This window comes from Biomphalaria glabrata, chromosome 2, assembly GCF_947242115.1.
Source record: "Biomphalaria glabrata chromosome 2, xgBioGlab47.1, whole genome shotgun sequence".
NCBI lineage: Eukaryota > Metazoa > Mollusca > Gastropoda > Planorbidae > Biomphalaria > Biomphalaria glabrata.
In genome coordinates this window covers 50,747,818-50,889,837 of record NC_074712.1, presented here as the reverse complement: position 1 = coordinate 50,889,837, position 142,020 = coordinate 50,747,818, and the positions used below count along the sequence as shown (strand labels likewise).

The window sequence follows — 142,020 nt, the reverse complement described above, 5'->3', positions numbered from 1 at the left end:
AGGGGTAGGGATCCATTCTGTGTCTTTTACATTTGTGTTTCATTGAATTTTTTTCCTTTGTCTATTCTGGTTTTCAGCTTCTGTCATCCGCTCTATTAGCTTCGTGTCGTTGTTAGGGCCGGCCCTTGCGAACAGTGGGGGGAAGTAATTCAGATAAATATGCCACACACGTCCAATTCCCCAGGAAGACATGTCCATCAGGAACGAGAACTTGTAGTCGAATCGCTTATGCTTAAGGTTGTCTGCTCCTGCCGAAATTTGGCGGGGAAAGAGCAAGGCGTGTAAGCGGCCGCATGAGCAGTCGATTTCTGCTTCAAGGTTTCAAGTGCCTTTATGGGTGAGACTTTGTCGGGGGGAGAGTGTGTGAGTGCTTGGGTATGATTGTGTGTGGATTGAGAGGATTGTCGTCGTGTGAGTATGCAAACCACGTGATTGGTGATGCGGCCAAGACGGTGTTGAGCAAACTTCCCCAAATGAGCAGTTTGCATGTCTGGGTTTTTAGTTAAATAATCTCCCCTTTCCCTTCATGCTTCCCCTTCCTTTCCAATCAGTGTGACTGGAATAAAAATTGGGATAATTTTCAGCTCACCACAAGCACACATTCCTAAGAATGAAAAGTTGTTTTAGTGTGTGAATTTATTGAATAAATTTTGTTTTTGTTAAAAAAAAAACCACGCGCAGAGTGGATGAGACCAAAAGAAAATATTCACTGCGCTCTAAAAGAACTCTTTTGGCTAGCTATGGGGAAACCGTCCGTAGAGTCGCGAATCTAAAATGGCCAATCTATATTGGGATTAATGGCCCCCCCTCAGATAGGTAGCCAGGCTCCTACCACTCATCTACACTACTGCTATAATTAAACAAAAAGATTAAATTCTAAGTTTTTTTTTTTTTTTTTTTTATTAATCTACGTATTTGGTATTGTTACTTGTTACTTCATGTTAATACATTTTTTAGATGATATGGGGGGAGGAGGGTTGGTTAGTTGGGTGATAGGTATAATTAGTATAATAATGCAAAATGGCGCTGCACTGTGGCGACATGCAATTTGTGCTTTCATTATTCATTATTATTTCTTTGCTGGATGTATATTGAATGTTCTTTTGTAATCAGTTATGCAGATGAAGACTTCTGTTTTCAAGGTGGGCTCCACAATGAGTATTTACATTAAACGTTTTACTAGATCTAGACTTGTTCAACTTTGGTTATTTGGTTAGGAATAAAAGAAGAAAAATGGCGAGCCAAGATGGCGGCCGTTCTAGTACTAGATCTATTCATTATAGTAAAGATCAACTCCTCGGACTTCGTTCAAAGAGGAAGCCTCTTCCACCGTGTTATGCACATATAAATTGTTTCTACCCTTCCTCTATTAGTACAAGGAAAAGAGGGAAAAAAGGAGGACTACGGCAAAGGCTGAGAAGAAGAGGCTTTCGCCCACCACTTCCTACGATTATTCTAGCTAACGTCCGCTCAATTAGAAATAAAGTGGATGAGATATGTGCCCATGTACGCTACGACCACGTATTTAGGGAAAGTTGTCTATTGGCTTTTACTGAGACATGGTTAGAGGAGGATGACAACGACAGCCTGATTGCTATTGATGGTTTCTCTTGCGTGAGATCTGACAGAACGGGTGAGTCTAAGAAGAAGAAAGGTGGAGGGCTTTGTGTGTACATCAACCTCAAATACTGTACCAACTACACGGTTAAAAAGAGAATGTGCTGTCCGGATCTAGAACTACTGGCGCTTTCATTGAGACCTTTATATTTGCCACGAGACTTTGGTGTTATTTACATAGTCCTGGTTTATGTTCCGCCTACAGCCAAAACGGAAGTTGCAGCTGCAATAATCGCTGACGTAGTGCATGAGTTTCAGACAAGGTCACCGGACGCACCAGTAGTTATACTGGGTGATTTTAATAAATGCACCTTGAAGGTTGACCTACCCAACTTCTATCAACACATTTCATGTCCGACAAGAGAAAACAGAACTCTGGACTTATGTTATTGTAACATCAAAGGGGCATTCACATCTCGTGAAAAGCCACCACTAGGATCATCGGACCACAAAACACTACAACTGCTGCCTACTTACCGTACAAAACTTAAAGAAGGAAAAATCATTCAAAAAAACGTACAAGAATGGACACAAGACAATATTCTCAAACTAAAGGGATGTCTAGACTGCACTGACTGGAATTTGTTCAAAGAGACCACTTCAAATCTGGAAGAATGGGTCGAAGCAGTGACAAATTACATCAAATTCTGTGAAAACATGTGTGTCAGCACTAAGAGCATCAAGATATACCCCAACAATAAACCATGGGTCACTGCAAAAATAAAACGGGAAATAATAAAAAAGAAAAGAGCATTTATGAGTGGCGATGGACAGGCAAGGAAAATTGCTCAACGAAATCTCAACGTCGTTCTTGAGGAAGGGAGGAGAAACTACCGCACCAAGCTGGAAGACTCAATTAATACAAGTGACATGAGACAGGCGTGGGGCATCATGAACAAAATGGCAGGAGCACAAGTCAAATTTAAAAATAATCTTGCTACAAGAGACGAAAAAACATTGGCCAACGAGTTAAATGATTTCTATTGTCGCTTCGACACGAAAGATTTTAATTATCTAAGACTCAAAGCCCTTGAGGATGTCAATGTTAACAACTGCTTAGAATTAGCGATTACTAAAGAGCAAGTTTGTAACATTTTCAAAAACGTCAACCCAATGAAAGCTGGTGGGCCTGATGGAATAAAAGGGCGAATCTTAAAAGAATGTGCTGAACAACTAGCTGAACCTTTCCAAGATATTTTTTCTACTTCATTACTAAACCATGAGATACCACCTGTGTGGAAGTCATCTATAATTGTACCTGTGCCAAAGGTTTCCAAACCGAAGGAAATGAATGACTATAGACCTGTTTCACTTACTTCCATTGTGTCTAAATGTTTAGAAAAATTGGTTAAAATGTTTCTTCTGAATGATCTTTGTAATAAGTTAGACCCTTTACAATTTGCTTACCAAAAGGGTAAAGGTGTAGACGATGCCATCCTAAATATTTTAAACTGTGTCTACAAACATCTGGACTTACCGAACACTTATGTAGGATTGCTCTTTATGGATTTCTCATCAGCTTTTAACACTATACAACTTCATTTACTCATTGAAAAGATGAAAGCGTTGCAGATTAGTCCATACATAATACTATGGGCTAATGAATTTTTGACCCAGAGAGCTCAGAGGGTTAGGGTAAACAATGTTATATCTAATGAACGCATAGTTAACACAGGGGCGCCCCAGGGGGCTGTGACATCGCCATTGTGGTTCATTTTGTACACCAATGATTTTCAATCCGATAGTTCTTGTTGCTCCTTCACAAAATTCGCTGATGATGCGGCTCTTCTTGCCCTGCTCTCAGAGAGCTCAGACGTAAATGAGTATTTCAAAGAATTAGAACACATTGAGGAATACTGTAAAGATAATTTTTTATTATTAAATGTAAAAAAAACCAAAGAAATGATAATCGATTTTCGTAGGGACAAGAAGGAAAATGATATTGTTTCTGTAGCTGGAGAGACTATTGAAATTGTGCAAACCTTTAAATACCTTGGTACTATCCTAGACAATAAACTAAATTTTACTGCAAATACTGATTATATCAGCAAAAAAGGGCAGCAAAGATTACGACTACTAAGAAAACTGTCCTCGTTTAATGTTAGCGAAAAGGCCCTGGCTATGTTTTATCACGCTCACATCTGCAATATTTTAAGTTTCAATATCACTGCCTGGTATGGCAATCTGAGCATTAAAAATAAAAATAAACTTAACAGAATCCTAAATGCTGCTGGCAAAATCATTGGCAAAAAACAAACCCCATTTGGGCAGTTGTTTGAGACAAACATCTATAAAAAAGCTAACAAGATCCTCGAAATAAAGAATCACCCTTTGTGTCAGGATTTTTTGATTTTACCATCACAAAAGAGATACAAGACACCGATAGCAAAGACAAACAGACACAAACACTCTTTTGTTCCCCTGGCAATCAAATCATTAAATAAGAACAATCTGGTATAAACTTTGTCACATGTAAATTATGAGTGAGTCTGGTGTGAATGTACACTTTGGTTTCTTATAGTTATAATGTTTTTTGTTTGGTGTAATGCACAAATTGTAAGACAAATTTCCTTACGGATAATAAAGATTATTATTATTATTATTATTATTATTATTATATAATAGTGTATGACTATAGTCTTCGCTTTCTGCCTAGATCTATTTTGACAAAGTCGTTCTACCAGTGAAGGAGGCTAACGAACGATAACCTAGCTCAAGATTGATGTTTCCAAATAGAAGCAGGCCTACTGGCAACTATACCAGGATTTTTATTTTATAATCAAAGTGTGTTCAAGGCCTGTCTGGTTAAACGTTTGCGTAACACTTGGGTAATGCTGCTCAGCCTGCAACCCAGAGACATATTTGTAAAGTCTTACTTGGAGACCCAAGTATTTACGAGAATTGAGATGCTTAAAACAACAAATGTTTTTGTCTTTAGAGATTGATAATGCAAAAATGAAAGTGGAGCTTAGGGTCGCAACAAGTCCTTTTGACTTCCAGTGGAGCTAAGGGTCTCAACAGCACTTCGCCATCAGACTCTGTTCGGTGCAATGTCCCCTCAGCTGGGTCCATGTCCATCCTGCCTTCTTTGTCTCTTGCTCTACCGATCTTTTCCATGTTTGCTTTGGTCTTTTGCCATTTCTCTTCCCCTGTGGGTTCCAGTCTAAGGTCAGTCGATGTTTGCTAGGTTTGTTTCTCCCACAGATTATTTGGATTGAACCAAAATCTCGGCTTTTTTTTTTTTTCGATTATTATTATCTGCAGTATCGAAACATGTTTTTGGCATTTGTTTTACATGTTTTGGATGTTCCTTTAGGATGGAAGCGGGAGATGGCAGCAGATTGAGTTTGAGACAAAAGTCTATAGCGCAAACCACAGGACAGGGTATCCACATGACAAGGTATCCACAAGACTAGGTATCCACAGAACTAGGTATCCACAGGACTAGGTATCCACAGGACTAGGTATCCACAAGACTAGGTATCCACAGGTCTAGGTATCCACAAGACTAGGTATCCACAGGACTAGGTATCCACAGGACTAGGTATCCACAAGACTAGGTATCCACAGGACTAGGTATCCACAGGACTAGGTATCCACAGGACTAGGTATCCACAATACAAGGTATCCACAGGACTAGGTATCCACAGGACTAGGTATCCACAGGACTAGGTATCCAAATACGCACAGAAATGTCAAAATCATTCTTTAAAAAAAATACACCTCGTTTGTTTGAAATAAAAGTGATTGATATATTTGACTGTGAAAATGTAATTAGTTAATGAGCCATAAAGATTCACGCAAGAGGAAAACTGTCTTGTTTAATGAAGACATTTTTTGTTACTTCTTTGCTATTTGATGTTTCCTCCCGCTTTGCCCTTGTTATGACAGAAAAAGTCTGGCTAAACATAACATTTGATCCTGATTTAAAATTAACTTTATGAACCTGAGCATGATAAAATATGGACAGACAAAAAAAAAGATTGTCTTCATTAAGCGAGACATTTTTAGGTCTCAATTATTGCTTCGATTTTTAAAAGTCCCTGAAGCCACAGACTCAGGAAGTTCGGCCCTTCAATTATTTCCCATCAATTGAATTTTTCGCAGCTGATACAAATGAAAAGAGAGAAAAAAAGTTATTGTCAGGAAATTTAAGTTACGCCAAAATAGCTTTGCTTTTCTAAACATTGTGTTCAAATTATTTCTTTTAGCCCAACTTGATTTGAAATCTGGACAAAAATAAAACAAACACACACACACACACACACACACACACACACACACACATACATATGAAATTAATATAAACCTTACACACGAAATACTCAACTACAACTCAAGAACGCGATAGTCCTTTCTAAATCGATGTTGGCTCTAGATCTAAATCTAGAAGCCAAATTTTACATTTTCATTTATTTATTTTTACTTTGAAAAATTATAGCGGTCAAACTAGAGTTTTTTCCTATGTGGCCAACGAGCCGCAATTCTTTTCTCAACGATATACATTAACTATTAAATTTCTAGAAAAATCGTTAAAGCCCTTTTTAACATCCGCGGTACGCGTTCAGGTTCCTGAAGTTTCCGTGAAGTTCTGACTTGAGTAGAGGTGTGGTAAAAAAAGATATTTATAATTCTATAATTGCATGCCTTTTTGGTTTCGTAATGTTTCGCAAATTTGTCATTGCCGGAATGCCGGAAGTGGTAATGGATGAAAGCACTCCACTGCTTCCAATGTCATTCGTCTCTAATAGCCTCTGACAACCAGTCCAACTTCTGGCCTTCACGTGTGGCTCAGATAGCCTCTGACAACCAGTCCAACTTCTGGCCTTCACGTGTGGCTCAGATAGCCTCTGACAACCAGTCCAACTTCTGGCCTTCACGTGTGGCTCAGATAGCCTCTGACAACCAGTCCAACTTCTGGCCTTCCCGTGTGGCTCAGATAGCCTCTGACAACCAGTCCAACTTCTGGCCTTCACGTGTGGCTCAGATAGCCTCTGACAACCAGTCCAACTTTTGGCCTTCACGTGTGGCTCAGATAGCCTCTGACAACCAGTCCAACTTCTGGCCTTCACGTGTGGCTCAGATAGCCTCTGACAACCAGTCCAACTTCTGGCCTTCACGTGTGGCTCAGATAGCCTCTGACAACCAGTCCAACTTCTGGCCTTCCCGTGTGGCTCAGATAGCCTCTGACAACCAGTCCAACTTCTGGCCTTCACGTGTGGCTCAGATAGCCTCTGACAACCAGTCCAACTTCTGGCCTTCACGTGTGGCTCAGATAGCCTCTGACAACCAGTCCAACTTCTGGCCTTCACGTGTGGCTCAGATAGCCTCTGACAACCAGTCCAACTTCTGGCCTTCACGTGTGGCTCAGATAGCCTCTGACAACCAGTCCAACTTCTGGCCTTCACGTGTGGCTCAGATAGCCTCTGACAACCAGTCCAACTTCTGGCCTTCACGTGTGGCTCAGATAGCCTCTGACAACCAGTCCAACTTTTGGCCTTCACGTGTGGCTCAGATAGCCTCTGACAACCAGTCCAACTTCTGGCCTTCACATGTGGCTCAGATAGCCTCTGACAACCAGTCCAACTTCTGGCCTTCACGTGTGGCTCAAATAATAGGAATAAAATGACACGTTGACGCGGCAGCCTGTCTTAGAATAAAATGACACGTCAGCCTGTCTTAGAATAAAATGACACGACAGCCTGTCCTGAAATAAAATGAGACGACAGCCTGTCTAGGAATATAATGACACGACAGTCTGGTATATTTTGTAAGCCTATTATTTGGTAGTGGTTTTTGCTCACTCTGAACCACATTAACGCAATAGAATGTTGTAGTCACTGCTTCATTGTCTATCTCGACATTGACTTCCCTCTTTCCACCAGGCATCACACAGGATGAAAGGAAATAGACCAAAGAAAAAAATGAAGATCACATGACATCCAGCGTTACATTACAATATCTATTTCTGTACCACCGAAGGCAAAACTGTTGGAAATCTAACAAAGATGAAAAATAGATTAACCATTTTGTCTTTTGACTCTATCATGTTTTGTTTTTTAAATAATTTGAAATAATCGTCAATATATCTTGAAACTGCTGGTACATTCGTTTGTGTTTTGTTTGGAGCAAGTGAAATGAGATACATAATTGTTTACATGGTACATAGATAGTATATAGTACACTCTGGCTACGCCCGTTGATTTGTTCTCAGACTTATATTATTTATTATGACCATGGCAACTCTTTTTTATATTTTGAAGTATTATAAATGGGTCACATTTGAAAGATCAACCTAACCTACTCTTTTTTTAGCCCGTGATTCAGTGTATCTGCTACAATGAAAGTTCACGGCCCGCTTTCTCTTCCCTTCGCTCTATCTCTCTCTCTCATTTTGTTTTTTACCTGCGCGTCTTAATATTCCAACATAGACTTTTGACTTGTTTGGGAAGGACCCTTTCATAATGCGATCCCGACACATACACGCACACATATATTTTGGGCCCGTTAGTTCTAGTATTACTTTTACTTATGTGCTTCACCCCCCCCCCCCCTCCCAGCGCCAGAGTTCTCAATGGACCTCATTTACCAATCGTAAACAAACAACATTTAGCCACGTGATGATATTGATAAAACAACGGGGAAAAAAACTGTCACGTGATAGCCATTGTGTATTACGTAATTTGTATAGAAGAGATAGAGAACCACGTGGCTAAATGTTGGTTGTTTACGATTGGTGAATGAGGTCCATTCAAACTATATTATATTTCGACCGTGACCCCCCCCCCAACACACACACAGTGACACACACACACACACAACCGCTTTTGCATTTTTCGGGCCATTTTAATTACAATGCCAGCTTTAAACTTTTCAAGCTTTCCCTGATGGATCGAGTAGGCCCCAATGGAATGCTTCATATCCGTTTCCCACTTAACACATTTGTTTCGGTATTGTGCTGTGTACATAAAAACAGTTTCATTGTTTTATTTTTTTATACCTTTTAAATGTAGCGAAATAACAATACATCTAGATCTATTTTTTTGTATGCTAGTAGGATTAATTTGTTTATATATATATTTATTTAGTCATCGTCATAGACATAAATAAATATAGACTGGCCAAAGGAAGTAACTAGGCCTACATGTAACTTGAAAACATGTATATCTATTCAATTCTATTGTATTCGGATTTCCGAATTATGAAAAATCGCATGATCTTCATTCTTAGAGATTAAACAAAACTACACTGCCTCCTTATTTACAATATATATATAGGTGTGTGGCTGAAATAGATATGAATACTTCACTTTTATACTGCTCATAAATGCTGTATAATAAAGTACACAAAATTGCAAGTCACAAATGTTCATTTCATAAAACTCTTTAATCGGCCAGTCTATATTTATTGATGTCTATGGTCATCGTTTCAAAAGAAGAGGAAGTGACAAAAGGCGAGTTTTAAAAACTTTCACTTAGACTTAGAGGAAAGGAAAGAAAATACAGGAAGTCCTATTTTCGTGATATTTTAAAAATCCTTTATATATAGATTGGTGCCTTTGGGGAAATACCGACAATAAATTACAAAGGGTTGATCATTGACTTATATATACTACTCTAAACTGGACATGGAGACAGTTTTTAGAAAGTTGGAACAATGCGTTGTTTTGTAAAGTAGTTAAAAGAAGTAATGTTGTGATGTTTTTTTTCAACCCTAACCAATGTAACATATAATTTAATTTTTAGATCTAGATCTCGTAATTGAACATCAAAAATAAGAGTAGTTTCATCTCATAATTACTATTTTGCAATTTTTAGATACATAATCTAGAAAGATCTAGGTAATCAATCTATTTAAATGTACATAAGATGATTTAAATCAACATGAACTATTTCGATCTAGGATTTTTGAAAAATTATCTCAATGGAAACAAACAGGAAATGGCTTTGTTTCATATATTTGCGTGAATATCCGAAAAATGATTTTGCATTATTTCTAAACTTTGAAAACTGAAGATCATTACTTTTCTATGAAAAAAGAGTTTACGTACATAAAAATCTATATATAGATAGGTCTGTGAATCGATCAATCGCGGATAAGAATTTATTTCCGGTTTCCAGTCTAGTGTAATATATAAGTCTATGGGGATGATATAGCTTACGTTTTTTTTTTTTTTTGCGAATAGCGTAAAAATACTTTGGTTGTTTGTGAAAAACTCAAACAGACGAAAACTCCAAGGACATTTGCCTCCCTAAAACAAACCAGTCAAGAAACAAAGTTTCCAATCTCTAACTCAAGATCACAAGAGACTACCCCCGTTGGCTCGATACCAGACAAACCATGGACTATATCTGATCATGAAGCTGCCACCCCCGCCTCAACCTCGGTAGTTGTAAATGACTTCCCCCATCCATTCCCCCCCCCTCCCATCATGGAATCTCTTGTCGCTATGATTTGTTCACATCGAGACCACCAGTGGAAATGGAAAATGTCAAAAGTTCAGTTCGTTTTATTTTGGTACAAATTTGTCTAATAATACATTTTTCCTTTCTACCTAATTTTGCTTTATTTTTTTTTTTTTACTCATTAAAAAAAAAGTCTGCTACTTTCTGTGTTTCTGTCCAATGTTACATTTTCCATTCTTTATATTTTTCTTTTTTACTCACAGACATTGTTTGTATTTCTTGTTTGTTTATTGACAAAGTGTTTCGCATACACAATTATTTACGTGGTGTTGTTTGACCAAAACGTGCGTACAAATCTCTTGTTGGACAATCTATCATTACCATAGACTATATATTACATGGACTGCCAACTCTACGCACTAAGCCTATATTTTTCAATAAACAAGTCCCGTTCACGGAGGCGTCCTTGGTTGCGTGGTAAATTGACTTCCGGTAGATTTTTTTTTACGTATAAAGAAACCATTCCAGAAGATTTTTACCACCACTTTTACAGCAAATCATGAATGGAAACTGAATTGTTAAAGAAGATGTTACAGAGGTAAGTGTGCACAAATCAATTTCTGACTTAGATCTATAACTGTAAAGCTTTATAGCTGATTTTCTTAGCCAATATAGACTAATTAGCCAAGCCTGTATTTCGTGTATTTTCTTGTTTACGACATTGATTGAATTGAGGTTCTTGTGAGAGCATAGCCTCTCTCTCTCTCTCTATATATATATATATATATAAACCAAATAGTAAGACTTATTCAGAAGGATAACCCGGTAAATTTAGATCTATATGCTCTTACTATAACAGGCTAAAATGACCTTTCGTTTATAAGTTGTAAAAAAAGTCCTATATTATGTGTAGGCCTAAAGTAAAAGTAATAAGTCTAGATGTAAAGTTTTCTCCGAGTTGAAAAATGTAAGTATGTTTGGCATTTAGATGCTGTCGTTGATAAAATAGAAAAAGTACATTCTGTGATGTTTTATGGCAAGTTATTATAACACAGTGCAGGACAGGCCACTGTCCTGTTGCCTCATGTTTCTCACGGCTATGGCCAAATTTCGAATCCTGGTGCCCCCGTGCCGCATTTTCTGTTTGACTTCCCCAGACTTGCTAATCTACGTCTCAACAGGTCAGAACCAAAAATTCTCGATCTGTATGGTGACATGTATGCACTACGCAATACAGCAGGGTTTCTGTCCAGGGCTTTTGCAAGAGAAGATTTGAGCCTCTCAAGCCCTCACTCAAATGGAGTTTGATGATGTTGACTTTTTATGCCCTTTTTTCTGTCTTGGTGAGAGTTATTGTAAGACTGAACTATTGATCTGCAGCTGTCGAAGTATTGACTAGCCTTTGTAATAATTACTGCGAAAGGTAGTGAGAGCAGCATCGTCGTCAAACATCAGTTCCCTAATCAGGTTATGTAGTTTCCTCGTTTTGGTCAAGCCAGTTTAAGAAGCCTTCCATCCGATCTACTGTGGATATATAGGGCCTACTCCATCTTCCAAGGCGCTATGAGAGTACAGACGAAACAATTCCGAATAGTGTTGATGGCCAAAACCCATCCTTGTTTTACCCTGCTCTTGATAGATAATACCGGTACCTAAAAGTCTTAGAGGAAGAACTGTCAAACTTTACAGTTCATATCATGTGAAGCTAACAGTAGTTTCAATAGCTTATTTGGACAGACAATTTTCACTAGTAAAAACCACTTCTGCTTAGTGTGAGCATATTGCTAAATGAAGTTCATATTTCTATTACTTTCTACTCAAGTCACCCAAGAGAAATTTTATTTAAAGCGAAAACTTTTTATAATGCATTTTTCGTTGTTTTTGTTTTTTTTTACTTAAAGAGCATACTACTTCCACAAACCTGATTTGATTGTCACTAACTTTCAAATTGAAAGGGATCTACTACAAGTGAGATTTTTTTTTACTTTGTCCAATAACATTGTGTTATCAATACATGTATCACTTTAAATTACTTGTAATTGTGAAATAATAGGTAAAAAATCTCCTTAAGTACATGTTATATATTTAATCCTATGCATAAAATTTATTTACATAAAAAAAAATCATTAAAGCAGGCCTAATTGTAGAGAAAAAATTATTTCTTGTGATTGCATTGAAATCAACTTTAAAGATGCTGTCCATTGTTGTAACATAAAGTAGTCTTACATTTTTTAATTAGCAAATATATATATTTATAACATGTCTAAACTAGTTTGAATTTCTTTTCTTTTTTTCTCAGCTGCTCATGAATTTCGAGATTTTACAGCTAATAGAGGAACAAATTTTATCTGCTTCCACTTAGCCAAACAGCATGGAAATATGCTATTGTAATGAGTAGAAGATATTTGTCATTTAGAGTATCATGCAACAGCTAATTATCAGTCCACACATTTCAAGATGAGGAAAAGAACAGTATAAGCTACATTCATTGATGCATTATTTATAAAAAAATATATAGTCAACCCAGTCATCACTCCATTTTTTTATGAAGCCAGTTACAGTTACCATGAAGGGATGAAATTTCAGATAATATTCTGTTAATTTCATGAAATGAGAATAGGCCTACATCAGAAATTGAAATGGTCATCTTCAGTATTTAATGTTTCATCTAAAAATGATAATTATATTAAAACATATTTGATGTACAAACAAATGAAAACCATTCAAACACTTTTTTTTTGTGAAGTATAGATGATTAAACTTGTAAGTGTCTGAACAATACTACATCGACATTAACTTATTATTATAGACTTTTTACAGGAATGTATCTTAAGCTGGACTGAAAGAGAAAGTTGCTATAATTTAACTCTTTGACTGCTGTGTTTTGTTTTCAAAAAAATGCTACTTTTTTTAAAAAAATAAGAAAATGTTCCAAACATGGCTAAAACAAAAATTTATTGTTTAAGTACCAATGATGCTATAGTAACAAATTTGGTATCAAAGTAAAGGTAAATGAATGGAGAATGTGAAAATGTAAACATCTTTCTATTTAAATATAAGATACAAATTATAATCTAAATAATATGACACTCAGAAAAAAAAATGGATGCCAACTTTAGAACTTTTGAGACCTAAATTTAGATTTTGTTCTTTGTATTACTGTTGAAACAGCATATTTAGACTATTTACAGCATTTTCAAAAAGAAATGTGATAAAACAGTCAATAAAAGATGATGAATCATTGATTATATTATTATTTTTACCTTGTTTTTTAGTCAGAAAAAAAGTGAAAATTATTGCGCTTTTCATTACTACCAATAACAATAGATACCAGTACTAAATCTATCAACCAAATGCACTCAAATATTATGTACATTTGAATCAATGGGATATAGATCTAGATTTGTCTTCTTTTTATTTGCATAGAACATCTTTCATTCTAATACTAGACCAGTGCAAGACATAGGCTAGCGAGAGATCAAAGCCTAAATCTCTAACTAGATGAAGGACAATAAAAATCCTAATTCATTTTACCTAAGATTTAGACATCAAATAGATCATTATTACTGTTCCTTTGTGATATTTTCAAAAAGAAATGTGATAAAATAGTCAATAAAAGATGATGAATCATTGATTATATTATTATTTTTACCTGGTTTTTTAGTCAGAAAAAAAAGTGAAAATTATTGCGCTTTTCATTACTACCAATAACAATAGATACCAGCACTAAATCTATCAACCAAATGCACTCAAATATTATGTACATTTGAATCAATGGGATATAGATCTAGATTTGTCTTCTTTTTATTTGCATAGAACATCTTTCATTCTAATACTAGACCAGTGCAAGACATAGGCTAGCGAGAGATCAAAGCCTAAATCTCTAACTAGATGAAGGACAATAAAAATCCTAATTCATTTTACCTAAGATTTAGACATCGAATAGATCATTATTACTGTTCCTTTGTGATAAATTATGGATTTAGAATAGTTTTATATTTTACTTTTATTTAGTAGTAAACCTTTTGGAGCGCAACTTGAACCAGTATAGTGATGGTGATGATTTTTACCAAAAAAAATTGCTAGAAAATATACCAAGAAAAGGCCCAGCATGGTGGATGAATATTGGATTTAGATCTGCCATTTCTGTTGTTTTCATTTATCTAAGGGTTAGATCTATAGGAATCTACAAAGGTGTAAAGATAAAAGCATAGATCTAGTCAACCTTGATCTACATTCAAGACCTAGCCCTAGTCTAAGGCTAAGGCCTAAGCCTAAGCATATAAGGCAATACTAGATCTAGATCTAAATCTAAATGCTAATAATGTCCAAGTCTGCTTCATCCTATGCTAAATCTTGATCAAGATCTTCATTATTACAATTCAAAGAAGTATAAATAAAACAATAATAAAGCTTCTTCAGTAGTAAACATTGTGGGTGTGTCTTGGACAAGCATAGCCATGATGTTGTAGATTTTTACAGATAAACAATACTAAAAAAAAAAAAAGAAAATGGGGAAAAAATGCCCACCCCACAGTACAGTGGATGATTATTTGATGTAGATCTACCATTTCCTTTCTTTTTATTTACCAGAAGCTTAGATCTAAAGATATATCTAGATCTAGAGTCCAAGTCTAGAGATAAAAGCTTAGATCTAGTCAATCTCGATCTACAGACTACACCTAGCCTACTGACAATAATAGATTTAGATCTAAATACTAATAATATAGATATAATCATATAAATACGCTAAATTTAGACCTACCTGAATCTAATCTAGATCAAATTCTTCATTATTACTATTTATTTGTGATAATTTTTAGAATAATTATAAAGTTTCTTCAGTAGTCAACATTGTGGGTGTGTCTTGAACTAGCGTAGTCATGGCGACGTTTTTTTACATTGTAAAAAAAGTAATAAATAAATGTCTAAATAAAGCCAAAAGCTTCTAATTTCTATGTAAACAAAGGATGAAGAACTTTTTTATAAATTAAAAATAGTTCCACTGTTGTTAGTTAAAATTTTTAATTTAAAAATGCAACGAAACAAAGGTAGGGTAAGAACGTCTATGGGATAGACGTTCCGTGCGTTTAGGGCAGACAGACCGTCTATGGGATAGACGCTCCGCACTCATTGAGTTAAATAATAAAATTTATTAGTTTGAACATGTAACTAAAAATTGAATAATGCTAACATTTACTGACAAGTGAATATTGGTAATGATGTGCTTTCTATTTTAATAAGTCAATAATATTAGTAAGAACAATATTATCTTCACTTTCTTAATATTATAAACACAATATTTCTTGAAAAGATTTTTTTAAATTATAGAAATAATGCTCAAGTCTTCAGAAATGGTAGTTTTCAGAATCATCAAATCAAGGACAACATAGTATTCATGAACTTCCAGCTATCAGCAAGCTCCTAGTAGGTATTATGGAGCACATTCTCCTTCAACTCAGAAGATCACAGGCACTGGACAAATTCTAGTACTGTTGATGGAATAGAAACAACATACATTAAATTCATAACAAGTCACCAATTCAATCTTAGTTTCATATAGTACCAAACTTCCATATGTTCAAGTCCTTTACGGATAAAATCAATTCTGAAAACATCTAACAAAACAGTTCCTTAAAAAGTATATTAGGAGTATAGTAAAGTATATTAGAGGTTTTACACAAAAAATGCTATGGGAACATATTATGAAACTAAAATATTACAAAAAAAAGGAATAGTATAATAATAACAATATTTAATCTTTGACATTATATTCAGTAATATTATGAAAATTTAATGAATGATTAAATGCACTTGAAAGTGAAGGGAACAGACTTTGTAAAAAATTCAGGAAATTTTCTGCACAAGCATGCTGAGGTAACCCAAATAAAGAGAGTCATTGAATATTGTACTGAGTGTTTGAAACATAATTTTTTACTGCATACATTAAATTATAAACATATCTTTGCAAATTTAAAGGGAGAATTTGAAGACAGCTTTTATTCTTTTTGCACTAAGATAAAAGTATTAAATTTTAAGCTGCCCTACTTACTGGAAGGAGGCCTGGTGGCTTAGCGGTAAAGCGCTTGGCTTCCGAACCGGGGACCGAAGTTCAAATCCTGGTGTAGACTGGAATTTTTAATTTGAGTCTGAGTCCACTCAGCTCTAATGGGTACCTGACATTAGTTGGGGAAAGTTAAAGTTGGTCACTGTGCTGTCCACATGACACCCTCGTTAACCGTAGGCAACAGAATGGTCAGAAACAGATGATCTTTACATCATCTGCCCTATCGATCACAAGGTCTGAAAGGGAAACTTTACTTTTTTTTTTACTTACTGGAAGTTTCGTAGGAAGAGTTTCTGGCATAACAAGTGAGTTTTGTGGCATTCATCCTATTGATAAACTCTTAGAAATAAGAAAGCATCATTTCTTCTTGAAATATACATCTGCGGAAAAGAAAAGAACAATTGCTTTTAATGTGAGCAATAATAAAATTCTAATTAAATTTTTAAAATCTCCAAAATATTTATAGTGACTTAGTTCAAAGAATTATGTAAAGACTTTCTTTAAGCATTTTCTCAACTCATCTGACATCCTTTTCCACCAAGATAACTGGTTAATCTGTACTTCTAATTGAGAATTGTTGCATAATATATTTAATTCTTATGCAAGAAAGTATAATTTGAAGGAAAACACCTTAGATAACAAAAGAGTGGTATTGGCCTGCATGAGAAAATTATCACTTTAGAAATACCCTGCACAGGCTGGAGGGAATATAATATGTTTTATTTACAACATAACAACAATATTGTGTAAATATTCAACTATAAGTTAGCTTTAAATAAAATAGCACATGGATTCGTACAATTAAAATAGACTTACATAACGTTTAAAAATAAATGATTAATTACTTAAAAACTTACTGTTAAATGTATTTATACAGCTTCTGGCACTGTTTGAAAACTCCTTTGAAAACAATAAGAGCATATTGTGGCAGTATCTGGGTAAATACTTGAATCCACACATTGAATGGTAGCAATTAGAGCCCTTTGGGTACCTTTCAACATCCTTTGTGTACTTCTTTGGTAGTTAAGAGAAAAGTTAAGATCTAGATCTACAGTGAATAAATAGCACAATTTGGTACCTATTGCCTACTAGAATATGTGAGAATAATGAAAAACGAAAATAGAACCGATTAGAATGTCTAGTCCAATCTAGTACAGTTGTTTATATCTAGGCAAGATATGAGTTGTGATCAAAAGAGCTAGATCTAGTACATGAGTAGGGCCTATGTTAATGGGCATGGCTGTAGATAGTAGTATTGCTCATCAGAAACATTAAATCTGTAGTGTATAAATCACAAATGGGAATAGATCTAGATACAGATTCTAGATCTTATAACTTTGTCTTTATTATAAGTATAAGAGTCTAGGTCTATTATTATCATATAAAATATAGATATAAACTAGAGTCTAGATATAGAGTCGTTAGTAAAGATAAAGTAGATCTTCAAATAGTTTAAAGAACGATCTGTGACACTGTGAGCCAAGCACTTCCATTCATGATTCACATATGAAGAAGCTAAGGCTAAGGCGCCTAAAAGGGCTAAGTAGTAAGTAAGACGAAGTTTAAGTTAACAAGTCAGGAAGTCAGATTAAAATTAATCATCATGATCAAGGTAAGATGAAGCTGAACATCTAGACTTGAAATTATCCTAGATCTAGTCTAGAGTCAACTAGAGCTAGATTCTATATAATAGGGGACCTATATAGATTCTATATCTTCATTCTCTGGGTTTATCAGACACACAAAGATGATGAATCTAGAGATTCGACGTTCATAATATTTTTAGTCATAATTTTGTTAAGAGTACTATAGGCATAGCCAGATTTTTTATAAAAACAAATTATTATTTTACAAACTTAAAAATGGGCATTTACATAAATAGTGTTTAGTGTTCTATTATATATATATATATATATATATATATATATATATATATTTATATATAGTAGTGTAGTAGTGTGTTGTGTGTAAGTTCGTATTTGTAGATAAAGTTTATAGCTATAGGTCACTAAATCTGGGTGAAAGTCTACATGTTTATGTGTACAATCACTTTCTAGTGAAGTAGAGCCTAATGATTCTAAAATTTTATTGGGCGAATATATTCGAAACAATATCAGATCTTTTTATAGCTTTTAGAAGAATTGGATGTTATTTGGGATTCTAGTTAGTTAAAAAAAAAACACTAAAAACTTGAAGGCCGAAATTTTTATGCAGATTTTTCAGTTAGTCATACATACATCGTTGATTTTTTTTTATGGTTGATTTTCCATTACTATAGATAAAAATGCACATTATCTTGAAATTAAAATCAAATTGAATAAAAAAAAATATTTGTAGATCTGAACAAAAGTTGGTAAAGATGTAAGATTGTAGGCTTATTGACTCACTATATTGTTATTTTATTTAGACTGACTCATTCACAGACTTAACTTAGGCCTATATCACCCATTATATACACAATTAATAAATGACACTCTCAGAAATGTATTGACTCTTTCAGTAAATCGCTTATCACATTTAAAATATACATTGTAAAAATAATGATAATAATTATCAAATGTGATGAAAAAAAAAAGAAAAACAAATAATCCAAACTGGCAGCACCAATTAGCAGACAATTAATGTCGTAAACAAGAATACACGAAATACAGGCTTGGCTAATTATCTATATTGGCTAAGAAAATCAGTTACAAAGCTTTATAGTCATAGATCTAAGTCACAAATTGATTTGTGCACACTTACCTCTGTAACATCGTATATGACAATTAAGTTTCCATTTATGATTTGCTGTAAAATTGATGGTAAAAATCTTCGGGAATAGTTTCTTTATATAGTAACAAATTCTACCGGAAGTCAATTTACCACGCAACCAAGGACGCCTCGGTGAATGGAACTTATGCTTAGTTTCCTTAGTGTTGGCAGTCCATGTAATATATAGTCTATGATCATTACAGAAGTCACTTCGAATAATTTGTTTAAATATTCTAAATAGTTGTCTCCCTTACTAAATTGTCTCCAGTGTTTTTTTACTATGAATAGTGTATAGTTGTAAAAATGGTGTATTTTTATGAAAAAAACTGCTTGCGTAGTTAATGTAAAAATTTAATTTTTACGCGTTCAGAAAAGAAAAAAAAAAGTAACCGTTGCATCAGAACTTTGAAAGATTGAAAGATCTAAAATATCATTATGTCGGATTTTCATTATCTTTTCTAGTTTACGAGATCTAAACGGGACGGACAGACCACACACAACTAATAGCGGCTATTCTCCTTTCTGAAACTTCCAAAAAGAAGACACAAAGGTGACAGAGGCGACACACAGACGTGACAGAGGCGACACACAGACGTGACAGAGGCGATACACAGACGTGACAGAGGCGACACACAAAGGTGACAGAGGCGACACATAGACGTGACAGAGGCGACACACAGACGTGACAGAGGCGATACACAGACGTGACAGAGGCGATACACAGACGTGACAGAGGCGACACACAAAGGTGACAGAGGCGACACACAGAGGTGATAGAGGCGACACACAGACGTGACAGAGGCGATACACAGACGTGACAGAGGCGATTCACAGACGTGACAGAGGCGACACACAAAGGTAACAGAGGCAGGACATTCTCTTTAAAAAAAAACTTAGACAAATGGAAAATTATCGTCACAGCAAAACCAACCGATGTTACAAAGTAATCTGCTGCACCGCTTACCGGACAGGAAATTGGGCAGGGATTACCCGGCACGTCGCGAAATAGCCGGCCAAAGTAGAATAAACACTGTTAATTTCAAGTACATCGGGTGATTGCCATTTCCCTAAATGGCCGGCCAGTTCACGATCTAGCTGCACTTCGGGCTTTGGTAGTAACATAGTTAAGATCACCCTCGTGTTCTTCAAGACGCCATGTAGCGGACCTGTCTGGTTTATGTTTAAGATGGCACCAGAACGATGATACTGGCTAAAGCGTATTTAAAAAGTCTTCTGAGGACAGGTTCAATTTAAACTTATACAGCTTCGGAGTTACACAGTTTGTGTAGGAATTTAATTGTTCCAATAGCTATTAGATGTGAAATGAAACTCAGTCACACTCTTTTAAAGGAACGTCTGTAGTTTAAAAGAAGAAATCACGTGATGCCTCAATCTTCCACGTCACAAGCGTGGCAGCCTTTCTGACAACAGGCACCCTTTCTTGAATCTCTTGAAAGCCCTTGAAACCCCAAGCGACTTTATACCGGGCTTTGAAAACTCGCTTGTTGGCCGTGTAGTTTATTCCTCTAGTGTGTCAGAGGTGGACACTGTTGGCCATATGGCCAGAGACTAATGACAGACTACTGTTTAGATAACTATTGACTAAAAGCTCTCTACAATGATTTGTAATTCTTAAGCTAGTTTGGGAGATGGGGTGGGGGGGGGCTATGGGGACTAAATGACTGAATAGAAGAATCCTATAAGTCCGCCCTAATCACGCAAGTGACGGCTGGGCCTAAGCCACGTCAGGCTCACTCATTGACGAAATCCTTAACCATTAATATGGGGGAGAGGTGTTCCCAGAGAGGGAGAAAGCATTCACAGCACACCAGCAGAAGCATTAGTTCGGCAATGAAAGTTATTTTTTTTTCCTTACCCGAGACAAAGCTATTAGAGAATAGATGTTATCTACAAGTATGGACCATCAGAGATTACAGCTTGTCATTGAATGCAGATATGGACCATCAGTTATTACAGCTTGACATTGAATGCAGATATGGACCATCAGTTTGTCATTGAATGCAGATATGGACCATCAGTTATTATAGCTTGTCATTGAATGCAGATATGGACCATCAGTTTGTCATTGAATGCAGATATGGACCATCAGTTATTATAGCTTGTCATTGAATGCAGATATGGACCATCAGTTATAGCTTGTCATTGAATGCAGATATGGACCATCAGTTTATTATAGCTTGTCATTGAATGCAGATATGGACCATCAGTTATTATAGCTTGTCATTGAATGCAGATATGGACCATCAGTTATTATAGCTTGTCATTGAATGCAGATATGGACCATCAGTTATTATAGCTTGTCATTGAATGCAGATATGGACCATCAGTTATTATAGCTTGTCATTGAATGCAGATATGGACCATCAGTTATTATAGCTTGTCATTGAATGCAGATATGGACCATCAGCTTGTCATTGAATGCAGATATGGACCATCAGCTTGTCATTGACTACAAATATTGGCTGTCATGTATTGTAGCAGGCTATTAACAACTAATATGGACCATTATATATTACAGTTTGCCATTGACTACAAATATGGACCATTAGGTATATTAAAATATACCTTCAGGTATATAAAAATACTTAGGCAACTTCAATACATCAAGACTGCAATACCCACGTAACTTCGATTCTTCACTGACTCCCATAGTCCCATACTTCCGCAACACCGATACTTCAGTGAATTCGATACTTCACTGATTTCGATACTTAACTCATTTCTATGAGTTGGGCGAAGGTTTTGGGCTTTGAATGAGAAATCTTACTATTAAAATAGCGAGAGAGGTGCTGGGTGGTAAGATTCTTTGTAAAGGTCATAGCAACATCAGCCACTTGTACTGGCATTGACCAATCTTTACTTGACCTCTACTATTTATTTGTTGTTGGGTTAGAGTCACGATCATCTGAGAGGTCTAGTTTTGTTGATGTCGGAGGTCTAGATTTCCTTCTCTTTGTTATGTAGTATTACTTCTCTGAGAGGTCTAGTTTTGTTGATGTCGGAGGTCTAGATTTCCTTCTCTTTGTTATGTAGTATTACTTCTCTGAGAGGTCTAGTTTTCTCCTATCTGTCACGTAGTATCACTTCTCTGAGAGGTCTAGTTATACGTATAATCTTTGTGAAGACGAGTTGGTTTACAGAACAAGCAAAATATTTAAAATTACTTTTTTTTTAAATCTTATATAAGGAAAGGAACTGCACATTTTATGCGATATCTCTTAATACTGTAAAAATTTATTTCCCTTTTCTACATTAAATCAAATTAATTACCATTAATTAATTCATTTCTTGTTTTTTAAATTGATTCATGTTTTGTTAGGGACATCGACTAATTGTGCAAGTCTACAACTTGATCCCAGAATAGGAAATGGGAGAACTAACGTGTACAAAATGTCTACCAGACGGACGGAAGGAGTCAGTGGATATAAGCTTTGTACAAATAAAAAAAAACTCCAGTGTCACATTTTTAAAAATAATGTAGGTCGTCTAGAACTAGGTATCAATGTCAATAGACAGCGGGGAAATGTTGAGTTTAGGTTTTACAAGAAGAAAATAAAATTGGTAAATGAGAGATCTTGTAATACTATCAGTCTGACTCTCTAGGGATTACTAGTTGTGAAAGTCATATCTAGGTAGAGAAACTAAATGTTTCTCTTTGTTGATAAGTTTATAGACTATGTGCTTGTATCATGTACACTATTCAAAATAACATACTAAAGCCTTGGCATTTAACAATACATAGACAGCAGTATATTCTTGTCACTTTTTAATGTCATGTCAGTTTTAGGGTAACGAATTTCAGACTCACTAAAATAATGACAATGTTGTAGATATTTTTTGTCAATGACTTGAGATACCAATTGAGAATACGTTTACCTATCATTGACTTATGATACTTTTACCTATCAATGACTTATGATACTTTGTGTATCAAGACTTATGATACCTTGTGTATCAAGACTTATGATACCTTGTGTATCAAGACTTATGATACTTTGTGTATCAATACTAATGATACTTTGTGTATCAAGACTTATGATACTTTGTGTATCAATACTAATGATGCTTTGTGTATCAAGACTTATGATACTTTGTGTATCAAGACTTATGATACTTTGTGTATCAATACTAATGATACCTTGTGTATCAAGACTTATGATACTTTGTGTATCAATACTGATGATACTTTGTGTATCAATACTAATGATACTTTGTGTATCAAGACTTATGATACTTTGTGTATCAAGACTTATGATACTTTGTGTATCAATACTAATGATACCTTGTGTATCAAGACTTATGATACTTTGTGTATCAATACTAATGATACCTTGTGTATCAAGACTTATGATACTTTGTGTATCAATACTAATGATACTTTGTGTATCAAGACTTATGATACTTTGTGTATCAATACTAATGATACCTTGTGTATCAAGACTTATGATACTTTGTGTATCAATACTAATGATACTTTGTGTATCAAGACTTATGATACTTTGTGTATCAAGACTTATGATACTTTGTGTATCAATACTAATGATACCTTGTGTATCAAGACTTATGATACTTTGTGTATCAATACTAATGATACTTTGTGTATCAATACTAATGATACTTTGTGTATCAAGACTTATGATACTTTGTGTATCAAGACTTATGATACTTTGTGTATCAATACTAATGATACTTTGTGTATCAAGACTTATAATACTTTGTGTATCAATACTAATGATACTTTGTGTATCAATACTAATGATACTTTGTGTATCAAGACTTATGATACTTTGTGTATCAATACTTATGATACTTTGTGTATCAAGACTTATGATACTTTGTGTATCAATACTAATGATACCTTGTGTATCAAGACTTATGATACTTTGTGTATCAATACTAATGATACTTTGTGTATCAATACTAATGATACTTTGTGTATCAAGACTTATGATACTTTGTGTATCAAGACTTATGATACTTTGTGTATCAAGACTTATGATACTTTGTGTATCAATACTAATGATACCTTGTGTATCAAGACTTATGATACTTTGTGTATCAATACTAATGATACTTTGTGTATCAAGACTTATGATACTTTGTGTATCAATACTAATGATACCTTGTGTATCAAGACTTATGATACTTTGTGTATCAAGACTAATGATACTTTGTGTATCAAGACTAATGATACTTTGTGTATCAAGACTAATGATACTTTGATTACCAATGACTTATAATACTTTTTCTGTCAATGCCTTGTGATACTTTCTCTATCATTGACTTGGACTACTTTCAATGGCTTAAGAAACTGTTTGTATCCTTAGCTTAAAGATACTTTCTCTGACAATAAAACGTCAGATGTTCTATTATATGACGAATGAATATCTGTGACTTGTTCTTTTTTTCCAAACCCGCATGGAGTGCCAGAGCGAATAAAATGGTCTGAACACAGAATGGAGTCTAATCTTCTTATAGTCCTTGTCCGTCGTGTAGGTCGGAGGGAGATTAGATTACTTGCGGCTTAGTCCACAGGCAAAACATTTTATTTCAAGTGACAGTCAGCCGACACTGTTCCATCAGTGCTGGAGACATTGGTGGGCTGTAGTAATGGTGGATACTCTCTAACCAAAAGAGATTCTAGGACATTTTTTGTTTGTTATTTTGTTGTGAATAGCTATGACTTGATTGACTTGAGTGTATTTTATTTTCTAATTTCTAGTTTTTCATTTCAAAAGTTGATCCATAACTTCTTTCATCCATACGTCAGTAGCGCGCCAAAATAATTTGGTAGCAGACATCGGCCTACTGAATTCGTTTTGACTTCTTTTCAACACTAGATCTAGATTCTTATTAAAAACTACATAACTGCATTCTATTAATGTTCAACCTGAAACAAAATGTCTCTGAATCATGTTATTTTGTTTTTGTTTCGTTGAATTAAAACTAGAATTTCTTTTTATTTCAAAGCTTACATTCATTCTGTCAGTCTTGTAAAAAGTTTGAACAAGTTATTTTTACCACTCCCATTTCAGGATCAAGTTGAAACTTTGCACAATTATTCATTGGTAAAGACAATACATGAATCAATAACAAACATTAACAAATTAGTCGATTAGTAACTGGGAATTAATTAATTAGCATGATACCAACAGGGTAAAGAAAACCTTCAGTATTTACAGACATGGCTAAATGTGTAGGGATTTGTTCCTTAGAGAAGTGTACAGGTTATTTCCCCCACAACCATTTTTGGATCAAGTTGAAACTTAAAATAATCATTTATTGTACCTAACAAAACATAAATGAATGAAAATATTAACCCATTAGTCAGTTATTTATTAGTGATTACTTATATTGTCTGATATAGAAAAAGGGAAATAACTTCAACATTATTGAGAGATGTAGTTGTAAGTGTTGAGTTCTTTCCCTTACATAAGTTATGTTTTTAAGGAGTATTTTCATATTTTGCTTGTTTTATTTATTTGGTGGGTTGAGTTGGGGGAGGGGGGATTAAATAAAACCCAGATAGAATTATGCATTTGTTTTGCTTCACTTCTTTCGGAAAAATTTCATTGATAAAAGACGTAACCCATAGTTCATTGCAAGATACGTATATCTCCAAAAATGTATAACGGTCGAACCAGAATTTTACATTGTGTGACCAAAAAGCTGGTGAATTTATTTCCAAAGATAAATACATAAACAGTGAACTTTTTAGAAAATTAATAGAGCTTTTTTGGAAATATACCTAAAATAATGTTTATCCTTTTAACTTTTCCTTTTGACCCACACATTCATGAAGAGACTGCAAACTAAGAATAGGAATTTTAGCTTTAAAAGATCATCAAAATTAACAAATAAATAAGTTGACAATAACACATGTTGACATGTTTGCTTTCTTCTGCGTTGTAAACCTTGACACTTTACCAATACTGGTTGCTGCAGATACTTGAAGGAAAATCTTCTTTCGGAGTACATCAACATTTAAGAGAAACAAGTTGATGTTGAAGTACAAACTTGGTTATACTTATCACTTCGTAGTATACTAATAGATTTATTCAGGGCCGGCTTGAGGTATTTGGAGGCCCTAGGCGAATTGAATTAAGTGCCCCCCCTCCTATTGAAATACAAAAATAGCTTAGCTAGGCTTGTAGGGGAGATTTAGGGTTCTATGTTTAAGATTCGATCCAAGTTTCGCAGTTTTTGTTCTCTAAAAAAGTATAAAAAATTTTGGTCCTGTGCGAGGCTCCAACCAATGGGAGGCGGCTTCCTTGTTCCTTATTTAGAGTGTTTGTTCTTGTTATATTAATTGGGCACCCAAAACTTAAGCAATTATATATATCTATATCCACTGGTCGTGCTCGCGTCTCACAGTCTGGCTACTCACCCAGGCGAAGCTTGATGGAGTTTGTCTTCCAGAAGTGGAAATGTTCTAGCCCCCTGTGGGAGAGATTTGACCTACTTCCTGCTAATCATCTCATCTCAGTCTAAACATATGACGTCTGCTAACAGACGACGCGGGGAGATTATAAGGGAGAGAATGGAGCTTTAGGGCTCTAAATAAAATGGACGTACTTAGATACGTTCAAACCAGGACTGTTGATATTCAACTTCTACACTTAATACTGTAATACTTTAAATAAACTTTTAAAAGTTAAAGTCATGCTTTAAGACGTATATATATTTTTATACAATGTCCGTGAGGTATCCTTAGGCCTCCAATGTACAATCTATATTTCAACTCTACATCCACACTAATGTGATGTTAAAATAAAATATATTCTGTGGATTCCACAAAAAACAAAAAAAAAAAGTGGTCATCATGTTCACGACTTATAGTTTCAAGTCATTTAGAATTAGCTCATTGGAAGATTAAAAATAAGAAACTGGGGCAAAGCTGGAAGGGATTTGGTTTAATAATAAATGTGCAGTTCTCTCTACAGATGAGAGACGTCAACATGATGTCATTCGTTCTAGGATAAAACATTAGAAAGAGAGAGAGAGAGAGAGAGAGGGGGGGGGGAAGGAGGGGGGGGGGGAAAGAGAGAGAGAGAGAGAGAGAGAGAGGGGGGGGGGGGGAAGGAGGGGGGAGGAAGAGAGAGAGAGAGAGAGAAGGTTATAAGATTGGGCGAGAAAATTATTAAGCATATAAAGCGATTCCTGGATGTGATTAACTATACATGGACATATACCTTGCACTAAGCAAGTAACCATCCGTATAGGTCCAGTACAGCTACTATACAGATGACGAGCGAATATTAAGTCTCTTCTTTATATACTCTGATTGTGTCATTTTCATAATACATTGTTTTTAACAATTCCGATGCATTATTGTTTTTATTTTCAAAAACTTCTCAAATATTTTTTCAAAACTTGAAATAAACATTTCTAAGGGACCAATAAGAAGGGAAGCTACCGCCTATATTGACATCAGAGTTGGAAAAATCACAATTCTGTCCCTTTGCTTTTCCTAAGAACACTTGGTTATAAGTTTGAAGGACACAACTCTGTATTAGCCTTGCAGTTATAAATCCATAGTTCAGTATAAATCAAGTTAAAACCACAATATTAACAATAATCTAAACATTAACGTTAATGACTTTAGGTTGTAGACGAGTCTTAGAGGAACAGTTTCTGTTCTAAACATTCTTTTTAACGAAGACATCACAGTAGGTCTGAACAAATGTGATTCTATAGTCTACCTGTGCAAACCTTCACATTTCTCCTGAGAGACCTACTACCAACGTTCTGTTGCCGTCTATGGCGTGAACCAAACATGCTCGCTACAAACTGTCTGGCTCAACACGAAAGATAAGTTATAGCGACCATTACAAAAGTTATAACGACCATTACAAACGTTATAACGACCATTACAAAAGTTATAACGACCATTACAAACGTTATAACGACCATTACAAAAGTTATAACGACCATTACAAAAGTTATAACGACCATTACAAAAGTTATAACGACCATTACAAAAGTTATAACGACCATTACAAAAGTTATAACGACCATTACAAAAGTTATAACGACCATTACAAAAGTTATAACGACCATTACAAAAGTTATAACAACCATTACAAAAGTTATAACGACCATTACAAAAGTTATAACGACCAAGTCCATTACAAGAGTACAAGCTCCACTGAATGTCTCTCACACTTCAGGATCGACACGTTCTACTCCTCTACCAGTTTGATTGAGCCCTCTCTCTTCTCACTAACTTCCTAATTGCGTTGTAGACGGTTGTAGAATAGATTTAGAATAGATTTCTAAACCTCTAAATGGAAGAAAACCCACACTTACAGCGATTCCCAAGAACCCCCAGGTGGTATATTAGGGAGTGAACATTTTTTTTGGCGGGGGGGGGGGGGAAGATGTGACCTCTATGGTAAACGTTTGAGAAACACTGGTGTACTGTTAGTCAAAGTTTAACTCTTCAGTCAGTGTCTAGTTGGGAAAGAGTAGTAGAGTTAGAGATTCATGTTGAGGTTGTAATCACAGTGTTTATTGGTACAACTCTAGCGTCTGGCTCATCTAGTCATTCAGACACTTTGAAAGTTTCCTTGTCAAATCGCGCTCAGTATATCTGGGCACAGTTCAATTTTTAAAAATCTGATCTAAAAAAAAAAAAATCTCTGGAGATCGAAATGTATGTTTAAAAAGTGTGTTTATTGAATAAGTGTTAAACTGAGAATTTGGCTAGAAAACTTTTTTTTTGGTTGGTTTTGAAAAAAATTAAGAATCTTGTGAGAATAGAAGTAATTACATAGTGGACAGTCTATTGTGATCCCAGTGGGAATTTATTTAAATCTAAAATATTTTTTTTCTTATCTTTTGAACAATGAGCTGTGGTACTACATGTTGCTACTTTGCAGTGTGAGTTGAAATCTATGTTACCAAGTGTAGATGTCATTATCAGTATAGTGTCAACTTTATTACATGATACCACTGAAAGGGTGGACATAATTTATGGAGCCATGTAGCTATTGAGAAACTGGTGGAAATAAAACGTTGGAGTGACGTCCCCTGCTTCCTAGCTCTCTACCCACTAAGCTGTAAGGCTTCTAGGACTTAAATTTACATGGCCATTTTTTACATGTATTTTTCAATTTAGCCCTCCACTTTGTGTGTGTGTGTATATATATATAAATAAATAAATATATATATATATATATATATTATTCAAAGAAAAAAGAAGCAACTTTCATCAATAAGTTACTTCTAGACTTAAATAAAAATGATGAGCCAAATGGTGATGAGAGAATTACGAAGAGAAATGGGACATACGTAAGTAAAAATGGAGGTCATGTGATATCATGGGCGTAGCCAGGGGGGTGGGGTTTGGGGTTCAAACACCCCCCCCCCCCCCACGAAATGAAATCCCTGGGGGGGGGGGGGGGATCGGAATTTAGTGAATGATTTTTTGCTTTGATTTTGTTTATTTTAGGTGAGATTTTAATACTAAACCATCACTTGCCCCAGCACAACCAATGGGGTTTTGAGTTTAAAACCCCCTGTTTAAAACCCCCTACCAGGGGTTTTGAGTTTTAAACCCCCTACTTGGGGTTTTTGCAGTTAACTCCCCCTCTTCTATAAAACAGAACAAAAAAAAAAGTGCAAACGAAAATCCCCTAATTCCAAGAGCACAGTTAAGGGAGATTTTGATTTTAAAACACCCTTCAAAATTTACGATAAACCCCCTCTTCAATATAAAAAAAAGCTAATTACGCACTCAAAATGTTAAGAGCGTAGCTAAATGGGTTTTGACTTAGTTTTGAGTTTGAACCCCACTTCAGCGGGGTTCGAAGGTAAAAAATACCTCTTTAATAATAAAAACAAAGCAAATTATACACTCAAAATGTTACGAATGTAGTCAAAGGGGTTTTGAGTTTAAACTCCCCTCCAGTGGAGTTTGAAGCTAAAAAGTACCTCTTCAATATAAATAAAAGCAAATTACTCACTCTAAAATCTATGAGCGTAGCCAAAGGGGTTTTGAGTTTAAACCCTACGCCAGGGGGGTTTGAGGCTAAAAAAAAATCTTCAGTGTAAGAAAAAAAGCAAATTACGCACTCAAAATGCTATTAGCGTAGCCAAAAGGGGTTTTGAGTTTAAACGCCCATTCAGAGGGGTTGATGCTAAAAAAGACCTCTTCAATATATAAAAAAAAGCAAATTACACACTAAAATTATTTGAGCGTAGCCAATTTAATCGAGGGTTTTGAGTTTAAACCCCTCTTCTACAGATGGCGTTTTTTTTAAAGTTTAAAACCCCTTTAGATGATTTTGACGATATAAAGTCTAAAGCAAACTACATTCACTTAATTCCAAGAGCGTATTCAAGAGAGGTTACACATTTTTACCAGTGGCATGGCTCCCTTAATAAACTACAGTGAATAGTCATCTGCCGAAATTGAAAAACACTAAATGTGGCTCAACAAAGATGGCTAAGACAGATTTTAGGAGTCAGTTATAGAGATCGGGTTTAAATCAAGGAAATCCTATGCCGAACTTGGAGTCGACCCCATAGTAAGATTGTAAGAGAGCGACGCATGAGGTTTGCGGGACATGTTCTCCGACAAAATGAATGACGCATAAGAAGAGTTGCAATGATATCCTATCCTAGTACATCTTGACGCCACTCATTCATTGAGGTCCTCATGCCAGGTGGGAAGAGGCTTCAGACATTACCAGTGACAGATTTTTATGGAAACAGCTTGACGGCAAATGCGCCAAACGGCGCGGGAGGGTCTAAGTCAGTAAGAATAGCACATTAGGTTTTTGAAATAAAACTTTTTAATAGCAGGAAAATGCAGTGTAGATACCTCAGAATATGCATTTTGTTGGCTTTCAATACCAGAAATAGTGCTTGGCGGCGGGGCTTCGCCCCGCGCTGGGGGAGCTCCTAGCGCTCCCCCAGACCCCCTTGCTAGTAATGGCGGGGAATCTACAATTTTCCCACTAATTCATGGAACAACCCATTCTAGGGCACATTCTTCCGAAAGAATGAAGGGTCAGAATGCAATAAAGAATATGTACACACACACACACACACACACACACACACATAAATATATATAAAAAAAAATTCCCGAAAAAAATCCTGGCTACGCCCATGTGTGATATTATACTCTATTGTTGTTGTTTTTTATAATTATGTAGAATTAGAAAATATAGTTTAACAGTTTATGCTAAGAATTTTTTATTATTATTTTTTTTTTAATTTAATTTATTTATTCTTAAAGTTTCTGTACTGCAAACGTCAAACGGATAAGAGTCATGTTTTGTTTCCTGTATGTAGTTCCCATTCAATATTATTTATTCTTAGTCTCTCGTTTCCCTTTTATCTTAACTAGACATTATATATATATATATATACACAAGGTTACAAAAGACAGTTTGTGTCGAAACACAAACTCAAAATCGGCCCCCGAAGTGATCCACCCAGGCAGGCTTCAATATTTTCAGAAAGAACATCCGAATGAAATAATATCAAAGACAAATGAGAGATAAGAATGGAGAAAGAAGGTTAACAGATCTTGTGTAGTGCCCCAACGGTCCACCACATCAAAGGATAGAGGAAAGTGAATGTAAAGTGAATGTGAACCTGGCCTAACTAGTTCCCCTTTCAGACCTTGTGGTCTATAGGGCAGATGATGTAAAGTTCATCTGTTTTTGTGGCCTACGGTTAACGAGGGTGTCATGTAGCCAGCACAACGACCAACCGCCTTTACTTTTCCCCAACTAATGTCTAGGTACCCATTAGAGCTGAGTGGACTCAGAGGCGCCCAAAGATTCCAAAAGTTAAAAATCCCAGTCTTCACCAGGATTCGAACCCGGGAGGGACCCCAGGTTGGGAAGCCAAGCGCTTTACCGCTCAGCCACTTGGCCTAACTGATGTCTTATAGTTTATCTAATTGTTTTGAAAAGGCTCTATCTCTTAATCAAATCCTAAAAAAAAAATTTAAAAAATTCCGCATTAAAATACAAAATTCCCGGAAAATAAAATTTATAAGATTACTATTCGTTTTAAATTAGGTCTAACTTATAATGCATACTAATTAGCTTTTTCTCTTTAAAAAAATACTTGCATAACTGATTTTAAAAATTAGATTTTTCGCTATCAGAAAAAAAAAAGTAGCCGTTGCATCAGAACTTTGAATGGTCTAAAATATTGTGATGTCCGATTTTCAATATCTATTTTAGTTTACGAGATCTAAACGGGACGGACGGACAGACGGTCAGACGGACAGACATTTCACACAAAACTAATAGCGTCTTTTCCCCTTTCAGGGGCCGCTAATAAATAATTTTTTTGAACCAAAAGTTCTTGTATCGTCCAATGAAAACAATTTCAGACAAAATGGAAATCCTGAAACAAATTCTATTTTGATGACATTGCTTATAGCGGTTCAAGGGAATTGGGAAATATTGAACGCCCACATGTGGACTTTAAGGGGGATGTTGCAATAATGAAGAAAAGAGGGGAAGACGAGAGAGAGAGAGAAAGAGAGAGATAGGAGAACATTAGGGAGAGAGAGAGATAGGAACATTAGGGAGAGAGAGATATAGGAACATTAGGGAGAGAGAGAGGAGAGCATTAGAGAGAGAGAGAGAGAGAGCAAGAAAATACAATAGAGACAGAAGATGATTAATGAACTCCAATAGGTAACTCAGACTGTATTTATTTAGGTTAATTAAGTTTAGTGAGAGGATATTCAACGAAAATTGATAAACAGAGAAAAACTACTAGTTTTAGAAAGAAAATGAGAAGATGACTGTTACACTCCTGTTCTCGGGTTTCGCTATCAAAAAAGTCCCTCCAAACTTTCGGTTTACAAATTTCTCTCTCTCTCTCTCTCTCTCTCTCTCGCTTTTGAAACATCGCTATAATTTTACACTGTATATGTCGGGAAAATTAGAGTGTATGAATTTTCTATTTCTACGGATCTGTGACGTCGCAACGAGCTAATGGTCTAAACTGCAGGTTGCGACGTCGCAGCAGTGGCGTAACTAAGGGGGTGGGGGGGATGGGGGGGGAGAATTTTAAAATCCCCCCGGGCCCCCACCTAGGGGGGGGCCCCAAATGGGTGTCCGAAATAAATTTGTAAATACATTAATTAATATATTTGATTGACAAATAGTGTCAACAGGTGTCTTTTTGTTTTCAACATTTATAGATGAAATGTATCACAAAGACTAAACCTAGATCTAGGTCTATCAGTACGTTGACTTTGTTGACATTTTAAAAATATTTTTTCCTACAGAGATCAAAGTTTTTTTTAAAAAATAATAAAACTGCATGATATACAGCGAATTCCAGTTATCTTGTTACCTTTACTAATAATAGATCTAAATGGCGAGTATTGTGTGGCTACACTACTTAACCTTGAACCAAAATTTACAGAAACGAGTATAACAGATCTAAAAGTTATTCTTAACAATGCTAAAATAGTCCATTATTCGGGTTTGGCGTCTATAATTTCAGAATTAAACTTCTCACTCGAGTTATTACCCCTCTATTTATCTTTCCTCCATTCAATGGAAACTCCCTTTTTTATTTCCATCTAATCCTTTTGCATTCGCACAAAACATAAACAAAAATAATGACGTAATATCATATAATATTAGCACATCCTTCCTTTTGAAGTTATTATCACACCCTTCCTTTTAAAGTTCTTAAGAGTGATATCTACTAGCAGGGCCGGCCCTAGCATTTGCGGGGCCCTATGCGAAACGGATCGCGCGGGGCCTAGTCTGGGTAGGGATAAGCATAATGTCAAAATTTTTTTTTTTTATTTTGAAAATAGGCCTACTTTCGTCCTTTACAATAAATTTTTATCAAATGAAAGCTCGCAATGCCACTTTTTATTTATAGGCACCCCAAAATGTCAATTTGGTCTATTCTTCAGGAGATCTGAATAAATTCAAAAAAAGTTCAGGACTATATCGCATATTTTACCTTTTCATTAGATTTCCTGGAGGTCCTGGAAAATCAGGAGATCGCGAAAACCATGTTAATTTATTTACGTTATAATGGTTTGATTTAATACTTAGAATTAGCGCGGGGCCTATGAAAGCGTGGGTCCCACTGCGACCGCATAGGCTGCAGAGGCCTAAGGCCGGCCCTGTCTACTAGGAACTTTAACAATTCGTCCACTTCTGGTTGTCTTGACTGGCACAATAAGTTCTCTAGACATTGGTCTATAACTGTCTGTTTCGTTTGTTCCAATAGTTTGCAGTTCATTGTCTTCATCGGTATCATAGTACCCAGAGATGTCTTCATCGAAACTCTTATTCAAAAAGCGTTGATTTCTTCTGTATGTTTTTCCATCGTCTGTCTTTATGATTTAAGATCTGGGTGCTGAATGTTTTTTTATGACAACTGCTTTCTGGCATGTTTGACCTAGACGAACTCTCCGACAGAATAATCTTTAGGTAGTCTAGCTTTTGCATCGTATTTCACTTTGCTTTTCATCTGTCGTTCGTTGAGTAATGTCTCTGCATTTTCAACTACCGATGGTTTCAATAGTTTGGGATCAGTTGGAATGATTCCCTGAGTCTTCTACTTGTCAGCAGTTGTGATGGTGAATACGGCAGTCTACTTATCGGAGTATTTCTATACTCGAGCATAACGAGATATGGATCTTTCCCACTTTTGTATGCTCTGAATGCTTTTGCTTTCGCACAAAACATAAACAACCAACAATGACTTAATACCATATAATATTAGCACAGAATCTTCTTCATGCAGTGGAAAATTAAGAATTTTTTTGCCTATCTTGAATTCTGGTCAAAGCTCCTGCGCCCAATTAATATAGTTCAAAAGAAACTACAAAAGTCTGGACTGCATATACGGGAAGCTGCTAAAGAAATTAGTACCCTTTCATGCTTTCTGCAAAATGATGAGAAACTGACAAAAACCCAATCCATCGAAAAAGCAAATGAAGATAGTGAATACTATGGATTACCTGTAATCAAAATAACCAGAAGAAAGAAAAGACTTGATGGGAAATTGAGTTCTAATGTAGGACTGTCAACAGAACTGCAATTCAAACGTGTTGCGACAGAAGTGCTGGACAGATTTTATATGGAGATGAAGGGCAGATTCCAAAGGCTGAAAAGAAAATGGATACCTTTGGGCTTCTTCTTGAACCAAGACACCTGTTAGATGAAGACACGCTTATGACAAACTGTGCTACTTTTCCTGTTTGTATGATGAAATAAATGGAAAATCGCTTTTTCAAGGATGTCATTGATGCACGAGCACTTTTCAACCAGTAATACAATCACCAATAGACATATTTAGGAAAAAGGCTTCATATGGTAATTACGTGTGCTCAAACTTTGCAACCTCCACCGAATACCGCTAACTCAGGCCACTTCCATTACGTCATGTGAGAGATCATTCTCAAAGCTCAAGTTCATCAAAAACTATCTCAGGAGCAAAATGACGCAAGAAAGGCTTATCATGGTTTTAATGTCAGTGAAGTCACAAATACTAGAAAGTATCGATGTAGTTGATGTTATAGATTTCTTTGCTGCAAATAATGAACGACGTGAAGCGATATCAATTTAGATTTGTCACTTGTGCATTATTTAACTAATAAACAACGGCATTATTCATTAAAAGAGTCTTCATGATTATTTTTTTGTTAAGTTTACTGATATACTGAACCAATTTGATTTTGGGCTTATATATATTTGCGTACATTATCTCATGTCATATGTCGAATGTCAAAATGCAAGGGGCCCCCAAAGAGGTCAATCCCCCCGGGCCCCCAAATCCCTAGTTACGCCCCTGCGTCGCAGGTTAGTGTTCCTGTCTTCTAAAACGATTGGTCTCAGTACGACTCGAGGACTTAATGCAGTGATGCAACCCGTGATTCGGAAATTTAAGTGACCCTAGGGCAAAAAATTTGGGAACCACATGTTGACACAATATCGAGATTGAGTATCTAGATCTTTAGTCTCTGCTGCCACGACTAAACAAACACATAACATAGTGCAACCTAAACAAACACATAACCTGGTGCAACCTAGACAAACACATAACCTGGTGCAACCTAGACAAACACATAACCTGGTGCAACCCAGACAAACACATAACCTGGTGCAACCCAGACAAACACATAACCTGGTGCAACCTAAACAAACACATAACCTGGTGCAACCTAAACAAACACATAACCTGGTGCAACCTAGACGAACACATAACCTGGTGCAACCTAAACAAACACATAACCTGGTGCAACCTAGACAAACACATAACCTGGTGCAACCTAAACAAACACATAACCTGGTGCAACCTAGACAAACACATAACCTGGTGCAACCTAGACGAACACATAACCTGGTGCAACCTAGACGAACACATAACCTGGTGCAACCTAGACGAACACATAACCTGGTGCAACCTAGACGAACACATAACCTGGTGCAACCTAGACAAACACATAACCTTTGTGCAACCTAGACGAACACATAACCTGGAGCAACCCAGACAAACACATAACCTGGTGCAACCTAGACAAACACATATCCTGGTGCAACCTAGACAAACACATAACCTGGTGCAACCCAGACAAACACATATCCTGGTGCAACCTAGACAAACACATAACCTGGTGCAACCCAGACAAACACATAACCTGGTGCAACCTAGACAAACACATAACCTGGTGCAACCCAGACAAACACATAACCTGGTGCAACCTAGACAAACACATAACCTGGTGCAACCTAGACAAACACATAACCTGGTGCAACCTAGACAAAGCCCAAACAACACTTACTTCATGTAACTGACAACCAGGAGTACAAGACAACGGGAAATCACGACTTAGTCTTAGACCATTGTTTCCCAAACTGTGCTCCACGGAACCCTAGTGTTCCACCAACTACTGGAATAATTAACTAGTAGGTCACCACGTGAATTAATCTATCTAAAAATTAAGCTTAATACTCTGAATGTGCGAAGTGTTCCGTTAAGGAAACAGCTTGAGAAACTCTCAACATTGCATGGCTGTTTAGTTGGAAATAAGGAGTATCACCAGAGAATGCCGACCACGTCCTCCAAAACTGCTCTCTTTACGAAGAGGCCCGTATAAGACACTGGCCCCAAAACACCCCAATAGAAAGGAAACTATATGGAGAGCTCCCTGATTTGGAAACCACTGGGCAGTTCATCTCATGTATTGGTTTAGTCATATGAACACTCCAACATAACAATGAGAACGTAGAAGAAGAAATTGGAATAGATTCTGATTTAACAATGCAAAGCATTGCAGTTGAGGTTATAAATACGTGTGAATGTTGAGATGAGAAAACAATCTGGAGATCAGTGACGGAAAGACTTGTACGTTTTTAGAGCGAGTTGCATCTTATTGAACTTGTTTAATTAAGATGGTGTTATTTCCCTTGATGTTTCTACATACAGCCACAGTGTAGTTGACTTTGTGTGTATTTTGGTCAATAAAAGTTTCGTTCATTTTTGTTGAAAAGAAATTCGCTCAAGTTTTATTCAAGTTCGGCGTTAGAAATGAATACGCGGTTTAGCTGAATTCGATGTTTGGAGCTACGACCCAATGACCCTAGCACGACGGGGAGAAATTCTGGAACGAAAATCCTTTAATTTTTCAACTCTAGATTTGCATATCTCGTTTTTGGCATACGTTTTTGTATGTGCCTACTAGATATTTAAAACCTGAACAATGATACTCTTGACAAAACAAAGAGATTTAGAAGTATTCTCTCTTTGTTTTTCTCCCTTACATCAAGGCACCAAACACACTGAGAAATTGTCTCATATAGTCAGTTCCAACATGCACCGCGTTCTATGTTTGCAATGTCTCAGATTTTCAAGAACAATCTTTGGAGAGATTGAATACAAAATTGTGATGGGCCTTGAAGGGTGGGGCGGTGGAATGCCGCTGGTAGTTGAGGGGTATAAACCAGAGTGCCCACCCCCCTCCCTCTCGCTCACTCTCTTTTAGTACTGACTCATAGGGGTTTCTTTCTTAGCGTCCATCGGCCCAAACGCTTGTTACTCATTATAATAACATTTCACTGGAGAGGATTATTCTCCCTGACACAAACCCCCTACCACACATATTCTCTCACATGCAAAAACATACACACGTGCGTACACACACACACACACACACGATGTTAATTAACGTTAAGGTCCATCGTTAACAAGTAAAAAGGAAAATCAATTTTCGTCAAGAAAAAAAAAGATGAGCACACACACACACAGACACACAAAGGGGGGAGGGAGAGTTATTAGCATTGCACTGTAAGTATGGTTCCAAGGAAGTTTCCTGGGCCACAGATGGTTGGGGTTCGAAACTTTTGCGTGTTGAGCTCTGTATCTCACTTGAGGCCTGCGTGTCGAGCTCTGTATCTCACTTGAGGCCTACGTGTTGAGCTCTATATCTCACTTGAGGCCTACGTGTTGAGCTCTGTATCTCACTTGAGGCCTGCGTGTCGAGCTCTGTATCTCACTTGAGGCCTGCGTGTTGAGCTCTATATCTCACTTGAGGCCTGCGTGTTGAGCTCTGTATCTGACTTGAGGCCTACGTGTTGAGCTCTATATCTCACTTGAGGCCTGCGTGTTGAGCTCTGTATCTGACTTGAGGCCTACGTGTTGAGCTCTGTATCTGACTTGAGGCCTGCGTGTCGAGCTCTGTATCTCACTTGAGGCCTACGTGTTGAGCTCTGTATCTAACTTGAGGCCTACGTGTTGAGCTCTGTATCTGACTTGAGGCCTGCGTGTTGAGCTCTGTATCTAACTTGAGGCCTGCGTGTCGAGCTCTGTATCTGACTTGAGGCCTACGTGTTGAGCTCTGTATCTGACTTGAGGCCTACGTGTTGAGCTCTGTATCTCACTTGAGGCCTACGTGTTGAGCTCTGTATCTCACTTGAGGCCTACGTGTTGAGCTCTGTATCTAACTTGAGGCCTACGTGTTTAGCGCTGTATCTGACTTGAGGCCTACGTGTTGAGCTCTGTATCTGACTTGAGGCCTACGTGTTGAGCTCTGTATCTCACTTGAGGCCTACGTGTTGAGCTCTGTATCTAACTTGAGGCCTACGTGTTTAGCTCTGTATCTGACTTGAGGCCTACGTGTCGAGCTCTGTATCTGACTTGAGGCCTACGTGTTGAGCTCTGTATCTCACTTGAGGCCTACGTGTTGAGCTCTGTATCTAACTTGAGGCCTACGTGTTTAGCTCTGTATCTGACTTGAGGCCTACGTGTTGAGCTCTGTATCTCACTTGAGGCCTGCGTGTCGAGCTCTGTATCTGACTTGAGGCCTACGTGTTGAGCTCTGTATCTCACTTGAGGCCTACGTGTTGAGCTCTGTATCTCACTTGAGGCCTACGTGTTGAGTTCTGTATCTGACTTGAGGCCTACGTGTTGAGCTCTGTATCTGACTTGAGGCCTACGTGTTGAGCTCTGTATCTCACTTGAGGCCTACGTGTTGAGCTCTGTATCTGACTTGAGGCATACGTGTTGAGCTCTGTATCTGACTTGAGGCCTACGTGTTGAGCTCTGTATCTGACTTGAGGCCTGCGTGTTGAGCTCTGTATCTCACTTGAGGCCTACGTGTTTAGCTCTGTATCTGACTTGAGGCCTACGTGTTGAGCTCTGTATCTCACTTGAGGCCTACGTGTTGAGCTCTGTATCTGACTTGAGGCCTACGTGTTGAGCTCTGTATCTCACTTGAGGCATACGTGTTTAGCTCTATATCTCACTTGAGGCCTGCGTGTTGAGCTCTGTATCTGACTTGAGGCCTACGTGTTGAGCTCTGTATCTGACTTGAGGCCTGTGTGTCGAGCTCTGTATCTGACTTGAGGCCTACGTGTTGAGCTCTGTATCTGACTTGAGGCCTACGTGTTGAGCTCTGTATCTGACTTGAGGCCTGCGTGTCGAGCTCTGTATCTCACTTGAGGCCTGCGTGTTGAGCTCTGTATCTGACTTGAGGCCTGCGTGTCGAGCTCTGTATCTGACTTGAGGCATACGTGTTGAGCTCTGTATCTCACTTGAGGCCTGCTTGTTGAGCTCTGTATCTGACTTGAGGCCTACGTGTTGAGCTCTGTATCTCACTTGAGGCCTGCGTGTTGAGCTCTGTATCTCACTTGAGGCCTGCGTGTTGAGCTCTGTATCTAACTTGAGGCCTACGTGTTAACTCTGTATCTAACTTGCGGCCTACGTGTTGAGCTCTGTATCTCACTTGAGGCCTACGTGTTGAGCTCTGTATCTCACTTGAGGCCTGCGTGTTGAGCTCTATATCTCACTTGAGGCCTGCGTGTTGAGCTCTGTATCTGACTTGAGGCCTACGTGTTGAGCTCTGTATCTGACTTGAGGCCTACGTGTTGAGCTCTGTATCTCACTTGAGGCCTACGTGTTTAGCTCTGTATCTGACTTGAGGCCTACGTGTTGAGCTCTGTATCTCACTTGAGGCCTACGTGTTGAGCTCTGTATCTGACTTGAGGCCTACGTGTTGAGCTCTGTATCTCACTTGAGGCATACGTGTTTAGCTCTATATCTCACTTGAGGCCTGCGTGTTGAGCTCTGTATCTGACTTGAGGCCTACGTGTTGAGCTCTGTATCTGACTTGAGGCCTGTGTGTCGAGCTCTGTATCTGACTTGAGGCCTACGTGTTGAGCTCTGTATCTGACTTGAGGCCTACGTGTTGAGCTCTGTATCTCACTTGAGGCCTGCGTGTCGAGCTCTGTATCTCACTTGAGGCCTGCGTGTTGAGCTCTGTATCTGACTTGAGGCCTACGTGTTGAGCTCTGTATCTCACTTGAGGCCTGCGTGTTGAGCTCTGTATCTCACTTGAGGCCTGCGTGTTGAGCTCTGTATCTAACTTGAGGCCTACGTGTTAGCTCTGTATCTAACTTGCGGCCTACGTGTTGAGCTCTGTATCTCACTTGAGGCCTACGTGTTGAGCTCTGTATCTCACTTGAGGCCTGCGTGTTGAGCTCTGTATCTAACTTGAGGCTGCGTGTTGACCTCTGTATCTGACTTGATTTTACAATTTTCCATAATACAGTATTGCTACTGATAGTCTCTATCTATCTATTTATCTATCATATCTATCTATCTATCTATCAATCTATCTATCTATCTATCTATCATATCTATCTACCTATCTATCTATCTATCATATCTATCTATCTATCTATCTATCTATCTATCTATCTATCTATTATCTCTCTCTCTCTCTCTCTTATCTATCTTATTTATCTATCTGTGTAAAGCATTTTGAAAATAAAATTGAAATCGATTCCTTCTTTATTACATTTAGATGTGATGTTAGTCTTTCATTTCTCCATGTCTTTATGTCTTGTTATGTTTCAATATTGCAACAAGTCTTTCCAGTGAGTTCTGCAGTATCAAGTCCTTCTATCAACAGTCCAGCTCATGGTTTCTACATAAGTCAGTGCACAATATGTTAATATGTTCCTGTACGTCTAGTTATATATTCCACTCTTTACTGAATACAAAGATACATTTGAGGTGAGTCCGGGAATTCCCGATGAAGCCGTGTGCAAAATAAAAAAAAACAACATAAGCCAAGTTTAATTTCAAGATGATTATATTTTTTTTTTAAATTTTAACGTTCGAGCCGGGGTTTTCAAAAGAGTGGCCAAATTATTATAAACTGTTAAATTACTAGTAAGTCGTTAGAGCCGTTTTCGAAATACACACCCACCCAATGTTTACCCAGTGTTTAAACTTCCATGAAGAGTTTGCAAGCTGATAGGAGGAATTGTAAGGAAGACATGTCGTTAAGTTGATATTTCATCTTATTGAAACTGTTTTTAAAAATTTCTTTTCCAACACCAAGTTTATGAGCTGTGTCTCCCTCCAGAACTTGTTACCTCAAACACGGCACACAGTCGCTAAGAAGCAAACGTCTGGGATGGCAAACTAAACGATGGAAGTCAATCAAGTCAGGTCCAGACGACACGACAAAATAAATGTCGCTAGTATTTTGTAAACACATGCCTAGACCTGGGCCACGCGATGCATTGAACACCCCCCCCCCCAACCACCACCCCCCACCCCGTCCCCAGTTTCTCTCATGCGTTTGTGGCGACCTCCGGGCCCTCCACATGGTGTCGGCTACATTTTTTTTTCTTTTAAACAAGTGTTTTGTGTGTAGAAAAGGGAAAACAGAGAAGGGAAGAGGGGGGCGGGAGAGACCGGAAGTCAGTTTGCGTGAGAAGGGTGTGTGCTTTCTAATCCGTGTGTGATAGAAGGGCCGTAAAGGGGGTCACCAACCGACGTCGCCGTACGCTTTGGCATTTGATGGTTAATTGATCTAGTGACAATAGGAGCTGTGGAGACTGTTACTTAACTTTAGGGTCCCGGTGACACGCCCGTCACTGGAGGAAAAGAAAACACACCCTCACAAGCAAGGAACGGTGCGGTACAGTTCTCTTAGGACTCAGAATTAAAAGCACTTCTCTTGGGGGTTTCTCTCTTCTCGCGTGTTAAGAAGTGTTGTGTTCTAGAGTGAGAGTGTGTGTTCAATTATTGACAACACACCTAACACGCCCATGACACGAAGTAGGAATGGCACGTGACTACATCCTTGCCTGGGTGCCAACGGAGCGTAGCCGCTACATTCTGCACGTGAGTAACACACATACAAGTCTCTTTCCAGATATCTTAGAGCTTAGACTCGGTCTAAGTCTAATGCAAGAAAAATGCTTGACTGAACTAAAGTGAAAAAAAGGTCGATAATGTTTAAGAAATGAATGACTACTTTATGTCCTAATAGTAGAGTATAATAAACGTTCATGCTTTAGTTGCAATTCAAAAAAATAGACCAGTGTGGGGTTGGAACCCACCACATTTAACGCACGATCAGTTTAGCTCTTCACCCTTACTACTATAGGTTGATATAAAGGATTCAAGTTTTGTACATCCAACATTTAACTTCATTCACGAATAAAGTAGAAACTAAAAGTAGCCATTGTATGGACCAGGTCCCTATCTAGATCAAGACGTTCTGTCTAAAAACTTGATTCACGTTACTATAAATCGTCACCTGGTTTAAGTTTCATTGAATGAGGTCAGGTGTAAGGAAAGATGTTAACTATGCAGATGAGGTCTGAGTAAACTTGTAGCCTTGAATTAGGGAGGAACATCCGTGAAATGTGTCTGGTCAGAGCCGGCCTTACAAATTGCGGGACCCCATTTAATGGATGTTGGCATAGTTATTTTTACAATAACTATTATTATTTATTAGATCATTAGGCCTATATCAACATTTTTTTACAACATAGTTAGGAAGCAAGCCAAACGCAATAGGTGTCAGTGGGTTAATTTATTAAATTACGCCTATCGTACGATACACTTAATGTGTTAACCCTTTAAGCCCCACATCTTTAAAAGCCTGTGACAAGAGCCATGCTTGATAGTGATATGGTAAATGTAAATTGCGGAGCAATCGGTCAAATAGGCCTAAGGCCGGCCCTGAGTCTGGCATTTGTTGAATGCTCGAATTATTTTTGCAGTGAATATGTATTCTTCCTCTGAGTTAAAGTTTCCATCTGAAAAAAAAAATTACTTCCGCCATGAAAACAATAAAAGTCCGTCTTATGATGTTTATTTGTGGTCCTTTTACATTTATTTATAGGATTTGTTACTATTCAATGCGTTGTTGTCATGGAGTGCTATGTGTGTGTTCCCAAGAAAACGACGAAGAAAGGTTTGCGGTTGCTGTTGGCTGAAGAGTTTCTGATGCAACCACAAAACGGTCTGTCATAATTCCTGGTAAAACGAGTCACGTGGTTGAAAGGAGCGGAAACAGAAAGAACGTGTATTTGCAGTGAGATCTTGTTTGGATACATCAGCTGCCTAGTTCACAGAGCAAAGGTGTTTCTTCTGTTTCTTGCAGTTCACAGAACAAAGGTGTTTCTTCTGTTTCTTGCAGTTCACAGAACAAAGGTGTTTCTTCTGTTTCTTGCAGTTCACAGAACAAAGGTGTTTCTTCTGTTTCTTGCAGTTCACAGAACAAAGGTGTTTCTTCTGTTTCTTGCAGTTCACAGAACAGAGGTTTTTCCTGTTTCTTGCAATTCACACAGCAGAGATGTTTCACCTGTTTCTTGGCCAAAAAATGAACGAAAGTTTGCCCAAAACGTTGTTCAACATCCTTGACATTCTTCCACTGAGTTTAGGTGCTCATCTAGAACTATGAGAGTTTAGGTGCTCATCTAGAACTATGAGAGTTTAGGTGCTCATCTAGAACTATGAGAGTTTAGGTGCTCATCTAGAACTATGAGAGTTTAGGCGCTCATCTAGAACTATGAGAGTTTAGGTGCTCATCTAGAACTATGAGAGTTTAGGCGCTCATCTAGAACTATGAGAGTTTAGGTGCTCATCTAGAACTATGAGAGTTTAGGTGCTCATCTAGAACTATGAGAGTTTAGGTGCTCATCTAGAACTATGTGAATTCAAATTCCTAAATTTTTCTGTCATGAAGGAAACAACACTATGCTAACTAAATTTTACATTGAAAGTTAAAGCGACATCATGCAGCATGTTCTTTGATTTTGTTATCCGACTGATTTAGTTTTCAAGCCCATTTGTTCATTTCCCCCTGACCTTTTGTCTACGGTGTGCCTTTCAATCATACACGAAATGCCCGTAGCCAAATATAGGTTAATTTCGAACAAGTGAATCAGAACATTTGTCTGTAAAGAAGTGAAGCTTTTTTGTTTGGGTTTGATGGGCGTAAGTTCGATTCCTTCGGGATGTAAATAGTTGGTTTTCAGAAAGGAAAACGTGGAACTACAGAGACAAAGCGCAGAGATGTTCGCGGTGCATCGGATCAGATCAAGTCCCGAAAGTATTGAAACATTTTCTCTATTGATGCACAATGGGAGACAATGAAGTGTATGTTAGAACCGCGATAGTTAAAAACTAGCAGAGTTATTCTGAATTAGCTGCTCCTGCGTGATAAGTGTTTAGAGTACTTCAGCCTGGACAGTATTCTGTAAAGACATAGCACATTTAATGATTTCATTGACATAGATCTAGTTTGAATTCAACCAAATGCATTTTCCGAAAATTTAGTTACAAATGTATAGCTTGCTGTGCACATTTGAACATCTGTATAAAATTGATGTCCATTCACTCTTGGTCATCCATTCAGTGGCGTAGCTAGGGTAGGGGAGGAGGGGGAGAATTGGAGAATCCCCCTGGCCCTCACTTGAGGGGGGCCCCCAAATGAGTGTTTTTTACATTAGAAATGAAATAGTACGCAAATGCAGGAGCCCCCAAAGAGGTCAAGCCTCCCCCCCCCACCCAGACCTCCAAACGATGGAAAACTCCTAGCTAAGCTCTGCATCCATTACTGGTAGCGTTAAATTACTGACTACTAGCATAGAGCTAACTTTCAGTCAGACCATTAAAGTCTGTACCTTTTTTTTTTCTTCATGTTTTGCCATCCTTGCCATGTATTGATTTAATGTTCGCAAATCAAAACGTGCTCGCATTTCACATTGACCTAGTCGTTAGATTGTTTCATTAGCATAATCACCACCTCAGTGTTGTTTACGTTCAAGGCGTGATGGACTGACAGACTAACAGACATAAAATTGAAACACAAGACTGTGTTAACTTGAAAACAAATAAATTCGGTAATAGCGACAGTAGATCTCGTCAATACCACCACATGCTATGCTCTCTGAAGGAACTAGAATGTACAACTCAAAGACAGTCTCTTATACATTTTGTCTTTCTATTGGAGGCAATAGGAGCTGAACAGTTATACGCTCTATGCACTGACATGTACAAATGAGATCATTACAAAATTGATATTTTTTATGTTGTTTCATGACGCATCTAAACTAGGTGTCAGACATTGTACATTGAAAGGTTGAAGTTCTCCTTACAATCAATAATTGTAAAAAAAAATAAATAATAATCTATATAAACAATTCCATTGTCTTAAAATACAATTTTTAATTGTACCACTTAATGTTTACTAGTTACTACTATTTGTTTATTGAATTGACCAGACAATCATGTGTACAAAGTGTTCTATGTACATCGATTGATGTTTTCTTTCTTCAGCAAATAGTTGTATAGTCTGTTGTTATGATTTGAATAATGCACATTCTACTTGTAGATCATTGGTTTGATCTGTCAAATTGGCCATTGAAACTCCAGTGCGGTGTGAAAGGATCAATGAGGAAGTGCCAGTGAATGGTCGGAGTTGAATCATTGATGGAAGTCCCATAGCAATCACACTGGATGCACAACACAGACACCATGAGAGGGTGGCTTGGAGGGGGGCAACTCTGAGGGTGGCTTGGAGGGGGTAACTCCGAGGGTGGCTTGGAGGGGTAACTCTGAAGGTGGCTATGAGAGAGCAAGTTCGGCACGGCCCCGCGGTCTGCTAATGTGCAATTGATCTGGAAGTGGGAGCTTTTTTTTTATTAGGTGGAGTTCTACGACAGTCGTTTGTGTGGAGTTATTTGGTCTTGGTGACCACGTGATCAGAGCATGGCGTGGGACCACGAGTTTGGTAGATGTGATAGTTTGTGTTTGCTCAGTTGATGAAGATATTTGTGCCTGACAAATTAGCTCGTTTATTTTATAACATGTGTCTGGTATAACAAGTCCTTTGCTAGGGAACGTGTTCCAATGGAATAGTGTGTCTCATAATAGGATTGTATACCCGTGTACATCGCATTCTAGTGTTTTCGTTTGGGACAGCATTGTGAAATATTTGTACAAATATTTTTTGGTGTAGCTTAAAAAAAGGTTACGTTGATTCGAACCCTACCAGATGCAACGCCGTTTCCTTTTCTAATGTTGTATTTTTATTTTGATTGCTTTTTATCATGTCATGTTGTTATTTATAATCGTGTTATGATGGATAGCATCGAATCGTCACACTTTTATGTTTTGTTTTAAACCAATGATTTTATTATCGATGCTTAAAACCTTACTAAATAATTAGTACAACACATGAAATCAATTTTTCTTTTTTTTTGGTAATAATATTCAGAAACATAAGGGCTCATGAAATTTGATACAAAGTCATTTCACTGAAGTTTATTTTAAAAGTTGGATCGGAACAGAGTTTATGAAATATTTCATACGTTTGATCATTTTTTTAAAGACTTGAACTGTGGTAATATATGAATGTACTAACATTTCCTTCTGGTCTTGCAAAGCCACATAAGGTTTGCATTTAGCGGTTGGAAGAAAGTTGCATTTTTAAGTTTGCAGTTTAAGTCACAGTTCAATCTTCTAGAAATACAAATAGCAATAATAATTAGAAAATAGTATTTGTCTGAAAATTTTGTAAGTATATAGTTACAGTGACGACAGGAGAGAGTTGAGAGAGAGAGATAGATAGAGAGAGAGAAAGAAAGAGAGAGAGAGAGAGAGAACGTAATTAAAAGACAAGGAGAGGAAACAGTTCTCTGTACTGACAAACTTAAAACCTGAGATCAAAATACATACGTTAAAAAATAGTTTAGGATAAGTCTCTTGTAGCTGATGCTATCGATGCTAAAACATCTTGCTTGCATTACACCATACAAAAGACAATATTCAGACTAGATACTAGAGCAAGGACTTTAGTAACCAGTGGCCTAAAAGTAACCAGTGGCCTAAAAGAAACCTGTGGCCTAATAGTAACTAGTATCTGTTCAATAAAGACTAAAGATTTATAGCTATCCTTTACTACCAGAGCTGCTGGACTGACCACTGACCAAGCTTTTACAGCCTAGTTGGACAAACAAAGGAGAAGTAGCAGGGTCCAAGATAACCCAATTACCACTAACAGCCTTAAATTTCTTTCCTTGTGTCCAGCCAGCTAGCCGCGGTCCACTAATTCACTTTTCTGGCCGAAGATTAGCCTTGGTGGTATGGCGCCTTTCAACAGGAGAGTTTTGTCCCTTGAAATATTTCAAAAATACTCCAAGAGATAAATGTTTTCTCTGCCGAGTGTGGAAAAAAAAATGAAAGCAACCAACAGATGACATTAAAGTCAACTTGACCATTCTAAAGGACTAGTTTTTGACCTGCATTAGACCTACAGTGTGCCAAAGTGTATTGAACACCACATTGGAAATGATCTTGCCAAGAGTGAAGCAATCGTTGAACGACATCAATGTGTGGGATGTTGTAATACTCTATGTTTGGATCATTTGGATGTCTGAATGTTTCCAAGTTTTGTGGAATGTTGTGATGTTTCCAAGTTTTGTGGAATGTTGTGATGTTTCCAAGTTTTGTGGAATGTTGTGATGTTTCCAAGTTTTGTGGAATGTTGTGATGTTTCGAGGTTTTGTGGAATATTGTGATGTTTCGAGATTTTGTGGAATGTTGTGATGTTTCCAAGTTTTGTGGAATGTTGTGATGTTTCGAGATTTTGTGGAATATTGTGATGTTTCGAGATTTTGTGGAATGTTGTGATGTTTCCAAGTTTTGTGGAATGTTGTGATGTTTCGAGGTTTTGTGGAATATTGTAATGTTTCGAGGTTTTGTGGAATGTTGTGATGTTTCGAGGTTTTGTGGAATATTGTGATGTTTCGATCTTTGACTACTAGAGTATTTGGATGTTTCGTGAACAGAAAGAAGATATGACTGAGTAATGACTTGTGTATTGAGCCCCATGGGCTGCTTATAGAATAGAAAAAGGAAGTACGCTCCACTATTACTTCATTAGATTTGTGTTTGTCTGGTCATGCCTCAATAATGTCAGGTCTTTGGTAAATAGTGACTTTCTTTTGGATTAATCTTGAATACTTTTGACTTTAAAACACAGCTGGATGGAGATAGTGAAAATATTTTATTCTAAGAACATATTGGATTTTATTTATTTCTTTTGTTGATAAAGGAAAAAGACAGGATTATCTCCCTCGCGGAGAAAATAAACCCCAACAGCTTCAGCATTATTCTATTCTGCTATGTTCTGTTCATTTGTTTGAAGCAGTAATTCAATTTAAGAAAAAAAAATGGCGGATCTTATACTCATAACAGAGATGGATCTTCACGCATCATTGATAGAGGTCAGTTCAAGTAGGAGAGGTCAGAGAGTAAAATAAGGTTAATTTGAGAAAAGTTAAAAGGATGAGTGCTGAATAGATGTCCTCGCAAGTCAATGTCCAGCTTTGTTTCTAGTGTACTGTGTAAAATTAACTTCCCGCAGTGTATCTGGGTTACATCTGTTTACAACAGTTTCTCCTTTTAAAGAAATAAACTTTTAACAACGGGCTATACTACTATTTGTTAAAGAAAGAAAACATCAATAGAAGTACATAGGACACAAGATTGTCTGGTCAATTAAATAAACAAATAGTAGGAAACACTAAGGGGCACAATTAAAAATGACTATTGTATTTTAAGACTGAAATTGTTTATAAAGTTGTGGGTTTTTAATTATTGTTAATAACAAGGGCTTTTACCTTTCAATGTACAATGTCCGACACAGAGTCTTGATGTGTCATGACACAACATACAATACATACATTTAGTAATGGTCTCATTTCTATGTGTTGGTACATAGAGCGTATTACTATTAAGCTCCAATAGAAGGACATAATTAATTTATAAGATACTGCCTTTGAGTGGTACATTTAAGCACATTAAGAGAGCCTATAGATACTGTCTTTGAGTGGTACATTGAAGTACATTAAGAGAGCATATAGATACTGTCTTTGAGTGGTACATTTAAGTACATTCAGAGAGCCTAGCATATGATGGTACCTCTTCCCTTAGCTAATACTGTCTCTAAATAAAACAACATTAATTACGACTAAGTGATAAAATAAATGGTCGTTTGTTTCGAGTGATTCGTGTGTTGTCATAGACAATGAATAAGTTTGGAAAGTTTCAACTTGATTCGATAATAGAAAGTGGTGAAAAAATACGTGTACAGGATTTGTACCAGAATGACTGAGTTGATTTAAGTTTAAGATTTGTACCAGACTGAGTTGATTTAAGTTTAAGATTTGTACCAGACTGAGTTGATTTAAGTTTAAGATTTGTACCAGACTGAGTTTTATTTTTGTAAAAAAAACTTCATCTACTACTTTCTATTAGTTCAAAAGTTTTTTGTTGTTGTTTGTGTGTGCGTGTGTGAGTGTGTGTGTGTGTGTATGTAATGTTTGTGTTGTTTTACAGCATATAGTTTGCGGGGATTTCTTTTATGTAAAGTAAAATATTTTTTGGTGTTATTTAACTTATTAGTTGTTTTTGTTTGTTTCAGAAGTGGAAACCATTCTTTGACCAGGTAAGGAAATCTTGTCATTCTCATATCTCTGACTGTTGATTAAACAAAAAAAAAACTGTCTGTTGAAAGTGTCCTCTGTATCGTGTTCAAGTTTTTGAAAAAAGTTTATTTACAAACAATACACAACAAGACTTTGTTCCTCAGAACTTTGTATTTCTTTGCTAATGTTGTCAATATGTTATTGTAACTGTATCACTGGACATCTTATCTACTAGATCTAGAAGACATGAAAGATAGCTAATCACCTCCAGGCTTGTCTGTCCGGAGATCTTAGAGAATTTTTAATTGACGCTCCTGGGTATGGAATATATTAACTGTATTGGATACTTTGCTTACATTGAATACATTACTTACATTGGATACGTGTATTGAATGAAGGATATAAAGAAAGGTTCTTTTGTGCTGCTTACATCCTACATGCAATCTAATTTCACTGCTTCACAGGTTTCTTTTATTAGGATCAAAATCATCAGGATCAATAACTCTTTTTTTTTCTTTGATAACATTAATACTTAGGATTGTTAAGTGATGTTATTTTTTTAGTTGTCTTTCTTAGTAACTCACACTAGAACTGTGACTAACATTTAAGATTTAAGTATCAGAATCATCTAAAATTTGATATGGTGTTATAATATTAAGTTTGAGAAGACTAGATTACTAGACAACATATACTGCTTCCCCCTCCCACTGCTATAAACTAGTGCAGAGGAAATAGGTTAAGCATACATAAATTATATCACCTACATTCCTCTATTCTGTTACCAATAGAGGTTCGTCTTCACACACACACCAGCGATGGGAAGGTTTTTTTCCTATTCATTTCAAGGTTGATTGATTTAGTTCAATAAGTGAGGTGATCGAGAGTGAGGGCTGATTTACTCAATAGATTGTAATCGATAAATAATTAAGTTGTGACATAGACTGATCACTATTGATAGAGAAGTCAAACAAGTTCCACAGTTCTTCAGTCAACTTATCTATGCGTTAATCTACGAAGTTTTTCTTTCGATAAATGTGTATAGTTTATTTCTGCATTGTTTGTTTTAGCCTGTTTGATAATATGAGTCTCTGTGTTGTTTATGAATTTCATTATTATCATTTCAAATGAACTTCTGTAAGTCTTAGCGATCTTCCTACTACTTCCTAGGTTACTTTAATTTCTTAGGACACGACAACAATTTTAAAAAAAAGCTTTGCAAATGACTTTATTAAAATAATTTTAATAAGCTATTGAGATTTTTTTGTGGCTAATAGTATAAAACCATGAAATAAAGTGTACAGCTCTTGGCTCTAATATTATCCAGCCAATGAGCACTAGATGAATAGTTTGTTTTTTAAAGAATTACCTTCTGGCAGTATAAATCTATAACACGAGATTGATAAAAATAATATTAAAATTCGTTAAAAAAGATTTCTCTTTCTTGAATGTCTGACTTTAAAACAAGCAAACACACACTTAAAAAGCAAGAGTCTATTTAAAAACACAAAAAAAAAAAGAGAACATTCATCTAATTCATTACGAATTTAATCTTATGAGGTAAAAATGCAACTACAGATCAGGCTTGACTCCAGCAGAGCCCCAAGCCTGCCTCCCTAAACAAAAAAAAATGCATTCCTTGTGACCGCCATTCACATGATTATGACAACGACTTAGAGCTACAAAATAACGAAGAAAGAATACCCCAACAAAGCCAATACTGGGGAACAAACAACAAACAGAGAGATCCAGCCAAATACCCTAACTTAGCCAGTACTGGGGAACAAACAACAAACAGAGAGATCCAGCCAAAGATCTGCTACCCAAGCAAAACAAAAACACGAAGCAATGACGCCAACATAGCGCGTCCTTAGAAACCGCGCACAAACTATTATGGTGCTAAGAAAATAAAAACACACCTAGCAAAGAAAAAGCTCCATATGCGCATGACAATAGTTGACTTGAGTATCTTATTTAGTTGAAGAGGTAGCCAATGATACCTTATCACTTCACTTAGTTCCACTACAATAGTATCTAAGGTTCATTGAGCTCTTCCATGAAAGGTGCCTTTCCTCCATGATGAGCATACGCTGGCAAGACAACCCTGACAACTAATCAGTCTGATGGAGGTCCAGTATAGAAGCATTACTTACCACTCGACAGTTTCGTTGGGTCGGGCACCTTTCCCGCAAGGGGGACAACCGCATGTCAAGGGCGATCTTTTTTGGCGAGCTTAATAGAAGACGGCGTAATAGAGATACCAGCCTCAAGCGCCAATTTGTCCTCACTGGCAGCAGATGGACTTTGAAAGAGACTGTTAGAGAGCTTTCACGAAGGTCACGGTGACGTACATTTGAGGCCCAAAGAAAATCAGAAGAAAAGAAACTTAAATAAACCTCCAGCGGACCACGTCTTTATCTGCAACAGTTCTGGCAAAATATGTTGGTCGCAACTGGGTTAGCATTGTCATGTGAAACACTGCCCTCATCCTTCATGCACAGAATGTAGAACATTTCCGTTTTGTTATAGCTCGATGTACTTTAATGAATCAACTTTTTATTTTAAAAATCAAACTTTATCTTATTCGTGAATTTAATTACTCCACCTTTAATTTTATGCGTCTGTATTTGACGGAAATAAAACGCCACATTCCAACTCAAACGAATATAAAATGAAATATTTTCTCTAAACTTTGTTTTTTTTGGCTTGACTGTCACGTGATGTACGCGTCACGTTTACCACAGAATTTTACACAGGAAGTCGTTTACATTCTAGGTCTAGTAGCTTCCAGTGTAAACTCACAAGAGTAAATCAATGAAAGGGAGATAACTAATTTCCGGTAGGAGAATAATTTTGAACTTTCAGTTTGAAAACCTAAACATACAGAAAACAGCTTCATGTTAAGTCTACTACTGTCAATTTATGATTGAATTTTAAAGTGTATTATTGCTTGATATGTTATGTGTTTCCAATCTTTTATGATTTCTACTTGAAGGATCAAACTGTTGTATTTCGTATAGAGGAATTCTGTTATCTGTGATAGGCTTTAATCTTGTAGGCTAGTTGTATGATGGCTGTCTGACTTCGACAGATAACTCAGAAGATGTTTGAGATTCTTGTACGGGTGTATTACTTATGAACAAGAACTACACATTAACAAGATGTAAGGACTAAGTCTAGACCGTTAGATACTTGAATAAAGCTAAATACATAAAGACCACAGTCGAGTCTCTGTCAGTAACAGGATGTTGTCACCTTGAAGTCCTAACACCAACTGACTAATAGTAACATAAATAAACTACAACCCATTAATCCGTGACGTCATTAAATGTCGCGTTCAAAGTCTGTCAACTATGGTGCGTCTTTATACTAACTAAGTGTCTAACAATTCCTTAAACTAAACAAGAAACTCCGGTAAACTAATAGATTAGGATCATCAGATTCAACGTCTGAAGATTCCAAGAAGTATTAATTATTAATTTCATTGTAAAATTGACTATACTGTTAATCTAAGGGCTTTGAAATACTTTGATGTCGACATGTCTACTTTCACTTGACCTATGACTAATTTGACGCATTGTCTTCCAGGTATTAGTTATGTGTTCCGGTTCTGCAATGCCCATTTTATGATTTCCCTATTTCAGTATGACCCGTACAGACGAGGCGAGATCGCCATCGAAGACTTCATGTTCTTACTCCGACATCCTCAGATCAGGGCCGAACTGGACCCTCACACCCTGACGGTGCTGGAAATTAAGGCCGCGGACCCTCAGAGAAGTTCTGTCAGCTACCAGGAATTTGTCAATATGGTGAGTTGTTTGTTCTGTGTTACAGCTGGCTGGATGTGATCAATAATCAATAACCTATCATCCAACACTCGTGCGTACACTATTGGTGGAAGTTTATTGCAAAATGTAAGGGGAGGCTATTTAAAAAGTTGTTTCGAGGGGAAAAAATGTATTCAAAATTCAAAACAAAAATAAAAATTATAACCTTAAAATAAAAAAGCCACTTAACATGGAGCTATGTATCGGAAATACAAGTAGAAATTAAAACGAAACGCAAAGGCACATTTAGGAATGCTTTCACCTTTTGCGGTTGTAGCCTTGATTACTCTTTCTCCTTCGTTTGTGACTATGTCTTTCAAATGTTGAAGAACATTTTACTATTTTAGGACATAGTATTCTTCGTTGTTATGCCTTAGCGATAAAGAATCATCCAGAAACTTAGTGTTATCAAATATAAACCCAGAAACTTAGTGTTATCAAATATGAACCCAGAAACTTAGTGTTATCAAATACAAACCCAGAAACTTAGTGTTATCAAATACAAACCTAGAAACTTAGTGTCATGAAATACAAACCCAAAAACTTAGTGTCATGAAATAAACGTTTTGCTCCGTTGTTATTATAATAACACACAAAGAAATGTTTTAATATAAATGTAAAATGGATACATTGATTATAGATACATGCACACGCACACACACACATACTTGAAGCCTCGCTACAAGCCTCACATTTGAAACCTCAAGGTGTAATAGAAGAGTAGAGTAATTATACCTCCTGACCTACAGTACAGAGGAACAAAAGTCTCCTGGATTAAAATGAGAAAGAGGGGGGGTGAGGAAGAGAGAAATGAGGGGGGAGAAAGAGAGAGAAGCAGGCAGGGAGGTAGTGAAATGGAAAGAGACCCTATATTACACTAAGATGTGTAGGCTACTATCGAATGTAATTTTTCACTCGCCACGCTATTTCACTTCTTTATAATGAATGTCTGACGAGTTTTAAATCCACTGCACTCTAACCGTTCAGTTAAAAAAATCATTGAAAGCCAGTAAAGTAAAAACTTTGGGATATCATCAAACTAAACACTTTGCCAGCTGCTACAAAATCCTTATTGATGTTGGACACATTAACTCATTTCTCAGAGAGAAAACTTGGAATAATATAAACCTGAGTAATCTCCCTTGACGGTTAATTGGCTACGTTACGATCAATACAGCGTACATATTTAATATGTGTACTCTTTTACTTAAGAAATACACTCACATCTATTTCAACAGATGAATGACTATATGAGAACGTAACTAGAACACTCGCAAACATATAGTCTACATACAAAAGGAGAAGAGCATATAACAACATAGAATGTCATTATAGACAGTGTTAAATAGAAAAGAGACCTAATGAAACCGGAATTACAGATATCTATACGGTGGGCCTATGTTTATTTTCAGCTCAGGGGAGAGAACTTGTATTGAGTAAAACACCTGGTGAAATTGATTACCCCTTTGTAATTACATCTGGGATCGAACTCTGTGTGGGAACGTATTGATGCAATAACCCCCCCCCCCCCCCCCAACAAAACTGAGTCCATCCGGTAGTGGCCAGGGGTGTCAGATTGGGCGCTGATACATTTGGAAAATAATCTAGTAACAAGATCATTACATTTTGTAAGCCAATTTACTTACAAACAAAAATATCTTATATTACGTTAGTTATCAATTTTGCACATTTTAAAATGCGGAAAGCTATACATGCATCAAACCGTAAAGTTACCTGTTTAGCGGATGTTCTAACAAAAAAAAAATAAACAAAAAACAACAGTTGACTGACATAGAGATCTATAGAGTGTTAAGTTTTATGAAGAACCCTTGAAACACATTGACTTAGACTCATTCATAGATCGTCTATTAGACAGTGAAAGTTTGGTGTGGCTAAGTCTACATTCCTTTCTCAAAACCCTTATATAAGAACTACTGTGTAAGGATACTTTTATTCATTAAGAGACTGTAATTCATTAATCTGAAGTGAATGTGTGATATTGGCTTGAATTTAAAGGCATAATTATATACCTGACACAGAAGTCCTCCAGGCCCGCAATGTACACAACTTAATGCAGTCCCTATTACGGTGGACACGCACGCGTCTGCTATTGGAAAGACTTCCGTATCTCTAAGTCGCCCCCCTTAGGCAGCCAACAAAAAACGATTGAAGGCTACCCTTAAGTTCTTTCAACATAGACTCTGCTTCATGGTACAGTAGGGGCGCGCTTTAAGACAACAAAATAGCCGAGTGTCATAGCAACAAGTTACGGCTTTTCAGAAACGCCTCAGCAACAATAGCACGCCCGGAATGCAGCCGAACATTTCGGACTCAGGTAGGCCAGATTCGGAGGTAGGTCAGAATCGGGGGCATAAAAATATAAAGCCAAGCTGTCAGCCTCCTGGATGAATTAAGCAGTCGTCATCGAATTCAGAACCGAACTATATATGTATAAAGAGAAAAAAAAAAAGGGGGGGGGGGGGTCTTTAGCCTAATTTAGACTGTTCATAATGTATTCTAGACAGACGCTAGAGTTACATCCCATAGAACAGTTCTTCCATAGAACCTTGCTTCGAAACGTTTTCTCGCCCGCATACATCATAAGTGAAAGTTATGGCTGACTGGATATTAAATATGTCTGTCGTTGATCCACTGGTGATTTTGTTTCTAGCAGTAACACAACAATCCCTCTAAAAAATATTAATAATGCTCTTATACAAGGTCCTGACATTTGGCATACCGTAAGGTTAGTGTTGCATCAATTCACGGGACTATGTCAATCAAGTTTTAAACTATGTGGCTTCTTCTGGTATTTTATGGAACACAGCAGGACATGCTTTGTAAGACCAATCTTTGTGTAACATTCACAGCAGAACATGCTTTGTAAGACCAATCTTTGTGTAACATTCACAGCAGCACATGCTTTGTAAGACCGATCTTTGTGTAACATTCACAGCAGCACATGCTTTGTAAGACCAATCTTTGTGTAACATTCACAGCAGCACATGCTTTGTAAGACCAATCTTTGTGTAACATTCACAGCAGCACATGCTTTGCAAGACCAATCTTTGTGTAACATTCACAGCAGCACATGCTTTGTAAGACCAATCTTTGTGTAACATTCACAGCAGCACATGCTTTGTAAGACCAATCTTTGTGTAACAATACTAACGTGAACTTTTTATCACGATATGATCAAGATTTCAAACCAGTATGTTACATTTCCATAACAAAATTCGTTTCTTCCAGGTTCAAACAGGTAGTTTTAGCATCATGGCATCAAGTTCTTGTTTATATTTATCTACTATCGGTGTAACCATTGATCACCTAACAGCGTCCGCAATTATATAGTATATTTCAGTTGTAGAACTGGTTTTCACTTTTATTAAAACGTTTCAGCAGTTTATTTCAATAGCCACATGTCTTCTTCTGAATAGTCTAGAAATATTTCATCTTGGCATGATCTTGGTCACATCATTCACTAACGTTGGTAGAAATTCTCTACATTTTAGCTTCTTTGGCTCCTATTGAAGATTTGTTCAGCTTTGTTCAACCAGATTTGAATGTCAGAACATCCTGACACGTACATGTAGGCCTACTCTGCATTATCTTATTCCATTTTTCATTCTGAGCTATATGGAACAACTTCTGTATCAATAATCTGTCCAAAACAATCAAGTTTTAGCGTAAAAAAAAAAGAACAACAACATTGTTCAGGTTACTGGCAACTCGAAAGAGTATTAAAAAAAACACAATCTATGTTATTAATAGGCTAATTTTAATCGACATTTTAAAAGTACGAATCCTTTCATATAATGCTAAGGCAAGCTAGGAAATCTTACAGTGAATACAATGTGTAGATAGATATGATTTAGTTATCTCAATATTTAGTGCAGTTTGGTGTATCCGGTGAACAAGTACTAGTATCGATAAAATAAACATTTTTAAAACAATATTGGTCTAATAATTTTCTGCAATTTTTTTTATAGTACTGGGGAATGACATTTTTTAAAATTAAAAATGTAAAAAACAATTTAAAAAATTCTGTGAATAAAAAAACAACTTTCGTGTGAAAATCTTTAAATATGCAGCTTCAATATCATACATTTGTCCAGATGACGTACAGAAGGAATGACAGTTTCCGACTTGCAGTAGAGAGCCGAGATACTGACCACTGGAAGCGACCACTTTACCTCAGTGACCCAACCTACGTCACCTGCTTTCAGAAAATGGTAAGTGTTCTGATTTGTGTCTTTCAAAAGTAAAAACTAATAAGATGCCCCCCCCCCTCCTTCCCTAGTAAACACGAAGCATCAAACCCTTACCAAAAGTTTGACAGTGGATCTTAAGTTCACTGGTTCATTGTGTGTCCTCTCAAGGACGCTTTCCGCTACGTCTGCTGCAAGCAATTTGTATGCACCTCATCGACCTATGCGGGGTCCAGATCAATGATTGTTTCTTCACCATTTCTATGAGGCCATTGCAAAACATTTCATAGACTGTCTGCTGGGATGGTGGAAACAAAAAGAAAAATAGGAAGTTGGAGTAACTCAAAAGAATTTTTTTTTCGAAAAAGTTTGAAAGAAATGCTGACCACTGAGAGGTTTAGATCTATGAAAAGAGATTCATTTCCTGGTCTTGATGAGGCAGCGTATTTTGCAGGGATTCAGTATTTAATTATACCAATGATTCCAATAAAAAAAATAAATCAATTTTTATTTTCAAAGTAAAACGTTTTCGACTAATAGAAGGTTAGATCCATTACAACACTACTTGAAGTGAATAGATAAGAAACTTAGGCCTACTAACACTTTAGTTGTGTGCATAGATGAGAAGTTAAGGCCTACTAAAACTTTAGTTGTGTGCATAGATTACAAGTTTAGGCCTACTAAAACACTGTTTGAATGGATCTAGAAGTTTTAATTTACTAAACCTCTAGTAAAGATTAGAAGCTTAGGTCTATTAAAACTCTAGTTGTGTGAATAGATTAGAAGTTTAGGTCTACAAAAAGTCAAATTGTGTAAAGAGATTAGAAGTTTAGTTCTACAATAACTATATTAGTGTAAATACAATTTTAATTGAATGAATATGTTAGTTTTAGTTATTTGTTTAAAGCTTAGGGTCTCTATATGAACTCCTTCTGTCTGTGTGGAGGACATCTCGTGCACGTTATTTCTACAACTTACTGTTCGCGTAACAAATTGAAACTTTGCATCAATGATTCATTGTCGCTGACAAGACACGTATAAAAAAAATTAACCAATTAAATAATCAATTAGTGGTAACTAATTAAATTTGTTTTATTTAGAAATGTACTTAGTTAAAGGAAGATAAGGTTTATGTCGAGAATGAAGTCATTTGATAAATATTTTTTTAACCATAGACCTTTTTAAAAATTTAAAACCTTTTTTTTATAAATACTTCCATTAAAAAGGATTAAGACCCTGAGTTTGAATTGAGACTCGAGAAACTTTTAAAAAATAGCTTCTGAAATAGCAGCACGGAAACCTTCTCACATATTAACCCTCCCTCCCCCAAACGATCCACAAAAGTGATTGGACCAGAGCGCACTGAACATTTTAGAAACATGAAAGTTGCCATAAACATGAACAATTAGGCCTAATAAATATTTCTTGAGTTGAACAAATGTTTTAGTGTTAGTCTAGATGTATTTGAAATTTAATACACTGATCGATTCAAATGAATTGATACGATGTCACTCTATATAAGCTTTGTTTTTAAAAAAGTAATTTTTACTCTATTCTACTTGTTTACTTACCAGGTTCGACGTATTGCTAGAGAATTTCTGACCGATGATATTGATCGACAGTTTTATGCTGACCGCTATACCTGCTGTCCACCACCTATGTTTATACCATTTATTACATTATTAGAGGTATGTTTTGATCCTTGCACATAGAAGGCAAACTATTGAACCACAATACTATAGATCTAGTAGGACATGTAAAATGTGAAGTTTAATCAACTGCCCTATGGGCCGCTATTATTTTGTATTGGAAATCTAAACATCTCGGAGACTTAGACCTTTAGTTCTAGGAGGAAAGCGTTGACTTTATACTTCTTCATAATACTATTGTTATATACTTTTAAAATGTCTTGGTCATTAATGTTCCATCTGCCATTGATTTTTTTTTTTTGCTTATCATGACTAGACCTATATCTGATTTAAATATGTAAGGTCTACACTCTAACATTTATGTCTTGTTTTATTAGAAGACTTTTTTATAAAATCACATAAAACTATATTCTTTAATTGATACATTCTATTATCACTGTATCCATCAGTACTTTCAAATATCACTGTATCCATCAGTACATTCTATCATCACTGTATCCATCAGTACATTATAATATCAATTTATCCATCAGTACATTATAATCTTACTGTATCCATCAGTACATTATAATATTACTGTATCCATCAGTACATTATAATATTACTATATCCATCAGTACATTATAATCTTACTGTATCCATCAGGTTGGTTGTTTTGTTTACTACTGTACAGAATCCAAAATGTTTACATTCAATGGACCAGTGCCCGCATCCAGCATCTTCATCTACAGACCAGACAAACGTCTAGAGTTGTGGAGATTTATATTATACATGTTTCTTCATGCAGGGTAAGACAATGAGAGAGACAGAGCATTAAAGTGTGAAAGAGACAGAGCATTAAAGTGTGAGAGAGACAGAGTGTTAGAGTGTGAGAGAGACAGAGTGTTAGAGTGTGAGAGAGACAGAGTGTTAAAGTGTGAGAGAGACAGAGTGTTAGAGTGTGAGAGAGACAGAGTGTTAGAGTGTGAGAGAGACAGAGTGTTAGAGTGTGAGAGAGACAGAAGGTTAAAGTGTGAGAGAGACAGAGTGTTAGAGTGTGAGAGAGACAGAGTGTTAGAGTGTGAGAGAGACAGTGTTTAAGTGTGAGAGAGACAGAGTGTTAGAGTGTGAGAGAGACAGAGTGTTAAAGTGTGAGAGAGTGTTAAAGTGTGAGAGAGACAGAGCATTAAAGTGTGAGAGAGACAGAGTGTTAGAGTGTGAGAGAGACAGTGTTTAAGTGTGAGAGAGACAGAGTGTGAGAGAGACAGAGTGTTAGAGTGTGAGAGAGACAGAGTGTTTAAGTGTGAGAGAGACAGAGTGTTAGAGTGTGAGAGAGACAGAGTGTTAAAGTGTGAGAGAGACAGAGTGTTAGAGTGTGAGAGAGACAGTGTTTAAGTGTGAGAGAGACAGAGTGTTAAAGTGTGAGAGAGACAATGTTTAAGTGTGAGGGAGACAGAGTGTTAGAGTGTGACAGAGACAGAGTGTTAGAGTGTGAGAGTCACAGAGTGTTAAAGTGTGAGAGAGACAGAGTGTTAGAGTGTGAGAGAGACAGAGTGTTAAAGTGTGAGAGAGACAGAGTGTTAGAGTGTGAGAGAGACAGAGTGTTAAAGTGTGAGAGAGACAGATTGTTAGAGTGTGAGAGAGACAGAGTGTTAGAGTGTGAGAGAGACAGAGTGTTAGAGTGTGAGAGAGACAGAGTGTTAGAGTGTGAGAGAGACAGTGTTTAAGTGTGAGAGAGACAGAGTGTTAGAGTGTGAGAGAGACAGAGTGTTAGAGTGTGAGAGAGACAGAGTGTTAGAGTGTGAGAGAGACAGAGTGTTAGAGTGTGAGAGAGACAGAGTGTTAAAGTGTGAGAGAGACAGTGTTTAAGTGTGAGAGAGACAGAGTGTTAGAGTGTGAGAGAGACAGAGTGTTAGAGTGTGAGAGAGACAGAGTGTTAGAGTGTGAGAGAGACAGAGTGTTAGAGTGTGAGAGAGACAGTGTTTAAGTGTGAGAGAGACAGAGTGTTTAAGTGTGAGAGAGACAGAGTGTTAGAGTGTGAGAGAGTGTTAAAGTTTGAGAGAGACAGAGCATTAAAGTGTGAGAGAGACAGAGTGTTAAAGTGTGAGAGAGACAGAGTGTTAGAGTGTGAGAGAGACAGAGTGTTAGAGTGTGAGAGAGACAGAGTGTTAGAGTGTGAGAGAGACAGTGTTTAAGTGTGAGAGAGACAGAGTGTTAGAGTGTGAGAGAGACAGAGTGTTAGAGTGTGAGAGAGACAGAATGTTAGAGTGTGAGAGAGACAGAGTGTTAGAGTGTTAGAGAGACAGTGTTAGAGTGTGAGAGAGACAGAGTGTTAAAGTGTGAGAGAGACAGAGTGTTTAAGTGTGAGAGAGACAGAGTGTTAAAGTGTGAGAGAGTGTTAAAGTGTGAGAGAGACAGAGCATTAAAGTGTGAGAGAGACAGAGTGTTAAAGTGTGAGAGAGTGTTAAAATGTGAGAGAGACAGAGCGTCAAAATGTAAGAGAGACAGAGCGTTAGAGTGTGAGAGAGACAGAGTGTTAGAGTGTGAGAGAGACAGAGTGTTAGAGTGTGAGAGAGACAGAGTGTTAGAGTGTGAGAGAGACAGTGTTTAAGTGTGAGAGAGACAGAGTGTTAGAGTGTGAGAGAGACAGAGTGTTAGAGTGTGAGAGAGACAGAGTGTTAGAGTGTGAGAGAGACAGTCTTTAAGTGTGAGAGAGACAGAGTGTTAGAGTGTGAGAGAGACAGAGCGTTAGAGTGTGCGACAGACCTTGTGCGAGTGTAAAAAATACACACATTGCGTGTTTTTTTTTTCAGTTGTTTTAGTATAGAGCATATGGAGGATATGCCAAACCAGACTTCCCATTTTACCTTAGCTTTGATATAGCGCTACTTTCAGGCTTATTGCATGCTCAGAGCGCTATGGTCCAATCTCAGTTGTGGGAACAGTGGGGGGTAGGGCGTATCTGGGAGAAGTTTTTCCGTGCTGCCTTTAGGCGCTCAGTTAACACAACCCTGCTCGAATCGGATGTCGAACCTCGAGCCCCCTTTATAGGTAGCCAAGCCGGCTAACTTCAAGCGTACTTGGCCTTGCAACCACACTTCCAATCTTTCTTTAGATGGAAATCTAACAGGTATTTATAAGATATACGTCGTCGGAACAGGAATTGTCAATAGTGTGGTCATAATTTGCTGATTCATGTAAGATTTATTGACTCTTTATCAGCTTGGTAAAAGAAATGGTTGACCTCGATTGCCTCATATACACACATTTTGATTACAAAATGAGCTATCTGATGGTGCCTTTTTTAAAAAAAGTTCTCTCCCTTACCTTAAGTTTTCTGTCAAATTTTTCTACATATTTTTCCTATGTCTTTAACCTTGTTTATTTGACAGGTATGTCCATCTTCTATTTAATGTCATAGTTCAAGTGTTGGTTGGGATTCCTCTTGAAATGGTTCATGGTTCCTTCAGAATTGCTTTGATCTACTTTGCAGGAATACTTGCAGGTATAAAACAACATTACCTACATATTCTTTTGAGCAAATACTATAGAAGAAATATGCAGGGGGATTAAAAAGAATGTGTCAAAATCGATTCCACTATATTTAAAAAATAAATATAAAAAAAAACCCTGATACCTAGCCGAACACAAGTGTTGTATATAACATCAAGTTTTTATTTCATGCTTTACAAGTGTTCTAAAAGCTGTACTGAGACAATGACATTGGTTTTCACTAACACAAGCACACAAATTTACTTCTGCTGAGGAGTCGCCATTTTGAGGGTAAATAGACAAGTGATTTTCCTAGAAAGACAAATAGCTTTTGACAAGCTGAAATTGACACCCAGTTAAACAAGTAAAACTTCTCTATGAAATGACCACTAATTCAGTCCATTACAATGCTTTCAAATGGATAAATGTGTTGATGATTTTGGCAGATTCTTTTTGAATCCCCCTGGAGCAACTACTGTAGAAGAAATATATATTTAGAAAAATTAATGTACAAGAGTGGCCAGTCAGCTAAGAAACGATGTAATTACCAGGTATTATGATCTGATGTAATTTTAAGTATTACTGTTGTAATTCAGTAATTAATTTGTGATCTAACTTCTTTTTTTTTTTTTAAACTATTTCTTTGATATAGTGTCATTCTGTTTACCCAACAATAACCTACGGCATGAGTAATTATATCACTCATTGATTTGTAATAAATATGTAGATTGCTCATCTGTATATACTTTATATTAAACCTCTCTTCAATGGACACCCTATATTTGACAGGTTCCCTGGGTACTTCTGTTTTTGACATGAATGTCTACCTGGTCGGCTCATCAGGCGGAGTCTATGCACTACTTGCAGCACATTTAGCTAATGTATTGTTGGTTCGTAATTTTTCTGTGTGCTAGGGGCTTTGAAAGAAAACTAGAGAAATAGGAATTGCATGCTAAACTTTAAACAACTGAATGATACTTACTAGCATCAGTAGTTTATTTCTAGTTCAGCAATGTACTTATATATATGTATGCTTCAAACTACAGAATGTGTTCATAAAAACACAACTATTTACTGAAAATGTTGGTGTACTTAGCATATGTCATATTGTATTATGTAAAATGTAGATATCTTGTATTAAGTCAATTGAATGGTTTGATCATTATAATTATATGTATGCTATCTTTAAGCTGTAAAGAAATACTTCTGACTGTTCTTAGTATGTTGTGATGTTATGTTGTTTTGATTCTGATATGTATTGATGTCATGATGTTGTGATGTTATTATGTGTAGAGCTTGATGTACAAAAATGTTGAAACAAAAGTATTCATAAAAACGTTTAAAATTAAAAGTTTATTTTGAGACTTAAAATTATTTTCAACTTGAACCTATCCAAAAAAGTAAATTTCTTACAAGTATAAATCATTTTTAACTGCCTAGAATATTTAAAATTGCCTAAGCTGTTTAATTATTGAATTAAAAGGAACAAAGATCTTCAAAATGTCTAATTATATAGAACTTGCCATATTACTGACATTTGACTTTTTTTTAAATACCATTTACTTCCCCTTCATACAAACTAAAATTTATAAGATTATTTAGAATTCTATTCTTAATTGATTTATTAATCAAGAACACAATGTTGAGCTTTTTTCAAAGCATGTTTAAAGGTTAAACTATATTTACTCTTATATAATTGACACTTTGTTAGAAAAGTATTTGGTTATTACTTCTATATGTAACAAAAAGAAAAAAAATGTCTGCATTTTTACCAGGATATAACCCGTTAGAACATTTTTCTCTTATATTTCAAATTGATATATCATTTTTCTTTCGAATGTATATTAATTGATGATCTTACTTACTAAGAAATTCAAGAAAGCAACTTTATACTCTCTGATGTGTTTCCAGTTACTCTCATTCTGATATTGGTACAATTAATACACTTACCTCATTGGGAAACTTTAATTTTGAATCTCCATGTCAATAAAATTTTGTCTTGGACTATCCTTATTGTTTGTTATGGGTAGTTCTGTTGTAGTTTATGGCTTTTTCAAATCATCAAGTCTTGGTGTTTTATTTTATTTATGTTTTTAATTAATTAATTAATTTTTATTTTTTGCATTTAAAAAATTTAAATTACTAAACCAATTCTAATAATAAAGAAAAATTAATTTTGTTCAAGGTTTAAAGAAAATTAATCAGAACAAAAATATAGGCTTGTTTTCTTAATATTTGTTATTATTTGTAAAAAGAAATACTTGAAATTATAATTTTTCTTTTTTGTTTTCAGAATTATTCTCATATGGAATTAGGTATTTTAAAATTGGCTGCTATTTTTATTGTTGGTAAGTTAAAAAAATTTTTATGTAATAATATGTCTCAGAAGACTTCTAAATATAACATGGCAGGACAGGATACCAGACTTGGAAGTCCTCCATAATTCTAATGAAGTTTTAACTGTAATGGGCAGGACATGTTTGCAGAATAAATAACTCCTACATCTCAGAAATGCTCCTTTATGGCCGCCATCTAATGGAGGATAGTGAGCACAAGGTGGACAAAGAAAATGCTTCAGGGAAACCTTGGGGAAAAGAAGCGAAGAAATAATGTAAGAAATGCTACAAAACCTGCTGAGGACACAAGAACAGTGTTGGCGGCAGAAAGAGTCAGAGCAATGTAGCCACACAGGCTCCAACTGGAATAGTTTGCTCAATGTATGTCCAAACATTCCGAGCTCATATAACCCTTACATGCCTATATTTTATTTCTAAAAAACTAGAATGAACAGCATGTATAACAAAAGACTTGATGCCAAATCAAAGATTTTGAGGCGGAGGATATTTTTTACAAGGCTTCCTTCAGCTTATCTATTACACTTTTTAAAGTACTTTATACTGCACTCATCATTAATCTTTAATGTCATAGACAAAGCCTTACTATTATTGTTAAGTGCTTTATGTATATGATGACTGAGGTAGAGCCAATTGGCTATTGTGTTAGTCACAGTACTCCTCTGTAACCTATCACAGAAACATGTCTTGTGTACTTTCATTTCTAAGGACCTTTTTGTTCCCAAAGAATAATAAATTAATTATAATTGTGTGATGACTTTACAAAATTTCTTTGAAAACAAATATTTGAAAATAGTTTATTTAAGGTCAAATTGTATTGTGTATAGCATATCTGCACTAAGAAAGACTAATATCTACTAAAAGCAGTTTATTTCTAAATTGCAATTAGTTAATAACATTCTGAATTTCATTTCGAATAACAAAAATTTTTTTTCAGCAAGTGCTGATGTAGGCTTTGCAATTTGGAACCGCTACACACCAAAGGATGAAGTACCTTCTGTCGGGTACACTGCTCATCTGACCGGTGCCCTGGCTGGGCTGACAGTTGGCCTGGCAGTCTTGAAGAACTTCCAACAGAAGCTACACCTCCAGTACATGTGTTGGGTGGCCATGGCTGTTTATCTAGGCTGTGTTGGATTTGCTATATTTTGGAATGTGTTTTATTATTGACTTTAAACTTGCTGTGTGGAGGTGGGAGGGGGGAAGCTTTAGCTATTTATTTATTGGTAATGATATTGTTTTGTTGTTATTAAATGTGTTGATTTTAAGATTATAAAGTTTTTATTTCTGCTGGACTGCCTGGTCGTGTAATATGTGAGCCTACTTCAGACTGTTGTCAAAATGGCCAAGAAGTCAAACGAAGCCCTCTGCTAAACCCTGCCAACGTGTAGGAAGTCTGGGCAAGGAATTATCTTTATTTCTGAAGAGATATCTGAAAGTTATAGAACAAAAAATATTTTAAAGTGAGTGAATAGTTTTGTGAGGACTCAAAAGTTTTGGGACCCCCCAAAGTATTAATCTTTTAAGAGTATTTTTAATAATAACAATGCATTTATTATCTATGAAGAAATTTGTCATACAACTTGTTCATTACATATAACAAGCAGAAGATGTTGGATTTATTTTTTCTATAATCTCTGCTCGTTATTAAATGAAATGCTTGCTACATTTTAAAGAAATATGATCTTAAAAATATAAGCTTTTTCTTTTTGTGAATAACTACTACATAATAACATTTGGAACCCATTATAGCAGAATGTTATCTAGTTGTTTATTATCTCAATATAATTAGGAATGACTTCTGTTGTATGTTGATTGCTACATATATCAACTTTTGCAAGTATTTAACATGCTCTGTAAATGCTGTGACCAATGTTTTGAGTTAGGGTTAGGGTTGTTAGTTGTGGCCAATATGTTAATTGTGTTGTATATCAATGGAGACCAACGTGTAAATTGGGTTGTATATAAATTGTGGCCAATGTATTATTTGAGAAATGTATCAGTTGTGGCCAATGTGTTAGTTGGGTTGTATATCAGTTGTGGTCTGTGTGTGAATTGGGTTGTACATCAGTGTTGGCCAATATGTAAATTGGTTTGTATATCAGTTGTGGTCTGAGTATCATTTGGGTTGTATATCAGTTGTGGTCTGTGTGTGAATTGGGTTGTATATCAGCTGTGACCTGTGTGCTAATTGGGTTGTAAATCAGTGTTGGTCAACGTGTTAATTGGGTTGTATATCAGCTGTGACCCGTGTTTTTTATTGCTTGGCTATTTTTGTTTTATTAAAGCCTTTGGGCTGCAGGAAATAAGCATTCAATGAAGCTAACTGAAACATTTCTTTGGTGAACTTTAATTTAAAAATAAGTTCTATTTGTATTCATGTAATAATGCAAACTAGGCAAAAAAAATAATTTTCAGCATGCCTCGCCATGAGGTTTAGTTCACAAATAAAATTTTTCATAGCAAATAATAATACAGATACATGATACATCAAGATACATTATGACTCAAGGTAACTCATTTGTTTGTGTGCTGTAGTAGTAATTGGTTGCACTTTGCACTTGAATTTCATATATATATATATACTGTATGCATGATACAGTCAATTTTGTTATAATTGTGTGATGTATATTTATTCAACTTGTTTGATGTGATTTGCATGATGACACAGCTGTTGTTGTAAATGTAACAGTAATAACATATTCAGACTGTTTTCTCATGGACATGCTTGTTGAAGATGTGTGTGTGTGTGTGTGCGTGTTTATGTGAGATCTATACCTGTATATACTGTGTTGCTAAATTAAGCACATTTTATATTGACGTCTCTACCTATGTTGTTTTACTAATTTGCATTAAAATACCTCATTGATCTACTGTTTTGATTTGTATCTATATTTTGTTAAAAAGGGAAATGAGTTAATTGTGTGAATGTATTAACTAAATGAAAACAAAGTATTCTGGCTTTCAATTATCTGATACAAATAGTAAAAGAAAGACATACATTTTAAAAAACTTGTAACACTGTTGTACTTTTAAAAGAAGTAATGTATATTTTAAAGAAATATTTTCCATATCAACTAATCTATTATTATCGATACTAACTCATTCAATCGTATTTAACTGGTGATGTTTATCTTGATATGAAACAGAAACAGTGTACACATTCAAACAGCTATAATAATAATAACCGAGCGGAGTAGACAACTGACCTCACAGATACCTTCAAGGCTTTTAACATTCGCAAGAATATTCTCGTTGCCTGTCAGAGGGCGGTACTGGTGCAGACCTGCCACATCACCAGAAAATTCCTCAGTGGAAACTGATAAAGGGACTACAATGAAATTGGTTTCTCTTGAACGAAACTCGACTCTTGCAGTGCTAGAGAATGAGTCTGAAATTTAATGAGGAGTACAGTATTCCTCTTGGATACGCAACCCCAGCTGCAACCTACATATTTTTCCACACACAGCGCAGACATAACCATTGTCCGACGGAAGTCGATTTAAATTCACTTACAAGAAAATATTCCCCCACTCCCCTAAATGACATTGAACAAGCGCGTGCTATTGTAGCAATAAGACTAGCAATGCAAACATTGAATAGAATTGTTTTTTTTTAATGTTTCTTAGCCTGAAGCTTGCTCTGCGTGTTCACGTGTGTTAGGATTAGTTTGCAGTCTAAATATTTATTTTTAAAAGAAAATTAATGTTGACACTTAGTCTTTGTCTGTATGCAAGAAACTTTACTAGACAAAATAAGAAAGAAAAAAAAAACTATAGAATCTAGTTCATAAAACTTTCAACTTAAAACTTTTTAAATTATTAGACACTGACGCAATTATATTTAAAACTTAGACCTACATCTTCTTTTAAAAATCTGATTTGTAAAACCATTTTTATTAATTGGTAAACTCTGGTTTGACAAGTTGGAGGGTTCCCAGTGAACAAAAACTCCCAGTGAAGACCTGACCATTTCAAATTGAACTATTCAACATTCTAGGCCAATAGCCATTGGGAGATCTTGGCCGACATGTCATTAGAAGATGTCACATACTTTAGTTACCGTTCGTCTAACACTGGCCTGGTATCTCTTGTGTAATTTTTTTTTAAATGGGTGATTTATGGTTTATGTGTTAAAATATTTCTCTTAACATAGTTCGAAGTTCACAAAGTTAGATAACTCAGTCTCATTGCCAAAATAAAAATGTCTAATTCTCCCGGTATACCAAAAATGACACTGCTATGTAAACTGGTCAAGTCTTTAAATGTATCTTGCTGATCTCTGTCTCCACAGGTCTGGGAAACCAAAAAATCTCGACCTGTATGGTTACATGTATGCACTACGCAAAACAGCAGGGTTTCTGTCCAGGGCTTTTGGAAGAGAGCATTTAAGACACTCAAGCCCTCACTCAATGGAGTTTGATGGTGATGAATATAAAATGTATCTTCTATTTTTATATAGGAGAACATTAATCTTTTATAACACGATCAATTAACTTACAACAATTCATGTATTGATTTCTTATTATAATCGCGTAGCCAAATCCATCCACTATTTCTGGTCAGCATCCATTCCTAAGCAGAATATCAACAGAGCGGCTGGTCCATTCTTTCAGCTTTTCTTTGGACGAAATTTTCACTATTTTTTTTTAAATATCGGCATCTATCGCCTCCTGTCGCGAAATGAGGTGAATGCCTGGCCATTAGCTGTGGTCAGAACGATATCTCCCACACAACAGTTCCCCCCTCTGCATGCAACTGATCTAACCAAAGGAACGGCAAATGCTGATACAGTTTGGGATCAGCGGCGTCGCCGGCTCTGCCAGGGTGTATATTTGTGTGCTTCAAGCTTTCTAAGAGCCGCCGGTTCCTGATTATTTCTCAGGGTTGACTCCAAAAGCCTTTGTTTGGGTATAGCTGCAAAGTAGCAGAGATTTGAAATCAGAGTTTTCCTTATAGCAGGTGGGTATCCTGCCCGAAGCTTACTGGTTTAAGCACCAGTTACTCAACTTCGCCCCTTCTCCTGTTAGAGATAAACAATTCTGTTATAGACTATTTGAGACACGTGCCATATGGAAGCATTTTAAAGGTAATGGAGTGTTTACTTCCATGACCACAATGACACCCTTATGGAACCACATATATATATATATATATATATATATATATATATATATATATATATATATATATATATATATATATAGAGAGAGAGAGAGAGAGAGAGAGAGAGAGAGAGAGAGAGAGTGAGAGAGAGAGAGAGAGAAATATCTTGATCTGCAGGGATAGGGTTAAAATATCGATGAAATAAATTTAATTTAAAACAAGATCGCAAAGAACAATCATTCATTTTATTTTGTTTGGTTTGGGCTTGAAAACAACGTCAATACAAACATATTTAATACAAACATATTAATACAAACATATTTAATACAAACATATTTATATATATATATATATATTTATGAACGTAGAGATTTATACAGACACATAATCCGTATGTTTAAAACGTTTGTTCGTATAAATTGTTTTACATATTTCAAATGTTACTTAAAAGTTGAAGATAATTTACTTCCTAGTCCAAACCTACCCCCAGGATAACGGGGGATGGCAGCAGGCAGGGTATCAACCTGGGACCATCGAGACCACCGAACGACAGTCCAGCAGGCAGGGTATCAACCTGGGACCATCGAGACCACCGAACGACAGTCCAGCAGGCAGGGTATCAACCTGGGACCATCGAGACCACCGAACGACAGTCCAGCAGGCAGGGTATCAACCTGGGACCATCGAGACCACCGAACGACAGTCCAGCAGGCAGGGTATCAACCTGGGACCATCGAGACCACCGAACGACAGTCCAGCAGGCAGGGTATCAACCTGGGACCATCGAGACCACCGAACGACAGTCCAGCAGGCAGGGTATCAACCTGGGACGATCGAGACCACCGAACGACAGTCCAGCAGGCAGGGTATCAACCTGGGACGACCGAGACCACCGAACGACAGTCCAGCAGGCAGGGTATCAACCTGGGACGATCGAGACCACCGAACGACAGTCCAGCAGGCAGGGTATCAACCTGGGACGACCGAGACCACCGAACGACAGTCCAGCGGGCATACAGCAAGACGAGGCAGCCATCGAATAATTCCATTGAATGTAAGATACATTCAGCTTCGGGAAGCTTTAGTTCTCACACCAAAATACAAAGTAGGGAATTCGTTTGTTTAAACAATTCATAAATGAAGAACTGCTTGGTTTAACTTATGCAACAAAAGATACACTTAATAAATAGGGCCTAATACATGATATAAATAATGTGATATAAATAATACGTGTAATATGAATATTTATAATAAATGATAAACAGTATGAGATATGTATGGCGATATATTTTTTGGTTCGTTTCTTAGAAGATGATACATGTTACGCGAGTTTTTTTTCCCCACGTTACAACCTACCCTGGTGTACTTTATGTCTAGATAACTATAAGCCAAACAACAACAGGAAGTCTTCAATCCAATTGGGGTGTCAGTTCCTACAATGGAAGGTTCATGGGGTGGACATAGAATGTTTACATCAAAATGGGTCATCAATACATCAAGGTAGGCAATTGTTCAACATGAACTCATGAACTCACTCTGTCTGTCTGATACGAATTTTGTGCACGTTAGTTCTCCCACTCCGCATGCTCGGATCAAGTTGAAACTTTGCAGAATTATTCATTGTTGAAGATAACACGTGAACCAAAAGAAACGAGGTTACAAAGGCAGTTTGTGTGGAAACACAAACTCAAAATCGGCCCCCGAAGTGGTCCACCTAGAGTCTTCACCAGGATTCGAACACGGAATTCCGGTTCCAAGTGCTTTACCCCTCAGCCACAACATCTGCATATGTTGATTTAGCGTACACTTATATTTTTTTAAATAATAATTATTTACCTTATCGATACATTCAAAATTAACAACATGTCACATGTAATAAAGAGAAACTAAAAAAGATTTATTCTTCTTACAAAATTGGCAACACGAAAAAACAATATTCTTGGCCTACTTTAGCTAGTGAGCTAGCTACAATTGTGTACAAATGACTTGACAAGACTTTTCCCTCGCAATTTAAAATTAATATCTCCATTGTCATTTGTCATACAAACTAGACCTAGATCTAGCTAGATCTAGACCTAGTTCTAGATCTAAATTCAAGATCTAAGTCTAGGTCTAGATTTAGCACTAGATCTAAGTCTAGATCTAGAAATTGAATTAAGTCTAGATTCTAGATCTAGAATTAGATTTAGAACTAGATATAGAATCCAAATATAGAATCTACTACATCTAGACTAGGATCTACTAGCCTACATCTAGACTAGAACTCGTATGAATTTACACGTTTAATCTTAAAATTTTTAGACCTAGGCCAATAGTATGATACCGGGTAACGGTGTACTTATCTTATCTTATATAATACAGACGTTACTTCAAAAAAGAAGATGATTACGTCCTACGCGTCATGCATTCAGTCATTAATATTAACCGATGCAGTTCGTATCCGATTAATTTCTTAATGTGATACTATTGTTTACATAATAAAAAAATCTGCACCCCTAAGCTGTCATAAGATAAGTTATTGCCTTAATAATTAAAATTTTGTTCAAATTATCAATACATTTATAATATATATATATATATATATATATATATATATATATATATATATATATATATATATATATATATATATATATATATATATTATAAATATATATAGACCTGGGCTCTATTTAGTCTTATTTAGACTGTTAGGCCCCTATAATGAGGATATGCCAAAACAGCGCGCTACAAATGTAGTTCGTTATTTTTGAAACGTTATTTTTTCATTTTCTCTTCTAGTCTCTGAGATCTAAACGGGACGGACGGACGGACAGATTGACAAAACTAATAGCGTATTTTCCCCTTTCGGGGGCCGCTAAAAAATGAACATTGAACTAAAAATTTTGGATAAAGCAAGAAACAAATCTAAAATGTTCTTTGACTCGACTGTTCCCAACTATTGCCGTTAGCAAGAACTGCTCAGGCTTTATGTCCAATAAGTAAGACTATATGGAACTAATAGACATAAAAGATAAAAGTGGAAATTGATATTTAAAAGTCAAACCTGAATGTTCAAAATTGCCTGTGGCACACTACGGCAAGGGAGACAACTCGTCCACTATTGACTGTTCTCTAAAATAAAGATCATTAGACACAAAAGTTTTGACTTAGTGCATGACCTACATTTCAGACCCTACATTTGAAGTAGGTTGAAGGGAAAAAAGTTTAAATGAATTTGACATAAAATCAAAAGGTCGATCTGTCAGACAATGTTGAATAACTATTTAACACTGTGTACTAAGTCGACCTTCCAAAACATAAGTGCTACTTTCAGGCACAGAACTCCGCCGCAGAATATCTGAAGGCTGAGATACAGCATTTGACTGCGACAAGGATTTGGTCACTCTAATCGTAACTATATCATTGTTCTGTCCAGCCCAGGACTCAGCATCGAGACATGCGGGTATCTCTTTATGCTCACAAGTGACTTTCCCTACCTTGGAGCTTGACCTGCAGAATGAATTCCCAGAGTCTAGGTTAGAACTGGACTGAAACATTGCCTCGGAGGCAGACAGGGAATGGCTTGAGCTGTCGGCATCTGGGTAGATCTTGTTCTTCTGATCCGCCTCGCTGACACGAATCTTTGATGTCCTTAGCTTGCCTAGGAGGCTTCTTTTCTTGAATCTTGCCTGGCGGGCTTCAATGGGATATTGGCTGTTAGAAGATTGCTTAATCACTGTAGAATCTGAAGCGCGCCTAATAGCTTGTTTAGTTAAATCCTCAGTCAAAGCGTTGATGGTAAAACTGTTATCACTGACAGCTTTTCCCAGGAGAGGATTCTCACTAGGGGATTGGTAGGATGACTTATCCGAGTCCGCGGAAACGAAAGAGGTCGTGGAACTGGCTTTCCCGGAGTACAACGAAGTAACAGCCGAAGACAATCCCAGCTTCGTCGGATCTTGTTTCCTGTTCCCAAAATCTTCTGGTTTAAATGATGAACATTCACCAGCAGCTTTAGGGTCTGCGTTTTTGGAGCACTGATTGTCTCCCAAGTCATAGTCATCCTTGCTGCTGTCCCCTGTCGGAAATGACTTCTTCATACACGGCAAAAGGGAGAGAAAACCCGCCCGGAAGTGGCTGTTCATAGACACATACACAATAGGATTCCAAATGCAAGAGCTTTTGGCTATCAATGCTGGAACTGTTTCTACAAGTCTGGTCATGTTGAATGGAGAGCCAAATGCCATACTGAAGCTAACTATGGCATATGGCAGCCAGGACACTGCAAACAAGACTGGGAAAAAATAATATTATATTTAATTACGCTGCTTAAAAAGAACTATTTAGTAGAAATGAAAAATAAAATATTTGGACGTTTCAAATGTAGTTTACAACGTCAAAGACTATGTTATAAAATATTTAAACCAGTAAAGGCTTAAACAGTGCTTCGTTCAAAGTCAACAAATTAAATTCAAATCTTCCATATACAGCAAACACACACATACACGCACACACACACAATCCTAAACTTCTGTAAAATCTTTACACTAAGAAATTTGTGAAAAGCAAGCTTCATGATTAAAAATCTCGGGCACTATTTATAGTTAGTTTTATGACTTTCTAGTACAGCACTTGATTCCCTTTCTAATCACTGACTTTATGGGACGCTACGATGTGTAGAAAAACATAAAGATTAATGCGGAATAATAATAAAAAATGTTTGTAGGGTCCAATTGATTTCACATTAAGAGATAACAGAATCACCGTTGACTTCACAGTACTAACTAATTGATCAATATGATGACTGTTGACATCAAAGTACTAATTAATCGATCAATATGATGCCTGTTGACAACACTGTACAAACTTACCAATCATGAGAATGACAGTTTTTATCATTTGACACTCTATCGTGTAATGCTTTTTCAAATTTTTCATAATGGCACCTCGGAAAATTTTCCGGACCTGAAAAATAACAATTTTAAGTTTTATTTGCGCTTTTTTTTTTTTTTGCATGAATACATGGAATAAAACATTATTTTGTTGCATCCCCCGTCGTCCTGCGAGCTTGTTTCGGGGTCCACAAGTTAGTTTTATCAGTCAAGAAGTTTTAAGCCTCATGTCAAGTTTAGTTTTGTGAATCTATTTTTTAAATTAAGTTATATTGTGTATTTAAAGCACGTGTTCAATCTTTCTATGATTTCTACTTCATTAAACTGCTTGAGTTCACAAAGTGAAATGCCGTAATTCCTCACTGAAATAAATATCCCCCAACGAACTTTGTAATTAGGGTCATCAGATTTAACTTCTAAATATAACAATGCGTTTTAACCACAAAATTCAAATTCAACGTAATTGCATTATTGACTTGATATCATTTTCCATTCGTTAGAACCTTTTTTTTAATTACTATAATCTCATATTCCACATAACAAAATCCGTTCTTAAATACATATCACATTCACAAATTTGATTTTGAGTTCTTCAAATAGAAACTCGCAGATTATTATAAAGTTTAAATTAGGTCGTAAACAATATATAAAGCGCCAAATGACTTTATACTTTTTTCTTTGTCACCGCGGTTTGGAAGCAGATGGGCAAGACGTGGGGACAGTTGGAGAGACTTTCCCAGAACCGAGATGCCTGGAGGAAGATGGTTGGTGGCCTATACCCCAGAAGGGACCACAGACAGAGATGATGAGAAATGACTTTATTACAAGTTGTCATAAGTATTTTTTGAGAGGACAAAGTTCTTTAATAATATAGGGCTAAGTTTTTAATTTCCATACTGGGATAACAGAGATATAAGATCTAATGCATGTTTCCTGAGAACTTACCGTAAAGATGATGCTAAGATAACAGAAGGCCATGACAAGAAGAGGTATCAAGAAACAGGCCAAGAACAAGGCAATGATAAAACTGTTAAACAGGACGTCTGGCCGGTTCCAGGTGACACTACACGCAACACCTGGACACAAAAGTGTAAATTTTAATAAATAAAAGCGTGTCTTAAATACACGTGAGTTTTTTTTATATTTAAACCATAGTGTATATTTGTTGTTGATTCATTATTATTTGATGTACTAATTATTAAAAAAAACTAAACTATGACTATAAACTATGTTTAGCTAATAGGAATATTTTGCCAATTCTGAATAAAGTACTTCGTACAAAAATGCTAAACTTAAGTGTTTTTCAGTCTGTTATTCAGCCTCAAAGTATTTCACAAAGTCAAAGTACCTAGTGACCCTTAACTCTGTACACTCTACTAATGACTACAAAGTTCACAACAACAAAAAATAGGCTTGGTGTGGGGAAGTTATTCCATTGGCGGGACACCACTGAGATAAAAAAAATCACCTATTCCTTCAAGGGAGTAGCCGTTCCATCCCACAAGAGGCATCAATGCCCAGAAAAGTCCGACTGAGAAACAGATGAATATGGCCAGTGTAGCAATTTTCTGAAATAAAAAAAAGTTTTTTGTTTTTTTTTTAAAGTAAAATTTGAGAACGAAAATTAAACGTGTTTTAGGAATACAGCAAGAAACTATTGAGTTACCTGTGTTATAACCAGTGACGACACGGGTTTCACTATGATGAAATATCTGTCCACTGAGATGGCCGCTAGCAGGTATATCGAGGTACAAGACAGGAAATACACTACAAGAATATAAAATGTATAAGTATCATTTTAGTCAATTATAGAGTAAGAATATGGTTAAAGTTTACTTTTAAGATAAAGTGGTATTCTGGGATGCTGGCTTGTAAATCGAGGTCATTTAGCGCCTCTCTAAGGGTCACCCTAATTATGCTATAAATGTCAAGTACTAAATAGATGTCGAATTGCGTGATGCTCATGGTCGCCCGAATCTCGATTTAAAGATCAGGAATTCAACTCGAGACCTTCTGTTTAATAGTCGAACGTTTAACCATTCTACCACCATATTATTTCTATAATAGGAGCATTTGTTCTGTTCTTACTTATTATATTCTGTATAACACTATATTGAATTACACCATGACTTTCATTGTTATCAACATACACTAGTATATTAGTAGACACATGGGCGTAGCCAGGATTTTTTTTCCGGGGGGGGGGGTTTGGGGGTTTTGGGGGGGGGGGGGGGGATTCCCCCCCCCCGACCTCCCCCCCCCCCCCCCGGCGAAAAAAAAATATATATGTGTGTGTGTGTGTGTGTGTGTGTACATAATTAATCTTTATTACATTTTGACCCTTTCGGAAGACGTTTATTGTTTATTGTAGACTCCCCGTCCTTGCTTGCAAGGGGGTCTGGGGGAGCGCAGCGCGGGGCGAAGCCCCGCCGCCGAGCACTATTTCTGGTATTGAAAGCCAACAAAATGCATATTCTGAGGTATCTACAGTGCATTATCTTGCTATTAAAAAGTTTTATTTCAAAAACCTAATGTGCTATTCTTACTGACTTTGACCCTCTCGCGCCGTTCGGCGCATTTTCCGGCAAGCTGTTTCCGCAACTCTTATTTTGCGTAATTCATTTGTCGGAAAACATGTCCCGCAAAACCTCATGCGACGCTCTGTCACAACCTTACTAAGGATTCGACTCCCAGTTCGGCATATGATTTCTTTGATTTAGACCCGATCTCTATGACTGACTCCTAAAATCTGTCTTAGCCATCTTTGTTGCGACACATTTAATGATTTTCAATTTCGGCAGAAGACTATTCACACTTAATTAATGGAGCCCAAGCCACTGGTAGAAATTTGTAACCTTTCTTGACTACGCTCTTGGAATTACATTCCTGTATTTCGCTTTAGATTTTATATCGAAAAGGAAAGTTTTTTCGTCAAATCATCTGTTGAGGGGTTTTAAACTAAAAAATCTCTGGGTTTTTTTTGTTTGTTTTGTTTTTAATTCAAAACCCTATTTAGCTACGATCATAGAATTTGGTGACTGTAGTTTGCTTTAAAATAATATTGAAGAGAGAGGTTTTCAACTCTAAACGCTCTGTAGGGGAATTTTAAATTCAAAACCATCTTGAAGGGTTTTAAACTTTAAAGAAAAAGCCATCTGGAGGAGGGGGATTTAAACTCAAAACCCCTTTGGCTACGCTCATAGATTTTACAGTATGTAATTTGCTTTTTTTTATATTGAAGATGTACTTTTTAGCTTCAAACCCCAACTGGAAAAGGGGGGGGGGGGTTAAACTCAAAACCCCTTTGGCTACGCTCATAGAATTTTGAGTGTGTAATTTGCTTTTCTTATATTGAAGATGGGGTTATCGTAAATTTTGGATGGGGTTTTAAAATCAAAATCTTCCTCAACTGTGCTGTTGGAATTTGGGGATTGTTGTTTGCATTTTTGTTTTATAGAAAAGGGGGATTTAACTGCAAAAACCTCTGGTAGGGGGTTTAAAATTCAAAACCCCCTATAGGGGGTTTTAAACTCAAAGCCCCCTGGTAGAGGGATTTGTATCTCAAAACCCCCTGATAGGGGTTTTTAAAATCTCAAAACCCCCTGGTAGAGGGATTTAAACTCAAAACCCCCTGGTAGAGGGTTTTTAACTCAAAACTGCCTCGGCTGTGCTGTGGTAAATGATGATTTAGTATTAAAATCTCACCTAAAATAAACAAATGAAAGCAAATATCAGTCACTTAATTCCGTCCCCCCCCCCTGCGGGGGGGTGGGTGGATTTCATTTCGGGGGGGGGGGGGTTGAACCCCAAGAACCCCCCCCTGGCTACGCCCATGAGTAGACATGTATATGTATTATGAAAGAATTGGAAGTATGCATAATTCTTTGTCACATACTAATATGGTTGTTGTTTTTTCAAATTATAAACACATGAAACAATGTGGTTTTAATGCCGAGAAAAACACTAAGCTTGCTATTGAGTGAATGATTTCCAAGGGCGTTAACAATAAGCATGGATCTACTTACTATGAATTACGATCTCTTTTCTCAATATTGGAGAAGCTAATTTTAGAGGGGTATAAAGATATGTTACAGTGATCTACAACCTTCAATCTTTACGTTAAATTTAATTTTGTGAATTTATTAATAATATTAAATTATAGTGTGTGTTCATTCATTGATTTCTTCTTGGAGAATTAAATAGTTATCTAAATAAGAATCTTCTGCATATAATTAGATTTGTGCCATCAGATTAAACTCTTGAATGTACCAGAACGTACTCGTCACTCCATTCCATTGTAAAACTCCTGTTATACCAGACATAGTTTTACTGTAAAGCCTCTCCCAGATGTTTATGTTTTTAAATCCAAATAACTGGAATGAACTGGATTTAGTGACAAAAATATATTTAAATAGTTTTTTTTTTACAAATATAGCTTCGTTTCTAGTGACTTCTTTGGAACAAAAACTGCTTCAAATAGAATTCTCAAAGACATACGAACTGAAAGGAACTGAATGGAATGTTACGTAAAATCAGATCTAAAACTTCATCATGTACACAGTTTTATTTATAAAACGGTTTAAAAAGAAAATAAAACTAGTTTCCCGGCATAAAACAAAAATGTTTCCATTTTACTGTCCTGGGAATTCCTTAGAAAAAAAATGAGATTATTTTTTTTTACTTCCATGAATGAATCTTAATATCTGTCTGGCAAAACTTGTTTAGATTTTCAGCTTGATTAAACACAAAGTTATGAAAGCAATATCAAATAGTTTATTAACTGAAGTCTAAAAAATAAACACATTTGTGAACACATTTGATCAATTATTGAATCCAGAACTCCCCATTGTTTATTTTTCTGCACTTTTTAATGTAGTTCTTTTTTGAAGCAACGTCTGTAATTTAGAAGAAAAAGTAGTTTAACATTAGGTTTATAGTTTCGTTCAACTTTGACCCTGGTAGTTTAAAATTAGGTTTATAGTTTCGTTCAACTTTGACCCTGGTAGTTTAACATTAGGTTTATAGTTTCGTTCAACTTTGACCCTGGTAGTTTAATATTAGGTTTACAGTTTCGTTCAACTTTGACCCTGGTAGTAGTTTCGTTCAACTTTGACCCTGGTAGTTTAACATTAGGTTTATAGTTTCGTTCAACTTTGACCCTGGTAGTTTAACATTAGGTTTATAGTTTCGATCAACTTTGACCCTGGTAGTTTAACATTAGGTTTATAGTTTCGTTCAACTTTGACCCTGGTAGTTTAACATTAGGTTTATAGTTTCGTTCAACTTTGACCCTGGTAGTTTAACATTAGGTGTATAGTTTTGTTCAACTTTGACCCTGGCAGTTTAACATTAGGTTTACAGTTTCGTTCAACTTTGACCCTGGTAGTAGTTTCGTTCAACTTTGACCCTGGTAGTTTAACATTAGGTTTATAGTTTCGTTCAACTTTGACCCTGGTAGTTTAACATTAGGTTTATAGTTTCGATCAACTTTGACCCTGGTAGTTTAACATTAGATTTATAGTTTCGTTCAACTTTGACCTTGGTAGTTTAACATTAGGTTTATAGTTTCGTTCAACTTTGACCCTGGTAGTTTAACATTAGGTTTATAGTTTCGTTCAACTTTGACCTTGGTAGTTTAACATTAGGTTTATAGTTTCGTTCAACTTTGACCCTGGTAGTTTAACATTAGGTTTATAGTTTCGTTCAACTTTGACCCTGGTAGTTTAACATTAGGTTTAAAGTTTCGTTCAACTTTGACCCTGGTAGTTTAACATTAGGTTTATAGTTTCGTTCAACTTTGACCCTGGTAGTTTAACATTAGGTTTATAGTTTCGTTCAACTTTGACCCTGGTAGTTTAACATTAGGTTTATAGTTTCGTTCAACTTTGACCCTGGTAGTTTAACATTAGGTTTATAGTTTCGTTCAACTTTGAACCTGGTAGTTTAACATTAGGTTTATAGTTTTGTTCAACTTTGACCCTGGTAGTTTAACATTAGGTTTATAGTTTTGTTCAACTTTGACCCTGGTAGTTTAACATTAGGTTTATAGTTTCGTTCAACTTTGACCCTGGTAGTTTAACATTAGGTTTATAGTTTCGTTCAACTTTGACCCTGGTAGTTTAACATTAGGTTTATAGTTTCGTTCAACTTTGACCCTGGTAGTTTAACATTAGGTTTATAGTTTCGTTCAACTTTGACCCTGGTAGTTTAACATTAGGTTTATAGTTTCGTTCATCTTTGACCCTGGTAGTTTAACATTAGGTTTATAGTTTCTTTCAACTTTGACCCTGGTAGTTTAACATTAGGTTTATAGTTTCGTTCAACTTTTACCCTGGTAGTTTAACATTAGGTTTATAGTTTCGTTCAACTTTGACCCAGAAATGATGACGTAGTACACGAGAAGTTTTCTGACCTGTAAAGGCGTCCAGCGAGCACAACGTGCTGGATGTGATAGATGTATTCATGAAGGCGTAGTAGGTTGGGATAGGGGCACCAATGACGCTCATAAAGAAGTCACAGACACAGAGGGCTATAACAAAACTGTTGGTTGGAGATCTCAGTTCCCGGTATCTGTTGTGAGTGAAATGGAGATATTAGGTAACGAGAAAGATTTAAAATGTGAAGATACAAATCATACAGAGAAACCGATACAGATATTCGGAGAGAATTGAGAGTTGACAAGGAAAGTTATAAGGTGATACTGAGAAAGTTATAAGGTGATACTGAGAAAGTTATACGGAGAGACTGAGAAAGTTATAAGGAGACTTGGGAAAGTTATAAGGAGACTTGGGAAAGTTATACGGAGAGACTAAAAAAGTTATGCAGACTGAGAAAGTTATAAGGTAAGACTGAAAAAGTTATAAGGTGAGACTGAGAAAGTTATAAGGATTGACAGAAAGTTATATCAGATATTTGCAAAGTTATTGACAAACATTTTTGATAACAATAGAAGATATTTAAGACTTTCAGATAAACTTAGCCATTGCATTGAAATTATGTCACAATAACATGGCTGCCTGGTTATGTAGTATGAGGTCTGGTCAGCCGATGGTTCAGGGTTCAAAACCTGCCCGCCGCACCCACCTCCGAACCGCGAAAGATTTTAGGGATAGTGCGTAATAACTTTCAATCCTTACGGAACGTCTAAAGCATGTACAAAATATAAAAAAAAGCAACAAACTAAAGTTTATATTATAAGCTCGTTTCTATAAGTTTTCCTTTCAGGCCTTGCGATTTATGGGTCAGATGATGTAAAGGTCATCTGTTTCTATGGCCACGGTTAACGGGGGTGTCATGTGGCCAGCACAACGACCAACCGCCTTTACTTTCCCCAACGAATGTCAGGTACCCATTAGAGCTGGGTGCACTCAGAGGCACTGTAAAGGTCCCGAAAGTAAAATTCCAGGTCTTCACCAGGATTCGAACTTGGAATCCACGGTTCGAAAGCCGAGCGCTATACCACTCAGCCATCTCACCTCGTTACATCAAGCTATGTCTTATTCATAATCGTCTTATAGACATTCAATTTAATTCCCAGCTTCTTTGTAATCAATAGCGTGATACAGTTATAAGTTTATGTCATACATAGAGTATAGAACCAATTAATTCGGTCCTACAAAGCTAAAGAGGCTTAACTCTCCGGAGAATAATTTGATATGTAAGTAATTAGGCACACATTGATAATAGGACAGAGGAATATATAGAGTCAATATAAACTGACAGAACAAGCAGAGTTATGTATAAAGACGCTTTTCGGTGCACTTGCATTCTTAATCAGGCAGCATGTCTCTTGTAATTAGTCAATTTTATGATAGGACTAGTCTGGAAAGTCATTAAGCGCCTCTAGCGATCGTTAGCTAGGTCACAACGTCAGTCAAGTGTGACGCGGCTCAGGTCAGGGCTTTATACTCACCGGAAGAAGACAGTGATAGCCATGCCGTTGAAGATCGTGCCGACCGCTGCCACTGCCGCCAGGGCGGAGCCAATGAGCGCGTACTCCAGGCTGCTGACATCTTGGCTGTAGTTCAGGTGTGAGAAGAGAAAGGCCAGGTGTGTGCTGGGTGACATAGGTAACTCGGTGCTGTTGGCCATATTTCTTCTTACGAGGCCGCCTCTTTTGACTCCGGAGTTATTTTATGACTAGTGTCATGGTTGCAATTGTTCCGAGGTCATTGACTGCGTCACTTACGTTATCATCTGGGTGAAAGTCACGTTAATATCGCATGATCTTTTTAAACTTGAGAATGAGAAAAAAGATCAGATTAAATTAGATTTCATTTTTTAACGTCAAAATCATTAATTAGATTGGAAAACATAAGATATGATATTAAATTAGATTAGATTAGACCGACAACAAACAGAAAAACAGATCCATAAATCAGTAGAAAGATAGACAAACAGACAGACTCAAAAACAGTACCGACCAACAGACAGACAGACAGACAGATAGATAGATAGATAGATAGATAGATAGATAGATAGATAGATAGATAGATAGATGGATAGATAGATAGATGGATAGATAGATAGATAGATAGATAGATAGATAGATAGATAGATAGATAGACAGATAGTTAGATAGATAGATAGATAGATAGATAGATAGATAGATAGATAGATAGATAGATAGATAGATAGATAGATAGATAGATAGATAGATACAAAAATATTTCTCTTGATACTTGTTAGAAAAACATTTCTTTGTGTTCTCTTTTTATTGATATGTTTTATTGCAGTCGACAATGAAGTGGCAAGTCATCCCCTTGTTGCATATAAATGAGTAGAACTATCTTCTCTATTGATTCAACTACTCACGTCCGGCTTAACCCCTTCCCCGCACTCTACGCCCACACACACACACACAAAGGAATGTCTTCAGCTTAACAAAGTGGCCGCCTTAAGCTTAGAGTGGGCCCGGCCTTATTAGTGTTTTCTACGAGACAGCTCTATGTTAGTGAAGTGTTTGGCCTCTAGTTACATCTAGTCCATGTTGTTTTCTTTCCCTTTAATGAATAGGTTTCTAAGTTTGTGTCAAGTTCTGATGAGAACCGTGTTGACTAATAGATAGAACAGAATAACAAGAACATTATTTTAAAAATACTTTAAAAAAAAAACAGCAACATTATATTGAAATTAATTGTATCAATTAATTTGTATCTGTCAATTATTTAAGTTTGTAGTATATCTAGACTAACAATACAAAATCTGTGCGATTAGAAATATTGTTTCGTGCAATTTTTTATTTATTGCTTTCTCAAAGTGCTATGATCAATCACTTGTCTGCTATCCAAAACACTTAAAATTATCAAAGAAATACTTTTTTTTCCGATAAGAAAATACTTGCTTTAGTGAATATTCTTTACGTCAATTTGGATTCCAAACATACTGTAAATAAAGATCTTTATGCTAAGAAAAACTGGAAACTGTGTCAGAGTGATATACCTGTATTCTTCTTCATTGCATTCATAAAATCCTCATGTGCCATTAAATAGGAGGTTACAGCGCTCTCCCACATAAAATGTTATTTTAGTTTGAGTCGTTTGAAAAACTTGTTGATGAAAAATTGAACGTAATTGGCATAAAAGATCAAGTTATACCCACAATGAATGATGAAACATGTCAGTTGCTGATGTCATTGACGAATGCTGATGATGTTGATAAAGTTGAGATGACCACAAGCACACTAACACTTGACTTTCGACTTGTCAGAGCTGATATACCAAAGCTGCAAATGACCCATCAACTTCTAGTCACTGCCAGCCTCCCCCCATCTTCCCGTGGTATTTAAAATCCATATTGTTTGACATTTTGTTTCCAAATATACGACATTTAAAGAATGTACAAAAAACATTTTCTAATGCCATAAGAAAATCTTCTCATAAATCTATTCCATTATCTCGTGTCCATCTCCAGCACTGAATTGAACATCAGACGTAAGTAATGTTACAATAAAAATGTAAAACAATTCATTTTAGTTGAAATAAAAGAAATAAAACTTTTTAAAAACTGTTCTAATTATCAATTCAGGATTAGATTCGAACCAGAAGCTGTCTTCCTTCTTTTTAAAGTTGTATTTTAAAAAAGCGTAATATATGACTACATATTGTTGGATTGAGTACAAAGCTACAAGTTCACACGAAACTACTAAACGAAGCAGTCTGACAGATGAAGAAGTAACAAACAAATAAATACTTTAAAGAAAACAAAGCCTTTGTTAAGTGTTGTGGTATCAATTAGTTTGAATCAGTCATTGTAATTGAATTTGTAATAGATCTAGACTAACAATAATAAATCTGTGTGATTAAAAATGTTTACCAATTGTTTTTGTTTAGTACAATTTCTTGCTTTTAGCTTTCTCAACTCACTATGATCCTATCCCTTGTCTGGACCAAATGGGCGGGGAGGGGGAGATAGAAGCTGTCACTGTCACTGTCACTGTCACTGTGATCTCTTTTTTAAATGTTTTTTTTTTATTTGAACGACCTGAAATCCAAACTCGAGGGTTGAGCCTCCTCAAGCCAACAAACTAACCACTGTGTCAAGGACGTGCGTATGAAAATAGAAAGTTTTATAGTCATTAATTGTTAGTTTCAAACTTTAAAGAGGCGAACTTTTTTTTTTTTTCAAAGTATAAAGGGGACTAATTCAGCTTATACTACCACATCAGTCAAATACAATTTCTTTCCCTTGTTCGAGATACCAAAGAAAATATTTAATTACCAATTTAATTAACTAAATATTTTGTATAGTTTTCTTTTTAAATTCTTGTTTTGTCAAGTCAAAGAAATAATTTTGTAAAAATTCAGCTTGATCCGAGATAGGGTGCGTGAGAAATAACGTGATAGCTTTGCTTCGTCAATGAGAACTCTAGTTAGGCGTGTTGAGCTGATAATTTCATGCACAATCCTCACATTGTAAACAATTTATTTATTATTTTTTGTATGCGGTTCTAGCTGTCTTAGGACGAGAGTGCTGGTGTATTGGACAAAATTATTGATATTCATCCGGGAAATAGATTCGAAGTTTCATCTCACGTAAGAGTTACTCCGTGTTGAATCATTGAAAGACAGAACCGCAGGCAAGGATGTATTCAATGTTATCAAGAACTGTGTTGAAAGGAACTAGAGGGCAAGTTGAACAACTATGGAGTCTGGGCTTTGACTGAAAGATACAATTATCTTGAATATACACTCTGACCTCTCCACTGTGTCATCAATCGGGAAAGTTTTTGCGACGCTGCATTGAATTTCAAGCTTGTAAGTGCTCCGTCAGTGTTCAAATTTATCAAAGCTGGAGCTCTTCACCACACAGAGTTCAGAGAAATATTTAAAGATATGGGCACTGTCAATTTAGATGTTCTGTACCACTAAAGCTTTAATAACAGCCAGACATAGAGTAAGTAACTTGTTAAAACAAAAAAAAAAGGGGGGGGGGGGAGGAATCTAATATCGAAGCAGCACAAAGAGAGTTTAGTTTCAGAAACTGAGACTACAAACCAAGATAAACTTGAAACATCGAGTGCAAAGAAAAAAATAATAATTACGTTTAAAATGTTATAATTAAATTTATACTTTATCAAAACAAAACAAAAGTTTTTCTAGGAAAATTACAAAAAAAGAAAAACCCAACTGAAATGGAAATACAGAAATGAATGTGTGTGTGTGTGCGTGTGCGCTGTAATGGAAGCATTGCATTGGATATAATCTGATCAGATTTAATTCGTAAGTTCTTATTTGTTTCCATTTTTTTTTTATTTTGAGATTAGAATCACTAGAAAATAAGAAGACAAGAAAAATATTTTTTAACAACAAAAAAAAAACTATAAAAAAAAACAAACTATGTAAATGTTTAGATCTTGTTAGTAGCGATAGGGTCTTCCATGATTCATTGGCTGAATGGTTGTGTGGTATGCGCTTCAGATTGTCGTCATAATGGTCCCGAGTTCCAATCCTGCCCGATGCCATCATCTATCTTCCTGCAGGAAGTGTTGGATAGGACGAAGTAAGATTTTTAAAAAGACACAAAAAAGTATAAAACGCATCCCATTTGAACTCTGACCCCATAAAAATAAAATAGATGTTGGATAAGCACAAAGAGTCTAGAAGGAGAGACACGAGTCTAGAAGGAGAGACAAGAGTCTAGAAGGAGAGACACGAGTCTAGAAGGAGAGACAAGAGTCTAGAAGGAGAGACAAGAGTCTAGAAGGAGAGACACGAGTCTAGAAGGAGAGACAAGAGTCTAGAAGGAGAGACACGAGTCTAGAAGGAGAGACAAGAGTCTAGAAGGAGAGACACGAGTCTAGAAGGAGAGACACGAGTCTAGAAGGAGAGACAAGAGTCTAGAAGGAGAGACAAGAGTCTAGAAGGAGAGACAAGAGTCTAGAAGGAGAGACAAGAGTCTAGAAGGAGAGACAAGAGTCTAGAAGGAGAGACAAGAGTCTAGAAGGAGAGACAAGAGTCTAGAAGGAGAGACACGAGTCTAGAAGGAGAGACACGAGTCTAGAAGGAGAGACAAGAGTCTAGAAGGAGAGACAAGAGTCTAGAAGGAGAGACAAGAGTCTAGAAGGAGAGACACGAGTCTAGAAGGAGAGACAAAAGTCTAGAAGGAGAGACACGAGTCTAGAAGGAGAGACACGAGTCTAGAAGGAGAGACAAGAGTCTAGAAGGAGAGACAAGAGTCTAGAAGGAGAGACACGAGTCTAGAAGGAGAGACAAAAGTCTAGAAGGAGAGACACGAGTCTAGAAGGAGAGACACGAGTCTAGAAGGAGAGACACGAGTCTAGAAGGAGAGACAAAAGTCTAGAAGGAGAGACACGAGTCTAGAAGGAGAGACACGAGTCTAGAAGGAGAGACACGAGTCTAGAAGGAGAGACAAGAGTCTAGAAGGAGAGACAAGAGTCTAGAAGGAGAGACACGAGTCTAGAAGGAGAGACAAAAGTCTAGAAGGAGAGACACGAGTCTAGAAGGAGAGACACGAGTCTAGAAGGAGAGACAAGAGTCTAGAAGGAGAGACAAGAGTCTAGAAGGAGAGACAAGAGTCTAGAAGGAGAGACAAGAGTCTAGAAGGAGAGACAAGAGTCTAGAAGGAGAGACAAGAGTCTAGAAGGAGAGACAAGAGTCTAGAAGGAGAGACAAGAGTCTAGAAGGAGAGACAAGAGTCTAGAAGGAGAGACAAGAGTCTAGAAGGAGAGACAAGAGTCTAGAAGGAGAGACAAGAGTCTAGAAGGAGAGACAAGAGTCTAGAAGGAGAGACAAGAGTCTAGAAGGAGAGACAAGAGTCTAGAAGGAGAGACAAGAGTCTAGAAGGAGAGACAAGAGTCTAGAAGGAGAGACAAGAGTCTAGAAGGAGAGACAAGAGTCTAGAAGGAGAGACAAGAGTCTAGAAGGAGAGACAAGAGTCTAGAAGGAGAGACAAGAGTCTAGAAGGAGAGACAAGAGTCTAGAAGGAGAGACAAGAGTCTAGAAGGAGAGACAAGAGTCTAGAAGGAGAGACAAGAGTCTAGAAGGAGAGACAAGAGTCTAGAAGGAGAGACAAGAGTCTAGAAGGAGAGACAAGAGTCTAGAAGGAGAGACAAGAGTCTAGAAGGAGAGACAAGAGTCTAGAAGGAGAGACAAGAGTCTAGAAGGAGAGACAAGAGTCTAGAAGGAGAGACAAGAGTCTAGAAGGAGAGACAAGAGTCTAGAAGGAGAGACAAGAGTCTAGAAGGAGAGACAAGAGTCTAGAAGGAGAGACAAGAGTCTAGAAGGAGAGACAAGAGTCTAGAAGGAGAGACAAGAGTCTAGAAGGAGAGACAAGAGTCTAGAAGGAGAGACAAGAGTCTAGAAGGAGAGACAAGAGTCTAGAAGGAGAGACACGAGTCTAGAAGGAGAGACAAGAGTCTAGAAGGAGAGACAAGAGTCTAGAAGGAGAGACAAGAGTCTAGAAGGAGAGACACGAGTCTAGAAGGAGAGACAAGAGTCTAGAAGTATTGAGATTGACATGTCAAGTCAGTGCAGTACAACATCTGATGTCAGCTCTATTTATAGACTTCTAGCCAAACACAGATAATCTTCCTGTAGACAACAATAACTAGCCCAATTTAAAAAAAATCATTGACCCAACGTCAATATCGACACTTTAGAATACCAATATTCAACAAGGGGAAACCATTTTTTAGATAATTCTAAAACATGTAGCTCATTATAGAAGAAAATAAAAGCTTCAATTTATAACGTACTTTTAAAATAAGGGGGAGGGAACACTCATCAGTTTTGTGCTTTCTAAAAACACATTTATTTCTGTTGGCCTTGTTATTTCCACCGATGAAGTGTTTACAATGACAAATTTTAGTTGATCATGACCCAGTGTAGTTTAACAACTCCTCAGGAAAATAGTTGATCATGACCGAGTGTAGTCTAACAACATTTACAGATATAGCTTATCAAGACCCAGTGTAGTTTAACATCCCTATCCAATATAGATATCATGACCCAGTGAAAATGAAAAGTAGCCAATATGATATATCAACATTTTAACTTTCGTCTTTACTCTCACCCTTAGTTAGTTTGTATCATTTAGTGGAAGTCCAAGACTTGCAGATGAAGTAGCCACTCCTCCGGCTCCATCTAGTGGCGCTACAGCGCATTAAGGTCCTCCATCTGCTTCAACATTTTTTTCCTTTCAGATATCTCCCAAACTTTCGTCTTCAAGCCCTGAGTTGTCCTGGATCTTAATTCCGGTCACCAGCCCTTTTTTTTTTGCCAGTACACGAGTTTCGACCATTTATTTTACATTACTCGTAAGTTGACTGCCCAATGTAATAATGCTCTTTTTTATTTCGGTAACTATAGACGAGTCTTCATGCAGTTGGTGTATCTACTGACGAGCTCACCTTGTCTGTGAATACGATTATAGGCCTACTGTGTGTCAATATTTAAAACTCTACTGACGAGCTCACCTTGTCTGTAAATACAATTATAGGCCTACTGTGTGTCAATATTTAAAACTCTACTGACGAGCTCACCTTGTCTGTAAATACAATTATAGGCCTACTGTGTGTCAATATTTAAAACTCTACTGACGAGCTCAACTTGTCTGTGAATACGATTATAGGCCTACTGTGTGTCAATATTTAAAACTCTACTGACGAGCTCACCTTGTCTGTAAATACAATTATAGGCCTACTTTGTGTCAATATTTAAAACTCTACTGACGAGCTCAACTTGTCTGTGAATACAATTATAGGCCTACTTTGTGTCAATATTTAAAACTCTACTGACGAGCTCAACTTGTCTGTGGATACAATTATAGGCCTACTTTGTGTCAATATTTAAAACTCTATTGACGAGCTCAACTTGTCTGTAAATACAATTATAGGCCTACAATGTGTCAATATTTAAAACCATTCAGAAGTCACAACGATGTAGTTCGTTTGATATTTTTCCTCTCCACGAACACGACCAAAGGCTGACAGTTGATCTTGTTCTCAACTAATGCCAGCATTTTCTTTCCCCGAGAAAACCGTCTGCGGTAAGGAAACACAAAAGTTTTTAAACTTTTCATTTTGGTTTCGGAAAAGCGAAATCATTTCTTAGACAGGCTCCACTCTAAGATGCGTAACGAAGTTTCATGTGACCACAATCGCTTGAATTTCATTTCCGCTCGTGGACTACTATCGTTGTAACTAAAACCTCCAGCCTTCTTGTGCTCGTGTACGAACTAATCTTAGATGTCAGACAAATTCTTTAAGGCCTAGATTTTAAATTTTGGGCTATGGTGATGAAGTTGGACCATGGAATTAGGTTAAAGGAACAGCAACTTTGAGTTTTTTAACAAAATCATATAGAAAGCAGTGTCTTTGCGCATTTTCGAGCCGGCATTCATTGAGACGACAGCCCAAAGCGCATTTCACACGACTAGCCAGCCATTCAGGCAGCTTAATCAATGAGATAAATAAATTATAATTTAGTAGCTCACTGTATTGTTCAGTCCTTGAAATGTGGCGAGTCTTAGATTTAAAAAAACACTGAATAAATATTTTCTTTTATCTCTTTTTTGGGGGTTAAAATATATCCTGAAAATCACTTGTATGCTTGTGTTTGTGAGACTGAGACCAATAGAAGGCCTCAACACTGACGTCAGGACCTCTGTCGTAACAAGGAGCTATTGGTCTAAACTGTTCACAGATTGCGACGTTGCAGGTCAGTGTTCAGACCCTCTATGACGTCTGGTCTCGGTGAGTTTAATGCCTGATAGTGTTGTATGCGCTCCAGTCTGCTAGATGGTTCCGAGTACAACCCCAGCCTGCCGTTACCCTATGACGAGGTTTAGGCTAGGACATAATAATCTTCATTTCTGAAAAGAAAAAAAAGTCTGAAAAGGTAAAGTCCATGTCAATGAATCTGAAGCCAATTAATTTTGTTTCTTGTCTGTCACAGACTAGCGTGTTGCGTAAGACTTATGCCATCACAATTTATTTATTTGCTGTTAACTACACTTGGATAACTGAATCGATGAATGGACATAGACATTGACCTGACATAGACATTGATCTGACATCTTTTCCTATCGATTTGTTTCGTTTTCTTATTGTTATAGAGTTTTTATTTGTTCAAAACAGTCACGTGACGTAATCATTCCATTTGAACATCAGAAGTGCAAGTGACCTTTCTACAAGTTTTTTTCTCGCGGACTTCTGGTTGAAACGAGTAACACACGTGAGCTTGGTTTAGTCAGCTTTCAATGAATGTTGTGTTTGTGTGTGTGTTTTGTTTGTTTGTTTTTGTTTGTCTCGTAGGGTCAATCTATTTGCCATTTCCTCTTTGTCTATCACGCTTAGAATCCGATTGAACTATTTGTGCTAATATGATTATATTACGTCATTTTTGTTGCGAATGTGTTTTTTTTCAATTCTTCATACAGGGATTGTGCAACTCTGCGCGCACATTGAATAACAGGTTTTGCATCTGACGTCAGTTTAATGTGATACTTCAATTTGTATGTAGCGAGTCCTTTGAATACTTGCTTATATTTTTTCATCAACACTCGTGGAACTTCATTTTGTTGCTTGACATCGTGTACTTCGACATTTCTCTTTGCCTCAATTAGTTTTAAAGCAATAGATGTCTTCAGACCTAGTATAGGATTTATACTTTTCTTGATCACGTACAGATCATCTTTAACTTCTACATCGCCGACTTTAAATGTAACCGATGCAACTCCCTTCATTTCTAATGCTTCATCCCCCAATGCTCGTAGGGTAGTATTTGAATTCTTTAACTGAGTATCAGTTTCTAAATTGTTCCACGTTGACTCTGATATCACATTAGCTTGTGCTCCTGTGTCAATCTTCATTTTGACTATTTTCTCCATAATATTGACATCAACCATCCAAACTTTGACATTGTTGTCAGTACCAATTGCCTCAAACCACAACTCATTTACTTGGCTTGCTTGACTTTCATCTTCCAGTAAATCAACAGCCTTGAAGTGTTTCGAACGACATTTTACATCGAAATGATTTCTCTTTTTACATTTTCGGCATGTCTGTCCGAATGCTGGGCAATTGTATTTTCCATGAGATCCACCACAAGATCTGCAATCTCTAATGACACTTGTTACATGATTCTTTGCCATTTTTCCCTGTGAGGTTTTGACTGGCTTCTATCCTGTGTCTTCTTAAATTTATTAGCAGCATCCAGATGTACCCTTTCATATCAATCATTTGGTTCTGGGTATGCTCGTCAGCACGAATTATGCTTGCTGCTTTCTCTAAAGTTAAGTCTACATCTCTCAGAAGTCTCTCTCTCACTCGATCCGACTGTATGCCACATACCAATCGATCTCTGATGAGTTCATCTCGAAGGTTGTCAAACTTGCATCCTTTTGCCAAATTCTTCAAATCAGTATAATACTGTTCAAACATTTCACCGTCCTTCTGATTTCTTGTGAAGAATTTAAATCTGTCATACACAGTGTTGAAATTAGGCAAAAAAGTGGTATAGTTGTAAAACGTATGATTTCCGAACTCAAGATCTTGAGTTTAAATTCCATGGAGGCTGCTACGACGTATCTCAGATTATCTATCATTTGTAGTTGAACGACCATATTGTCGTTGGACACGCACCATGACAAACTGGCAAACTAGTAGCCTTAGAATATTTTTTTTCTGTCATCAACCGATAAGTTAAGATGGAACTACATTAAACGGTTAGTATACACACTGTATTTAAGTGACTAAATGAAAACAGATGGAGTGTGGTGGATTACTGGTCAAGCGCTTATCTTTCCTTCCGAACCTAGGGGGTCTTGTGTTCGAACCCCCTTGAAGACTGAGATTGTGAACATTGAGCCATTTAGGAGTCCACCCCTAGGCCCACCTATTTCTAATAGGTACCTAACATTGAACATATTTAAATATTGCTTAAGACTTTTCCCACTCTCTCTAAAACAACTCATTTGTATGTGTTCTCTCTCTTCGGAGAGTGTGTCAAAGAGTTTTATTTGTAGTGTTACAGATTACGGTTCACACCTAAATACAGTTCTTCTCCAATATTGGATTTGATTGAAGGAAGTAAAAGGCGATTGATCGTTGTGCTGGTCACATGACACCCTCGCAGGGCCGGTCCTAATAGTTGCCAAACTGATTGCGCGGGGCCTAGTCTGGGTGGGAATAAGGGTAATAAGTGAAAATTAAGATTTTGTATTAGAAAAAAAAATTGCGATCATATTAACTTTACTTAACGAACCTTGCAACCTATGACATTTATATGCCCAGTGACTATAAAAGTATAAAAGTAAATAAAATATTGGAACTTCCGATTAAGGTGAAAATTTGATTACTGTATTTTATTACATGAAAGCTGACAATGATTTTTTTTCTTTTATCGCGCTTAGGATTTGCGTTTTCGTAATGAAATGACACCCACAAATGACAATTTTGACTATTTTTCAGGAGAATTTAATAAATTCAGGAGATTTCCAAGAATTTTTCGTATATATTATGCAATTTAATGATTACACCTAGAATTAGCGCGGGGCCTATGAAAGCGCGGGGGCCCACTGCGACCGCATAGGTTGCAGTGGCCTAAGACCAGCCCTGCACCCTCGTTAACCGTTAGCCATAAAGAAAAGTGTGCTTTACATCATCTGCTTCCATATCTCATGGTCTTATAAGAGAACCTTTATTTACTTTTGATAAAAGTAGATTAATTAGTGAATAGAACTCCGTATTTGAGTGATAGAAGAAAGATCTAAAACCACTAAATATTTTTAGAAGAATCATGAAAATTAAAACGACGCAGTAAGAAATGAAATATTTTGATTACATACCAAAAGACACTTCTAAATAAAAGAGTATTGTCCAATAATTTATTTGTGCCAACATTTCTCTAAAGAAGCACAAAATAGTATGTTATTGTCAAATTTAATTAGCTCATAAAGACTACATCTTAACAATCCATATATATAATTCTCCTCTTCCCTCAAGAGTTTGGACGACCTCAAGTAACTCTTCATTAGTTTGATGCGCGAGGAGCTTCTTACACCAGATTCCACAATTACGGGTATTGCATAATGCCGCTTTTTTTTCATCGCGCGCAGGATTGGCGCTTTCCATTTTGAATGACACTCCAAAATTTTGTATCTATATATTTCCGGAGATTTTTTTTTTTTAGTTTTCAAAAGATTTTAATCATTTCCGAAGATTCCCATGACTTTCTCGTATATTTTGCAATTTCAGGAGTTTTCAAGGATTTCCTGGTAAATCGACAGGAGGCAGCGGGAAATCTGTTTTGGTTTAATTCAGGGATGTGCAAATTACGACCCGCGGGCCACATGCGGCCCGCCGGAGTGTTTTATGCGGCCCGCGGACACCTACAGAAATAAGGTGTGCCCACAAAATATACAGATAAAAATGGAGATATATTAAAAAATAATTCCAAGTAGGCTATCTTATAAAAATTATTGAAACTGTCACATTATAAAAAAATTCAAGTAAACCAAGATTAAGCTAATTGACTATACTTTAATATACTCAGTCTAACACTCTAAGACACAATCTCAGACCAGTATTTATTCAATGCTATGAAGAACTGTGTTGAGTTTTGGGTATGCTTGGAACAAGATGGCAAGTGTAACAACTGATGAAGCTCGATCTTTGACTGAGAAAACAGTTTGTTTGTTTGTTTTGATTTTAAAGAATATCCCAACCATAAACTCTAAACAAAAAAGTTTGCACAAAGCTGCATAAAATTACATATTATTGACCCACATTGACAGTCAAACTATATCTAGTGAAATGGTTAAAAGTACAACACTTTTTTTAGATTCCTTAATTATGGAATTCATAAAAGCAAATTTTAAGACGCCAAGAACCAGTAATTAATACCGTCAGCTCAGCATTTAGCGCTGATACTGATTTAGCTCCAAAGAACATAACTCCATGCAAATTATGACCTGAAAGAGAAGTTCCAGTCACTTCTTCCATGGGAGCCTAATGGGTTCCAGAAGCCTTATTTCCATACTTAAAAAAAATAATTTTTGCTGCTAAACTTTCACATTATTAGGGTAAACATACATTTGTGAACAAACATTTTTTCTGTGTAAACTTAACAAGTGTAATCAAAGGTTGATGTTGACCGACTGTAGTTTGACAGCAGTCACCAGGATAACAACTAGTAATCTAGTTTCACAGTTCCGGAACATTTCGAACAAGTGTAAACAGTTAAATACTTCACATTAAGTACAGCTGTACACTTAGGGTTAAAGGTTGTGATGTTAAAAAACATTAGCATATTTTTTTTTAAATCATAAAATTGGTTTCAGAAATAGCTAACTCTTGTTGTAATTCCTCAATTAGGAGTGTGAAAAAAATGTATAATATGCAGCCCCCCATTCCCAAAATTTGCGGCCCTCGATACAAAAATGTTGCCCACCCATGGTTTAATTTAATAATGTATACACCTAGAATTAGCGCGGGTCCTAGGAAAGTGCGGGGCCCACTGCGGTCGCATAGGTTGCAGTGGCCTAAGGCCGGCCCTGCAAATTATCGGCGTATGCTACGCCGCCGGTCGACTAGTAATAAATAAATCTGCACCCCTAAGCTATTAGAAGATAAACTACTTTCTTAATGGATTATAAATGTACATTTTGTTCAATTGTGTAATACAATTAAATCTGAATCTAGATCTATGTCTGGCCTCTATTTAGTCTAATTTAGATTGCTGTCAAGTGTATAGCCTAATGGCCTATGTAAAAAACTGAGCGCCACAAAAGTAGTTCGTTTTTTTTAACTTACAATTAAAACGAAGTTCGTATCAAAATTCTTTTAAAAAACAACATTTCAATCAGTATTTCGTTCAATGAGCTAGTCAATAAATGGAAAATATATTTTATAATAATACATTGATACTTTTTCCACTGTGACCTTAGATGCAGATTTTTTTATACCAATGCGCAAATCTATGAATAAAGCTTGAGTTATTAATGAAGAAGTCAGTAATCTTTTCAAAAAACTTACCTCGTCTGAAGATTTTCATTGAAAAGTGGTGAAATTTTTTGACAAATCTGCTTGCATACATAATTTTTAAAATTAGATGGTTCACTTACGGAAAAGAAAAAAGTAGCCGTTGCATCAAAACTTTGAATGATCTAAAATATTCTAAAATATCATGATGTCCGATTTTCATTTTCACTTCTAGTTTCTGAGATCTAAACGGGATGGACGGACAAACGGACAGACAGGCCACACAAAACTAATAGCTTCTTTTCCCCTTTCGGGGGCCGCTAAAAAAATACCTTTAAATCTAACTAAATGTATGTGAATAGACAATTATTAAAATTCTCGCCCCTGGAAAAAAAGCAGAATAAAGAGAAGGGGGAAGGCTGTACTTTTAAACAATACAAAGAAAATCTTCTTCTTTTCTTCTTTGCTTCGATTAGGAATGAAGTTCTCGCAGTGCACATTGTGGAGTATCAGTGAGTTATCTCCCCTTTTTAATTTCGTATCAAGCAAAGTCCTAGGAAAACAAAGTTTGGGCCTAGTCCTCATTCTAGAAATGTATCAATGACATTAGGCAGAGTTGAAATCTCTAATAGATATAAACAGCTACGTTGACAAATGAGGGTTTTTTTTTTTACAGTAAATTGAAATGTATAAGATTACAAGATAAGAAGATAAATTTCGCTGACAAAAAAAAATAGGTTGACGTGAGTTGTTTATGTAGAACTGAGAGCACTAAGGCTTTTTTTTAAATTTTTTTTTTTAAACCAAGATCTAAAGACGCCTCCCAGACAATAGCATTTAGATCAAATTTACGGGAATTTCGGTCACTTTGAAAAAAAAAACGTTTTTGACTGAATATCGATTTTGTAGTAACCTCCTTCCACCTATGCTGTCTAAGGAGTATCCATAAGGACTCATATGGTGCGTTGGTGCGACCACATACCAGACACAGAAATCTTAAAGCTGTCCAACATGAACAGTAACAGTGAAAGCGCTCCCAGGTAGGCCAATACAAGCGCTACAAAGACACTCTGAAGAGCTACTTCAAGGAATGCGATATCGACATTCACGGCTGGGAAGCACTAGCTCTCGATCGCTCCTCATGGCGTGAAGCTGTGAGTCTCGGAGTCTCGAGATTTGAAGCAAGAAGAGTGGCCAGGGCGAAAGAGCGCCGAAACAATAAAAAGCTGAGAGAAGAAGCAGGCCTATCTGTAACTGACCTAACCCACCATGCACGTATGCGGCCGGCTTTTTAAAGTGAGCATTGGACTTAACAGCCATCTTCGAGTCCATAGGAAATGAGAAATGTGCTCATCTTTGACCACGAAGGAGGAGCTACATGTAGTATGAATAGAGCGTTTACCACTAGATTGTAACAAAGACTTTCAACCATATGTCCAAGTGTCCTTTGGCTTTAATAGGTATGTCAAACTGAGCTCACTGTCAGTGAGTTGAAACTCATTAAAAGCAACTGGTTTATCTTTAAGACTTATCTTCTTCTTATCTTATATGATGCAGACGTTACTTCAAAAAAGATTATTACGTCCTATGCGTCATACATCTAGTCATGCATGTTAGACATTGACTTAAATAGTGCCAAGTCACTGGTTTTCCTGACTGGCTCAGACAACCCATTCCTTGCTCTAATAGCACTAGGGAAGAAGGAGCATTTGTACAAATTTGTACTAGCATATTCCTGACACCACTAAGAAGTCATGGGAAGATCACTCTTTTATTTCTGAAAGTCGGACTAGAGTTACCCCACGTAAATTTAGCGACGAAAAAAAAAGAGGGGGGGGGGAGAACAAGTAGTATTCACCCATCTCTAAATACTTGAAAATGGCGGCGTATGCTACGCCGTGGGTTGACTAGTATGATTATAAATACATAAGCATATGATTAAATGTTTTCTTAGTCAGCAGCCTCTGACTGCATCTTACAGACGAACATATTGAACATATTGAATATATGAAATATTCGCAATGGTGAGTCTCGATTTCATCTTCACAGTACTCGGTAACATTTGTTTCACATTGTTCATATTTTACTGCTTACAAAGTTTATGTCTCCTCACTATTGGCGCTTAGTGAGACTAATATGATGAAATACAACCTCATATGAGACACATTAAAGGGCGCTAACTTTATCTAGCATATTCTCTACTTCTAAAGAATTCAATCAACTTCCCATAATTTTTATAATTCACCGCTTCCTTTCACTCTTGCCAATAATAGAGTCGAGTCTATATTTAGCAATGGCCAGTATTGATTCTCGTGATTATATGGCTATAAATTCAAAGGTTGACAATCTAGTTGTTTCTTTTTGCCCTAAAGTAACCAAAAGGTCGACGGAGTTACTGCTCCTGTCTGAGGAAAGTTTAAGAGGGTAATCAAACGAAAGAGTGTCTGCTGATTAAAGTGACTGACTGATAATTAACACTCACCAAAAACCATTCAAAGATTTATTCCGGTGGGTAAAAATGTCTCTCTTATGGAAAAGGAATACTGGAATAAACAAACTAAAGTTTTAGTATTTTTTAGTTTGTATATTATTTTAGTTTCCTTGCAAATATGTCAATTAAATTTTAAAAAGCATTAGTTGTTTTTTTGATCAAATTTTTTTTCCCTAATTTTACCGACAATACTTCAAATTGACGGTTGGCAACACTGCTGTAGTTGAGTGGTGTCCACCGTTAATGTGCTCGCAATATATAAAAGTAGCTCCTGATAAGTAGCAGAGCGTCAATCCAAGACCTTACTCTCCACAAAATCAAAAATAAACTTTTTTTTTTACTAAAATATGTAAATTAATTTTTTTTTATTTTTTTTTTTAAGGAAAAGAACATTACATTTACAAGTACTTTATTTATTTCTTCTAAAACAGGTCATGTATAAGCATAATTATTAATAAGTAGGGTTTTTTTACTTTAAACTTTCGAAAAGTATTGGGGCCTTCAAAACATTCCTGACCCTCGACCTCGCTTACTTAAATCTGACCCTGTTTGTATAATTTTGAAGTCTTCCCTGAGTAGAAACTGTTCTTTGTGGGTTGACTACTGATCTCAGTAAAGTAGGCAATTTTTTAAAATGTTGGAAGTAGTAATGTCACGTGTTTATTATGTTTATTCGACTTGAAGACATTGATGCTATAAACTTGTGACATATGTGGGTTCGGAGGTGCCTTGATTATAGTTCAAACACTTTAACAAGTAATGAAGTAACAAAGTGCTGATATGTTTTCTTGAGTTTTAATTATTTAAAACTTGAAACAATAAATGTATGTACAAAGATATATAAAACAGATACAGGATTCAGTACAAATAATCAATAAAATGAGTAAATATTTACTTTAAAAACTAGCGACTTCTAATTCTAGCTTTCTAGCTCCCTCTCTCGTCTCAAGCTAACACTCCGCCTTTTATACCTTTCTTTAGGATAAAGAACCGTGACATCTCAATACCCATCCTTGACTCCTTGACCCGTTTACATTTAATTTTCCTTTTAATTGTTTTTATAATTTAACCTATGTTAATTATGTTTCCCTGCTGTAGCCTTGAACTAAGTTTTCATCGGCATCTTTTTGGCATTAAAGCGTGGGTACGCTGACCTGATTTGAGATAGGTACAATGTCCTCATTTTGTAAACAATGAGGTGTCACTAGGGACGTGATAAATAATACGCCCTGTAAATATTTGGTTCATAAAATTGTATCACACAAATCTAAAACAGAGATGTGAGACATTTGGACACTTGATAATCTACTTCTAGTACAGCAGTTGCTTTGCTTTCTAGTAATGATAAAGAGTTACATAGAAATTAACCAGCAAAAAGGTTTGTATCGATGTTTTGTCCTCAATAGTCCATATATCGAAAAACAAAACTGACAATCAATCAATTTCCAGTGTGGTCCAGTTAAGGGATAGAATATTATTGATATGTATGATGATATAGATTTACATAGATTCAATGCCTGCAGAGGTGAAGTACAATAAACATACATATAGGAAACCCATGTACTTGGACCAGCAGGGTTACCTCTATATGTTTGTTAATTGTATGTTTAATGACAAACATGGTTTAAGTATTAGAGCAGTGCGCATGACTCCAAACAATAGAAAGATATTTGTAGCATGTTCTTGTTTTCTTCAAGCAAGACCTCACTTGCTAATGATTATACATTAGTCGTGAACTATACTTCTTAGAATGTTCCAAGAGTTGAGAATACCATCCACGTGTAAGAGGACTTTTGTCAGATCCTCAGTATTTTAGTACAAATTGTGGACCAAATAACTTTCTCCAGCACTAATAAGAACACCGGAAGCGTGGTGACTGAGTGGAACCTAGGTCCCGGGTTCGAATGTTGGTGAAGACGGGAATTTTTTATTCCGAGATCTTTGGGCGCCTCTGCGTCCACTCAACTCTAATGGCAAGCTGACATGGGGAAAGTAAAGCAGTTGGTCGTTGTGCTGGCCACATGACACCCTCTGTTAACAGAAACAGAAACAGAAAGGTCTGAAAGGGGAGGTTTAATTTTTTTTTATTAAGAACACCACAAAATGAGACTTTCTGAGTTTGACTGAGTGTACAGACTGAGTTGTACTTCTTGTATACTTGAACAGCCTCGATGTCTGAATACATTTTTTAAATACGTTTTATAAACCACAAGTTTGGTTTCACCACTAGTATATCTTACAACGAACTTCACGTTTTGACTTGACGTTGTCAATCATGACATGGAGATATTATTGAAAAAGAATAGAGAGAAAGCGAGAGGGATAGAGATTAGTTTATTCTAAGTAAACTAGTTAATTAAGTTAATTCTAAATTTTAACATAGAGATCTGGATTGCTGTCTGGTCATGTGGTATGCACTTTGAACTGTCGTCAAGATGGTCCTGAGTTTGAATCTTGACCGCTTTTATCTCCTCAAGAGGGTTGTGTCAAAGACGTGTTAATCTTCATTTATCTCCCCTGTATTCTATATAAAAAAAAAAGTTAGTTTATTACGACTAATTGGTGACCTAATTGGTTAATTTCTGGATTGATTCATGTGTTAATATCGACAATAAATAATTGTGCAAAATTTCCACTTTAACCGAGAGGTGGGAGAAAAAAGAGAATCCACCCAGACAGACAGACGGAGGGAGTTAATAAAAGAATTGTAAAAAAAAAAAACAACTAACGTGCCAATTATTCGCAAACGACAACGAGACCGATTAAAACTCTATTTCAGTTGTTTTTTTTTTTCCATCAGTACCTACATACTGGCAAAAATTTTCTTATTCCCTGCGGGTCTTTCACTCAGAGATTTTGATTATTCTCCACATGAATCTAATCTTCGTTTGCAAATCAAATTCTTGTGAACAAGTCATAAACTTCATCTTTCTTTGCATAGCATCATTAAAGATTGTACTGACTGAGACTGTTGGGGCAGTGTGACACAACTTATTTTTTAATAAGTAAAGAACTCGTTGGCCATTTCAGAGAGAGTTGTTAGTTGTTGATCTGTTGATCAATGTAGACATTTTAATATTTTATTTAGGTGGACATTTCGACACTTCCATCTATGTCCCTGCACTATTGACCAAGAGATATTTGTGTAACCTGAAACACTTCATCACTGAACAGTAATTGTAGTTTGTAAGTTAGTCTCTTCTCTAAGTGGTGTTTTTTTTCGCGGCTTTACATTGACAAATATTAGAAACGCGTGCCAGTTGACCGCAGAGACTGTGTGTAGCGTGAACAAGCTAGCCAATGACATGTCCGATCTATTGAATTAACCCCTTTCATCTGACAGTGACATCTAGACTACCCAATAAAACTGTTGTGATACTGGGAGGTAACTATGGAAGTGATCTACACGTACTGTTGGAGGGGCAGACAACTGCACAACAAAAGTACAAAAGAAAGGAAAGAGAGAAGAACTCGTGCTTGTACCAATTTAAGGCAAAGGACGTTTGGGCTATGTGGTCTTCGTCCCCTAAACACAATGAACACATAGTAGAATTACAGTTTGTGTGGGTGTTCCCTGTGTTATATAGAAAGGGAGTATTTATTGTTAATGTACAGAGAAAGAGAGAGAGAGAGAGAGAGCATTAATTTAATGTGGTCTTCGTCCCCTAAACACAATGAACACATAGTAGGATTATAGTTTGTGTGTGTGTGTGTTACATAGAAAGGGAGTATTTATTGTTACTTGTACAGAGAGAGAGAGAAAGAGTGAGCATTAATTTAATGTAAGTCTTGTAGATGAATGCAAGATAAGTGGTACTGACGTAAGCTGTTTGAACTACACCAGGATGGCAGAGTGTAAAGACGTGTTTTTTTAGTAAGATTTTATTGTATTAGTTAACTACGTACGTTTCATCTCAAGTGGAACTTCTCTTATATTGTAATAAAAGTTATATGTAGTTTTGTTCAAGTAATTTCAAGTTCTATAAGTTAAAATATAATACGCCCATAGCGGTCTAGTTGTCTACCGGCCCCATGCTATAACTGAACGACCATCAACAACAATGGTACTGTATGGTGCTTCACATAAAACATATTTCTATTTTTACTTTATTTCTCTTACTTTCATTCTCTCATAGTAAAGATTTAATTTAACACAGAAAATCTTTTTTTTTCCTTGTCAGCTTAATAAACTTAATGAAAATAAGAAAATATTTTTAAAATATTTTTTACAAATCAGTTTGGATCAGTCATGTAATAGATCTAGACTAATTCTAGACTAACATAAAAAAAAACATTTATAAAAATAGGAAGAGAAAAAAAAGGGGGAACGAATTGCTCAAGCCAACATGCTAACCATTATGCTAGTGGAGAGCCTATGAATATGGAAGATTGTATAGTCATCTCTTGTTTCTATAGCCTCGTCCTATTTTTCATGTTGTGTTCACTAAGACTCAGACGACAACCTATAAAAGGAACTAATTCAGCTAATACTATCACTTCAGTCAAGTACAAATTCTTTACCTTGTTTGAGATATCAAACAAAATAATTTATTTCCAATAGTTAATTAACTGGTTAATGTTTTTAAATCTTGTGTTGATAAAGATTATGATTATTATTATTAAAAGAAATAATTGTACAAACTTTCAGCTTGATTAGGAGTGGGAGAAATAACGTGTACACACGTTTTAGCAGAGAGACAGACAGTGTACCTAGATGGCCAGTGGTCAGATAGACTCCTCAGGGCAGACGAAGTGTTTTGATCGATGGCAATGTCTGACCACCGACTCCTGGCTTGGACTCCAACCACAAGGCAGGTTGTTATCGCTTACAAAATAGCATGCCGGGGTCGTCCCGGAAACATTTTAAACCGAGAAATTTTCTTCGGCGTTAAAGGACCGGAAGTGGTCAATTATTTACATTTTCTCTTTACGGGGAAGTGTACGTTTTTAAGGTTTTTTTTGTTTCATGAATAGAGATTGTCAGAAAGTTTTTGTTTTTATTTTGTCCTGGAATAAATAACTAAAAATATGTGCACTTTGTTCTAAATAGATAAAAACCTTCTTAATTTAGAATCTGAACAGACAAAAGCATCGTCGACTTTATCTTGTAAAGACGTTTTAAAACTATTTGAGTGAAATAAATAACTTGACTGACCTGTGAATCGTCTTCTTGTGATATTTACTGATCGGATTTCAAACAAGTGCTACCATTTCTTTCAATCTATTCATAGATTCTAGTCAAATAACATGCTCATCCAAAAATGTGTATTTTATATTTTATATAAAAATTAAGAAAAAAAAATGAACAGTATTGGGATTGAAACCACGACATTCCCTTATTAGCACGATGCTCTAACAACTTAGCTGAACAGACCATACTAGATAGGGTAAAACATAAATATATAGATCTTTTTTTATAAATAACATATACAATCATTAAAATGAATCGAAAAAAAATGGCCGCTGTTTTTTTTCCATACTTAAAACGTAAAAATTATTTTTTTTTTTTACTTTTTTTTTGTTACTATAACAAAGTTTATATCAACTCACTTTGTTTGTCTGTCTGGTAAAACGTTTGTAGACTTTATTTCTCCCACACCCATTCCTGGATCAATTAGAAAGTTCAAATACTTATTTATTGTGCCTAACAAAACATAACACGAATCAAAAAAAAATTAAACAATTAGTCAATCAATTATTGATAATTATTTTGTTTGATATGATACCAAATAAAGGAGTAAGTTCTAAATTATTTAGATATATCGTTGTAATTGCGGAGTTCTTATTAGATTTCTTTCTTAGAATTTATTTTATTTCGCTTGTTTATTAATTCAATAATTATTAAAATCTTTCTGGAATTTGCATCAAATCTGTCATGCAGCAAGAGTTTATGTGTAAACTATCGGCTTGATAGGATCATAAACAATGGTGAAAATAGATTCATCGAATTTTGCATTTTTTTTTTAATATATTTTTTTTTACTTTTGATAGGGGCGAAGATACTTCAAAAAATGTACTCTGTAAGCTCACAATGACAAGGTTTGATCCTAGAGAAGGACATCTTCATAAAACTAGGAAAAGGCAGGAAAAGGATTTTTTTTTTCTAATTTTTTGAACACGGACGAAAATGAAATAAAACAAAACAAAAAAATAAAACAAGAACAGCGATGTTTTTTTTTTGTTTGTAAGAGATATGGCACCAAGTGAACTTTAGTAATAAGAGCTGGTTTAAAAAAAAAAGAAAATTAAGTGTACCTTTGATTTAGCCACCTAGCTTTATCCCCCCCCCCCCCCAATACTAATAAGCATTTAAAGCAAGACTGTCTGCGTTCTCTTACACCCGTAGCACAAGTTACTGCCTGTTTCACACCACACACGTACACACACATATAGATAGATAGATAGATAGATAGATAGATAGATAGATAGATAGATAGATAGATAGATAGATGGATGGATGGATGGATGGATGGATGGATGGATGGATAGATAGATAGATAGATAGATAGATAGATAGATAGATAGATAGATAGATAGATAGATAGATAGATAGATAGATAGATCGATCGATCAGCTGTGACGTGAATGTTTTCAACCCAGGCAGATTGTATCAATATTAAATCGACAATCGATATTTCTTTTTGACACTACTTCGATTTTTTTCTCACACCTGGGAAAGACATGCAGGTCAGTGTGATCTTGTCTGTTATAAAGTACATTTGATCTCTAATTAGTCTCGTTAATTCACACAAATATATATGACGTTCTATTAATATTTTATCCAACGCTCCAATTAAACTTATGAAACAGTGTGCCAAAGTGTGCTCAATATTTAAAAAAAAGGTAAATTTAGTTTGTATCTCTAATATAATAATAAAACTTCAAAGCCTATGTAAAGTACATTTTGTTTTTCTTGCTGTTCTGTACAATAGAAAACCAGATCGACAGACCTCTGAGCGAACGTTGAACCCAGTGAGATGAACTGATTTCACTTCTATTCTAGTGAAAAGATCGAAGCCGAATGTTCAAATCTATTTTATCTTAGCTTATTGACTAGTTTGAATTATTAATGAAAGTTTCTGAATTACTAAGCTACAGTTTCAACAGTACTATCGATAGTTCCCTGTTCACAGAGTATTTTTACCGGAAGTCAATTGATTTGTATGAACATTAGCATCGCATTAGTGGTTGATGTTTCATTGTAAACTTTGGTTTCTCCTGAGCGACACCTCTTCTGGAGTTTTAGCTTACATTTTAGTCATAAATACGCGATAATAGTTCAGTTAAGTATCGTAGCCCATTAACACAATAGCAGATCAACACATGGGAGGTGCGGTGGCTGAGCGGTAAAGCGCATGGCTTCCGCATCAGGGATCTCTGGTTCGAATCCTGGTGAAGACTGGGCGCCTCTGAGTTCACCCAGCTCAAATGTGTACTTGACATTAGTTGGGGAAAAGTAAAGGCGGTTGGTCGTTGTGCTGGTCACATGACGCCCTCGTTAACAGTAGGCCACAGAAAAAGATGACCTTTACAGCATCTGCCCTATTGACCACTAGGTCTTAAAGGGGAACTTACTTTTATTTTAACACATTAGAACATAAGCTGGCTAGACCATGACGTTAGACCAGGACGCTAGACCAAGACGTTAGACCAGGACGCTAGACCAAGACGTTAGACCAGGACGCTAGACCAGGACGTTAGACCAAGACGTTAGACCAAGACGTTAGACCAGGACGCTAGACCAGGACGCTAGACCAAGACGCTAGACCAGGACGCTAGACCAGGACGCTAGACCAGGACGCTAGACCAGGACGCTAGACCAGGACGCTAGACCAAGACGCTAGACCAGGACGCTAGACCAAGACGTTAGACCAGGACGCTAGACCAGGACGCTAGACCAGTGCTTTCCGATTTTTTTTCTTGAACGGAACACTTCGCACATTCTGAGCATTCAGCGGAACACTTTGTTTTTTAAGGGAGATTTATTCCCGTGTTGGACTACTAGTTCATTTTTCCAGTAGTTTGTGGAACACGCTTTCAGGTCTCGTGGAGCACTAGGAACACAGTTTGTAAACACTGGGCTAGACGATTAAAGACAGAATCAAGGATTAATCTATGTTTGTGTTCATTGATTGTAAATTTCCTTTGCGAAACATACAAACAAACTGCACAAATTCTAAGAACAACAATTAGTAGATAGATAGGTAAGGGGAGACGGAAATGTGAACACGTGACCCAATTATGAATTGAAAATCTAGTCTAATTATTCATGTCTATTATTGGAAATATTGGATTGAAATTTCTTTGCCTGGCGAAGTGAATGAATTCTATTACAATTTTTATTAATTAGTCAAAAGATATGTTAGTCTTTTTAATGGTCATTTTGAAACAAGGCTCAGTTAACATGGATCAAATGATATTTCAAGATAGTGTGTGGATACATTGTACAGGATAGATACCAAGACCAAACTATTCACGTTATAGTAAACCTTGGCCAACGTAATGAAGACCGTTTCGAGGTGTAATACGACCTTTGACATTTATATAGGATATCGCGTCGAAAAAGTGAGGCGCGTTGGCTGAGGGGTAAAGCGCTTGGCTTCCGGGTTCTAATCCTAGTGAAGACCGAGATTTTTTATTTCGGGATCTCTGGACGCCTCTGAGTTGACCCAGCTCAACTGGGTCACGGTGACATTAGTTGGGGAAAAGTAAAGGCGTAAAGTCAAGTAAGTAAAGTTCAAATCGATACATGAATCACAGAACTGTTCTAGATCAATCATTGGTAGATCGGTCACAGAACTGTTCTAGATCAATCATTGGTAGATCGGTCACAGAACTGTTCTAGATCAATCATTGGTAGATCGGTCACAGAACTGTTCTAGATCAATCATTGGTAGATCGGTCACAGAACTGTTCTAGATCAATCATTGGTAGATCGGTCACAGAACTGTTCTAGATCAATCATTGGTAGATCGGTCACAGAACTGTTCTAGATCAATCATTGGTAGATCGGTCACAGAACTGTTCTAGATCAGTCATCGATAGATCAGTCATCGATAGATCAGTCACTGAACTGTTCTAGATCAGTCATCTGTTTCGTATTCGTTCATGAACGAAACGTCCAAAAGGAACTCGCGATGTTTAAACGCTAGCATCTTTATGTAAGATCACGATAAGATAAGCCCTGCCAGGAATCAGTATCACCTTATCTTGAGTGTTATCAATGCAAAGCCAGATACTACTAGCAGTACACAACGTCTACGCCCGTCGATTTGTTCCCTGGCTTATAGTGTTACTAGCTTTAATTTTACCCGGCTTTGCTCGGGTTTTTTCCCCTACAAATAACATGCATTAATTCCGCTTGAATACTTAATGACGTGAACAAAAGATGGTAATTTATTTAAGAAGTATATCAATTCATCTAGTAATTAAAAAAAAGATAGTCTATGATAATGTTAGCCTACATTTCTGTTCGGTGATTTCAAGTTTCTATTTAGATCTGTTTATTCCATTGTTCAAGAAACCTTAGCCAGTGGAGTAAAAGCTTCCCTTTATATCGTGTTTAAGTAATCAGCTCGAAAGTCTGGTTCATAGTTTGCTAAAGTATCCCCACAGATGAAGTGAATCAAACTATCCATACGATGTGTACACAAAAGTCAAACTCTGTGTGCTGTTACAGCCAGAGCTGTTTCTCTGAGTTGATCATTTTAACATAAAGCCTGTTGATATACTATGTTTTTGGTTTTGTGCTCAGCAGCAAATACAAACAGATTTCGTGGAGAACCCACACGGGAACATGCAACGTAAAGTTGGCCATGAGAGAAGCAGGGGGATTCCAGGTTGATTCCTGCAACTTTCAGTGACTGCCCCTGTGCTTTGTTTATTGTCATTGCAAATGCGAGCCGAACTGGAAACTGCAAACGCTTAAATTCAAAGGGCAGATCAGATGGTATGAGAGGAATTCTAGGTATAAAAACATCTTCTCCCTTGGCACAGCCAGTCAGTATGGTTCCTTCAATAAGGTTTGAAAAAAGATTTTTAATGACTAAACGGGTTCCATTGCAGAGCTTTGGAGGATCAAGATTTCTAAGGAGAATGATCGGAGCACCAATTTTGAGTTGAAGATTGTGATGTGGAAGTCCTGGTGGTTCCAAAGAATTCAGAAATTCTGCAGGATAATATAAAGCTTGTGCAGGGTCTAAGGTACTGTCAATCGATTTGTAAAGTTTGCAATCATCAGGCAGCTGGTTTAAAATGTCGATGTTGATTCTATTAACAGAGTCATTTGTAGGTGCAAGAATAGCTCGTTCACACAGCCACTCATGGTTTCTGAAATTTTCTGGTAAATTACAGAAAACATTAGATTTTAACACTTCGAGAGACTTGACTATGTTGCAAAACTGTGAAGGAAAATTTATAAATCCATTTGAATCAATGGGAACTTTGCCGTCTCCAATTGTTAATAGTTGTTTAGAAAAATTAGCAGCATTTTGATCTTCAGAAAGTTGAACTCTCATATTTGTCTTAAGGGTTATTTTTTCGACATACTTCCAGAGGTATGAAGCTTTAAGACAGGCGTTGAGCTCATCTGCAGGAGTTGACTTTGGAATTACTGGTAGGGTTTGTCTAAAGTCACCAGCTAACATGACAACTACTCCGCCCATTAATGCTTTGCTATTTTTCAAATCTTGCATTAACATATCTACTGCTTCAAGAGCCCTTTTGTGAGACATAGTACATTCATCCCATACTATTAAACTGCAAATCTGAAGAATTTTTGCCTGGCCAGAGTCTTTGGATATGTCACAAACAGGAGTATCACCATGAGCCAAGTTTAGTGGTAGCTTGAAGGTAGAATGTGCTGTCCTACCCCCTTGAAGGAGTGTAGCTGCAATACCAGATGAAGCCACTGCAAGTGCAATCTTGTTTTGTTGCCTGACTTTAGCAAGAAGAAGATTAATGAGGAATGTTTTGCCTGTTCCCCCTGGTGCATCCAGGAAAACTATTCCACCTTTCTTGTCAGTAATTAAATTTTGTATAGTATCATATGCTTTTCTTTGGTCTGGCACCAATTTCGGTTCATTTTCAGTGATGAAATTGGAAAGGTCATCAATATTAAAACTACGCTCACGCAGTAATTCTCTGCAAAAAGCATTTCTTTCGGGTGATTTTAAGCCTACATGTTTCAGGTCTTTTCCAGCCATTGTTAAACATAGGTCTTCCAGGGCAATCAAGGCCTCATCATATATTATGTTTGAAAAATCAATTAGAATATCTGGATTTTCTCTTCTCTTTTGTAGAAGTATGTCATCACTCAGTGCATTTTTATACTTTTCCCAAAGATCAAGTGGATTTGATAATCCACATGTTGTCAACAAAAGAGCAAAAAGATGGCGTACTCTCTGTGCTGTCCCTGTCTGAGCAGCCTCGGCCAGAGCTGCTTCCCAATGCTCATCGTTGTCTAACATGCCTCGTCTTTGGCAAGCCTCTCGAAAGGTTTGGCACACCACACCTTCAACAGTTTTTAAATTAGTAAAAGAGGTCGGGCCTTTTACAACATGAAGGAGCATGCGCAGATAAAAGCATTCTGCATTTGTTGGATGCACAGTGTAGACTCGTCCAAGGGCATCACTCATTTTTACTCCTGGATGATCTTTGACATCAATACCTTGCTTTCTTCTACTGAAACATTTTTGGGATGTATTCCATGTGTAATATTTTGGTACGTCACTGTAAAGCAATGTTTGCGCAAAAGGATCATTCTGACACAGCTCAAAAAATGCAAGAAGGGTAGATTTTGGTGGCGACTGTAACTTTTCTTTTAAGCTAGCTGCATCAAAATACATTCTTTGACCATTTTCTAAGTGCACACTAAGATGTACCACAGTTGGGTGACGTTCGTGTATTGAGAATCCCAATATCCGCCAAACAGCTTCATTGGAGCTGATGTATCTTCCAGATTGAAAGGATTCAATTTCATCCAAATTTGGTCCACTTTTGTGCAATCCGAACATCGCCTGGTCACTACCTTTGTTGACATACTTAAAAATATATTTGATAGATTTCACTGAGTGACAAAATTCTACATTAATGTGAGCACAAAACAACCCATCTGTTGTCAATTATTATTTCCTGCCAAATATTTCCATTTAGTTTCTTGATTTTCGCGGTGTATCCTCCATCTCCTGGCTTCCTTCTCCTGTACAATGGATATCCATCTTCACTTGATTGCGTTTCTTGAATTAATCTTCTTGGAAATTTTTTGGAACATTTTCCTTCTATCATGCAGGGTGAGATACTGTTAAAACCTCCACACGGACCATAGATCATATTCTTTGTCACGATATCAAAAAGTAGAGGATCTTCTTGAGGGTTCGGAATCTCAGCACTGATGATGCTATCGACGTCAGTGGGTTTTATTTTATTTTTGAGCCAAATGAGAATGTGGGAGTGTGGAAGGCCCCGCTTTTGCCATTCAATGTTGTACATCCAGCATCTAGTTTCACCAAAGATTTGCGATTTTGTGATTACTTCTATCATTTTTGCCAGTTTTCTCTTAAAAACACGTGCCAGTATGTCATGACGGTCAGTTGGTTTCTGTTCATCTAATAGTGTCTCCTTTATTTCTGACCAAGCCGGATTGCACGTAAATGTAATGAACAAATCTGGTCGACCATAGTTACGCACAAATGTCATTGCATCCAGGGTGTATTCATGCATGTGTCGGGGACTACCAGTAACAGAAGAAGGTAGAATTACCATTTTACCTAATTCATTTGGATCGGCATCATTTTCAATGGCATCTTTCAAGTGAATATATTCGTCTGTTCAAAGTTTCTTTTGGTTTAATCGAATGAACAATAACCTCTCACTTTCAATCTTAGCATACATATCTACGATGTATTGATGGAAAAGATGTTGACACATTAAGATGTGATTGACTTCGCCTTCTCGCTGCATTATCCTAAATGCATAGTAATCCATTGCGGACACTTTCTTCTTTGGAACAGGGACTCCGGTTAAAGGATCAACCTGCGGAATTCCAAAGTGGTATCCATCTTCACCTTGCCAAAAGATGATTGGGTACTGCAAAGCATCGTATGACCTGTGAGTCTCTGCAACTCTTTGCAAGGTGTTGTTTCTCCTCTCAAGTACTATATCTCGTTTTCCAAATTCATTTCCTACCATCACAATGGCCACCTCATCAGTAATCGGAGCATTAAAGCGTCTAGGATGTTCTGTACTGGGTACTCTATCAGCTCTAATAATTACCTTATAGTCATCAGTTGGCATTTTGTCTAAACTTGTTTTAAAGAATTGAACCTAAGGGTTATGTTGGTGTAGAAGCTGCTGCAGGTCAACTATTATGTCTAGTTGCGTGTTAGGTATCAGGGTGTTTCTATGCGAAGCTTCTTCATTGCTGTTTCCCATAAAATATATTTGTAGGAATTGAGCTCGCTCGTTGGGCAATGGCAACAATGATCCAATAGAATGGTAGACTTGACCTTGCACCTTAAAAGTTGGCATAAACCCAGGTTCTTGAATTTTTTTAGCGCCAAATGATGTCATTTGGAAACACGAATTGTATTTTCTTATCTGTTGACGAAAATGCCTTGCTTTGGCTGTTTTTTCAGACATTAGAGATTTTAAAGGCTCTGGTGGTGGCTGGAGAGATGACAGTTTAACCTTGCCATTGGAACAGCACATGCGGGGGGTTTCTTCCCTCCATTTTAAAGCATGACAATGTCTACATTGAACATTCATTTTCCCTAGTTCTACTTTTGGATGCTTGGAGTAATCGTATAGGGAGTTGTAATTAAAGGCAAGTCCTTTTAAATCGCTCAGTTGTTCACGTGCCCGTGACACACTTGTAGCATTTTTAATTCCAGAAAGCCTGATTTGCTGATGTTCAGACGTTTCAGCTAACCTATTAAAACGCCTTAATTCAAGTCTAGATGACCTTTCTTCTTCTGATTCATGCAGCCTTGAAGTCACATTTCTCTCTCTGTTATCTTGTAGTCTACTGGATCGCTCTTCTTCTGATTCTTTTTGTCTTAAAGTCACATTTCTCTCTCTGTTCTCTTGTAGCCTACTGGATCGTTCTTCTTCTGATTCTTTTTGTCTTAAAGTCACATTCCTCTCTCTGTTCTCTTGTAGCCTACTGGATCGCTCTTCTTCTGATTCTTTTTGTCTTAAAGTCACATTTCTCTCTCTGTTCTCTTGTAGCCTACTGGATCGCTCTTCTTCTGATTCTTTTTGTCTTAAAGTCACAGTTCTCTCTCTGTTCTCTTGTAGTCTACTGGATCGCTCTTCTTCTGATTCTTTTTGTCTTAAAGTCACATTTCTCTCTCTGTTCTCTTGTAGCCTACTGGATCGCTCTTCTTCTGATTCTTTTTGTCTTAAAGTCACATTTCTCTCTCTGTTCTCTTGTAGCCTACTGGATCGCTCTTCTTCTGATTCTTTTTGTCTTAAAGTCACAGTTCTCTCTCTGTTCTCTTGTAGTCTACTGGATCGCTCTTCTTCTGATTCATGCAGCCTTGCAGCGAAATTCCTCTCCCTGTTATGTCCAAGTCTTTGTTGCCTTCTATTTTCACTTTCAGTGCTGCGTTGTAGAGCCATTTTTTTTGCCCTAGGTGTAATTTTTCCAATACATCTTTTTTTTGGTGGCATAATGAACATAAAATAAAAAAGTTGAATAAGTGACGTTTTATTGAATAGCCTGTTAACACAAACAGTTTTCTCACCTCCGATTTTCTTTTTTACCAATCCAAAAGGTAGGCTTCAACGTTCGAAAAAATCACATACGTTTCAAATAACGATAAAGCAATGATAAGACTATTTTTTTCAAACAGAAATATACACAATTTAGCAATAATTGCAGAATACATTATTTGATTATTCACATGATGACCCGTGTCTTTCCATAGCCGAGTAGGCCTAAATTTGTGGATCAATCGCTTATAATAGATTCTTACTATCCCAGTGAGAAAATTTCATATCAATTGTTACATGCAGACGATATCTAGTATAAATTTATATTCATTGCTAATTTCCTATAGATATCTGCACATTTGTTTCCCTTTTGTCTATACAAACATGTATAATAGTTGAACTTTATAGTTCTTTCGAGAAAGACACAGAGACAGAGATTCATATAATAGATTGTGATCAAATTCGTCAATGACTAAAACACTTTGAGCTTGTGTTGACGTAGCTCTAAATCAGTATATATGTCAACACGCTAAAACCATTCACTTTGATAAGTAGATCTCTATATCTAGATCTAGTATAATCTAAACATAGATGGTAACCATGGTTTACCCAACTGGACCCAAGTGTAGAATAATTGTTACAGATCTATATTATAGACCTACAATTGCATCTATATGTAGATCTAGTTATAAAATAGTTTTTTACTTCAATTATTTACGCTATATGTAGACTTTCGGTCCCTACCAATAGTAGTTTAAATGTTTTTCAGCAGAATATTGTAGATCTATAATCAGTAAAGATAGTGAGCTCGCTGTCTTGTTTACGTTTTAGAAATTATTGAATAGACTCACGTCTGAAACTGAAAAGTTATCTTTAGAAATATGAGAGTTCCAGTCTCCAAATGAGAAGAAAATAGTTTATTAGATCTAGATCTATCAACGAAATTAAAGCTTTTAGATCTATTTTAAAAATGTGCATGGTTAATAAAAAAGTATAGTCACATATATAAGAGAGTAGGCTATATTGAACTATCATTGATTTAAATTAATAAATAACGCAAAATAGAGTTTAATTATTCAATTTATTATTCAAATGTCAACATTTGTTTTTTTTGTTTTTTTTTTGTAGCTCTGTGAGTTCATGACCCCTTGACGCGTCGCCTTGGTGACAAAAAAAAAAGCGATAAAATATATTTTATAATTAAAGCAAACGCGTAAATGTAACTGATAATATAACATTGTTAGTTTAATTTTATTTAGATCTAGATCTAGACTCTAAAAAAATACGGATGCCATAGTAGTCTAGTCTATAAATAAACACTTTAAGCTTGGGTCGACCTATTTAGATGTAGATCAACACGCTAAAGCCATTCACATCTATAGCGCATGCGTGACCTTTTTGGTGCGCGATATGAATGAAAAATGTCAACACGGTAAATAGAAATGTGTAGCTATGTTGTAATGAAGTCAAGTAATGGTGCGCGCGAGCCATGGAAAAGTGTGTCAATGCGGCTAAAGCTATTCGCATTTATAGCGAACGATTTTATGTAAAAAATGATTTGTAAACTCAAATTTGAAGGTTAATTTTCATTAAATAATGTATGTTCATGTGTAAAATTACAAAATTATGTTGTCTCAAATGAGAGCCAATTTAGATCTAGCATTTTTTTAGTACGCGATTCATGAATGAATATAGATCTACTAGGCCTTTAACTCGGCTTCGCAGCTTTCGTAGATGAATGTAGCTTTAGAAAACCAAATTTGAATGTTTATTTGATCAAAATATGAAATGAATGGACTTTAATTAATATATTTATGTGTTAAAGTATAAAACTATCTGTGCGAAGAGAAGTTTTATCATCTTAGAGTTGAATTAGAGTTTTAGATCTAGGGATGGGATTATTAAGTAAACAATTAAACGAATTAATTTTTAGTAAGCGATTCATTACGGTATTGTCTAATGAAAGAATGTTCGTCAGGAAATCTGTAGTCACAGATATAAGGAACTAATTTATGTAAAAAATGCTTTTGAAACACAAAATTGAAGGTTAATTTAATTATATAATGAAATCAATGGATCTTCTTTTGTCTTTTCATGTGTCAAAGTAAAAAACTATCTGCGCAAAGTGTATTTCTTAAAATTAGATCTAGGTCTAAATCCTTTCTATCTTTTCTCATGTCAACATTGTAGACATGGCCTAGATCCATAAAATACTATAGCTGTAATAGAGTCGGACAACTTTATTTTTTTTGAGGGTCTTACATTTGTTTTAGGGCTACAATACATTCACTAAGGTCTAAGTTGGTACCCAAGGAACATTCCTGCCTAGTTTTATCAAGATTGGTCAACCGGTTTTGATGTCTATAAGTAACATACATACATACATACATACCCCTCACATTCTACTTTATAATATAGATTTTAGCCGGAAAACCCCCTTGATTTTTTTTTTATTGTACTAAACGGGCCACATTATAACGATCAACCTAACATAGCTTTTAGTCCGTGAAGTAGTATCTGTTACAATAAAATATTACGGCCTGATCTCTCTTTTCTTCTCTCTCTCTCTTCTTCTGTCTCATTCCCTCTCTCTTTCTCTCTCTCCCTCTCTCTTTCTCTCTCTCCCTCTCTTTCTTTCTCAAAATTTTTCGATTTACACAATTTGTGAGATATTTTTTTTAATACTTTATAGACTGAAGCCATTTTGGGAACTTAAAGAAAATAAAATAACAAGATTTGATAGAAAGCTTGTGGTTTTTCGCGACAAGCGGTCCTAAGGCTGCGAATCTGCCAAAAGCTGTGATCGTGTAGAATGTAAATGAAACATGTCTACGAAATACGATGTGGATATTTGCGACGGTTTGGAGAATGGAATGCAATGCTCTGTTGGTTACTTACAAATATATAGTCTAGTACTTATTGTAGATTATTTGGCTTAAATTTCGGTTGGCATTTTCGACAATCGGTAATAAAATTGACGTGAAAGTACCTTAATTTGATATTTGGTTTTGTTTTATTGCGTTAAATAGAGATGTGAAATATCACTATCCATTAAATTCCTTAAAAGTCTATTTAAGTTTAAAAAAAAAAACAATATAGTTTCTAAAATCTATTTTGATTTTCAACGGACAATAATAACCTCCCTTGACGCAGTATTGTTTTATTGTTTTTTAAATTTGTCATTAGTTGATTACTTTCATGTGAAAATGAGCTTCTTAAGCTGATCGTAAGTCTCATGTTTCAGCCAGAGTTATCCTCTTGTGAATCATGATTTCATCTTTTTGGGGTAGCTTATTAAATGATGTCCACATCTTCCAGTTATCTCTCGGGATCTATTTTTGTCTTCTTCCATCACAACAAATAGATCGAATTTCTTTTTTTTTCTGGAGGGGAAAGTGTCTTCATGTTACAAATAATGCGGCGTTTCCGTGATCCCTGCACATGATGCTGGACGACATTTCATCATAAGAAAATTGCCTTGGACCAGATGCTTCCAGGAGATAATTTTTGCTTAACTTTAAACCGTCCTTTAATCAAAAGTTTTTTTTTTACCTGACTCTGGAATTTCCAGCTGCTGGAGTTCAGAGCTGTCAGTATCACACGTTGACAACAAAAGAAAACGATACTCAGATACTACGATACTAAGATACTACGATACTCAGATACTACGATACACAGACATTACGATACACAGACATTACGATACATATACACTCGATACACAGTTACTACGATACTCAAACACTACGATACACTGACATTACTATAATCGGACATTACGATACATGGACATGACAAGGACATGAGTGTTACAGTCGTTGTTTACCTATATTTTAATAGCTCTCTAAAACTGTCTTAGTTTCTCTCCAAGTCTAAGTGTCCCTGGGTTCAGCTGTATTTACATCAAACACTTAACAACTGGAGCAAAACACAGAAACTTTATTTTACTTCATGTCACATATCACAAGCTGGTCTCTTCTACTTAAAACTAACACACTTCCGGTCATTCGGGCATACGTTCCAACTGACATATATCTGTAAAAATAGATTATGCATACATACACACATTCATCCGTGACAGTTACTAGACTAAAAGCAGAAATACACAACGATACTCAGACACAACGATACTCAGACACTACGATACTCAGACACAACGATACCCAAACATTAAGTTACGAAACAAAGATGAAATTCGGAAGTACTCTACAGCTAATCATATCGATATTTGATTATGGTTGTGTTTTTTAAAGAAAAATTTTTTTTTTATGTTAGTCATTACTCTTTGTTTTTAACACTGCTCTTTTTATTGTTCATTTCGTCATCGATTTTGTTCAGATGATGGATTACTGCCCTTGGTTCACGTAACTTGAATAGATACCGTTAGACGCTCACCATCTCTATAAAGCCGCTGGAAGCCGTATAAGCAGTACTGGCCTTAAGCTACGGAGCACACTTAGATCTGTGACTTTCTAAGTGGTTTATTGACAATTGTTAATGCGTTCAGCTTTAGGTATAAAGCAAGAGGGAGACTATCCTAGTTCTAAGTACCAATTGAAAAGATACCTCTATATAATGTGTATTATCCAACAGGAGAAATTCCTTGAACTGCGTACATGGTTACAAAAAATTCATTTATTCCTGTGTTTGACTTGCTCCTGTAGAAGGAGACAGGAGAGTTTAGGATTTCGCTTTTGGTATGCTATGTCAAGGTCAGGGTTAGACCTTGACCTTAACGATAAGAGAAAACAGCGAAACAAGACAAAGCTTATCTAAGGGAAAGAACTCTGCACTTACAAGCATATCTCTCAATAATATTAGTAATGGCAATGTCTTCGATTCCGAAGATTAAGTATGAGTGTAGTGTTTCACATGACTACTGACCCAGTTGCGACCTGCATTTTTTCACTTCTCGTGCAGACAAAGACGTTGTCCACTACGGTCTATATGAGTTTTCTTTCCGTCTTCTGCGCCTGTCTTCAATAAGGGCAGCCTTTGTGAGAGCTCTCCAACTGTCTCTTTCAGAGGCCATCTGCTGCCAGCAACTTTCCTCTATGCCAGTGAGAACGAAATGGCGCCTGAGTTGATCTTCATAGCGCATATGGGGGGGGGGGGCAACTCTGTTACGCCGTTCTCCTTTTCGCTCGCCAAAGATCTCGAATGGGATCTCTCATTACCAATAATTAATGAACTAATTGGTTAAATTTTAAATTGATTCATGTTTTGTTCGGTACAATATATAGTGTTTGAAATTTCAATTTGATCTCAGAAAGGGTGTGGGAGAAATAATGCGACACTCTACATATTTAGATGTATCTGTGAGTACTGAAGGATTAATTTCCCTTGTTGGTCTAATACAAAATAACTACCTACCAGTAATGAATTGACTAATTGGTTAATTTTTGTTATTGATTCATGTCTTGTCTATGCCAATGAATAGTAGTGTAAAGTTTAAACTTGATCCAAAAATGGGTTTGGGAGAGAGAAATAACGTGTACACACTTTTTACGAGACAGACAAACAGACAGAGTGAGTTGATAGAAACTTTGTAACAAAATATTAAAAATACAAGCTTATCTAAGGGAAAGAAATCTGCACTTATAAAATCTATCTCTCAATGATGTAAATGTTATTTCCTTTATTATATATCAAACAAACAAATTATTTAAAGTTTCAAATTAATAAAAAAAAATGATGTGTGAAAAAAAAAACGTGTTTAATTATTTAAGGGTAGGAAACCGCATCTGTGACTACTGAAGAATGTATGTCCCTTGATGGTGGTATCAAGTAAAATAATTAAGTACCAGTACTAATTGAATACTTTGGGTTTTTTTTTATTCGTGTTTTGTCTAAAGACAAAGAAAAGTTTACGGCGCCAACCATGGGCGTAGCCAGGATTTTTTTTCGGGCCCCCCCCCCCTTGCGAAAAAAATATTTGTATATATGTATGTGTGTTCATAATCTTTATTACATTCTGACCCTTCATTCTTTTGGAACACGTTTATTGTGCCCTAGAATAGGTTCTTCCTGGAGTTAGTGGAAAAATTGTTGACTCCCCTCCATTGCCAGCAAGGGGCTCTGGGGGAACTCTAGGAGCTCACTCTAGAGCGGGGCGGAGCCCCGCCGCCAAGCACTATTTCTGGCATAGAATGTCAACAAAATGCTTATTCTGAGGTATCTGCAGTGCATTTTCCTGCTATTAAAAAGTCTTATTTCAAAAATGTTTGTGCTATTTTTACTGACTAAGACCCTGCCGCGCCGTTCGGCGCATTTGCCGTCAAGCTGTTTCCACAAAAATCTGTCACTGGTAATTTCTGAAGCCTCTTCCCACCTGCTATGAGGACCTCCATGAATGTGTGGCGCCAAGTTGTACTAGGATGTCATCGCAACTCTTATTATGCGTAATTTATTTTGTCGGAGAACATGTCCCGCAAACCTCATGCGACGCTCTGTCACAATTTTACTAAGGGGTAGACTCCCAGTTCGGCATAGGATTTCCTTGATTTAGACCCGATCTCAATAACTAACTCCTAAAATCTGTCTTAGCCATCTTTGTTGAGCCACATTTAGTGTTTTTCAATTTCTGCAGATGACTATTCATTGCACTTTATTAACGGAGCCCCTCAACTGGTAGAAATGTAACCTCTCTTGGATACGCTCTTGGAATTGGGTGACTGTAGTTTGCATTAGATTTTATATCGAAAAGTGAAGTTTTATCGTCAAAATCATCTGTTAGAGGTTTTAAACTAAAAATCTCAGGACTTTGTTGTAGTTTTTTAAATTCAAAACCCCAATTTAGCTACGATCATAGAATTTGGTAACTGTAGTTTGCTTTAGAGTAATATTGAAGATAGAGGTTTTCCACTCAAAACGCTCTGTAGGGGGATTTTAAACTCAAAACCATCTGGAGGAAAGGAGTTTAAACTCAAAACGACCAATTCGCTTGGCTACGCTCAAAAAATTTTAGTGTGTAATTTGTTTTTTTTTTTATATTGAAGAGGTATTTTTTAGCATCAAACCGTTGTGAAGGGGGATATGAACTCAAAACCCCTTTTGGCAACGCTCATAGCATTTTGAGTGCGTAATTTGCTTTTTTTTTTTACATTGATGATGTTTTTTTTAACTTCAAACCCCGCTGGCGGGGGGTTTAAACTCAAAACCCATATGGCTACGCTCTTAGATTTTAGAGTGTGTAATTTGCTTTTTTTTCTTTATTGAAGATGTATTTTTTAGCTTCAAACTCCACTGGAGGGGAGTTTAAACTTAAAACTGAGTCAAAACCCATTTAGCTACGCTCATAACATTTTGAGTGCATAATTTGCTTTTTTTCCATATTGAAGAGGGGGTCTATCGTAAATTTTGGAGGGGTTTTAAAATCAAAATCTTCCTTAACTGTGCACTTGGAATTTGGGGATTATCGTTTGCATTTTGTGTGTGTTTTGTTTTATAGAAGAGGGTAGGGGGTTTAAAACTCAAAACCCCATGGTAGGGGTTTTAAACTCAAAACCCCTTTGGCTGCGCTGGGGCAAGTGATGGTTTAGTATTAAAATCTTACCTAAAATAAAGAAAATCAAAGCAAAAAATCAGTCACTAAAGTCCGTCTCCACCCCCCCCAGGGGGGGGGGATTTCATTTCGGGGGGGGGTTTGAACCCCAAACCCCCCCCCCCTGGCTACGCCCATGGCGCCAACACATTTCGGGCTCAAAGACTTGTCGAAATCATGCATCGTTTTTTACCGTACAACAGAGACATAGAGTTGGTCGTACAACAGAGACATAGAATTGGTCGTACAACAGAGACATAGAATTGGTCGTACAACAGAGACATAGAATTGGTCGTACAACAGAGACAGAGAGTTGGTCGTACAACAGAGACAGAGAGTTGGTCGTACAACAGAGACAGAGAGTTGGTCGTACAACAGAGACATAGAATTGGTCGTACAACAGAGACAGAGAGTTGGTCGTACAACAGAGACATAGAGTTGGTCGTACAACAGAGACATAGAATTGGTCGTACAACAGAGACAGAGAATTGGTCGTACAACAGAGACATAGAATTGGTCGTACAACAGAGACATAGAATTGGTCGTACAACAGAGACATAGAATTGGTCGTACAACAGAGACATAGAATTGGTCGTACAACAGAGACATAGAATTGGTCGTACAACAGAGACATAGAATTGGTCGTACAACAGAGACAGAGAGTTGGTCGTACAACAGAGACATAGAATTGGTCGTACAACAGAGACATAGAATTGGTCGTACAACAGAGACATAGAATTGGTCGTACAACAGAGACATAGAATTGGTCGTACAACAGAGACAGAGAGTTGGTCGTACAACAGAGACATAGAATTGGTCGTACAACAGAGACAGAGAATTGGTCGTACAACAGAGACATAGAATTGGTCGTACAACAGAGACAGAGAGTTGGTCGTACAACAGAGACAGAGAGTTGGTCGTACAACAGAGACAGAGAGTTGGTCGTACAACAGAGACATAGAATTGGTCGTACAACAGAGACATAGAGTTGGTCGTACAACAGAGACATAGAATTGGTCGTACAACAGAGACATAGAGTTGGTCGTACAACAGAGACATAGAATTGGTCGTACAACAGAGACATAGAGTTGGTCGTACAACAGAGACAGAGAGTTGGTCGTACAACAGAGACATAGAATTGGTCGTACAACAGAGACATAGAATTGGTCGTACAACAGAGACAGAGAGTTGGTCGTACAACAGAGACATAGAGTTGGTCGTACAACAGAGACATAGAATTGGTCGTACAACAGAGACAGAGAGTTGGTCGTACAACAGAGACATAGAATTGGTCGTACAACAGAGACATAGAATTGGTCGTACAACAGAGACAGAGAGTTGGTCGTACAACAGAGACAGAGAGTTGGTCGTACAACAGAGACATAGAGTTGGTCGTACAACAGAGACATAGAATTGGTCGTACAACAGAGACATAGAGTTGGTCGTACAACAGAGACATAGAATTGGTCGTACAACAGAGACATAGAGTTGGTCGTACAACAGAGACATAGAATTGGTCGTACAACAGAGACAGAGAGTTGGTCGTACAACAGAGACATAGAATTGGTCGTACAACAGAGACATAGAATTGGTCGTACAACAGAGACATAGAATTGGTCGTACAACAGAGACATAGAGTTGGTCGTACAACAGAGACATAGAGTTGGTCGTACAACAGAGACATAGAATTGGTCGTACAACAGAGACATAGAATTGGTCGTACAACAGAGACATAGAATTGGTCGTACAACAGAGACATAGAGTTGGTCGTACAACAGAGACATAGAATTGGTCGTACAACAGAGACAGAGAGTTGGTCGTACAACAGAGACATAGAGTTGGTCGTACAACAGAGACATAGAATTGGTCGTACAACAGAGACATAGAATTGGTCGTACAACAGAGACATAGAATTGGTCGTACAACAGAGACATAGAATTGGTCGTACAACAGAGACATAGAATTGGTCGTACAACAGAGACATAGAGTTGGTCGTACAACAGAGACATAGAATTGGTCGTACAACAGAGACATAGAGTTGGTCGTACAACAGAGACATAGAATTGGTCGTACAACAGAGACATAGAGTTGGTCGTACAACAGAGACATAGAGTTGGTCGTACAACAGAGACATAGAATTGGTCGTACAACAGAGACATAGAATTGGTCGTACAACAGAGACATAGAATTGGTCGTACAACAGAGACAGAGAGTTGGTCGTACAACAGAGACAGAGAGTTGGTCGTACAACAGAGACAGAGAGTTGGTCGTACAACAGAGACATAGAATTGGTCGTACAACAGAGACATAGAATTGGTCGTACAACAGAGACATAGAATTGGTCGTACAACAGAGACAGAGAGTTGGTCGTACAACAGAGACATAGAATTGGTCGTACAACAGAGACATAGAATTGGTCGTACAACAGAGACATAGAATTGGTCGTACAACAGAGACATAGAATTGGTCGTACAACAGAGACAGAGAGTTGGTCGTACAACAGAGACAGAGAGTTGGTCGTACAACAGAGACATAGAGTTGGTCGTACAACAGAGACATAGAGTTGGTCGTACAACAGAGACATAGAATTGGTCGTACAACAGAGACAGAGAGTTGGTCGTACAACAGAGACAGAGAGTTGGTCGTACAACAGAGACATAGAATTGGTCGTACAACAGAGACAGAGAGTTGGTCGTACAACAGAGACATAGAGTTGGTCGTACAACAGAGACATAGAATTGGTCGTACAACAGAGACATAGAATTGGTCGTACAACAGAGACATAGAATTGGTCGTACAACAGAGACATAGAATTGGTCGTACAACAGAGACATAGAATTGGTCGTACAACAGAGACAGAGAGTTGGTCGTACAACAGAGACAGAGAGTTGGTCGTACAACAGAGACAGAGAGTTGGTCGTACAACAGAGACATAGAATTGGTCGTACAACAGAGACATAGAGTTGGTCGTACAACAGAGACATAGAATTGGTCGTACAACAGAGACATAGAATTGGTCGTACAACAGAGACATAGAGTTGGTCGTACAACAGAGACAGAGAGTTGGTCGTACAACAGAGACATAGAGTTGGTCGTACAACAGAGACAGAGAGTTGGTCGTACAACAGAGACAGAGAGTTGGTCGTACAACAGAGACATAGAGTTGGTCGTACAACAGAGACATAGAGTTGGTCGTACAACAGAGACAGAGAGTTGGTCGTACAACAGAGACATAGAATTGGTCGTACAACAGAGACAGAGAGTTGGTCGTACAACAGAGACAGAGAGTTGGTCGTACAACAGAGACAGAGAGTTGGTCGTACAACAGAGACATAGAATTGGTCGTACAACAGAGACAGAGAGTTGGTCGTACAACAGAGACATAGAATTGGTCGTACAACAGAGACAGAGAGTTGGTCGTACAACAGAGACATAGAATTGGTCGTACAACAGAGACAGAGAGTTGGTCGTACAACAGAGACATAGAATTGGTCGTACAACAGAGACATAGAATTGGTCATACAACAGAGACATAGAATTGGTCGTACAACAGAGACAGAGAGTTGGTCGTACAACAGAGACATAGAATTGGTCGTACAACAGAGACATAGAGTTGGTCGTACAACAGAGACATAGAATTGGTCGTACAACAGAGACAGAGAGTTGGTCGTACAACAGAGACATAGAATTGGTCGTACAACAGAGACATAGAATTGGTCGTACAACAGAGACATAGAATTGGTCGTACAACAGAGACATAGAGTTGGTCGTACAACAGAGACATAGAATTGGTCGTACAACAGAGACAGAGAGTTGGTCATACAACAGAGACATAGAGTTGGTCGTACAACAGAGACAGAGAGTTGGTCGTACAACAGAGACATAGAATTGGTCGTACAACAGAGACAGAGAGTTGGTCGTACAACAGAGACATAGAGTTGGTCGTACAACAGAGACATAGAGTTGGTCGTACAACAGAGACATAGAGTTGGTCGTACAACAGAGACATAGAGTTGGTCGTACAACAGAGACATAGAATTGGTCGTACAACAGAGACAGAGAGTTGGTCGTACAACAGAGACATAGAATTGGTCGTACAACAGAGACAGAGAGTTGGTCGTACAACAGAGACATAGAGTTGGTCGTACAACAGAGACATAGAATTGGTCGTACAACAGAGACAGAGAGTTGGTCGTACAACAGAGACATAGAATTGGTCGTACAACAGAGACATAGAATTGGTCGTACAACAGAGACATAGAATTGGTCGTACAACAGAGACATAGAATTGGTCGTACAACAGAGACATAGAATTGGTCGTACAACAGAGACAGAGAGTTGGTCGTACAACAGAGACATAGAATTGGTCGTACAACAGAGACATAGAATTGGTCGTACAACAGAGACATAGAATTGGTCGTACAACAGAGACAGAGAGTTGGTCGTACAACAGAGACATAGAATTGGTCGTACAACAGAGACAGAGAGTTGGTCGTACAACAGAGACAGAGAGTTGGTCGTACAACAGAGACATAGAGTTGGTCGTACAACAGAGACATAGAGTTGGTCGTACAACAGAGACATAGAGTTGGTCGTACAACAGAGACATAGAGTTGGTCGTACAACAGAGACATAGAATTGGTCGTACAACAGAGACAGAGAGTTGGTCGTACAACAGAGACATAGAATTGGTCGTACAACAGAGACATAGAATTGGTCGTACAACAGAGACAGAGAGTTGGTCGTACAACAGAGACAGAGAGTTGGTCGTACAACAGAGACAGAGAGTTGGTCGTACAACAGAGACAGAGAGTTGGTCGTACAACAGAGACATAGAATTGGTCGTACAACAGAGACATAGAATTGGTCGTACAACAGAGACATAGAATTGGTCGTACAACAGAGACATAGAATTGGTCGTACAACAGAGACAGAGAGTTGGTCGTACAACAGAGACATAGAGTTGGTCGTACAACAGAGACATAGAGTTGGTCGTACAACAGAGACATAGAATTGGTCGTACAACAGAGACATAGAATTGGTCGTACAACAGAGACATAGAATTGGTCGTACAACAGAGACATAGAATTGGTCGTACAACAGAGACATAGAGTTGGTCGTACAACAGAGACATAGAATTGGTCGTACAACAGAGACATAGAATTGGTCGTACAACAGAGACATAGAATTGGTCGTACAACAGAGACATAGAGTTGGTCGTACAACAGAGACATAGAATTGGTCGTACAACAGAGACAGAGAGTTGGTCGTACAACAGAGACATAGAGTTGGTCGTACAACAGAGACATAGAATTGGTCGTACAACAGAGACATAGAATTGGTCGTACAACAGAGACATAGAGTTGGTCGTACAACAGAGACATAGAATTGGTCGTACAACAGAGACATAGAATTGGTCGTACAACAGAGACATAGAGTTGGTCGTACAACAGAGACATAGAGTTGGTCGTACAACAGAGACAGAGAGTTGGTCGTACAACAGAGACAGAGAGTTGGTCGTACAACAGAGACATAGAATTGGTCGTACAACAGAGACATAGAGTTGGTCGAACAACAGAGACAGAGAGTTGGTCGTACAACAGAGACATAGAGTTGGTCGTACAACAGAGACATAGAGTTGGTCGTACAACAGAGACATAGAGTTGGTCGTACAACAGAGACATAGAGTTGGTCGTACAACAGAGACATAGAGTTGGTCGTACAACAGAGACATAGAATTGGTCGTACAACAGAGACATAGAATTGGTCGTACAACAGAGACATAGAGTTGGTCGTACAACAGAGACATAGAGTTGGTCGTACAACAGAGACAGAGAGTTGGTCGTACAACAGAGACAGAGAGTTGGTCGTACAACAGAGACATAGAATTGGTCGTACAACAGAGACATAGAGTTGGTCGAACAACAGAGACAGAGAGTTGGTCGTACAACAGAGACATAGAGTTGGTCGTACAACAGAGACATAGAGTTGGTCGTACAACAGAGACAGAGAGTTGGTCGTACAACAGAGACATAGAATTGGTCGTACAACAGAGACATAGAGTTGGTCGTACAACAGAGACAGAGAGTTGGTCGTACAACAGAGACAGAGAGTTGGTCGTACAACAGAGACATAGAGTTGGTCGTACAACAGAGACATAGAATTGGTCGTACAACAGAGACAGAGAGTTGGTCGTACAACAGAGACAGAGAGTTGGTCGTACAACAGAGACATAGAATTGGTCGTACAACAGAGACATAGAATTGGTCGTACAACAGAGACATAGAGTTGGTCGTACAACAGAGACATAGAATTGGTCGTACAACAGAGACATAGAATTGGTCGTACAACAGAGACATAGAATTGGTCGTACAACAGAGACATAGAGTTGGTCGTACAACAGAGACATAGAATTTGTCGTACAACAGAGACAGAGAGTTGGTCGTACAACAGAGACATAGAATTGGTCGTACAACAGAGACATAGAATTGGTCGTACAACAGAGACATAGAGTTGGTCGTACAACAGAGACATAGAATTGGTCGTACAACAGAGACATAGAGTTGGTCGTACAACAGAGACATAGAGTTGGTCGTACAACAGAGACATAGAGTTGGTCGTACAACAGAGACAGAGAGTTGGTCGTACAACAGAGACATAGAGTTGGTCGTACAACAGAGACATAGAGTTGGTCGTACAACAGAGACATAGAGTTGGTCGTACAACAGAGACATAGAGTTGGTCGTACAACAGAGACATAGAGTTGGTCGTACAACAGAGACATAGAGTTGGTCGTACAACAGAGACATAGAATTGGTCGTACAACAGAGACATAGAGTTGGTCGTACAACAGAGACATAGAGTTGGTCGTACAACAGAGACATAGAGTTGGTCGTACAACAGAGACATAGAATTGGTCGTACAACAGAGACATAGAGTTGGTCGTACAACAGAGACAGAGAGTTGGTCGTACAACAGAGACATAGAGTTGGTCGTACAACAGAGACATAGAGTTGGTCGTACAACAGAGACATAGAATTGGTCGTACAACAGAGACATAGAATTGGTCGTACAACAGAGACATAGAGTTGGTCGTACAACAGAGACAGAGAGTTGGTCGTACAACAGAGACAGAGAGTTGGTCGTACAACAGAGACATAGAATTGGTCGTACAACAGAGACATAGAATTGGTCGTACAACAGAGACAGAGAGTTGGTCGTACAACAGAGACATAGAGTTGGTCGTACAACAGAGACAGAGAGTTGGTCGTACAACAGAGACATAGAATTGGTCGTACAACAGAGACATAGAGTTGGTCGTACAACAGAGACATAGAGTTGGTCGTACAACAGAGACATAGAGTTGGTCGTACAACAGAGACATAGAATTGGTCGTACAACAGAGACAGAGAGTTGGTCGTACAACAGAGACATAGAGTTGGTCGTACAACAGAGACATAGAGTTGGTCGTACAACAGAGACATAGAATTGGTCGTACAACAGAGACATAGAGTTGGTCGTACAACAGAGACATAGAATTGGTCGTACAACAGAGACAGAGAGTTGGTCGTACAACAGAGACATAGAATTGGTCGTACAACAGAGACAGAGAGTTGGTCGTACAACAGAGACATAGAATTGGTCGTACAACAGAGACATAGAGTTGGTCGTACAACAGAGACAGAGAGTTGGTCGTACAACAGAGACAGAGAGTTGGTCGTACAACAGAGACATAGAATTGGTCGTACAACAGAGACAGAGAGTTGGTCGTACAGCAGAGACATAGAGTTGGTCGTACAACAGAGACATAGAATTGGTCGTACAACAGAGACATAGAATTGGTCGTACAACAGAGACAGAGAGTTGGTCGTACAACAGAGACATAGAATTGGTCGTACAACAGAGACATAGAGTTGGTCGTACAACAGAGACAGAGAGTTGGTCGTACAACAGAGACAGAGAGTTGGTCGTACAACAGAGACATAGAATTGGTCGTACAACAGAGACATAGAGTTGGTCGTACAACAGAGACATAGAGTTGGTCGTACAACAGAGACATAGAATTGGTCGTACAACAGAGACAGAGAGTTGGTCGTACAACAGAGACAGAGAGTTGGTCGTACAACAGAGACATAGAATTGGTCGTACAACAGAGACATAGAGTTGGTCGTACAACAGAGACATAGAATTGGTCGTACAACAGAGACATAGAATTGGTCGTACAACAGAGACATAGAATTGGTCGTACAACAGAGACATAGAATTGGTCGTACAACAGAGACAGAGAGTTGGTCGTACAACAGAGACATAGAGTTGGTCGTACAACAGAGACATAGAATTGGTCGTACAACAGAGACAGAGAATTGGTCGTACAACAGAGACAGAGAGTTGGTCGTACAACAGAGACAGAGAATTGGTCGTACAACAGAGACATAGAGTTGGTCGTACAACAGAGACATAGAGTTGGTCGTACAACAGAGACAGAGAGTTGGTCGTACAACAGAGACATAGAGTTGGTCGTACAACAGAGACATAGAATTGGTCGTACAACAGAGACATAGAATTGGTCGTACAACAGAGACATAGAGTTGGTCGTACAACAGAGACATAGAGTTGGTCGTACAACAGAGACATAGAGTTGGTCGTACAACAGAGACAGAGAGTTGGTCGTACAACAGAGACATAGAGTTGGTCGTACAACAGAGACAGAGAGTTGGTCGTACAACAGAGACATAGAGTTGGTCGTACAACAGAGACATAGAATTGGTCGTACAACAGAGACATAGAGTTGGTCGTACAACAGAGACAGAGAGTTGGTCGTACAACAGAGACATAGAGTTGGTCGTACAACAGAGACAGAGAGTTGGTCGTACAACAGAGACATAGAATTGGTCGTACAACAGAGACATAGAGTTGGTCGTACAACAGAGACATAGAGTTGGTCGTACAACAGAGACATAGAGTTGGTCGTACAACAGAGACATAGAATTGGTCGTACAACAGAGACAGAGAGTTGGTCGTACAACAGAGACATAGAGTTGGTCGTACAACAGAGACATAGAATTGGTCGTACAACAGAGACAGAGAGTTGGTCGTACAACAGAGACATAGAGTTGGTCGTACAACAGAGACATAGAATTGGTCGTACAACAGAGACATAGAGTTGGTCGTACAACAGAGACATAGAGTTGGTCGTACAACAGAGACATAGAATTGGTCGTACAACAGAGACAGAGAGTTGGTCGTACAACAGAGACATAGAGTTGGTCGTACAACAGAGACAGAGAGTTGGTCGTACAACAGAGACAGAGAGTTGGTCGTACAACAGAGACATAGAATTGGTCGTACAACAGAGACAGAGAGTTGGTCGTACAACAGAGACATAGAGTTGGTCGTACAACAGAGACAGAGAGTTGGTCGTACAACAGAGACAGAGAGTTGGTCGTACAACAGAGACATAGAGTTGGTCGTACAACAGAGACATAGAATTGGTCGTACAACAGAGACATAGAGTTGGTCGTACAACAGAGACATAGAATTGGTCGTACAACAGAGACAGAGAGTTGGTCGTACAACAGAGACAGAGAGTTGGTCGTACAACAGAGACATAGAATTGGTCGTACAACAGAGACAGAGAGTTGGTCGTACAACAGAGACAGAGAGTTGGTCGTACAACAGAGACATAGAATTGGTCGTACAACAGAGACATAGAGTTGGTCGTACAACAGAGACATAGAATTGGTCGTACAACAGAGACATAGAATTGGTCGTACAACAGAGACATAGAATTGGTCGTACAACAGAGACATAGAATTGGTCGTACAACAGAGACAGAGAGTTGGTCGTACAACAGAGACATAGAGTTGGTCGTACAACAGAGACATAGAATTGGTCGTACAACAGAGACAGAGAATTGGTCGTACAACAGAGACAGAGAGTTGGTCGTACAACAGAGACATAGAATTGGTCGTACAACAGAGACATAGAATTGGTCGTACAACAGAGACAGAGAATTGGTCGTACAACAGAGACATAGAGTTGGTCGTACAACAGAGACATAGAATTGGTCGTACAACAGAGACATAGAGTTGGTCGTACAACAGAGACATAGAATTGGTCGTACAACAGAGACATAGAATTGGTCGTACAACAGAGACAGAGAATTGGTCGTACAACAGAGACATAGAGTTGGTCGTACAACAGAGACATAGAGTTGGTCGTACAACAGAGACATAGAATTGGTCGTACAACAGAGACAGAGAATTGGTCGTACAACAGAGACATAGAGTTGGTCGTACAACAGAGACAGAGAGTTGGTCATACAACAGAGACATAGAATTGGTCGTACAACAGAGACATAGAGTTGGTCGTACAACAGAGACATAGAATTGGTCGTACAACAGAGACAGAGAGTTGGTCGTACAACAGAGACATAGAATTGGTCGTACAACAGAGACATAGAATTGGTCGTACAACAGAGACAGAGAGTTGGTCGTACAACAGAGACATAGAGTTGGTCGTACAACAGAGACATAGAATTGGTCGTACAACAGAGACATAGAATTGGTCGTACAACAGAGACAGAGAATTGGTCGTACAACAGAGACATAGAGTTGGTCGTACAACAGAGACAGAGAGTTGGTCGTACAACAGAGACATAGAATTGGTCGTACAACAGAGACATAGAATTGGTCGTACAACAGAGACAGAGAGTTGGTCGTACAACAGAGACAGAGAATTGGTCGTACAACAGAGACATAGAGTTGGTCGTACAACAGAGACAGAGAGTTGGTCGTACAACAGAGACATAGAATTGGTCGTACAACAGAGACATAGAGTTGGTCGTACAACAGAGACATAGAGTTGGTCGTACAACAGAGACAGAGAGTTGGTCGTACAACAGAGACATAGAATTGGTCGTACAACAGAGACATAGAGTTGGTCGTACAACAGAGACATAGAGTTGGTCGTACAACAGAGACAGAGAGTTGGTCGTACAACAGAGACATAGAATTGGTCGTACAACAGAGACATAGAATTGGTCGTACAACAGAGACATAGAGTTGGTCGTACAACAGAGACATAGAGTTGGTCGTACAACAGAGACATAGAGTTGGTCGTACAACAGAGACAGAGAGTTGGTCGTACAACAGAGACAGAGAGTTGGTCGTACAACAGAGACATAGAGTTGGTCGTACAACAGAGACATAGAATTGGTCGTACAACAGAGACATAGAATTGGTCGTACAACAGAGACATAGAATTGGTCGTACAACAGAGACAGAGAATTGGTCGTACAACAGAGACATAGAGTTGGTCGTACAACAGAGACATAGAATTGGTCGTACAACAGAGACATAGAATTGGTCGTACAACAGAGACATAGAATTGGTCGTACAACAGAGACATAGAATTGGTCGTACAACAGAGACATAGAATTGGTCGTACAACAGAGACATAGAGTTGGTCGTACAACAGAGACAGAGAGTTGGTCGTACAACAGAGACAGAGAGTTGGTCGTACAACAGAGACATAGAATTGGTCGTACAACAGAGACATAGAATTGGTCGTACAACAGAGACATAGAGTTGGTCGTACAACAGAGACATAGAGTTGGTCGTACAACAGAGACATAGAGTTGGTCGTACAACAGAGACATAGAATTGGTCGTACAACAGAGACATAGAGTTGGTCGTACAACAGAGACATAGAGTTGGTCATACAACAGAGACATAGAGTTGGTCGTACAACAGAGACATAGAGTTGGTCGTACAACAGAGACAGAGAGTTGGTCGTACAACAGAGACATAGAATTGGTCGTACAACAGAGACAGAGAGTTGGTCGTACAACAGAGACATAGAATTGGTCGTACAACAGAGACATAGAATTGGTCGTACAACAGAGACATAGAATTGGTCGTACAACAGAGACATAGAATTGGTCGTACAACAGAGACATAGAATTGGTCGTACAACAGAGACATAGAATTGGTCGTACAACAGAGACATAGAGTTGGTCGTACAACAGAGACATAGAGTTGGTCGTACAACAGAGACATAGAGTTGGTCGTACAACAGAGACATAGAATTGGTCGTACAACAGAGACATAGAGTTGGTCGTACAACAGAGACATAGAGTTGGTCATACAACAGAGACATAGAGTTGGTCGTACAACAGAGACATAGAGTTGGTCGTACAACAGAGACAGAGAGTTGGTCGTACAACAGAGACATAGAATTGGTCGTACAACAGAGACAGAGAGTTGGTCGTACAACAGAGACATAGAATTGGTCGTACAACAGAGACAGAGAGTTGGTCGTACAACAGAGACATAGAATTGGTCGTACAACAGAGACATAGAATTGGTCGTACAACAGAGACATAGAATTGGTCGTACAACAGAGACATAGAATTGGTCGTACAACAGAGACATAGAATTGGTCGTACAACAGAGACATAGAATTGGTCGTACAACAGAGACATAGAATTGGTCGTACAACAGAGACATAGAATTGGTCGTACAACAGAGACATAGAATTGGTCGTACAACAGAGACAGAGAGTTGGTCGTACAACAGAGACATAGAATTGGTCGTACAACAGAGACATAGAATTGGTCGTACAACAGAGACATAGAATTGGTCGTACAACAGAGACATAGAGTTGGTCGTACAACAGAGACAGAGAATTGGTCGTACAACAGAGACATAGAATTGGTCGTGCAACAGAGACAGAGAATTGGTCGTACAACAGAGACAGAGAGTTGGTCGTACAACAGAGACATAGAGTTGGTCGTACAACAGAGACATAGAATTGGTCGTACAACAGAGACATAGAGTTGGTCGTACAACAGAGACAGAGAGTTGGTCGTACAACAGAGACATAGAATTGGTCGTACAACAGAGACATAGAATTGGTCGTACAACAGAGACAGAGAGTTGGTCGTACAACAGAGACATAGAATTGGTCGTACAACAGAGACATAGAATTGGTCGTACAACAGAGACATAGAATTGGTCGTACAACAGAGACATAGAATTGGTCGTACAACAGAGACATAGAGTTGGTCGTACAACAGAGACAGAGAGTTGGTCGTACAACAGAGACAGAGAGTTGGTCGTACAACAGAGACATAGAATTGGTCGTACAACAGAGACAGAGAGTTGGTCGTACAACAGAGACAGAGAGTTGGTCGTACAACAGAGACATAGAATTGGTCGTACAACAGAGACATAGAGTTGGTCGTACAACAGAGACATAGAATTGGTCGTACAACAGAGACATAGAATTGGTCGTACAACAGAGACATAGAATTGGTCGTACAACAGAGACAGAGAGTTGGTCGTACAACAGAGACATAGAATTGGTCGTACAACAGAGACATAGAATTGGTCGTACAACAGAGACATAGAATTGGTCGTACAACAGAGACATAGAATTGGTCGTACAACAGAGACAGAGAGTTGGTCGTACAACAGAGACATAGAATTGGTCGTACAACAGAGACATAGAGTTGGTCGTACAACAGAGACATAGAATTGGTCGTACAACAGAGACATAGAATTGGTCGTACAACAGAGACATAGAATTGGTCGTACAACAGAGACATAGAATTGGTCGTACAACAGAGACAGAGAGTTGGTCGTACAACAGAGACATAGAATTGGTCGTACAACAGAGACAGAGAGTTGGTCGTACAACAGAGACATAGAATTGGTCGTACAACAGAGACATAGAATTGGTCGTACAACAGAGACAGAGAGTTGGTCGTACAACAGAGACATAGAGTTGGTCGTACAACAGAGACATAGAATTGGTCGTACAACAGAGACATAGAGTTGGTCGTACAACAGAGACATAGAATTGGTCGTACAACAGAGACATAGAATTGGTCGTACAACAGAGACATAGAGTTGGTCGTACAACAGAGACATAGAGTTGGTCGTACAACAGAGACATAGAATTGGTCGTACAACAGAGACATAGAATTGGTCGTACAACAGAGACATAGAATTGGTCGTACAACAGAGACATAGAATTGGTCGTACAACAGAGACATAGAGTTGGTCGTACAACAGAGACAGAGAGTTGGTCGTACAACAGAGACAGAGAGTTGGTCGTACAACAGAGACATAGAGTTGGTCGTACAACAGAGACAGAGAGTTGGTCGTACAACAGAGACAGAGAGTTGGTCGTACAACAGAGACATAGAATTGGTCGTACAACAGAGACATAGAGTTGGTCGTACAACAGAGACATAGAGTTGGTCGTACAACAGAGACAGAGAATTGGTCGTACAACAGAGACAGAGAGTTGGTCGTACAACAGAGACAGAGAGTTGGTCGTACAACAGAGACAGAGAGTTGGTCGTACAACAGAGACATAGAATTGGTCGTACAACAGAGACAGAGAGTTGGTCGTACAACAGAGACATAGAATTGGTCGTACAACAGAGACAGAGAGTTGGTCGTACAACAGAGACATAGAGTTGGTCGTACAACAGAGACATAGAGTTGGTCGTACAACAGAGACATAGAGTTGGTCGTACAACAGAGACAGAGAGTTGGTCGTACAACAGAGACATAGAATTGGTCGTACAACAGAGACATAGAATTGGTCGTACAACAGAGACATAGAATTGGTCGTACAACAGAGACATAGAGTTGGTCGTACAACAGAGACATAGAATTGGTCGTACAACAGAGACATAGAGTTGGTCGTACAACAGAGACATAGAGTTGGTCGTACAACAGAGACATAGAATTGGTCGTACAACAGAGACATAGAGTTGGTCGTACAACAGAGACATAGAATTGGTCGTACAACAGAGACATAGAATTGGTCGTACAACAGAGACATAGAGTTGGTCGTACAACAGAGACAGAGAGTTGGTCGTACAACAGAGACATAGAGTTGGTCGTACAACAGAGACATAGAATTGGTCGTACAACAGAGACATAGAATTGGTCGTACAACAGAGACATAGAGTTGGTCGTACAACAGAGACATAGAATTGGTCGTACAACAGAGACATAGAATTGGTCGTACAACAGAGACATAGAGTTGGTCGTACAACAGAGACATAGAATTGGTCGTACAACAGAGACATAGAGTTGGTCGTACAACAGAGACATAGAGTTGGTCGTACAACAGAGACATAGAATTGGTCGTACAACAGAGACATAGAGTTGGTCGTACAACAGAGACATAGAATTGGTCGTACAACAGAGACATAGAGTTGGTCGTACAACAGAGACAGAGAGTTGGTCGTACAACAGAGACATAGAGTTGGTCGTACAACAGAGACATAGAATTGGTCGTACAACAGAGACATAGAATTGGTCGTACAACAGAGACATAGAATTGGTCGTACAACAGAGACATAGAATTGGTCGTACAACAGAGACATAGAATTGGTCGTACAACAGAGACAGAGAGTTGGTCGTACAACAGAGACAGAGAGTTGGTCGTACAACAGAGACAGAGAGTTGGTCGTACAACAGAGACATAGAATTGGTCGTACAACAGAGACATAGAGTTGGTCGTACAACAGAGACATAGAGTTGGTCGTACAACAGAGACATAGAGTTGGTCGTACAACAGAGACAGAGAGTTGGTCGTACAACAGAGACAGAGAGTTGGTCGTACAACAGAGACATAGAGTTGGTCGTACAACAGAGACAGAGAGTTGGTCGTACAACAGAGACAGAGAGTTGGTCGTACAACAGAGACATAGAATTGGTCGTACAACAGAGACATAGAGTTGGTCGTACAACAGAGACATAGAGTTGGTCGTACAACAGAGACATAGAGTTGGTCGTACAACAGAGACATAGAATTGGTCGTACAACAGAGACAGAGAGTTGGTCGTACAACAGAGACATAGAGTTGGTCGTACAACAGAGACATAGAGTTGGTCGTACAACAGAGACATAGAATTGGTCGTACAACAGAGACATAGAATTGGTCGTACAACAGAGACATAGAGTTGGTCGTACAACAGAGACATAGAGTTGGTCGTACAACAGAGACATAGAATTGGTCGTACAACAGAGACAGAGAGTTGGTCGTACAACAGAGACATAGAGTTGGTCGTACAACAGAGACAGAGAGTTGGTCGTAAAAAAACAACATTGCATCATTTGGTCAATCTACCCACCCCCCTCCCTCGAATCATATTTATAACTTGAAAAGTGGGGAGGCAAAAGGAGTTCAACTGTCGACGTACGGAGGGAAACTCGTCAAACTTACTTCCTAGACCCTTGAAGGATGTTTAAAATAATTTTTGTTTGGTCTACATCTACATTGAATACATTTTACTATAAAATCAGGAGAAAAGAATCTATTTGTAACAGAACTACAAGCTATTACAAGCTAACTCCATTATACAAAATTTACACTGAATATAAAATTGCCAGGGGTTTCACTCCCACCCAATGTATGCAACGATCTCCTGCTTGTCTCCTGTCTGAATAGGTCAGCGTGACAAAGATGTGAACAAATTGAAAGTCTGGTGCATGTCATCCTTCCCAGCCTCGATGTGACGCCCCTTGAAGGATAGGCCAGCAAGGAAGAATGAACCATAACCTCTCGTAGACTTAAATACTTCTTACATTTAGTGCCTATCTAGTCAACAATAAAAAAAAACATTGCCGATAAAGCAAAGAAACTAATGTTTTAAAAACATACCATAAATCTACTATCTGACAATTAAAATTGTATAAACTATATGACTAAGCTGCAAACGAAATTGAGTGCATAAGATTCAAAGTCATGGTCATTAGTTTGCAATATGGAATGATAAATACATTATAAAAATTTGTATTAATAGTAAATAGTTGTAAAAGTAGTGTGTGTTTTATGAAAAAACTGTTTGCATAAGTGATTTAAAAAATTAGATTTTTCGCTTTCAGAAAAAAAAGTAGCCATTGCATTAGATCATTGAATAGTCTAAAATATTATGATGTTGGATTTTCACTATCTTTTCAAGTTTACGAGATCTAAACGGGACGGACGGACGGACAGACATTCCACACAAGACTTCCGGAGCCGCTAAAAATGGGAGAAGAACAAGAAAAACGAAACAAAACGAAGTTCAAACTTTTAAATGTCTTTGAACTGTATAATGTGAACACATTTTAAAAACATCGCAAAAGTTATAGAATGCCAGGGCGTTATATAAAAACAAAATGTATGCGCTAGTGACTTACCTTCATCGTGTGAACATCTTTAGTAGAGCTACTATTTGATTGATTGATACAAAGAAATCTTAAAGATCAACAGTTTGGTCTTCTTTAATAAAGAAACATGATTGAACCCCAGGTGTTGATACCAGTGTATATATTACTCCCATTAGATAACCATGGAGGCACGAGAGGGGGGGTGAGTGGATGATGTTTTAGGGGGAGTCGCGTCGTCTGCGCGGTTCCTGGTCAATACTCACTCGGCTTATCTTTTCTTTATTGGCTCTCAACATTCGCTGACAGAGTGATCTGTCCCTTGTCTTTGAGTGTAGGAAGGGGGAGGGGGGAAATTGTAGTGCGTGGCGCTAGGACATCCTTGATGGAGAGGAGAGGCGCCCCAAGACTGGCTAAGTATGGTTGCTGTAGTTCAAAATGACCTAAAGCCCCATGTCTTAGCATAGTTTTGTAAACCCTTGTCCCACAACTGTCTACTGAATGATTGATGGCAACTAAGGACTGCGACACTCTGGCACCTGGCACGTTGTAATTTCTTCTTCTTACAAAACCAGGTTGGTTCATATTGATGGTAGAGCTCAATTTTGGGGGGTCACTTGATCTCTGATATGTGGACCTTGACTATCTCCAGGGGTGAGATCCTGGTCAACAGGAGCACGTGAATGGGTGTAGGGGCATAGGAGGTGCGTAATATTGGAAGTTAGTTGATGAAGGGAAATTGAGAGAGTTAGTCAGAGTTGCAGCTAGGGTTCTGAGATAGTCAGAGTTTGAGATAGGGTTCTGAGATAGTCAGAGTTTGAGATAGGGCTCTGAGATAGTCAGAGTTTGAGATAAGGCTCTGAGATAGAGTTGGAGCTAGGGTTCTGAGATAGTCAGAGTTGGAGATAGGGTTCTGAGATAGTCAGAGTTTGAGATAGGGCTCTGAGATAGTCAGAGTTGGAGCTAGGGTTCTGAGATAGTCAGAGTTGGAGCTAGGGTTCTGAGATAGTCAGAGTTGGAGATAGGGTTCTGAGATAGTCAGAGTTGGAGCTAGGGTTCTGAGATAGTCAGAGTTGGAAATAGGGTTCTGAGATAGACAGAGTTGGAGATAGGGTTCTGAGATAGTCAGAGTTGGAGCTAGGGTTCTGAGATAGTCAGAGTTGGAGCTAGGGTTCTGAGATAGTCAGAGCTGGAGATAGGGTTCTGAGATAGTCAGAGTTGAAGCTAGGGTTCTGAGATAGTCAGAGTTGGAGCTAGGGTTCTGAGATAGAGTTGGAGATAGGGCTCTGAGATAGTCAGAGTTGGAGATAGGGTTCTGAGATAGTCAGAGTTGGAGATAGGGTTCTGAGATAGTCAGAGCTGGAGATAGGGTTCTGAGATAGTCAGAGTTGAAGCTAGGGTTCTGAGATAGTCAGAGTTGGAGATAGGGTTCTGAGATAGAGTTGGAGATAGGGCTCTGAGATAGTCAGAGTTGGAGATAGGGTTCTGAGATAGTCAGAGTTGGAGCTAGGGTTCTGAGATAGTCAGAGTTGGAGATAGGGTTCTGAGATAGTCAGAGTTGGAGATAGGGTTCTGAGATAGTCAGAGTTGGAGTAAGGGCTATGAGAGAGTTAGAGGTGGAGTTGGAAGTAAGAGTGTGTGTGATATGATTTTGCTAGAGTGAGAAAGTGTTTCCGATAGGTGGTAGGTGATAGGTGGTAGGTGATAGGTGGTAGGTGATAGGTGGTAGGTGGTAGGTGATAGGTGGTAGGTGATAGGTGGTAGGTGATAGGTGGTAGGTGATAGGTGGTAGGTGATAGGTGGTAGGTATTCTGAGTTATGTTTTTGTATAGATCTGATGATCCACATAGATTCTTATTTGTATATGTTCATAAGTTCAATAAATTGTTTATTAGAGTTGATCTCCCTAGTCAGTGCACCAGTATCCCACTGAGAGATGTGTCTGTGTCCCACTGAGAGATGTGTCTGTGTCCCACTGAGAGATGTGTCTGTGTCCCACTGAGAGATGTGTCTGTGTCCCACTGAGAGATGTTTCTGTGTTCCACTGAGAGATGTTTCTGTGTCCCACTTAGAGATGTTTCTGTGTCCCACTGAGAGATGTGTCTGTGTCCCACTTAGAGATGTTTCTGTGTCCCACTGAGAGATGTGTCTGTGTTCCACTGAGAGATGTGTCTGTGTTCCACTGAGAGATGTGTCTGTGTTCCACTGAGAGATGTGTCTGTGTTCCACTGAGAGATGTTTCTGTGTCCCACTTAGAGATGTTTCTGTGTCCCACTGAGAGATATGTCTGTGTCCCACTTAGAGATGTTTCTGTGTCCCACTGAGAGATGTGTCTGTGTTCCACTGAGAGATGTTTCTGTGTTCCACTGAGAGATTTTCTGTGTCCCGCTTAGAGATGTTTCTGTGTCCCACTGAGAGATGTGTCTGTGTTCCACTGAGAGATGTGTCTGTATTTCACTGAGAGATGTTTCTGTGTCCCACTGAGATATGTGTCTGTGTTCCACTGAGAGATGTTTCTGTGTCCCACTGAGAGATGTATCTGTGTTCCACTGAGAGATGTGTCTGTGTCCCACTGAGAGATGTGTCTGTGTTCCACTGAGAGATGTTTCTGTGTCCCACTGAGAGATGTTTCTGTGTTCCACTGAGAGATGTTTCTGTGTTCCACTGAGAGATGTGTCTGTGTTCCAATGAGATATGTGTCTGTGTCCCACTGAGAGATGTGTCTGTTTTCCACTGAGAGATGTTTCTGTGTTCCACTGAGAGATGTGTCAGTGTTCCACTGAGAGATGTTTCTGTGTCCCACTGAGAGATGTGTCTGTGTTCCACTGAGAGATGTTTCTGTGTTCCACTGAGAGATTTTCTGTGTCCCGCTTAGAGATGTTTCTGTGTCCCACTGAGAGATGTGTCTGTGTTCCACTGAGAGATGTGTCTGTATTTCACTGAGAGATGTTTCTGTGTCCCACTGAGATATGTGTCTGTGTTCCACTGAGAGATGTTTCTGTGTCCCACTGAGAGATGTGTCTGTGTTCCACTGAGAGATGTGTCTGTGTCCCACT

The 142,020-nt window shown here is 37.5% G+C and overlaps 5 protein-coding genes and 2 long non-coding RNA genes across 11 annotated transcripts in view; 2 read left to right on the top strand and 5 right to left on the bottom strand.

Moving 5' to 3' along the window:
- LOC106072479 (rhomboid-related protein 3-like) overlaps nt 1-68,494 on the top strand; it is a 131,110-nt gene extending 62,616 nt beyond the window's left edge. Inside the window, exons 1-11 of one of the 4 annotated variants that reach the window (XM_056021142.1) lie at nt 46,201-46,414; nt 48,668-48,911; nt 50,111-50,134; nt 53,756-53,920; nt 58,054-58,170; nt 59,721-59,834; nt 60,441-60,583; nt 63,167-63,279; nt 64,056-64,156; nt 65,560-65,614; nt 66,558-68,494. In XM_056021142.1, the coding sequence (XP_055877117.1) occupies nt 48,858-48,911; nt 50,111-50,134; nt 53,756-53,920; nt 58,054-58,170; nt 59,721-59,834; nt 60,441-60,583; nt 63,167-63,279; nt 64,056-64,156; nt 65,560-65,614; nt 66,558-66,790 (1,119 nt within the window). In that variant the 5' untranslated portion in view covers nt 46,201-46,414; nt 48,668-48,857 and the 3' untranslated portion in view covers nt 66,791-68,494. Of the gene's footprint in view, nt 1-42,092; nt 42,511-46,200; nt 46,415-48,667; nt 48,912-50,110; nt 50,135-53,755; nt 53,921-58,053; nt 58,171-59,720; nt 59,835-60,440; nt 60,584-63,166; nt 63,280-64,055; nt 64,157-65,559; nt 65,615-66,557 lie in introns of those variants that run through there. The other 3 variants (XM_056021143.1, XM_056021141.1, XM_056021144.1) reach the window with 3 other exon arrangements.
- LOC129924668 (uncharacterized) lies at nt 10,416-12,462 on the top strand. Of its 2 annotated transcripts, none has more exons than XR_008776660.1 (3): nt 10,416-10,620; nt 11,924-11,990; nt 12,322-12,462. It is a non-coding gene; the product is annotated as an uncharacterized LOC129924668 (long non-coding RNA). The 2 variants fall into 2 exon arrangements; XR_008776661.1 differs by lacking the exon at nt 10,416-10,620 and adding an exon at nt 10,973-10,989.
- LOC129924667 (uncharacterized) lies at nt 12,959-17,454 on the bottom strand. The gene is made up of 3 exons (XR_008776659.1): nt 16,947-17,454; nt 16,360-16,469; nt 12,959-15,514 (listed from the first exon to the last, which is right to left on the bottom strand). It is a non-coding gene; the product is annotated as an uncharacterized LOC129924667 (long non-coding RNA).
- Nucleotides 68,495-73,392: 4,898 nt separating the features above from the next.
- Nucleotides 73,393-139,302, bottom strand: LOC106072478 (parapinopsin-like). Its single transcript, XM_056021136.1, has 8 exons — nt 138,998-139,302; nt 83,512-83,835; nt 82,012-82,169; nt 77,266-77,366; nt 77,068-77,167; nt 76,545-76,675; nt 75,579-75,672; nt 73,393-75,001 (listed from the first exon to the last, which is right to left on the bottom strand). Exons 2-8 carry the CDS (start codon nt 83,688-83,690, stop codon nt 73,992-73,994), a joined length of 1,773 nt encoding a protein of 590 aa, XP_055877111.1. The 5' UTR covers nt 83,691-83,835; nt 138,998-139,302; the 3' UTR covers nt 73,393-73,991.
- On the bottom strand, nt 109,240-111,546 carry LOC129924721 (uncharacterized). Its single transcript, XM_056021220.1, has one exon. It carries the CDS (start codon nt 111,544-111,546, stop codon nt 109,240-109,242), a length of 2,307 nt encoding a protein of 768 aa, XP_055877195.1.
- Nucleotides 111,620-112,294, bottom strand: LOC129924720 (uncharacterized). Its single transcript, XM_056021218.1, has one exon. The coding sequence runs from the start codon at nt 112,292-112,294 to the stop codon at nt 111,620-111,622; it is 675 nt and encodes a 224-aa protein (XP_055877193.1).
- LOC129924719 (uncharacterized) lies at nt 112,856-114,204 on the bottom strand. The gene has a single exon (XM_056021217.1). The coding sequence runs from the start codon at nt 114,200-114,202 to the stop codon at nt 112,856-112,858; it is 1,347 nt and encodes a 448-aa protein (XP_055877192.1). The 5' UTR covers nt 114,203-114,204.
- Nucleotides 139,303-142,020: the final 2,718 nt, after the last annotated feature.

What these genes read in the sequence shown, in the direction of transcription:
- LOC106072478 (XM_056021136.1), bottom strand. Translation starts at nt 83,690, where the DNA reads ATGGCCAACAGCACCGAGTTACCTATGTCACCCAGCACACACCTGGCC. An exon ending in CTCGCTGGACGCCTTTACAG is followed by an intron (nt 77,367 to 82,011) that starts GTCAGAAAACTT and finishes ATATTCTTGTAG; the next exon opens with TGTATTTCCTGTCTTGTACC. An exon ending in AACTGTCATTCTCATGATTG is followed by an intron (nt 75,002 to 75,578) that starts GTAAGTTTGTAC and finishes ATTTTTTCCCAG; the next exon opens with TCTTGTTTGCAGTGTCCTGG.
- LOC129924721 (XM_056021220.1), bottom strand. Translation starts at nt 111,546, where the DNA reads ATGTTCGGATTGCACAAAAGTGGACCAAATTTGGATGAAATTGAATCC.
- LOC129924720 (XM_056021218.1), bottom strand. Translation starts at nt 112,294, where the DNA reads ATGGTAATTCTACCTTCTTCTGTTACTGGTAGTCCCCGACACATGCAT.
- LOC129924719 (XM_056021217.1), bottom strand. Translation starts at nt 114,202, where the DNA reads ATGCCACCAAAAAAAAGATGTATTGGAAAAATTACACCTAGGGCAAAA.